This window comes from Maylandia zebra, linkage group LG2 (genome assembly GCF_041146795.1).
Source record: "Maylandia zebra isolate NMK-2024a linkage group LG2, Mzebra_GT3a, whole genome shotgun sequence".
In the NCBI taxonomy this organism is placed as follows: Eukaryota; Metazoa; Chordata; class Actinopteri; order Cichliformes; family Cichlidae; genus Maylandia; species Maylandia zebra.
The window spans coordinates 47,840,882-47,985,060 of record NC_135168.1 but is presented as its reverse complement, the minus strand read 5'-3'; the positions used below and the strand labels follow the sequence as shown (position 1 = coordinate 47,985,060).

Here is a 144,179-nt window from a genome sequence, read left to right as displayed (position 1 = left end):
TTAAGGAAGAGCTTCAGCTACATCAATGGTGGTTGCTTGCTAATCAATCTTTAGAGGCCACTACTAACACCCAGTCAATAAGCCAAGCTAAGGTCACATGAAAATGTAAATACATGCCCCCCCCCCCCATTACTAGAAGAGCATACATTTAATCCTCTTTTGCAGTAGAGGATCAATGCCTGTTCGAGAAAGGGCTTGGTTATTATTTGGATGCGAGAATTTGACCACAAAAACTAAAAATTCACCAAAGGATGAGTCAAAAATACAAAAATGGAGGGTTTTTGAATGGTGTAGTTGGAGCACAGATTTGAATCTCTTAAGCGATAGAGCTGAGGAGTCCCGAGCACTTAATCCTGATCATGTCATTAATCTGTATGGGGGTGGTCACCTTGGAGGACAGAAGACCGATTGTAGTAACGTCACTTTTATATGACTTTGAATGTGGAAAGGTTTTTGGTGGCAGGTGGGTTGGTCTATTTCAGAAAGTGCTGATCTACTGGAATTTGCCCAGACAACCTTCTCTAGGCTTTACAGAGACTGGAAGCAAATGGGCTTCGGCAGCAGAAGACCACACCGGGTACCACTCGGGAAACTAAAGTTACAGTTTGAACAACAGAAGATTAGTCTGAGTCTCGGTTTCTGTTGAGGCATACAGATTGTAGCGTCACAATTTGGTATAAATGACATGAAAGCACGGATGCATCCGTATTACATTTAACAATTTAGGCTGCTGGTGAGGGTGTAATGGTGTTGGTGGTATGTTATGGCATTCCTTGAGCCCCTGAGTGTTGTTGCTGACCATGTCCAACCCCCTGTATGACCACAGTGCACCTTTTTAATCTTTACCACAAAGAGTTCAGGCAGTTTTGAGGCAAAAGGGAGTCTATCCCAGTACTAGCAAGGCGTACCTAATAAAGTGGCAAATGAGCCTGTACAGTACCTGCAACAAGCAAACAGGCAGGCAACGCTTAGACTATATTAAAGTGAACTAAACATAATTTCATGCCGTTCTGCTTTGGGGCTTTTGAAGCGCTACACCTTCACTTTTAATGCTCACTGCTTTCTCAGTATAACCGAGTGCTGGATGCAGATTTATCAGATCTGCTTTTCAGAATGGATGATGATGATGTTCCAGAAATGCTTTATGTCCTTTATTAACTTCAAAACTGGCTCCAGTAAATTTCATTCTCCAGAAAGTCATAACTTTCCTGATTTCTCCAAAGGAAACTTAAACTCATAAATGGGGATTAAAGAGTTCGGTGATGAATTTATCCCCGGAGTCACTGCGAACTTGGTAAAAGCAGTGATTTAAAAACACGAAGCCATAGTGCTTTACTCAGCCCCGCAGATTCAAGAAATTATAAACCATAAACCCAGTTTCCTCATTAGTTTAACATTTCGAATGTTTTTGTTTGGGGTCAATCCCCCGGCCTCTGCTCCCTCTGTAGGTGATGTACTGCAGCAGCGAGTGTCGACAGGCAGCGGCAGATCAGTACCATCAGGCTCTGTGTCTGGGTCCTTCTGAAGAAGATCCTGATCACCCCATCAACAAGCTCAAAGATGCATGGAGGTGAGGAAGCATTTTAAAAACGTTCATCTTCTGGGAGCGCTGACTTTCTAATTCACCCCAATAACCTACTGCTGCTTTCTTTCAGGAGTATGCATTATCCCCCTGAGACCTCCAGCATCATGCTTATGGCCAAAATGGTAGCTATGGTAAAACAGGTGAGACTTTTGATTTACAGCTTTGAAAATATTCAAGTGTTTGTACTTATGCTCAGTATTAGAGATGTAATACAAACGCTTCTCTGTAAAGGAACATGATATGCTGCACCTGATTAGATTTTCCTTTTTTTTAAAAAAACTCTGTGTTGCTAATGTTTCACTTTTAAATGAAACTATATGAAATTATTGCTGGCTTGAAATGAACTTTGCTGCGATTCAGGTGCTGTAAACAAGAAAAGCTACATGTTAACTTTTGAAAGGTCACAGGGTCACTAGACTAATGTTTGCAGACTTTCCTCTTTTCACCAGACTGACAGAAAACAAATCACAGTGTGATGTATGTATTCATTTTAAAAGTCCTGGTTATTAGTTTCTGAAAACTCTAAAAAGTGTTGACTTCTGTTATAGGATGTTAAGATTACTCGTGCAGGTTTGAATGAGTACTATCGTTTAACCCTTTCAAAAAACACCCCCAAAAACAAACCATGCAAAACACAAGTAGGTGTGTGGGAGATATTCAGTAAGTCACAAAACATTATTTATGTTTTCCAGGCCAAAGATAAAGCACACTTGCAGAAGCTGTTTACTCACTTCTGCAGCCGGACAGCCAACGAGGAAGAGGAGATCGCCCATAAGCTCCTAGGAGAACAGTTCAGAGTGAGTTACCTTCTTCTTATTTCTGCCTGACGTGTGAATTCATTGAGGTACAAAAAGTCAAAAGTTCAAATTCAAACACAGTGTCATGCTGTTATGGTGATCTTAGCTCTTCACAGCTCGAGTAAGCAACACACGCCAGGCGTCAAACATACAAGTGATGTGTATTTTCTGTTATGTAAAATATTACATGAAGTTATTTCAACGTCTTTTTGTAGGGGCAGTTGGCCTTGCTGCACAGCCTTTTTACAGAAGCACTTTATGACGACCGTCTCGGCCGGGTAAGTATGTTCTGTGAAGCCACAGCACACGTTGTTTCCTCTTGTTTTCAATCCAGCGTTCATTCATTTTTTTAGAGAATGCTGCCAAAAATATCACAGAAAGCGGTTGTTGCTCGAGACAGCTAATTAAAGCTGCTCACTGGTGGAATTAGAGCTGACAGCTCTGATTTATTTGGCCGCCTTTGCCTCCTTAATATTGTTCGACCTATTAAATCATTTTTACAGGTTATTTATTTAATTATTTTTTTGAACACATGAAAACCTAGTGCCCAGTGACTGTAATCATTATTATCTCACTTGGCAATCACAGGAAAATTGAGAAAAATGCCCTCACATACTCCCAGAGCCCAGTATTGGTCCAGATGATGATGCTGGACAATACTTCAGCTGCTTAAGATATATGGATATTTTATTTAAGCTATAGGACAAGAAAATACTATTTATATCCTTGTAGTCTGATGTGGCACAAACACTTTCACCATAATACGATGCCAGTGTGCAGTACTGCCCGCCTTCATACTTGGCGAGACAATCCCATTCGCTTACAAGTTTTCCTGCAACACTGAGACACAACAGTGGTCCAACATTAAATAATAATAGTACATTAATTTGTGGAAACGACAAAAAGAGAAAGTAATGAACTATAAATACCTGCCTGTGTTTTTGGGTTCAAAATGTCTCAAAAGAACATGACAACAGTTTCAGCATGAAACGGCTCGTTTTCTGTTTAGACTTCATAATGAAATGCATAAAATAGTTTTGATACGTTTCCTCACGATTGACCTTTTTGCAGCTTTCCTTCTTGGCTTTAGCCAGAGCAGATTTGTTCCTTTCAACCAGCTTATTTGTCACAAATCTTCAATGACCATAGCATGGATAATCCTCCTGATGATTTACAGAATAGAATCAACTCTTTTATTGAATATGACCTGAAATGATAAAGCCCAACGTGTTTGCAGAGGTAGAAACAGAATGCTGTTTTTCACTTCTACAGGATCAGAAGTCCTTTTTTTGCAACCACAGCTGTCGCCATCTGTTAGCTTTGAGATAGAATGCAGGTTCAAGGCGCTTCCTGGGTTTGGCTTAACTTTTGCACCTTGAAGCTACCTTCATGTCTTTATACCGTCTTTGTTTGCGGCCTTTGTAAGAACTGTGAAGCTCCATGTTCACTATTGGTCATATGGAGCAAACCCTTCCCTGTACAGGTAAATAATGCCATAGCAACAGAGTTAGGCTGGAAGAAAAGAACGTACTACTTGGTTTAGCAAGTTGATGGTTGAACTTTATCAAAAACAAGTAAATAAAACCATGTCCTTCACCCTACTTGTATGATATGAGTCAGTTTGCTTAGTTTAAAGAAAAAGACTTAAATTATGATTACGTCATAATTTCTGAGTAATCAAAATCTGGTTTATTCCAACGGACGCTCAGACTTTTTCTGGGAATTCTGTTCTTTGATCGCAGCTTGTCAAATGTGAGGGGTTTCTTCTTCTCCTCATTATAATTGTTTGTATTAGTTACCTTGGGCTTGAAGTGAAAATCTGACTGCTCTATTTTCTTACAGTTTCTTTGATTTGTATAATCAAAGAGGAAAAAAATGTATTAATTACCAAAAGAGTTACTAATTTGCCAGCTCCCTGCGTGGATGATTAACGGTGTGACTGTATTGCAGTGGTTTGTCCCTGAGGGTTTCCGTTCTCTGTTTGCTTTGGTGGGGACCAACGGACAAGGCATTGGCACCAGGTAAATATCACTGCAACCTTTAACCAGCTTAACACTGGGGCTCAATATGGTTCTAACACTCCACTGTCTTTATGTTCTGTTATCCAAACGTAGCTCTCTGAGCCAGTGGGTTCATGCCTGCGATGCACTTGAGCTTCCTGCCCAGCAGAGGGAGCATTTGGACTCTTTTATTGACCAGCTGTACAAGGACATTGAAAAAGGTCAGTTTTATCTCAGTATTGCAGTATTTTCTACAATAAATTCTTTTTGTCTCAACTGAGCAGATTTGCGACGGCTGAATTGTCTGAGTTAGTTTGTATATGTGTGTTGACCAATGCTGTGGTTGTTACATAAACCCGTGCGTATCCAAGCAAAGGTCAGAAATATGCATAATTTGTCTGTTCTGTGCAGAAACCGGAGACTTTCTAAACTGCGAGGGGTCTGGACTCTTTCTGCTTCAAAGCTCATGTAAGTGCTGATGATGTCTCTCTTATGAAAACTGTTACTTCAGATTAAAGATGCTGTTGGTCTGGGCTAAAAGGCCATATGATAACCTCCCCTGACACACACACACACAACCATATGCTTCTTTGACCTCTGCAGGTAACCACAGCTGCATACCCAACGCAGAGGTGTCGTTCCCCGACAACAATTTCCTCCTTCACCTCAGTGCCCTCTGTGACATCAACCAGGGAGAGGTGAGCTGACACGTCTGGGTTTTGAGTGATAAATTCTGGCCTGAAATAGACTGCACAGAACACTTGTGTGCCCCCTTGTCAGGGGGCATTAGAAGGCTGAGACTTTAAGGATTGGAGCGGGTTAGTCAAGCTGTCAGAAAGATTGAGAAGCCTTGCATCCGCGCGGCACAGTAATGTCACAGCGGCCGTGCTACTTTCACAGCAAAGATCTCCTTTGAATGCTGGCGAAGACTGAAGCGTTTTGTACCAGGAGAGCGAGAGAGCAGGGCAGAGCGACCTCCTGCATGATGAAGCGACGGCATTTTGGGAAAATGTTTTGTGCAAAATCTGGAAAAATTGCAATACGAGTAGTTTGTAACTGTTATGGTACAGTAATATTATATTGATGTTGGGATTCTTCAGCCAGTTCAGGAGCGTGTATGTGTGTGTGTCTTTTCCATCTTCAGGAGATTTGCATCAGTTATTTGGACTGCTGTCAGCGGGACCGAAGCCGACATAGCAGACATAAGATTCTGAGGTAAACATCTGTAATCCCTGGGATACTTCACTTGAACGGGGTCATACTCTTATGAATTCCATCAGGATCAATAAAAAGCCTTCCAGGCAATAATAGGATGTCTCGAAGCAGATAGGCTAGTGGGTCTGATGGTTACTCCTGTGCTCACTCTGCTCATTGATTAGCATGATGGTGTTAGAGCATCCTGTGTTAATTCTCAGTCTCGAGAAGGTGTCGTTTCATTACAGGATGGTGTTGTGGTCCGGAAGTATTAATTACAGTGTTGAACAGTCGGTTGCTTTTGTGCACAGAAGCCACTTAAAAAGCCAAGATTTTCTTAACAGCAAAGTGCAGAATGGTTCTAATTAAAAAGAGCTGTTATCAGAGGTGCAAACAATGTGACCAGTGGGACACTTTCTTCACAGGGAGAACTACCTGTTTGTCTGCTCGTGTCCAAAGTGCGTTTCCCAGATGGATGAATTGGATGTGACATCCGAGGAGGAAGAGGAAGAAGAAGGTGTGGCAGAAGGTGAAACAGAGGGAGATGAGATGGAAGATGAGATGACAGATGTCTGATGAAAGACTTGACCATATTGTTCTCAGCCGCCTCCCATTCCTGCCACCACGCTCAGCACCCATGAAGCCCGGAAGATTTAACGACCAGTCCAGACTATGATCTGCATTTCACTGGTGTCTCAATGTGTGTCGAAAATGGCCTGTTGGCACACAGCGCTTATTTTAGAGATCAGTCACAGAAATTGTGTGATGTACGCCTGTGTGTGTGTAAGACTGAGGTTTGTTCTTTTTTTCACTTCAGCACACTGGTGGTTTACAGTGGAACAAAGAAAGTGCGTGCCATTCAAACACATGGGGACTTAAAACTGTCAAATTGATGTTTTGGAGCTCCTTTTAAAATTATTTGAACTGCACGGTGATGGCTTTTTATTAAGTGTTGAGTGAATAATGCTTGGCTAATTGTGCAAGCAGCAGTAGTGTAACATGAATATTTCCTGGATTTCTGGTTGTCCACAGGGAGGCAGAGAGAGAAGCCAGCGAGGGAACTCTCTCAAGCTATTTTATATGGACAACTTGTAAAAATACTACTACTCTCCAAGGATAACTATACCCAATCCCAAATATTCGTTCTACTTGAAGAAAAACGAGTAAAGATTGAAACCTTTTAGTTTTCTGGCATCACTCCAAATCAATACAAAGTTTTTCTGGGTGGTCACCTTTGTCCTTGGATTGCAATCCTGAAGTAGGTGATCTATTCCAAGGTGAAAATCTACCATCCTCAGGATGCAAGAGGCACATATTGCTGCCCTCACAATCAGCAGGTCTACACACACACACACACACACACACACACTGGAGAGTTAGAGAGCACTTGTAAAACCATCATCAAAACACCAAATGATGGGATGCCGTTTGGAAGAATGGCTTATTTTCCTCCAGCAGATTTCCAGGAAGCTGGAGAATTGAACTGGAGTTCTGGCAAACATTCATTATCTGTTGTTGTCAGCACCGCTGTCACAATAGAAGTTTCATTCACCACCGATGTATACAGTAAGAGGATAAGAGCAGCTTTAGCACAAGGTCAGGTCTATATCCTATAGTGTAGGTATTTTGTCTGTAATCCGTTGTGTTGGGAGTAAAGAGCCAAAGAAAAACTGTTAAAATTGGCGTTTGCAATGTGTTTGACATGTAAGTTCACTTAATGTAACATTTGTTTCTAAAGACTCTTAAAGAAAACAAAGCAGTTCAGCAAAAGTCAGTTGGTTCATAGGTGCTTCTGTTTTACCTAATATATGTTTCTTACATGACTATGCATACAGTGTTGTTCAGGCTTTTTATTTATAGGCCTAATTACAGCCTTGTCATATGGGAGACATCCAGCCGGTGAATATATAGTTTGGTTTCCACCTCTTGATCTATTGGGTTGAGTTAAACCTTACTTAATGCATTATGGAGACCTTGAGTGGAAAATTGCTTTGTCAGTAACTGTTTGCCCTTTGTTGAGAACTGTATTTCAGACCACGGTTCCATATGAGTGAAATCGCTGCTGCTGCTGTACGTGAATCAATATCACAACAATGACTGTAATCACAAATCGCAGTGTTTTCAGCTGCTCAACAAAGATTGGAAATATTGAACGACAATTTTCTCAGTTAGCAATCAGCGCAGTGGCACAGGAGAACATGGCTTTGTAAGTCGCATGTAAAATTTAAATATAACAGGAGCCTAGCAGTTGTCATTTTTACTGCTCTGGCATAAAGCATTGAAATTGGATGTCTGTTGAGTCATTTATTTGTTTTACACGCCTCCTGTCTTTGCTGCTGAAAATTGTACTTGTAAAATATTTGTTCAGTCCTTTTGCATTAACTTAGTCAAATTGTCTTTCTCAAAGAGGTTAGGTCTTCAGCAGTTGTCTTTTTTTATTTTTAATTTTTATTTTGGGCCCTTTTATCCTCGACAAATTCCATTAAAGGTCCAAAAGCAATGAATTGATCCTTCTGCAAAGTATCTGCTATGTGTCTAACACCACATTTATCTTATTTCACCGTGGTTAGAGCTCTATTCTTGTCTAAAAACTATTGAAAACACATCCGTGAGCCACAGCAGCTCCAAAGACTAATAATGGCAATCGCTGTTACTGCCACTTGGAGATTTTTTTTAAAGGATTTTTTGACAATGAGAGAAATATAGCAAATGTTGTAGCAAATTATGTTCTCAAATTATCCTTCAATTAGTAGTAAAAACAAGCACAAAAACCCCCAGCAGTCAATTATGGTAATCTACTGCTGACTGCCTGTCACTCCATCACTATGAATATGGGCACTAAGAATCTAAGATGCTAAATAACAATGAATTTATTTGAAGTGTGTAGTTCTAAAGTTGACTATATTCTGTTCTTTCCTCTGTTGGTTGTACATGGTTGACATTTCTCCATTAACAGCCTGTGTTTACTCCAGTATCTGCTCTTTGCTGCACTTACATCAAGCGCTTATTCACTACGGATGCATGTAAGAGAAATGGAAAATAATAGAACGCATTATGTCTGTGAAACGATGCACACCTGGGACCTAGCACCGTATGAAGTCGGACCTCTGGTCACATCCTTCAGTTGAAGCTCCCACACCATCAGCTGTCACCCTGTGAAGCGATTCCAGAAACGCTGCAGGAGCTTTGTAGCTGTGAAATGTCGTCTTTGCTGTGGCAGCCCGCTGCAACGGTCAATCCCGCGCAGCCAGGCATGTAGTTGTAGGCCTCCACATCACAGAGCCTGGCTGTTTCAAGTAAAGAAAGCAGAGAGGTCACAGTCTGCTGTGACAGAAGTTGGGCAGATAGAGGCTCATTTCAGGACTGAAGGAGTGGGAAGTGACAAAAGTGTTTGAGGAAAGGAAAAAAGGAAGTGGGAAAAGCTTTATGAAAGGCAATTGTTACTATTCAGAGAATGGGTCTCTTATTCTGACAAGTACAAAAAGCCCCTTCAAACTAAAGACTACAATGATATAAAAGCAGCACATTTCTTTATCCTGCCTTTGCCACATTATGCAGATACAAGAGGGAGAGTACTTGACTTTATTTAAAGAGATAAAAGATGGTACATTTTACTGTTAATGTTATGTGTAGGGAACATTCAGTCTTACTTGAAATGGCTCCACATTTGTACTGCAGAGGTTTCTTTTCTCTCAGCCTGAGAGGCCATGCAGGTTTGTACTGCTGCAGTCTTACACAGAGGTGCATAAATTACAAATCTGGACAAAAGAATACAGAATAACTCAAATGGTTTTGTCAGGTTTTGGTTTTGGAGATAAAGGTATACCCCAATGGCACTTACTGTGATTTAGATGTAACGTGTTGAAATGACTATGACTGAGTTATTTGCTATTCTATTAGCTGCAGTTTTGCCTAATTTCATACAAAGTATCTTAATTCTTATTTGGCTCAGTCTGGGATGTTTCTGTAAAAAAATCTGATTAAGTTTTATAATTTAATTTCTCTGCCTTATTTTGCTACTTGTGTTCCTTAAATCAATATTTTTATATTGATTTATGGAACACAGCTGTCATAATTTTACATTATTTTTCTTAAGTAATGTATTATTCAGCTTTGAAAGTAAAGGGTTAGGTAGTTAAAACCTTAACATTGTGAAATGTTTTGGCTACCTGTCCGTGATTTATACGCTAAGGTTAAAGGTCGACTGTTTTGTTTATGACTGGTAGTGCGAAAGTTGTTTCACATCGCCTGCTTGAAGTGGTCAAACTATGACATGAAGCTGATTTTTAGACCCCGTCAAAGTGACTCTGTTTGAAATGGACCCCATATGGAAACAATCTCCAGCCTACATTAGCACTGTCCAGATTTGTTAACCCAATGGATACCATTGCTGCCTTGGAGGGCTACACCACAACCTAGCTGATGAATGACTGCTCCATGTGAAATCACCCGACCTGAAGTAAGGTTATAGCACTTTAGCTCGCCCTCCATTAAAATAAACACGAGAGAAACACAGTTTAACAACACAAACATCGCTGCTGAGTGAACTGTTGGATTTGATCAGTGTTTGAGATTTATGTGGTTGAGTTCAGCTGAAACCATTTCCTTGGTTAAAGTCAAAATAGTACAAAGTGTCAGCAGTACCTCTGCCATGTAGTCATCTGGGAAACTTTTGAAACATTGTGGGGGAGCCCAGTAACCTCACATTCATCTTCAGGGAGAAACGTTAAAGACCTCCACGGCATCGTATAAATCTTGCTGTGCAGCCTGAGCCTGTGGAATGGAACATGAAGAATTGAGTTATGAATCATCCAAACGGAGGTTTTATGAATCACAAATGTTACAGTACGGCAAGACATACAGTAGAAATAAGACAGTGTTGTGACAGAAGAATGGAGAGCAAAACCACTTTATCAGCAGACTCTCCGGTTCTCTGCTCTCTCCACTGGCTCCCAGTTGCCTTTAGGATTGATTTTAAAATCTTACTGCTGGCTTTTAAGGTTTTAAATGGCACTGCACCTTCTTACCTGTCAGAACTCCTTAGAACTTATCGCCCCAGGAGATCTTTGAGGTCAGCCGACCTGATGCTTTTAGATGTTCCCAGGTATAAATTAAAGACAAAGGGAGAGAGGGCGTTTGCTGTGGCTGCACCCAGACTGTGGAACAGTTTACCTCCTCACGTCAGACTCTCCAAAAGCCTAGAAACTTTTAAAACCGCTCTTAAAACTCACCTCTTTTCATTGGCTTTTAGAAAGGTTTAATTTATTTGTTTTATATATTTTTATTTTATTTTTATCAGCGAGGTGTTATTACGAAATTGTGTTCTATTGTATTTTTATCTGTATTTACTGTACAGCACTTTGGTCAGCCTTGGTTGTTTTTAAATGTGCTCTATAAATAAACTTGACTTGACTTGACTTGACTAAAACTAGCTTTGCTGTGAGGTTAAAGTTCCGGCAGTCGTACGACTGCAGTAACACAAGTGAACCACCAGCCATGGCTAATGTTTCTGAAACTCATTGATTTAAGCGTTCTTTGTGAATACACTTAAAAGATCTGCAGTGGATTCAGCATTATGAGGTCCCATATTGTCTATTTCATCTTTTACTGTTTGAGTGAAAAGGCCAATCGCACTGTTCGGGTTAAAAATTTACTGCATGGTTAAGATCTACAGAAAAACAACCGTAAAAACTGAACAGGGAAAATTCCTTCAATTTAAACACTGCACAGTTTTGTTTTATTAACCTGTCCAGTCCAGCAGGAGCAAGGAGACTTTTGGTCTGAATGCTTTGTTGTGCCAAACATATTTTGCTTTCCCAAGAGGAGCACCGTAGACTATCTGTAGGCTCCTGTTATTGTTTTTGTTTTATTTATTTACTTAATTTTATTATTTAGATTATTGTCCTGTGGATGTTATCCTGATGGAGACAGGGGTTAAAGGTCAGAATGGTGAAAGATAAGAGAAGAAAGCAGGGGAGAAAAAAAAGAGAAAAGAAGGGGGGGCTAAACAGAGGAAGGTACACCAACAAATATACAGTTTTGCTGTGTTTGTTTCTCTCTCTCTCTCTGTGTTAGCGTTTAGCATAGAGTGTACTTGAAAAATGAGGGTGAGAGTTTGCAATAATGCCATCCCCCCCAAGAGCCAGCGGCAGACATCGAAAGACCCAGGAGACCCCGGCCATCCACGGCAGCCGAGAGCTAAAGATCTGAGGCCAAGTATCCCGATGACAACCAAGTGTCCACCCTGGCCGTGAGAAGAGGGAGGCCCCGGACGGAGCTCTAACAGCCAAGGGAAGGGGTGTCAGGAGACCAGAGGCAGCGGGCAGCTGACCCTGCTAGAGGCCAGCCACCCCAGATCTCTGAGAACCGCCCGAAACCCGGCAGAGCCCCCACCACATGATGAAGAAGCCTAAGCCAACCCCAAGAGAGCAGGCCAGAGCACAAACTTAAGCAGACATTTCAAAGAAACTGTAATAAGTCATTTTATTTATTTGTTAATATGGTGTGTGGTAATTTTAGTGCTGTTTACTGTGCCCAAATTTGATGATGTCAAGTACAGACGCTAGCAGTAGTACATGTCTGCCACTGCAGTCTTATAGGGTTGCTGATGTGGTTGTCAGATTTTTGTATTTCTTCCTAACAGAAAACTACAGCACATATTTTGAGGTTGAATGACTGTTTCCTGGAGGTGTTTTATGGACGTCTAGTTGTGGTTGAGAAATAGCTCCAAAAAAAGTTCGTGTTGAGGAATTAGACGTTTATTGATAAGAATCAAATGAAATCAGTAAAAACATCAAAAGACTCTGCGATCAAACCCCAGACCTCCCACTCTGGATCAAAAACTTGTATTATACATGGAAACAATATGCATCCATTTACAGTTCAGTTCCTAACAACAACAACAACAACAACAATCTTTATTTATAGAGCACATTTAAAAGCCTTGGGCATACCAAAGTGCTTTACATAAAACAATAAAAGGTTCAAACATTGATAACGGATAAATAAAAATAACGAGTTATGTTCATAGATAAAAGCTACCAATAAGAATGACTACAGCACATGGGTAATAGCAAGATAAAAGCTGTACCACCATAATAAAAGACACCAATAGAAAGATAGGAGGGAATTAATACAAGAGGTCAATAGGTCACAGCAACCAAACAAACAAACAAACAAACCAGCAATTAAAAGGTGGAGAAGGCAAGTTTAAAAAGATATCATCATACAGAACCACCCAAGAGATAACGTTGCTCTTTCAGCCCTGTTTGCGGGGTCTGCATAAGTTGATGAAGTGGTGCGAAGACTTCATGTAATATTTTGTGTCAGCATTTGTTGTTCTGGACAATTTTCCAAGCACAGCAACCCATTGTTGTTTTGTTCTTTTTACTCTCCGCAGCTCGGGTTTGAGGCTAATAGGATGTGAATTTTATATTTATAGTTCCTGCAAGATTAAGACTTGGACAATTAAAAAAAAGATCATTGTGCTATATGTGAAAGAGGTCAGCTGTGAATGCCTGGATGCATTCTTTCTCTAAGGTCAAGCCAGACATTCCCACTGAGACCAAACATGGTCTGACTCATGTAGTGCAAATGAGGCATTTGAAACACACTGGCTATTCAGCTTTATCTCATCTTATCTTATTTTCATATCTCTTGTAGGACATTCAACACATCGTTGCTGGATGAGGCTAATACTTTCTTTTGGCTGTGGCATTTCAAAGTCTGGGATGCAAAAGCAGCAACAATATTCAATTATGTGCAGCTTATTCTCGCAAGTCAGAACCATAAGCATGGTAGTAAGATGGCTTGTCTAGATAAGACACTTTCCAATATCAAGGGCTTCGCTCACATCCTGTGGGCAGCTGGTTGATGGACTGTTCATCATTAAAAAGGTCACATTTGTGAACCAATTACAATATGAAACTTTCACAGAAAATTGGACGTGAATGAGATCAGACACTTCTGTTATTCAGCCAGTTTCACTTAGTTTTACCAAAGATGATTGAGATAAACAGCAGCATTCACAACAAGCAGATACACGAGAATATCAAATTGTTATATAGCTGCTTTTTTTGGCTGAGATCTGTGTGAAAATCATTGATGTAAATATGTAATGGACACACAGTATACAGTATAGGTGAAATTATCATTTCAAAAAGCCTAAATTTTTTTGACCATCTGTACTTACAGCCTTTATATTATAAGAAGTTTGTCGTTCCATACATCTCAGATGAAAATGTCTGCAGAACCCTGTCACAGTGAGTCTGTTAAGGTGCTTGATCTCCATGTTTCAACTTAAAGAAAATAGTACGTTAGCTATAAATTTAGTGACTCTCTCCCAAACGAAATGGCCTGAAAAAGTGAAAGTGAGCCCACCCATCCTCCCTCCTTCATTACCATTGAGCCCGGGGACATGCTTTGACCAGCATATGGGTCAGGGGTGGGGGTCCTTATTTGAAGTCCTCACAATTTCCATTGATTACACATAAAAAGAGCCCATGAGAGGCTTGGTCTTGTAAAGCCCCGTCATTATGATTTCAGGGTGAAATAATCCAGCAACTATTTTCTTCATACACACGTGTTATATTCACAAATAATTGCATTTGTAATTTTAGAACGTACGGTACACAGACTGCATTTTGTATGCAAAACGACACTTTTGGATTTGTTTTCCAGGTGGATTTGAAATTAAATATTCTAGAATCTTTCAAATTTATTTCACATCATAAGCCTTGTGCAAGACGGGGGAGACTTTTATTGGAGGAGTTATTCTTAGGCATCAATATCACCTCAGGACATAATCTAATTACTAAGCAACGCCACGTCTGGAACAAACAATAAGTATATTATCTAGCAGCAGTTTTCCATTACATCTAATGTTTGTTAATGAAATGAACGGATAAAAAAGAAAAACGACTAAGAGCATGTTCAAAGCTCAAAACATGTGCACCGGTGTCCCCACACAAGTCAGAATTTCCCAGATGACTCAGTGTTCACATCACATTCTTGCACAAACAAGTCAAGCACAGATCAGTTGCTGCATCAGGTGTTTCTGTTTATACTAAGATGCCGTAAATGTCTTATTCTCCAGATGGAAATGCTTCTGAAAGCCTGTGTTTACTGAAAGCAGACTATTCCAAAAAGTTTCATGATTGAGCTTAGGGGTGCAAAATCCACCAGGATGGAAAGTTGGATCCGAGCGCAAGCTGGAAATGTGATTAAGGCCTGAAACTCCGTGGTACGTGATCCACCCAACAAATCCCACACCCTACACTGTAATTCTGCTGTGGTTCCTCAGGAGGCATTTAGCATTTTGTTAACATAAACCTCTTTAGTGTGACATGGAATGAAGGCCCCTGAAGTGACAGATGTTTCTCTTAAATGTGATGGGGAATCAATTTTTAGGGGAGGATGTGGGGGTGGTGCCAGTGGGGCACACTGTGTGGTTGAGTAAGAGAAACTCAGATTGCTTCAGGCTTTCTGAAATCCAGTGTGGATCCACTCTTTCCTTTTTTCTTGGTGAAAGGTCTGCATGTTGACATGGACGTCTAGCTCAGAGCTAATAAAGTGCACCCTTTCTTTTTCTCTCTCCTCTAGTCCACAGGTTACAAAAACGACTTGGTGTTATTTCAGACACTGGGGAGTTAAGGGCCATCGTAGATCCAGCCGAGGTGCTCTCAAACTCAAATTGTTTGACATATTCAGTAAGTTAAAGTAAGGGCTGCTTTCTGTCTTTTGAAAAAGGACACTAATATGCACCCTGAAATTGGTTTTAGGTTCATATAGGCAATTTCTATTGAAACTTTATTGCTTGTGGGATTTGTGAAGACACTTCTTAGCCATTAAAATACCTCGGATGAAAATAGCCCCGCTCCATGTTTCAGATGATGGACCATCTTCATCTTCTAACTGAAGGAATTGTATCACAGGTTTTTCAAACACTGCAGTGTTTGTTCAAATCTAATAGGACGGCTCAAGCATTGTAGAGGAAAAGAACAAAAACAAAGGCCTCTCTCATGAAGCTGGCGCTCTGTTTGTGTGGCTAGTAGAAGAGTCTTGAGACACCAGAGGGAAATCCACCAGACCTTCAAAGAGACAGCGCAGTGGGGAGTGTTGGCAGACTGCTGACTTGGACAGCTTGCACACCATGCAACACAACTTCAGTTAACAGACCAGCTCCCACAAACAAAACATCACCCACTATTGTTGATGAGCAGGGTTAATGCATTTAAACTTCGAAAGTGATTATTGACAACAGGCCATGTTAGCAATCCATCTGCTCTGCAATGATGCACATGATCGCTGCAGAAGAATACACCACTAGTGGTTATTGTTAATACATGGTAAATTCAGTTATATATATATATAAATTTAAATTCTTGTAATTTTCCTATATGTAAGGTTTATTTCATCATCCGCCTGCAAATGTGATGTTACATTCTCTGTGTTTCTTTCATGTCACTTTGAACGTATGTCACCTGCATGTAACTCAACAGATCACATTTGTGTACTCTACAGAAGTCGCCACTAAACACACTGTGAAAAAATTCAAAAGGTATTGCAGGACGAACAAAAACTGCCTCTGGGGCAGCTTTTGGATAGTATCTAATAATAAAATATTTGGTACATGATGGCCGATGTTGACAAAGGTGAAGGTGACAGGGCTGCAGGTAATCTCAGATTTACAGCATCAGAAATGCTGATATATATACTTCTAATTCAGTTAAAGGTGGATACTGTGTCTCTATCTATAGATATATATCAGGCATATGTGAATTACTAAATGTGTTTTCATACAACAGCACTCTCTCTGACATACACAGGAAGCCACTGAATTATAGATGCAGAAACAGGAAATTCCTCCCTTTGCCCTCCGTCACTCAGGCTGCGACCTTGTACTAAATCAATTAGTAGTGCTGCAGGCAATCAGAAGACCTCCCTGGAGACGTTATGAATGTTCCCTTAATTCATGAGGGCCTCTTGGACCTCTCTCCACAGTGACTACCTGATGGGTGGCCACGGCTCCTGTTCATACAAACAGGGCTGTGATTTCACGCTGCGCAAATCAAAGAGCAGCAGGGGTGAGATTGTTTTGTTTCCTCTACAGTGCAGCATCCTGTCTTGTCCATAGAGGGTCCTCTCATGTGTGGTTACTGTTTCCTGGATGACCACTGGATGACCACTGTGAAGGTTCCTCATTTTGTCCACAGCAATTTGCAGTATCTGCCTCCTGGTGGCTTTTGTCCTTTATAGCGATGGCTCAAGGTAAGTGCTGATATAAAAACAATTTATGGTGTGATTATCTTGGCGAAAAATGCCAGGATACATAATGGTGATTACTTTTAGAGCCCAAGTAGAATTAAATATAAGATCTCAATCGTCTTTAGTGCTGAGACAATTAATCAATTAACTGATTGATATCAACAAGCAGTTAATTAATAGTTATTTATTTACACTGAAATTAAATTATGTATAAAATATCAGATTCTAACAGCTAAAATGGATCTACTTGTTTTTGTTCTGTTAAATAATAGTGAGAAATCGAAAAACAAAATGTTACCCAACATTTTTCAAAAAAAGACTTGTTATTATTGCTATTGCACAAAACACTCAGGACACAGGACCACATGGTAAAAAAAGAAAAAATATGTAAAATATTGGCAAATAGCACACATTAGTTCTGCTAATTTGACATGCTCCAGGCTAATCTGCAAATTTTACATTCATAGCTCTGATCTTCCTCCCAGCCTAGCTTGGTGTTTCCGTTTGGGAAACCTGACACTTACTCAAGCTTCCAGCCATTCAGTGTTTTTCAGCAGGATCAATGCTGCATCTGTGTCTTTCTCCCCATGGGACCCTGTGGGATGTAGTCCTTCTCCAGCCCAGTGGATCCTGAATCTTCCCATTCACTCTGGCTCCCCCGAGGACACAAGGGCACATTTCCTATGGACTTGAATAACTCTGCATTTGTGCAGTGTATTGGAGAATGGTTGTATCATAAGAAATGCCTTAACGCATATGGTTTCAATCACTATGTTTTATCATGAACAGGGCATGTATTTCTTTAGATAGTAGGACAGTGGATTACTCAGTGTGTGTGGGGTAACTCATACTCGTATAGCACAGAGTTAGGAAACAGATCCAGACTCAGATCAAACAAAACGCTGGGGTTTTCTGTGATTAACTGGGACTTTGCATTGATTTCCCTTGGTGATATATCTGTAACATCACTATGAATTTAAGATGAGAAACAAAAAAAAAAAAAAAAAAAAAAAAAATTTGAATATTAATTTGAAATTTAATAAAGCAAATGATTCAGATTTAGTTAAGCCTTTTTATTCATCACACAAGCTAATGACTAACACTGTGGAAAAAGGAAGTTATTAATTTTTTCAAGTGGAAAAAAGTGTGGTATGGATTTTTTCCCCTTTCATTTTAAACTTTGCTGGGTTTTATATATAAAAAGTAAATTAGTAGTAATTTCCTCATTTGGTTTGACCCATTGCAGTCACCAGCCTTCTTTCAGTTCTCAACAGCATAATGAGACCAGTTATTACTTCAGCTAATGGTTATTGCATAATTATCTCAATCAGCTTTGATTCTACGGCTACTTTTCAGCACTTGTAACAAGCATCTCTGTGCTTCACTCTGTGAAGGTGAAAAGAAATGAATGAATGAATTTTTACAAGTTCTTAGCTTTTACTTACCGATTTTTCTAAAGTTGCAGATAATCATGGACACAAAGTGTTTTCCCACCTAACTCACTCACCTTGGCTGCTATGTGCGAGTCCTTTAAGTCATACAGCCAGGGTTTAAGACATGCTTTTACCAAGTGTAACCACTGACTCATTAAAAGTTGCACATCTAAAATCTTCATGAAATTTGAAGTGTTTAAAATAAATAAATGCCAGATCATAATTACTATACCTTCATGGGAATCGATTTAAGAGCATGCAAATGGGTGATGGTAAATGGTTAGAACCTGCTTATAGAGTAACAGCTGGAACCTGACTTACTCAAACCTCAGATATTGGTCGGTTGTTTTCTCTGTGGAAGCTTTTGGTGTCATCAGGCCAACACTGAAAGAGCTCTCTAAGACCAGGATCATATTTGGTTGCATACACTATAGATTAGCTGTCGTTCAAGCCCATTCTCACTCCCAGGGCATCCATTAGTGCAGTTCTGTCAAAATAGCTGGCGTCACTCATTTATGCACAAGGTGTCTTTTGGTGTCTGTGTCTTGATGCACTGGTTAATGCACTGATGAGAAGGATCAGGCCCTCTCAGCCCTTCATTTGTCAACATGAGTGTGTTTTAAGTGAAACAACGTTTTGCTGTACCTAATCATTTTTCAGTCCATACCTTACCAAGATGTTTTCAGAGCTTAAACCTAACTATTGAATGAAAGCATGAATAAAAGCATAAAATATAAAAGATTCCCAGAAAAAAATAATCCCCTCCCTGAGCCTGGTTCTGCTGCAAGTTTCTTCCCGTTTAAAGGGAGTTTTTTCTTTCCATCGTCGCCTAAATGCTTGCTCATAGGAGGTCATATGATTGCAGGGGTTTTCTCTGTTTCCTTTATGTTATTGTAGGGTCTTAACCTTAGAATATCAAACACCTTGAGGCAACTGTTGTTTCAATTTGGGGCTATATAAATAATATTGAATTCAATCTGTTTCATTCAGGCTATTTTTTCTTCCATTTGACAGATAAGCAAATATGTGTGAAATGTAAAAAACTTCTGTGACTCTTCTTATTAAAAAAATATAAAAATAAAAATCATACCTGATCTAACTTTAGCCGTTCTTGTACTTCAAGCATAGCTGCTATTTTTAAATGTACCTTTAATTCAATTGAGTTCAGTTCAGTTTAATTCAATTTTATTTATATAATCACAGCTGATGTCCCCATGGACCTCAACCTTACACAACTAGGAAACATGAACTGACCTGTCGAGTGTCTTTACTGTAGTGAGGGATGTTCTGCTCAGAAGAGTCCACGGCGTACTCAAAACAAGTTTCAGCTCAACAAGTATTCTGTATCAGTTAGGCTGTATTAGACTGGAGTTCTCCAAGTAGATGACGAAACCCCACAACACTGCAAACTGTCTGTTGCTTCTTGTACACAAATAAACTTGAAAGCCACCAGAATTTTGCTTTGTTTACACACTGTGCAATTTCTGATGAAAAGGTCAGAAGAGAAGGAAAAAAGAATAGTTTTAGTGAGCCTATATAGCCTAGATAAGGAACTGAAGGTGAGTGAACTTTGTAATACAAAAGTACTCTGAGGTTTGAGCTGTTCATTCATTGGTATGTCTGCCTCGGATGACAAAGGTGACGTCAACAGCGGCAAATGTCAGCTGCAGTTATACAACTTTTTAAACAGGCTTTCTGATAATGAAAGGAGGAACTTGGTCTGAAGCACCAAGTTGGTAAAAAAAAAATCCAAACTATATGAAAAAAGAGTCGGTGAAAACTATCAACTGGTAACAGCTTGCAACTGTTGAAAAGGCATAGTTGGCCTGTTTGAACGGTTACAGATTAACAGCTTTGACGTATGTTTTTGACGAGGCACATCAGTTAATCTTTCTGCTCTTTCAGTAAAGAAACATTCATAACTTTCTGATCTTTGTCTGTATGCATAAATTGCAAAAATGCCCGAATAAGCAGCTGTTTATTCTTTGCAGTATATCATGCTGATGTGATGAACCACCAGAGATAAATGTCTTAAGGGATACTGGAAGACAAAGAAGAGCTCAACAGTTCTTAATTTCTCATCTTTGCAAAAAATGAAACGTGTAAAGCATGTTATATTGCAGTGATTTCCAGTATAACTATGAAGTGCAAGCACTATGAGATCTGGGGACTCATAGTTGCAACAGTTATTTATTAAAGCAGGAGGGGATGACACCTACAGCAGATTGCCTTATTATTTATAATGCTTGCTGCACATTATGTGAGCAGTTTTACAATGACAGCTTATGAGAGCACTGCTGTGAAGAGAGTTAAGCTAAAATCATGACATAACTTCTCTCGTAGCAGTCACTGACAGGTCATTTATTTAAAGTTTCTAAACGATTTATGTAAGTTTTGCTGTGTATGCGGTAAATGTACTGAATTTTACGTTGGAGCTTAATAACGAGCTTCACCACTTATAGCGTCCAGAGAATTTTATAATGAAAACTTACCTTCATAATAAAGATGTATATTAGACCGATATCATTGCTGTGCTGATTGCATCGAAGTACTTCTGAAAACTTCACCACTTATAGTGTCGAGAAAATAATAACCCAAGATAATTGAATTAAGAGTAACTTACTTACTTTTCATAAAAATGCTGCATATTATGGTCATAACTTTGTCTCCACCGTGTTTGAAAGACAATGTGATATGTTTTAGATCACAAGCTGCTTCACTTCTTTTCCGGACTTTTCTCTTCCAATCATTCTGGTAAAAGTCCTTCTTGGTTTCTGGTGCAAAGATTTTTTTCAGAACTGTGAATACTCTTTCGAATGTTTTCCCAACTTTACATCAATAAGATTCCAAATTAAAAAATGATAATAATAATAATGATAAATTTGAGCATGACGTTTAAAGAACCTTTGCCTACCTGATATTGCCTACCAACCAACATAGCCCTACTCTGTCTAAAGAATCCTGAGATAGATTCTTCTTTGCCCATTATTGTAAACAGTATACACTGCATACATAGTGCTAGATTTGAAGGTTGAACAAAAAACAATAAAGATGGAACAAGATTTACTTAAGCAGTAAAAAAGGAGTAAAAAAGTTTAAAAAAAAGAACAACTTAAAAAACCAAACACAATTAAAACGACTCTTTATATATCTTTATATGTTGTTTTTGGCAAATATCTTTGTTTGCCCTAAAATCAGCAATGGAGATCACACTAAATGTGAGGTATCCCTCTTCCATAACCCCTATCTATAATTCATTAAATAATGGGATACACGGCACACAACATGGAATTCACCATAGAGCATAGTACTATGCAATATTCATGTAAACCTCAGGCCAGTATGAGGAATGCAAGGTACTGAAAGTCATACAGAGCTGAATACTGCATGACTTGAAGGATAACATCGAGTTACCTTGGGGCCAAAAGATTGAATCACTACTTGACGTAGGAGCTGTCATACTCCTTACATACACCACAGATGGTGAAAAAAAATAAAAATTATTATCGCATATGTTGCCACAGCTTCCCAACAAATCCTCTCACAAGCAGCTGCTGCATTCCTTGTTAATACAAATCAAGCAGCAGCAGTATAACAACAGCAAAACTCCACAAAAACAGCTTGCAAACTGCTGTCTGGATTTTTAAAGTTGCACCCCCCTCTGCACAGCCAAACAGATCATTTCACGAATAACTACTTGCATAGATGCAGGGCTCATCAAAAATTGTAAATTCATTTTTTTCCTGCTTGAAGACAGATACGTGGCTTCAACCACTCACTCTGCAGCCTGTTAAGTAAAGACACAAGGTAAATTGTTACTTCAGCTTGTTTGAGGGGGAATGAAAGCAGTGAGGACTTCAAAGGGTTTCTGAATACATTATGGAAATTATGTAAAATGTTCTATGAAGACAATTATAAACCGTGAGTTTAAAAGAGAAATTTGGGCACGTGAACATTCTGGTATGTGTTGATGTATGTAGGTGTTTAGCGAGTGACGAATAAACACAAAATAACAACCTATGTTTATATGTGAGGTTACTGTGCGATAACTGCAAAGGTAATTGAGCTGGCTGAGCTGTTTGGCTTAGAACCACTATGGAAAACAGCTTTGGCTCCCATTTTGACCTTTGCCCTCACCAGACGCTGCCTTCTAATTTGGCTAATTGTGTTTTTCCCAGGGGATCCATATACACGGCTGTCAATGAATGGGTGTCAGGTCAGTGTTAAAACATAGGTCACAACACAGACATGTGGAAAAGAGTTCCATCTTTTACTGTCAGAGTAGCATTAAAGTATTAAATCTGCATATTGATTACGATCTCCACTTTATACTGATGTTTTTATGTAATTACTAAAACCCCTAAAAGGATTAGTAACTGTATGCATATCCTGTATGTTTCGATGGCTGTCCCCCACCAAGTACAAAAACCATTTAATTTTAACCAATGAGCTGCCAGCATAAGTCTGCAAGAATTCATTCCAGTTTATTTGTATTCTCACAAACTGAAATCCATCCATCCACACGTTAATCTACTTTACAACTTATTCAATGGGGAATTGAGCATATCCAGCAGAAACCCACGCAAGCACGAGGTGAGCATACAAACGCCAACTGACTTGGTGGTTAAACCGCTCACTATGAGGCCAAAGTGCTAACCGTTACACCACCATGCCACCACAAAGTGAAATGCCCAATGCTTTAATGTAGCATTAGTCATGTACTGTATATGCGACTTATGTGATGCAGTCATTGTAAATAAACAATAATAATAATGATAAGGTCAGTTCCTTACAACCTAGTGAGCTCAAATACTTTTCTGGGCTGGTGTGAGGAGCATACAGTTGTTTCTCAGGTATTCAACGATCAGATGAACACATCCATTGTTAAACTATAGTCTCACTCTTGATTTGTTATGTTCTGGTAGTTGCTAAGGAATCCCTTTTCATCATATTTTAATGAAACCCGTATGTTCTGACACACAGGGATACCATTTCTGTGCAGATTTTGAAACGCGAGGAAGAACAAAAACCCATTAAAGCCCACATTATGAGGTAGGAGGGCTGACAGATGGCACAATGAAACAAGCATTGTGGGGAGTTTTTGTTTTTTCTTTGGCACACTTGTTGTTGTTTTTAACTTTATCTTTTCTGTTAACACTTGGTCAGGTTTAGGCATTAAAAATCGATGTTCGGGTTTAGGCACTAAAAGGTTAAATCTTGCGTGTGTTTACCTGCGTACCCCTGTGTGTTTGCGGGGTGTTGGTGGGGGTTAAATACGCATTCAAAAGCAACTGCTCTATGCAGATGTTCCAAACTAATGATCTGTTTTCAATCTAAACAAATTCCAAGTGTCTACTAACGCACACTCACAAACTCCAACACAAGCTTGATCACTCTCGTCTCAGACTGACATGTAAGTTCCTTCTTTGTTTAAACTAAAGATCTATTGTGTGTAATTGCATTGCATCACATATAATGTTTGGTAGATTTTCTTCTCATTTGTGAAGAACTTTTTCTTCTATTCTGTTCTCAGACTTTTAAAAATAGCATTTAAAGAAGTGCTAACTTGTGATTTGAATGATCAGCAGGAAGATATAGGTGATACTTTAGTTTATAATTTAAGATGCACACATCGTTTAACTGTGATAGGCATTAAGTGCAGGCTGAGCATAGGTATTATAGATATTATCCCACAATAACACCTCTTTTTTGAAGAGTGTCATCATTATATTAACCAACTCCAACAAGGTGGAGATCTAAAAGTTTCTTGTGGGACTATTTCACTGAAATAAAAAAATTTCTGTATGAAAACTTTTGTACCTCATTAACTTATTAACTAAATTTGGGAAACTACTATATACTCTATAGAGAGATTGGGTGGAGCAGTTAACGCTTAACTGCTTACACAGTTACACAAGCTGTTGGTAGTCTAACTTAAACCACCTACCAGACTAAAACACACACACCGGTATACCAAGTTTTCAGGATAGATACAAATACAGACTGGGGTCAATTCAGGGAATTCAGAATGACACACTCAGATTTTGTTGTCCTTGCCTGACTGGATGCTTGGTTTCTGTCGGTCCGCGGGTGTTTATCACAGCATGGGTAGATTATAGTTCAAAATAAATGAACTTTGACCGCAGTGTATGTGCGCTTTGCTCGGTGAAGCGGCAAAGTTTTGTAGTGGAAGCCACTGGAAATAATGGGCTTCATAGTGCAGTAGTACCATTGTTGCATCATGACTGAAAACCCTTTAGCACAGCACAAGCAGCAGCTGAAAAACAGTGGAACAACACGTCATCCAGATGTGGTAGCATAAAGGAAGTCAGTTAAAATAGAGGGTCCATGTACTACTAAACTGTAGCATATCATCCTGGATTAATAATGATATGTCAAATGAATCTGTTGATTCTAAAGCATCACAAATACACAAGTTAGTCAAAATCTTACTGTTATTAGTACACAGTGATTAGCTGTAGAAGACTATAATCACCTGAAACCTACGAAGCTGGAAGGAATGTAGGAAGTATTTTACAATTCAGCATCCCAGCAGTGAAATAAAACATCATGACTAACCTCTTTTTTCAACAGCAGCATCTCTTCCTACAAACATCTCATAGAGATATCTGTGATAAAGACCAAAGAGAGACATCTATATACAAGCAGAAAACTTGGACTGGCCCACTTATTTTGGTGTGAATACTTACACATGAGAGAGGAGTTGTGGAACTTAAAACACAGAGCTGTTGATCCAGGTGCCATCTGATTATTTTTGGCCACCGGGAGTGTCAGGAAATCAGTGATAGATGTTCTCGGATAACCTTATCACCCCTTTAGACCTACCCCACAGATAGATAGCCTGTACTGAGAAAGCAAGAACTCATGAATCTGTCACTGCCAGTGTAACTTGATCTTTTCGCTCTACTAATCTTTGATTACATGAGTGATAATGGCTGAACTCCGAGGTGAAAAAGAGGGTTTAAACTATGAGAAAAGACTCAGTAAGCATGCTGTATATTCTAAATAAAGTTGTTGGGGAAAAATACCTTCAGTCTTCACTGAGGCATTAGAGAACTATTACCTTTGTATCACTTACTGATTAATTAATTCAATAGTGCCCTCTCTCTTCTGTCTCTGTGCAAGTGTGTGTGTTTGTGTCTGCACCTGTGTGGTCCAAATGAAGTTTAAGACACAAGTAGGCATCTAGAGAGGAGTAACCTTCCACACACCATGCACGAGACACACCATCTGTTCTAGTGAGAGGTAACAAAGTCACCGTCTGTGCAAATGTTCGCCATGGAGTCTGGCACCAATTGAGCATCACTCTATTTGGCATGGTATCGGTGACACGCTTGCCAGGTTGTTGTGACTACATACTCCTAAATTTCCTTGCATGTTTAACAGTACAATAAAATTGTATGGTGCAAAGTTTAAGCTTTAAGCTTTAATAAATCACATTACACTTCTTTAACAGAGAAACACAATTCTGTTACTTAAAAGGAGACGGTCTAAGCTGTTTCAAATCTGTCCTTAGTTCATTAAGGTGCAAAAAAAGGGAGAAGAGTGAGAAAGCAAATGTCTCAAGCGTTCACAGAGAACAGCTACTGTTCTGTTTGCAATCAAGTACAGACATGATGTCACTATCCTGGGAGCTGTATGTATGGGATCCTTTTAAGTCAACGCTGTGAATGTTTGAAGGTGCAGAGAGAAGCCACCCCCATTATTGAACACTAAACATGAGCTTTTGCTTCCAGTTCTAACCCACCGTCCACCTTAAAACAAGCGATGTGTTGTTATTTATTGTGTTTGTATGTTGTTGTATGCAGTTTATTTACGCTCGTCATGAACATGAATACCATGCTAACTGTTCTTTTTCCAGGGTGGAATGATTGCACAGTATGCATCTTTAATTAATCCAAGAAGACTTGGGTGCTGAAGTTTGAACTTATGTTTATGTGACAGGTGAGACCTGAGTCTGGGAACCGCCCCTGGTAGGCGGGGCTAGGTTGTTCCCTTTTATAAGCACAGGTGCAGTGTAGTTAGTCCATCTGTTGTGTGAACCTGGAGCTGTGTGAATACCTGGTCTACGCTGTGCTATTTGGCCTTTTTAACTTTTCTATGATAGCTTGGTGTGGATTGCATAGCCTTCTGTTGGAGCAGTAGGTCACAGAAACCATTCTGCTTGAGTTTTGGTAGAGGTTTAAAGTTATTTGCACCCCTGTGGAAACTTGTAGTGGGCTCCCACCTCTTGGATGTTGATTACCGATACTTACTTTAGTTACCTGGACACAGGTAACTGAAAAACGGACAAAGTGGCAGAGATATTCCTTCTGAGGTAAATTCTTCAGTGTAATTGATGTCCTGTTTTCATTTACAGCTTGCCAAGCTGCTGCTTTGCCAGGGTGGATTTCTGGCTGTTGGGCCGAGGTCCTTATACACTGCTGGCTGTTGTAATTTGTTTTAAAACTGGTTTAACTTGACAGCGAATAGCTGATGACAATTTTAATGGGTGTTGCTGTTTATTTGTTTATTGTTATTTCATTGTATCAGCAGGCACCAATTAATGTATTGATTGTGGCTTAATCCTTATCATTGCAGACAGTGAAGGTGCTGCGTGGAAGATGTAAACCTCTGATCACAACTGTAAATAACCCAAATATGTTAGAAATGAGTACGAGAGAAAAGGTAAAGTAATGCGCAAGTTCTTGCTGAGCACATTTTCCTGCTGGGAAAAGTCAGATGATCGGCAGCAGAGGAGAACAAAAATCTTCAACTTGGGCAACAAAGTAACAAAATTAAATTGAAAGCATTGTTTGCTGTGGTGGATCATCCACCCTGGTACAGGTTCAAGTGAGTGTCATTTGTTTACAACAGCAGAGAACAAAATGCAGTTAAAGCTTCTTCTCAAGGACAGAAAGGTCTGATCTCATATTATGGTAATAGGTATACAAGAGAAGTGATTAGTACAACATAACTGAGAACAAACTGGCAGTAATTAATAGCAAAGTCACTATTTAAACATTATTGCATTGTGTATATAATGTTTCAATTCAGTCGTTGTCTTGTGGCTATTCACTTGGCTACTTTATCCTTAGTATGGCCTGGGGGGGGGGGTAAAGGTTGCTGTTGTGGTGACTACTTAGAGCGCACATGTGTGAACTACTGTAAATGGCATGCTAAGCTAATGAAGCCTGTGTGTAAGTTCAAGAAGGTAGCTGTGTGATCACTGATCTGCCTGCTTCCTGTTTGGCTGCTGCTCTTATTGTTTCAAAAAACCCTTTCACATCTTTACTCTATTCCCATCATCTTCGTGTCAGCCTTTTTTCTGGGCCAGTCATCCTCCACGATGCGTGCTCTGTCAGACTCTTGTGTGATGCTATCCACCCCCCAACTCACCCCCTTTACCACATTCATGTCACTCAGATCTCCATCTTCACCTCCACCAGCATCTACACTCTGGTGGGTCCCGTTCTTAATCCAGTCACTGCTGGGATTCTGTTCTGCCATAAGTTGTCACTGGAGTCTAAACACCACAATGATTAATTCTTTATCTCAATAAATCACATTTAAGTCATTTCAAATGCTTTCCTTATTGGAATATAGTGTTTGGGGAACTAACATTAATGAAGGTAACAATCTCCAAGCAGCTGTATATGTTACAGAGACAGAGCACATACCCTCACATGGGCATAATTGTCTGCTTGAAAAACTAATCCATCAATCATCCATCCTAATCCCCGGCAACCTCCTCCAACTCATCCAGGACAGACACCCAGACGTTCACGTGCCTGAAGTGCCCAGGAGACATCCTGATCAGATGCCTGAAGCAGCTTAACTTGCACCCCTAATTCCCCCTGGAATGATCAAGCTCTCCACCCCACTTCAACAGAGAAGTCAGACATCTCCAGAGGAAGTCTACGGCTGCTGGCTGCATCCACAATTCCATCCCTTTAGTGCCTACCCAAAAATCATTATGTCAGGAGTCTTCCTCACCTGTTGTCTGCATCAATATACCACTAGACAAATCCATGCACCAAGCTCTTGCTCTTCTATCCAAATTTTAGTTTTAGGCTACTAGATAGCCCTGCGACAGACTGGTGATCTGTCCAGGATGTACTTCTTGCTCCATTGCACCTGGGATGGGCTCCAGCTGCATCCCATGACCCTGTAATGAATAAGTGGAAGAGAATGGATGAATACGACATCTCTCTGAGCTAAACTAAAGCGTTTTAATGTAGCTCTCTAAATTCTTTGAGTAGTGAAAAAATTCTTTCACACTGTCAAGTCCTCTTTTTGTATCAGCTGTAGGCCTTTCTTTTACTTTTTGAACTCCTGGTTTCGCATTACGATAGATGCTCCTCGGGACAGTATGGTGTATTCTTCCTTTGTTGTACATGCTGCCTCACTGTTGTACTGTCATCAGCAATAAAATTAAACTACAAAGTATGGCACAGAAAAACAATTAACTAAACAAATAAAAGTATCCATCAAATAGGACACTCTAGACTAAAGTAAAAGACAATGAGGATAAAATGCTTTGATTTTTCAAGCAGAAATCAGCCTGCAGTGAATATGGCTGCTAAATGGTTTCAAGAAATATTTACAAAGCTTCTTTTCATCACCCAGTTTGGTGATTTTGACATTAGTGATTATGGGTACAATAACTAATCCCTCATTAATGTTGTCCTCACTGCTCTGTGTCACAAGGATAGGAAATCAATGAACCTTCGCCTGAAGCAAAAACTGAGAGCTGTCCATCTCCCACCTTTAAATGGCACCTCCTCTCCAAACTGAAAGATCGTTATAGAAGTAAGAAATTCTGGATCTACTGGCAGTAACTTAGTCTCTAAAGGGCAACATAATCATGTTTACCAGGCAGGTCCATCTACAAGAGAACTCCTAGCGGAGGGGATTAGGATGACATTTGGCCCTAATTTGAGCATAAAATAGACCTTTCTGAATCCACGATAGACTTGGAAGGAGCCGGAGAATAATGGGTTATGAGAAAACAGACATTTTCTCTCTAATTCTTCCATTTACTTGGCTTTTTCATTCTTCCAAATTTAATGTTAATTTGAATTACAAATGCAGATGCACATTGCAAATATGTATGAAGAAATCCCCATGGCACTGAGCTGCTCTTTAAAGATTCAGAAATTAGTTTCAGAGCCCATCTTCCCATGTTTAAGGACTCCCAATGGAAATGTTAATGTATCGTTCCAGAGATTCTCACTGCAAACTTGTTAGGGAACTAAAATTACAATCGTTGAGCCATAAAGACATTTTACACTTTTTCCAATGTGAGACTTCAGCAAAAAATAATAAGTTGAAACAACTAAGGCTCTGAAAATGTTTAAATGAATGTTGCTGGCTCATGTAAGTCCATTGAAGCACTACAACACAGCAGCCACAGGCAGTAAAGATAATACTAACAGGCGGAAATGGCCCTTCCGAGGTCTTCATTCTGTCTTCCATACACAGCTGGATCATCCTTTTGGACCCTTGGTTGCTTTATAGACACAAACACGTGCACAAGTATACAGTAAAGCATACACACTGAGGCTGATCCAATACTGTGACTCTTTTGTTATCTGCTCCTCACCAGCTTTGTTTGCATGGATCATCTGGAAACTCTATTTGTTGCTGCCGTTTTGGAGATGCACTAAAGTGGTCAGTCAACAAACTCTAAATGCACATCCTGGTCCACTGATGTTCTCTTCCCTTTGAACCATAAAACGAACAGATGGTGCGAAAGTTGAATTCTTAACACTAAAGAATCAATAACTGTCTGTTTCAAAACAGTGAACAGCTCTGAAAATTGAGCATTGTGGGTCAGGCTGTCAGTACTGATCGGGAACTGCATCCACCTCTCTGTAGGGGGCAAGCATTAAAGGTTTTCCGTGAAACAAAAGAGAAAACTTTATAGTTTGATAAGACTGCAGTGTATTAATATTGTTTGAAACATGTGACTTTCACACTGGTATCCAGGTGTTGTCCTGTGATTAGAAAAATGATTTTTCTGTCTTCAGCCATCAGATGGTGTCTCTCGTATTTATCTTATGTGTGTGTCTATATTAGCTATCTCATCAGTATCTTCTAATAATGATGTTAGGTTAGCATATTTCAACTGTTAGAGCTCGTACAAAGACGCCTAATCAAACAGACTTCTGATTGAGAATGCCCCAAATGTGCCTTTTTTGAGAGTCGGTATTGTTATTAACCTTTTGTTCGGCTTCTTTAACTCCTCCCCCCCCAAGAAAATACATGCATTCAACATTTGGGGAGCTCAAACACTTTCTTTATTAACTGGCTGCAAAATCGCATACTTTTTATTATATAAGCAATTTGAATGGCAGGTGTTAGACCTTGAGGTGATGAGACAGGACAGGGAAGTGAACAGTAGGAATTATAAAAAAGGGAGCTCTTTATCTCTTAATGTTTCATGGAATTCAGGTAGCGTTAAAAGTATAGAGTCAACTGCTTGAAATATTCTGCATTTTTTGGGTTAGAAAATCAGAAACTGTAAGGAAAACACGAGATGCTCAATAGCATCACAGAGTAAGTGAAGACACAGTTAACTACTTTCGCCACACCGTAGGTCCTCTGAGTCATAACATTATAGTGTTTCTGTGAATTAACGTCTCATTTTCACCGCTAAGCACTGACCACGTAAGCATGCGGTTTAAAATGGCCCTTCCTACACAAACAGTCCCCCCTCCTCCCCGTCGTTGGCAGTGGTTCTCCCCAGCACTCTGCATCTCTCCAGCAGCGGACTCAAGGACCTGTGTGACCACCTCGACGTGCAACAGAAGGCTCTCTGACAATACCGGACCGTACAACGCACAGGGCAACTTCCCCTCACAATATTACGCATGGCTCTGCCTTTGCGCAAAAGCGCGACTCTAACAGCGACTTGGAAGTAACTGATGGGATTGTAAGACAAAAAAGACAGGGGCAACTAGAAAAAGACGATTTGAGGATTTTTCAAGAGGTTATTCTCTTTGCGCAAATAATGATCTCCAAATGCATAAAGGGGCACTTCATTCTTACCGTGTAATTATCCTGCTGTAGGTGTAGCTCCGACGCATAACCAGAAATTCAAATTTCAAACCGAGATGGATCTGTGGGGAGTTTATCTCTTTCATCTTATAACTTTGGGTGAGTAAAAACTTGTCTTTTCTATTAGAGCACCAATTAACCAATGTCACCTGTCCTCGCCCGGGAAACAAAGTAAAACAATCACGGTTCGGGTTTTGATTGCAAAAAGCTGATGAAATGAAGTTGGAAGGAGTTCATCGGTCGCCCCCTCCTTGAGCCTTTAGCACGGCTGTATGATCACAACTGTATTTCAAATCTTCCCGTAAAATGGCATTTAATTAATCAACAATAACTCAAGAACGAGAATGATAAATTAGCGCTATTCCTCCTCAGTCTGTGTGGTCGGCTATGCAAAACGGATATGCCTACGTGCACGTGCTTATTTGTGAGCGTCCGTGCGTGGATGCTTTTGGTGTAGGTGCATTTTCCCACTACAGGTATCGATGTGTATAGTATCTTTGCCTTAACCTTTGCATTTATACGAAATACACCATGATACATATCCACGTGACATGTGTTCATATACTGAAAAACGTTAAATGGCTCTATCAGTCAAAATATCCTTAAATATACATTTTCAAACTTTAAATAGCAGAATTTCTTCTTTTTCTTTTCAAGTAAAGCCTCTAAAAGTGACCATCAGCAGCAGTACATCAGTCATTGCTGTGAGTGTCACTGAGGTACCTGCTCTCTGTGTAATTGAATGGAGCTGGAATATTGATTTTTTTTTTTTTTGTGGTAACCGTCCACTGTCTTCAAAGAGAAGAGCAGCTTGTTGTTGGGTCTCAGTGTCTCTTTGTCATTATACACAAATGTGTCAATCTCAGTCCTGCTGCCACAGTGTTAACTATTATGATTATACCCACTGATGGCTGCAACACAAGGCAGCATCATGCCCATTTTAATTGGCACCAGGTTTCCTGCTTAACAAAGACAGTAAAAAGCACTGTATCCAACTCCTTTATTCATTATTAATATCCACATTGGAGGTCTTCATTAGAGAAATGAAAGAAGATGCCAGTAAGAAATGCTGAATGGGAAAACAGTTTGCTCAGCTTTTCTCTCCATATTGACCTGTGATGAAAGCACTTTATTTTGGCATGATCTGGCTGGTAATGGATAACTGGAAAAAGACAGATATGACCATATGCCTTGTAGCAACTCCCAATTTATATTTCACTTCACAAACCTGCATATTCATGTTAAGATTTGAATATTTTTCATAAAAAAGCATGTCTTTATTCAAAAGAAAGTCTGTCTAAGTCTGCTTAGCCATCTGCTTAAATTAATCAGCCAAGATCCAACTGTAAAAGGTCAGAAAATACAGCCTGGTTGGATGACTCAACTCATTTAGTCAGCCTTGTGGGCAGAAAAATAAAATCACACATTACCAAGCTCTCCTAACTATTCCAGATACCTGCAAGTCAACACAGAGTGATCTCAAAATGACCACAATTTTGCAAGAAAGTGCTCTTAAACCGAACACCAGGAGACGTAGTTCTCAGCTGGGAATTGGGCCATTAGAGGTTGGCGCTGTCAGATTATTCCTCTGGGTTTGTTGCCTCACTTTCAAATCAAGTTAGAACGGTGAAAGATTTTCGTTCCAGCAAAGAACCACACAGATTTACACCATATTAGGATGTAGTAGGGCACTTTGAGGCATATGTACTGGAGTGCGCCCTGTGTGAGTGTGTGTGTGTGTGTGTGTGTGTGTGTCATTTCACTTTTATTGTTCCCTTGATAAGAACCAGACGTGTTTCCTTAGGGGCTGAACTAATGAGTCAATTAATTGGATAGAGTTAGTTGACAGCTTTAAACTCTTAAGTCTATTTTCCCGGGAACATGCATGCTTTCAGGTTATCACAATCTAAGCGTTTTTCTCCTTTGTTTTTTCCCCCTTTTCCTTTCAGACACTTGGCAAAACAAATCTGACAAGCTGTTTGATTTTTAGTACAAATAAGTGACATATTTTTCAACGATAATAATAATAACAAATTAGTTGCAGCTTTATGCTTGTTGGCTTGGTTAAAAGAGCTCTGGAAATGACTTACAAATGGTTCCATTGGTGCTTTTTCATTAATTAGCTGCACCTGGCGAAATCTGGTTGGTTGGTCTGTGACGAGACACAAACAGTGATGATGTTCGGTCCAGACCTGCAGGTACTGAGGAAGACATTAATCTCGGAGAGGGTCAGTTTATGCATTCGGAGGACTTATGGAGTTCAGAGTGAATCAGTCTTGCCTGCGCTGTTATGGAAAGCTAAAATGAATCTGAGGCTAGTAGTTGACTGTCCGAGCTTTGATTTTATCGTGCGTGATAAATGTGCGCTGGTGTTCACTGACGGGTCCACACCGAAGCTCAAAATTATATAGAATTAAGCACAATTGTGCTGTGCAAGTCTTTTTAAAGGTTAGATAAGCTTTTCTTTTAGTATAAACTTGAAATGGAAAATTGTATGCCACAGTTACATCACAGTGATTTCATATCAAGGTGCAACTCCCAATTGCAGGACAAGGTGATTGCATTTAATATTAGTAGGTCTAACTGAGTGAAAGCATCAGAAGTGATCTCTAGTGGCACTCAGACTAGTAATAGTTGCAGTGAAAACTCAATATCAGGTGACAAGAATGCAAATGTATTTCTCTTCTAACATTTTTCCTGATTAAAGCCTGTTACAGCGTTTTAGTTCATCTTAAGAAGAAAGTGCACAGAATCTATCATTTAAAAGCACCTTCTTCAATCACAGCTGCTTCAGCACCCGGTTTAAGCCTACCATCATGCTATATTCTCTGATTTAATGGTTTTTGACATTGTGGGATATGACCTGTGTCTTTAATGGAGATAGATAAGTACTGCCACGCATGCTATTACCTAGCATACTGGCCGGCCTCTCGTAGGGGGATTTGTCATGAATCTCATTTGAAGCAGGTAGTCCCCATGGCGAAGAGACAGCCCATCACAAGCTTTCTTCTATCCTACGTGATGAAAGCCCATGCTTCTTCTTAATGCCACTTTAACAAAGAAATCCCATGTAGGACACAAGATGCATGTGAACCCTAACATCAATGTCACGTAAGGGCTAAAAACCCTGTCTCCATTCCCATTCTGGCTAAAACACAGATTATATAACACCTTATGCAATTTAAAGGGATGTTGTTTCACTGCAGCTAGAAATTCAACAAATTTTATGTTATGTTTAGCAATTGTTTTATCACTCTATAAAGAATTAGCTCATTAACAGCTTAGCTTCCACAGACATTTATATGGACGTCTTTGATTGAGACAAGAATAGTTTATGTCAGAGAGCCTGAAATTTTCATAGCACTTCTCTTAGTGGCCCCTTGGTATCCAAATAACATCCAAGAGAGGAACATTTTCACTTTCTGTATTTCTTGGAACACAGAGTCTGTTTCACTGTGTAATTTAGTACTGATTGTAGGGAAAATGTAGCCTGGTTCCAGAGCTCATCACCACCCACACCTCTGATTTGTTCAGTGATTCAAATGAAGTGAAATAAAATGGGCAGGCAAGGGAAGATCAACTATTCAGATGGTAGTAAGCTAAACACACACACATTATAAAGCCAAGTATCCATTCCAAACTCTATTTAAAGGGAATCAACAAAAACGAGTATACAGACTTTTCCACATTTCCAGCTCATAACAATAAAAATAAAAATAATAATAATGGATTGGATTTATAAAGCGCTTTTCCTAACATCAATGACACGTAAAAATAGTAGTTAGTTTACATAAAAATAAACTAATATGAAAAAATGACTTGCCAGCATAATGTAATACAGCAACACTGTAAACTGCACTACGAATTTCAAGCTGACCATACATCTATACTGGTTTAGTTTTAGTTGGCGGTATTGTACTTCATGTTATGTTTTGTGTATTGTGTCTATGCCATAAAAATAATATTCAGTTTTTCCCTGTGAGTTTTGATCGTCCATCCATACATATTCTTCCACTTTTCTTTCATGTCAGTGTCACAGTGGGGCTGGATCCCAGCTGTTATAGGGTGAAAGCCAGGTCGCAGGTACCAGTTTGTCACACAAGAGAGCCATTCACACTCAGTCAGTTTACTATTCCCAATTAACCTAGTGTGCATGTCTTTGGGCTATGGGAGGAAGCCAGAGTACCCTGGGAGAACCCACGCAAGCTTCTCCCTCCCAGCTGGCAGATTCAAGTCCAGGACACTCTTGCAGTGAGGCAACAGTGCTGACTGTGCTGCCTGCAGTTTTAAAGACCATTTAGGAAACTTAGTGGCAGCTGTTAGCTTTAAAATTATGTCCTCTTTTATTTCATTTTCTTCACTGCCTGACTGTTTAACCAAAGCCACAAGACAGTTATAATTAGGGGAGGGTTTTTATAATCGATTCATCGATTAAAATTGATTCTGGCTTGGATAACGTAAAATCGATTCATTAAAATCCTGAATCGATTTTTTTAATATAAATTTATTTTGCCCGAAATGCCAGAATCTCTGGTGACATCTCACAAAATTTCAAGAACCACCAAACAGTTAAGACAGTAAATGAGAGCAGGAACACGGATTCTGCACATAGACTTAAACACACAGCGCGACCCGCGGATCAGAATCAGTGAGATGTCGCCTTTCTCACGGTCGGGGCTGAAAGCCGACAGCTCGCTGATTCTGATGTTTCGGCAGGTCGGCGCTTTGTGTTCACGTCCTTTATGAGCCGATTCTAAAGCTGTTAGTTTGATCTCTCTCCAAACAATATTGACCGAACCAGCAGCAGAAGAAGAATTCACTCTGACTTTTGCTGTTTTGCTTCCACTGCCATGCACAGCTCGCTCTCTCTCTCTGTACTTCAAGAACAGTTTCCCTTTCTTCATTATTCGCTTGCTTGTTACACAAGTCTACTGTTGCTTACAGGCTGTCGGCCGCTGTTTTTTTCCCTTTTACATTCTTCCGAAATGAAAACCTCATTTCTGCTGTTCAATACTGAACAAATTTAAACTTTTTAAAATTATTCAAAATGCAAAACGCTGTGTCTCTAATAAAACCGCTGTAACTTCAGAGGTGATGTTCATATGTTGATTAATGGTTTTCTTTCGTTTTTGATGTACTGCAGAATATTTTTATAAAATCCAGGCCAGGAAAATCTCCTTCATGTTTTTCTGTTTTATCCTCAGCTACTTTGACACAAAGGCCTCTGCTGTGATGCTCACACCTGTGATAGAGTCTTGCGAGTGTCAGCTTCCTTTTTATTGATACAAAAATATGTAAATGTACTGATCTGAATTATAATATTTCTGACTGTCAAAATTTCCCAGATTTAAATCGAATCGAATCGAATTAAATCGAATCGTGGATCGAATCGATTCGGGACCTTGTGAATCGGAATTGAATCGATTCTAGAAATCAGTGACGATACCCAGCCCTAGTTATAATTTCACTGTTACCGTTTAATTTTAAATGTTAATATTAAGCACTTACCGAAGCGATAATCATTTGGTTATCCAGTAGAAAAAGGACGTAAAGTACCATTTTGTACACAAAGCACTTTTTAATATAGAACAGCAGGTGAGGACATAAAGGAGAATAAAATTATGGAATTCGGCACAAGTGAAAGTTGCATTAATAACTTAATGCATCTGTCCTAAATACACCTTTGCTGAGCTCTATATTATTAGACATCAAGAGTTAGTGTTGCATCTAGTGAACATCAGTCTACAGAATATAAAATTATAAAAGATGCGAGTTTTCATCTATCAATACAGTACATTTGAGCAGCGGTCACTTGCTGGCAGAGCAGGAAGCTAAACGCTTCAGAGACAGAAAGGCTGTTACAGTTTTCCTGTGGGCTGCTTCTCTTCTCCTGCTATTCTAGGAGCCCTTTAAATGCCTTTGTATTTAATTATTGAGGTTTCAGAATCTGCTGTTAAGCTGGCACATTGCCATTCATCTGATGTCAGTCAGTCTGATGGCTCCGACCTTTAACGGGGACATTATTTAATTTCTCATCATCTTCCTATAATATTTAACTATGATAACTTTAAACAGTACATAAAGTTTGAGAGTAAAAGAGCCACTCACCGTTGGACTGTCTAAAAGTCTGAGACAAGCTGGGGGAGGGTTATTGCGAAAGACATGCCATTGATTAGGAGTGATGTATGTGGGTGAAAAATAAATGAGTCTGAGTTTAAAGCCCTAATCCATTATTATAGTCGGGTGCCCCGAGTTATATCACTGGTACCTCATTACCGAATGTGTTTACACTTTAAGATTTATGTGATTGAAGACATTCTATTAGAGGAAAATGACCAACAACAGGTAATTTGGAGACACAGTATACAATGCCTGTCTAACATTAGCGGTCTCATTTTCCTGTTTTCACAAATCAGTCATGTCTCATTTGGTTATGTTGTTCCCTAGTGTACTGAGATCTTATTAGGTGTTTCAAGCTGCTGCAAGCAGAATTTTTATATTAACACCAGGTCAGAAACAAATCACTTTTGTATATGAAAAGTTTTTCTTACTTTGTTTGTGATGAACACACAGATAACTCAGACAGCTCTACAGACTCTTCCTGCAGTTCTGCAGAGCATTTCAGCAAGGCATCATTAAATAGTCTAACAGTGCATTTAAATTACACATAAACAACACTCTAACCCAGCTTTAACTCTTCATGTGTTATGTAAACTTATAAAAAGCTAAAAATGTAAGAACATGAGATGCCAAATATGCCTGTAGTAGCATCATTTTACACGTAACACAATGATATTGCATTTGGGTTTCCAGCCAGCAACTAAACAACAGACAAACAACATTAAGCTACTTGCATGGTGATCACAAAGGATTGCTAGTATTACATATTTATCCTTTTATGATGCTGGAAACCAGTGCACAGGAGAAAGGAGAACGAGCATTGGAATTAATTATGTTGGGATTTGCAAATACATAAATTAATCTGAATTTTGTAGGTGTAGTAAATTTAGTGAATGAGTAAATATCCTGAAATGTAAAAAGCTTTTAACGATGCTGTAAAAATCTTTAAGAGTTCTCTCCATAATGTGATGAAAGCCTTTTATATACCTCTTGGTAAATTCAGTGGTGCCACGTTCGTTTTTCCGCATTCTATGAAATAAATCTCAGACAAAATGTATTTTTCCAAAAGAGAATAAAAGAATATTCATCCAGGTGAACTGGTTTATAAATTAGCTGTAGAGGTGAATGTGAGCATGAATAACTCTCTCTTGTTTTTGTGAGCCCTGCGACAGACTGACAGCCTGTCATGGTTGTATCCTTCACCTCACCCAGTGCTAGAATCGGCTCAAACCCTGTCCCCACGGCCCTCGGTTCAACAGAGCTATGAAAACAGCCATAATTAAAGCGTACTTGAATACAAGTCAAAGGTAAAAGAAAACTTGTCATTCATGATTTTCCTTCTTTACAGTTGTGATATGAAATGGACTTTTTCTAAATGATAAAACCTGATGAAACAGACCCCACACAGTGGTGGGTTCAGCTGACAAGTGAAAAGTCCAGTGTTCACACAGCCAGTTCTTTGTCACTCTTCTTATGTAAGATTTAACACTTATTGGGAGGCTTTTATTGCACTTACAGTTGATCTAATTCATCTTCACTTTAACTGTCACTTATATGCTCCATTATATGTGTATGAAGAGAGACAACGAGAGAGGGAGAAATACATACAAGTGTGTGTTTTTCTCTTTGTGTTACTTACAAATGAATCCCAATGCTGTAAATTGTAAGTACATATACTAAATGCAGAGTGTCATGTTACCCAGTGAATGGTAAAAGTAAGAATGTAAGGATAAGAATAGAATAATCCTTTAATTGTCCCACAAGGGGAAATTTGGTTGTGACAGCAGCCAAAAAGACACATATACAAACAAACAGTACACAGAGCAGAAACATACACAATTTTTCTTACATATTTACTTTAAGGACAATGGTTACTATATACAGAGAGTACTGTACCGTTATTAAATTAAATAAAAATAACTAATAAGAAGAAGAAATAAGAAGCTTTAGGATTATAATGATATTAAAACTGTAGACATTTGCCCCAAAAGTTGATTTTGTTCATCTGGATGTAAAGTTTTCAGTTCAGTTTGCTTATTAAAAAAATAAGGCAGCATTAGCTTGTTTAGGCGAACTAGCCAGGGAGCTACTAGTCAAAACTAACCAGTGCTCTCTTCATGGCTTTGCTGTCTTACTGACTCAAGTTTAAAAAACAAACCTAAAGTCTAAACGTAAAATAGATGTTAATATTTTTATAGCCTAGCCTATACCCAGTATAGGTAACTAACAATCAAGCGACACAGCACAAATGCTAACTATTTGTTTTTCTTTTTTCTGTCAGCATTGGCACCGCAGCTTTCTGTGATTACAAACTGATTGGTTGAGGTAACTGTTGCCCCTGGGTTTGATGCAAATGTTGATCACATAACAGCATCAAGTTGGGAAAATCAGGATGTGCATCTGCATCAGTATCAGGTCTGAACAGTTAGGATAGATGGATGCCTGGACACTACATATACAGAGTTTATTTTCATTTTTAAACTGTTAATCTACCACCTGAGTCAGTCTGAGCTCTGCGTGGAAACCTCATGGAACAGTTTTCACACACATTACGCAAGACTTACAATTCTTTATATATTTAAAGAAATCTGGTTGCAAAATGTTTTTAAAGTACAAATAAAATGTACAAAAACAGAGAGCTATGCTCCTAGGTGCCAGAATAAGACTGGCTTTCCCTCCATACATAATTACAAACTGAGATGCAGCGGCTGCTTTATAACTGACTTTGTTATATCAGTCCAGGATCATGCAACGGCAGCCACTAACAAAGGTCTGGGCAGGAAAATCACTGCGGTTTAAGTTGGAAGAACATTCTAGCTCATGGATAAATGCTTTTGAAGATCAGTCTTACATTTTGTTTTGTTTTACCGATATGTATTGTTGAGCAAGCAGTTTCTTTTAGTATGAAGTAAATTTGTGAAGAACCGGTGAGGATTTAGTAAAATAACACACTGTTTAAAACAGCTATAGAAGACTATCCATCCATCCACGCATCCATCTTTGGTTGTTTATCCGAGTCTGTGGATAGACCTCGCTCTCTCCAGCTCTGAAACCAGGATTTATGTCGATGGAGGCAATTTGTTCCTGGTAGGATCTCTTAAGAAAAACTGGCGCTGGGTGAAGAACTGACGTGCTTCACAAGAGCTCTGTGGCAAAAAACAACAGGCCATGTTACCTCACTCAGATTGGGATTACTAAACCAATATCCCAGTTGGTTTAGTAACTGGGATATTGGTTTGGTATAGGTGAGCATCTGTGGTCAGATCTTAGCCCACGGGGTGCGGTCGCGCACAGCCCAAATGAGCCACATGAGCCAACACTCCTGCCGAACCAACACCTGCAACGGCTGTAGGGGCCCACTCCAGTGTGGATCAGGTGGCAGCCAAAGGTGGAAGCCTCGGTGGTCTGGTTGCTGTAACCATGTGGAATTATATTTGTGGAAAAACTGGTGTGTGTTAAAACGTAATCACAAGCAAATAATTCCATTTTAGGGGTGTAAGGATTTATTGCCACTTGTTCAGTTAAATTCCTCATGTGTAACTTAAAAAACCCACAAACTCGGAGCCAAGCCCACAAACTAGCCATCATGCATGTAAGAGTATCTGCTTGGCAAGAAAACTCTTGATAGTTTGAAGGGTGGAGCAAAGAAAGAAGGGCTCTAATGTGATTGGTCAGTTTCAAAGAAGTGGCACCACAAACTCTAGGACTGGGAATGATTGACAGTGTGAGTTACGCCGTGGCAGCAGTATAAGTGCTGTTTTACACCATGTTTGTTAACAGTTTGAAAATAAAGTTCGACAAATTAACTATCAAAAGTTAGTTTTTGCTGTGTAAAAGCAGATATACTGTTAACTGTCAATGGATTACGTTATTGCTGAAGAAACTGGAGGGTTATGAAACCGCTGCACTCCTGAGATAAAGACACAATAAATTCAACCGTAGTTTGAAGGCTTTATTTTCTTTACTTTGTTCTCCTTTTAAAGCTTTAATTGCCGACTGTCATATTTAGCAGAATTAAATCAGCTTGTAAATCATGGTATGATTTTGCTTCAGTGAATCAGCAACTACTGAAGGGCAGGATTTAGGATCCTTCTTTCACAACTGTTAAAAGTTGACAATCAGTGGTCACTGGTAAATCAATGAGGTCTGATCCTTAGAGAAGATAAACTCTATTACACCTCTTTTCAAAAGAGAGGCTAAGAAGCACTAAAAACACTCAGGCGAAATATTACTTTTTAAATTGAGTAACAGTGATACAGCTGCAAAATGGATTTCTTCAATCTGCTTAATATGAACGCTGAAAACTGCTGAGGATTACAAAGTTTAGAGGCACAAAGTGAAAACGATACGTAGACCTGATCTGACTAAAAGGTGCATTAGACCCGTTAGCAAATTCAGAAGATGGCTCTGAGGTTATAGACATACAGTGGCCTCTAAGGGCCAAACAGAGGCTCATTAACTCAGAGTCTGTCAGCGGTTATCGAGAGAAAAAGGACTGTTCCAGACAAGTAGGCATGGCCCCATTATGACACAGTTTCAAATGGAGGGCTTAAGCTCCATTTTTTGCTTTCCTCTTGCATTTCTGGGCCACTGCTAGATCTATTTGGGGTGAGTGAAGTTTCACGAAGATATATGGAGGTGAATACTCAGGACAAAGACCCAAGACATACTTTTTGGTCTTCGGTAGTTGTTTTGTTTTATTTAAATGTCTGTAAGCTAGCCTTAAATACCTCTGAGTCATCAAAAATACATTTTTATGAGATTCAGAGTGGTGTAATCCTCTTACAAATTATAAGATTAGCTTATGTGGCTTTCTTAATAACATTGATCTCTCTTATTTTGATTAAATAACCTTGAGTCTGCTTTGGAATTTATTTCTTAATAATAATGTGAGTTTTCTGTTTCTTCTTTGACTTCCTGGCATTAATAACGACAGAGTGTAGGCAGTAGTAATCTATCCAGTGTTTTTCCTCTCAACAGAAATGACAGCTGCTGAAATTCATTCCCTTATCCCCTTTCCAATTTTACTGTGGTAAAAGCTACTCTGTCATACACTGGTCATGTTTTTTGAAAAGACTGTATCCAGCAGTAATAGTAATTACTGCTTAAATACGCATACTATGAAAAGGCCAAGAGAAAGTGTCTTAGGTTTGATATGTATGTTCCCCTTTCTCTAAATTAACTTCTTTTCACAACTGCTGGCCTATTATATTGGCCCAGAAGATTTAAAATATGTGGCAAAAAGTTTAGAAACCAAACTCTAATCCAGAAAAGGAGCTCAGACGACATTGCTTGCACATGATGGATGCAGCTTCCTTGTATCATTGTTGCCTAAAAAACAGGTTTTGTGACAGGCAGGATGAACGAGCTCAGCAACGGGACTATTTGATATCTGTAGCCGCGCATATGTGTTGTAGGCTTATATGACTGCTATTATTCAATTAAAATAAGTGCTGCATCAGACTTTATAGTATTTAATTACCGTTTCATTGTTTGTTTACAGGCGCAGGCAAGTGAATTACACTACAGTTCAGCCAGCAAATGGAATTGTTTCTTATCAGCGTTCCCAGACTAGACCATACAGCAGCCGAGTTACGACACCAAACAGTTTTTCACTGAAATTAATTCAGCATCTTTTATGCCTTAGGAGGATCTCTTCAGTTAATCAAATCAGCAAAATCAGTTTGTGCCCTTATTGTAACCACAATAAAAAGAAATGACTGGAAATTCTCGTTTGCACAGTATGAATTGAATTATTGTCTTGACCGAGAAACATGAAATAGAGAAAATGGCACTAAAGCGATTAAAATCAGAACCTACCAGCAATCTGCGGAGCCGGTCCTGTCCTCAGTCTGATCCATATGACTCAAGTTACAGTTGTAAAAGTACTGATCCTACCTTGGAGCTTTCCAGGAGATGAACATCTATGCAATACTAACAAAGACAATATTAAAGGTCACACAAAAAAAATACTAAATTACCTAGCGATATAAATATGTATATGTGTTAGCTATTAACATTTACCTGAATTTCCAGGAGGAGGTGCACTCATACGATACGGGCAGTAAGTCTTAATTTATTAAAACAGACATGGATCAGTTTTCCAATAATTTTCATATATCTGACAAATAAAGACGTCTGTTCTTGTGTGCATGAAACACCACTGGATGAAAAATACAGTAGTATACATTTACCTTTGACACTTGGTGAGATGCTAAAAACATCTGCATGCAGGAGAAACCCCATCTATCTATTGAGGCTCCCCTGAAAGGTGCTGGTAATGATCGCACATTCATCCTTCAAAAATACACATTCACACTGACATTATAGTTCTCAACACCACCAGCTCAGGAGGACAAATAGTGGACAAAGTGTTTCTTGTTCTCATTTTGGTGTGAGCTTTTTCTATTTCCTTCCACAACCCCAAAACACCCAGGACAAGTGAACTGGAAACTACATTTCCCGTGGCTATAAATGCAAATCTGCAAATGCAAACTTGAGGGGGTAGGGACAAATAAGTAAATACTTCAGCCTACTCCTTTTCAAACAAATAATGGAATGATATTTTGTAATGATTGTGAAGGCACATGTTTGAAATGTTTGAAATAAAAATGAACTGAACTGAACTGAACTGAAATACGCTTGCTCCAGCCCACTGTGACCCAGCACACAAGTAAGTGAACAGATGCTTTGAATGTTCCACCCATAGCGTCACATTTCTAAATAAGATTAGACAAAGACTGACATAAGAGCTAAACATCTTGAAAATATCTCAGATATAGAATCCTTGAAGCTGAAGTTTCAAAAAACATCCAAAATTTGATGCATTTACTTTAAAAGGTTTTTCAGTGTGTGTGTGTGTGTCCTTGTAATACTCAGGTGGCAGAACACAGTTACTATCCTCTGAGAACCCCACTGGATTAACTGGAATTTATCTGACAAAATAGGGACTCTTGAGCAAACTCAATGTATATCTCAGACGCAATGCATTTTATCCCACAGAGCATACTCTTGAGGTGATTAGTCATCTCATGCTTTATTGTACAACCTTATAATAAGTAGATGATAGAGGTTAGATTGAGTGTTGTTCAATTCCTCCAGTGTTCCCGGAAAGGAAACAAACCATTACCAAAGCAGCAGACAGGAACCGGCTGGAGGGCACCTGTCCTCGTGAGCTGCATTGGATTTACAACATCTGCTCCATGCAGCCGAGGATGCCGCCTCCGTTTACCACTACTTGATTAATTATTTCAGGCACTGGGTATGACACAGCCAACAAATTGTAAATTGCATGCATAGAAAATCACCATGTTAGCATAAGCTCAATACTTCTCAGGAAAATAAGTTATTAAATATTCTGTTAGGACTGTTTGGTTTCCTCCACATTAGTTTTAGCACAAACGTCTGATCTGAACATGAAATTATTCTACATTAATAGTGAGACTGGTTTGCTTTTCTACATGTTTATATGTAGACGGCTTCATGTCTCATTAACAGCCACGGTGAGATGGATGGTGGCCTCATTTGAAGGCCTTTGATTCTGTCACCACCCTGTAGATCCAAATCCCTTTCCACTCTATGGCTTATTAGGTCCTAATTAATTGGATCAAGTGAATGCCACTAAGCATTTGACAGCTCTCTGTGAGTGATAACTGTGAAACCAGAGCCACATTCCCACGTGAATGCCCCCGGAGAAGAATCCCTCCACATTAGGTCCACTGACTCTCTGCCACGCTCTTCCTGAGGGATCCAACCCTGCTGCTGTGATGATAACACATAAGAACCACGCTTTGAAAGCTGCAGTGTGTTTTGAAGTTATGTAGTAGTGTCATGATAAATATAGCTTCATAATAGTTGGTGAAGTCGATCAGCTTATAAACAAAAATAGTTTGATCAAACATAATGTTACATAATCATTGATTGATAGACATGTATGAAGTTAATATAAACTTACTTAAACAATCAAATTGTCATTTAAAATTGAGCCATAAATTCCATGTATTCATTATATTTTTATTTAATCAAAAAAAAAAAAATCGAAACGCACTTTGCACTGTCTGTCAATGTGAGCGCTATAAATGAATCATTAATCCTCTTTTTGGCACAGCACAGCACACTGAAAATTCAAATACCAATCTTAGTTCAATTTCCCATACTGGTAGCCTCATTAAAAATACGCCTCTGCCTCAGACACCTTACATAAAATAATAATAAAATAAAAATATATTTTATGTATGTGGATTTTATGCATGCTGCTCGTCTTCCTGGTGTGGTCAGCAGAAGCAGAGTGCTGTGGCATCCTCTCTCCATTAGGTGTTCGTGGTAGCCTTGGGGTGACTTGTTTAAAGCGCTCAGATCTTTAGTCCGATCTTTACCGTTATAATTTTAATCCGAGTGGAAGGTATCCAATCCTCCGGTGCGTGCAGCTCAGTTAGCAAGATGGCAAAGAATTACCAAGGAATTCCTATTATTAAAAAGCCCATGGCTGAAAGGGATAAGCACAACATTACATTAAAATGCAGAATTTTGCAGGTGGAGAGGCCCAGTGAGCAGGAGGTGCTACGGCTTTGAAACACTAACATGTGTTAGTGCCATCCAAAGCTGTCAAAGGGGAAATTAATGTATGTCTTTGCTGTTTACACTGTGAATAAGCAGGAGATGCTACTATCAACTTGATATGTAATGTAATGACGTACAGTGTTCTCACACTATTTTATCTGCACTACAGATAAACCCCAGAAGCTGATTTCATTTGACAGGAGTGATTGCTGTGTGTTGTGGCCCGGGACACTTGAAGAGACGAGGCTAAGCGTCATTCAAGTGGATTCGGGCACAGTAATCATGTTGCATGATCTCCAAGCGTGGAATTCCAGTGTTTCATCAGCTGTTAGGTAATTACCAGATTTAAAAGGCGTGCAAGAGGGGAGGATTTCACTCTTTCCAGAAACTGCCCCAAATAAGTCATGAACCTCATGGTTCTCTCCAAGAGAGCTTCGCAAAAACAAGGAGAAGAGTCGAGATGCTGGAGCAAACTGAAGCATACTTGGGCTCGGATCATTAAGTGCAGTGGGATTGCAGGCCAATTTTGGCGTGAGGAGGGTGGGCAAATGCACACTCTTAGAGTCAGATTGTTCAGAGGCAGATGCACGCTCTCTGGGCAGTGTAAGCTCTGTGCACAAGGAATTGCAACGGAAAAGAAGACATTTTTAATGTTGGTAATATTTTTGATGAGACAGTAAAAAAGTAAGTTACAGGATACATACAGAGTGAGTTACAAAGTGCATACAGGCATCTGTACTGTAATTAATTCAAGGTGTCGACCCCACTCATAGCCACAGCTGTGTATCGTGGTCACGAGTAAAAACCGCTGCTCTGCTGCAGCAGGAGAGCCGTGAGATGTGACACAATCAGTCATCTTTCTTCCTTGTTGTTTTTGTAGTGAGCGGTTGGGCAGGTATTACTGCAGTTATTTAAAGTTACATTTAAGGGTATTTTATAGTAATTTGTGGCTAACTTTGAGAATAGCAATAAGACCATATATTTAAGCCCCTTTACACAGTAACTGACATTTGGAGCATTTTCATTTGCAGGTTTCTTTATAAAGTGCAGCTTTAAATATATCAGCTTTATATTCTTTAACCTCCTAAGACCCAAACTCTTCCATGACATGCATTTTTAATTTATCTTTGCTATTTGGGCTGATTGGGACCTGAAGAATGTAAAAACCGATTTATTTATTTATTTTACCTGATTTTTGTTTCTGAGAAAAATTAGATCCACATATGAGAACATTCGTTTTAAATTTCAATAGAAATTTAAAGTGGGTATATAATGATATATATAATGTCCTCGTAAGTAGATATCAGGTTCTTGTAGAAAAAAAAATGTAGTATTTTGGTCTAGACAAGCGTCTACAGTCTACAGTGCAATGTCACTTCAGCACAATCTCTTCTAACTATTTGGGCTTAAAAACACATAATATAATGTAAAAGGTTATGTTGCTCTCTTAAAATCCTGAAGACACAAAGCTGCCTTGTGAAAAAATAGGTAGTTTCAGGATTAATATCGAATCTAAATATTGTTAAGCCCAAGAATCATAGACACTAAACTTCTTTGACTAATTACAATCATAAGTAAGTACACGTGGAAGTCTCTTGTTAAAACTAATTTGGGCATGTTACTTTATGGCATTTCATATATTGAAATTATAACAGAGCAACCTTTTGGAAAATGACACTAAAGTCAGCTTGACATTTACAAGGAACATTTTGAATAAAGTTAAAAAAGGAAAAGAAAGGGAAAAATAAGTAATTCCAAAACTTATGGCGTGATGCGCTTTATCTCTTCTGTGAATATTTTCAGGTCACGTTGTTTCCATTTTCATTTCAGTCTTTACAAATATTTATCTATCAGTGGGGATATTTTTTTTATTAAGGTGGAAAATCTCTTTAATGTGACTATACATACATTTTTGAACAAATTAACACTAGGAGACCTTGAACAAGCTGCTGGGAAGTGGCACACACTGCATTCACTATGAGCTAGCCTTGACAGTCTTGGTATTCAGGGACAAAGGAAAGGCAGAGAAGCAATCTATGTGATTATCATACAAATGGTAATGGAGCACACACACTATAACTGAACCATATAACCTAATGTTGGTGAATAGTTTTATATTCACAGAGAAGTCTTCATTTCTCTTTGTTCCCAACTGCTAATTCAGTTTCTTTTGTCTTCTCTTCCATCAGTGTTCCACTGAAACTCCTTTCATATTGGAAATGCATGTATGATGTGGGTCCTTTCAACGTGCACTCGACCTATTCAGAAAAGACAGCTGTCATAACTTAATCTCTGGTTGTCACTGTTGGCTGAGACGTCTGTTACATAGTTCCATAGACTTCACGACTAAACTACAAATTAGACTGAAATACGCTGAAACCACAAAGCAGCGTCTCAGTTCTATTTAATCTTGGACAGGTGGGAGGTTGATTCTGGAAAGATTTTTCCCACATTTTCTAATTTTTTTTGTCTTCATAGAAACATGGGAGTCTAATGAATAATGCAACCTTCATGTATGATTACTGCCACCAGCTGATTTAGTGCTTTGATTCAGTTTGGCATAAAAAATAACTCATGAGCTGCGACTGTGATTAAGTGAAAGCAGACTCACATAGAGTCATGTGGTACAGGGCAGATTTTGCAAAAGAAAGTAAAGCAGCTCGATGCTGAATTAATACAATCTGAGAGATTTTATTTATGTTGTCAGTTTTCTAGCAATGAATCCTGCATAAATTTAGAATTCTTTTTTGTTGCCTTTGCAGAAATACAGCAAACACAGTTAATGAAGCCACTTTTTCAATTATACTTCAGCCTCAGTCATGTTTGGCCCTGCAAGCTATAATCCCGACAGTCTGTTTGACTAACTATGAATTTCAGAGCTGAAATTAATTAGGACATTGTTATGGTTTATTGCCACTGGAAGTTAAATTGAAGTGACTGGAAAAGAAAATTGTAATCATCTCATACAAAGTGCTTTTGTTCTATAAACTGTGACAGAAATGCCTAATGGGTTTTTTGTTAGAATAAGAGATAGCTGCTTCAGTCACTCAGTGTTCCTGTTTGCAGGAAAAATACGAGGATAAATCTGTAGAAAAAACACAAAACAGTGTTGAGGATCTGAAGAAAAATTTACTTAAATATAATTTCATATTACACACAGTCAGAGTCGATCAAATCAAAAGCATGAAATGATACTGAAATCCCAAAGCACGCCCAATTAAAATGCACAGTAATGTTTAAATAACTACCTGGTTGATTAGCAGTCAAAGCTTTTAGAACCATGCAAGGCTGCATGGTATGTTATGAATCACTCCTGTGACATGCTAATGAGGAGAGGAAAATGCTGAGGCTTTGCTGTCATCCTATCTTGACTGTACTCCTAGTATTTTGAAAGACTTCAGCATCTGACTGTAAATCACAAGTATCACTAACAGTGTTGTTAAGCATGATTGACAGCTCTGAAGATGACAAATAGCTGCCAGGTTTTAGATACTTGAGGAATGACTTTCACACGTCCTTTACAATTCAACTCTGTCCATAGTCTAGCTGTGTAAACAGCTCTGTTTTAACACATGCGCTAGTTAAAGAAGAAGTTTGTTGTTTAGCAGTGGACATTTCCAGCCTTGTTGCATCTTTATGCTTAAGTCTGTGCTGACTAAAGGCCTTTTGGTTTGTCTGATCCCTTTGTGACCTGTCATTTGAAGCTTTAAACAGTGAATCACAAAGGAACTCAAAAACTCATGTAACTGAGATACTGCAGATGAATGGTTTCCACCTATGGGTCCTGCATGATTGACAGAGTCCTTTGCTCCAGACTCTACTCTAATAGCTTAACATCTGGTCACACTGACCCACATTTCACTTTTTGTCATCATAATGTTGTCTCTAGGTGAATGATAATTTCCCAGTGCAGACTTCTCAAAGAGGTTGGAGCATCTGTGAAGATACCGATTACTCAGTTACTGAGGAGATGCAAATCAAATGGGGATAAAATGGCATTTTGTAACGATACACATTTAAATGATGCACAGCTGAAAGAGACTAGATTATTGTTTTATATCACCAGTAGAGTGTGTCAAGACCCATGTAATTAAAAAGTAGAATAAACCTGCAGGATTTCTATACATCTTGAATCACATCATGCCACTGAAAATGTTCCACCCGTTTATGACAAGGCAGGTGAAGGCGATCGGCTGAACAGCCCTATCTTAAGATTCATGTATGACGTCCTGTCAGTGTGGCTGCTTCTGCTGCACTACACAGTGCCAGACAGGTCTCAAGGACTGGAGGCATGCTGAGAGTCTGAGGAACACAGACGACACAGAGCTATTAAGGAGAGGAACTACCAGACCCCCGTCATCAACGTGTGCCCGGTGGAGAGAGTGGACAGCTTCAAATACCTCGGAGTTCACATCACGCAGGACCTGTCATGGTCCTGTCACATCAACACCGTGGTGAAAAAGGCCCGACAGCGTCTCTACCACCTCAGACGCTTGAGAGACTTCCAACTGCCCTCCAAGGTGCTCAGGAACTTTTACTCGTGCACCATAGAGAGCATCCTGACGGGAAACATCTTAACCTGGTTCGGGAACAGCACCATGCAGGACAGACGAGCTCTACAGAGGGTTGTGCGGTCAGCTGAGCGCACCATCCGCTCCGAGCTCCCTGACCTGCACTCAATCTACAGCAGGCGGTGCTGGACCAAGGCCAGGAAGATGGTGAAGGACCTCAGCCATCCCAACAACAGACTGTTCTCTCTGTTGAGGTCAGGAAAGCGATTCCGCTCCCTGAAGACCAACACAGAGAGACTGAGGAGGAGCTTCTTCCCGCAGGCGATACGGTCTCTCAATCACACCACCACACAGTACTGACCCACACATACAGTTCTTACACACACACTGGACTTTCTGGACTTTGTTTTCACTTCATTACTTAAATCACGCTGCTGTTATTGTGCATATATTTATTTATATTTCTTCATACATTCTTATATAGTTCTATATTGTGTATTTTGTTGTACAGTTATTTTATTTTCAACTTTAATTTATAGATTTTATCTTATTCTCCCAGTTAAATTTACCCTTCATTCTAATTTGTGTTGTACAGTTATTTCATTTTTAACCTTAATTTATATTTTATTCCTTCCTAGTTAAATTTACCCTTTTTAATTTTTCATATTTATTTCCTATCTTATTCATAGCCTTTTCCTTTTTTGTTTTCTTTAGGTCACGAGCAGTTGTCCAAGCATTTCACTACATATCGTACTGTGTATGACTGTGTACGTGACAAATAAAATTTGAATTTGAATTTGAATTTGAGTCTCATCAGTAAAAGTGCCCATCAATCATTGTACTGGAATTCATGGCCCCTCGCATATCCTGTTATGACTCTTGAGTGACAACCACAGCTGCCAGGTGTTATGGTCTTGCCACAACATCAGACCTGACAGTGTTAACACTTAATAACAGCATGAAGTCATCCAGCTAGTATTCTATAAATATTTTCTTATGACTTCCAGAGAAGATGCTCTTACTCGGCCCTGTCCTCTCATTTCAGGATATCGCACAGCCCATTTCTCAAACAGTGGTGGTCCACTCATCAGCAGTAGCTTGGCATTCTGTGATTGCCTTAGGCTTATGTTAGTACTGGTTGTTGGGCCTGCTTTTTTGGGTCCTCCTTTTTAGGTCCTAATAAAGGAAATTACTTCACCTTCCTGGAAGCCTTCAGAAGGCTGTCATTCAGACAACCAACAGATTACATTTGCTTTGGTTGCATTATATTGTAGTTATCTCTAGTATATCCAGATGTAGCTCATAGGTTAGCACCATTTTTTTTTGTTCAGCTTTCTTTGAATTATTGACTTTGTGAAAATTATTACTGTGTGGCTCTAACTTCTTAGTTACATCCTGAATTAGCTAACCATAGGAGGTAAGGGCACCTCCACTGATAAAATCTAGAAAAGCCTTAAACGTTTATACCTGCAAAATAAGGTTTGGGAGACCCAGAGTGAAGATTTTTCTTTCTTTCTTTTTTGGGGGGAGTGAGATGTGTTTGGGTGGTTGTAACTGGGTATCTTTATTTACTTATTGCTGTCTGACTAGAGCATTTTTGTATCCCCCAACAGTTATTTTGTTGTTTTCAGGCCTCTTTGTTATTTTTTGAGTTGTCCATGGGGTTGAAGAATTGGGAGCAGCTTGGAGTATTGGCTGAAACATTCTGTCTTCCCTAATACAGGAAATTTAGACATGCATCAATACCAGCTGCCAGTGTGCACATGACGACAAGGGGGTGCATAAATTGGGGGTTTAAACCAAAACGCTTCAGGTTATGGAGAATAATTGTGTGTTTGGTTCCTCACATTGCCTTGTGTTCTTCTTCTGGATTGATCCTCCTTCATTCTTTCTAGCCACATAGTCTACGGTAACTGCCAAATATGGATACTAACCATAGTAATGCTTTGATCTTTGTGTATCTGAAAAGATTGTCTCTCAAAACGTTGGCTTAGGTTACAAATGCTGGTTTGGTTAATTCAGCAGTAGACTTGAACTGGTTAAAAAACTGAAAAAATTTCCCCAAAAAGGCCGACTTAAGGAGTATTTTTGAGGTGTGTAAGTATCAACATAACTAAACAAAAAGCTAGCAATCCTGGCTCCAGTGACATTGTTTTAAAAATTATTTAATGGGTCTTTGTTATTTGAGAAGGAGAAAGGGAAGGATAAAATAAGAGTTAAGAAGTGTTACAGTTTGAATAAGACCACGAATGGCTGATGGATGAGGCAGCATTGGGAAAGTTGAGTGCAATAGTGGAACAGTTAAAACTGGAATTGAGAAATGAGGGAAAAACAGATGAGCCCCCGACTGTTGGGAGAAGAACACAATCTAGTGGTTTAATGTCAGGGAAGGCTTGAGCCATGAAATTTGATAAAAAAAGACCCACATTCATTTGTCACTCTTTCAGTATGACGCTGGTTTATTCATGAAACCTTGATTTTCCAATGTGTGCAGTTTTCTGGTCCTAGCATTTAGCTCTGTCCTTAGTGTTGATCCAGTTTTTTCTTTTTTGCATGTATGCATCAATTTATACAGTGGTGCACGTCTTCTGAAACAGAAATATGATGGTTTATGTGACCTTACTGCCTTTGAAGAGTTTACTAGCACTCTGCCTTCTCACCTTGCTACTTAGATTAATGAGCAGAAGGTTAAGACGCCTTATTCTTATTAATATCAGTAGCATTATAAGCCTGTTGCTCTTATGGTCGATGAGTATGTTTTGAAAATTCTAGATTTAGGCCAGGTGTGTCTCATGAGGCTTCTCATAGTGCTGTGAGAGATGTTCCAGGTCCAAACAAAGTCTGCTACTCTTGTCAAAACGAGGGACACTAGAAAGAACTGTCCAATAAGCAGGCCTCCCTCCAAATGTACAGACTCCCCCTGTGTGTGGTCAGCTGGGCTTATGCCAACAGTAAAAAGCTGAGACTTATCTGATAAAACTAACCTTCTTTCTTTAAAGAGCACACTATTCAATTCTGTTCATGTAACTCATGCGCTTTTTAGATGGTTTTGTATCTTTAGATGGAAGGGAAAAAGTACCACTTAGTGCTTTATTGTGGAGTGTTTTACCTTTCTCAGCCTGCACTTCAACTTAAATCTTCTGTGCTTGGCATAGGTTTGGTTCCTCTGTGGATGTCCTTTGATACTTTCAATCTCTATTCCAATCTGATTTGAAGAGAGGCGGTACCTGTCCCCAACACCTGTCCTTCTGGGTAATGATTTAGCTTTGGAAGGTTTGGAAAGAGAGTTCATAAATCTTTTATTTTGGTCAACCCTCACAAGAACCTTAGGAATCAAATGAATGTCTTGGCCAGCATCCTCAACCAACTCTTCTGCTATGACACATGCAAAGTGTAGGACTGAGAAATTTCAATCCATCATGCTTTCACTCCATTTGAATGTCTAATCTTGTATTGTGTGGGTCCATTACCAAACATCAATGCTAGGAATTACTATATGATGACTGTAATATGTAAAAGTTCTCATTATTCTGGAGCATTTCACTTGCACTCCTTCATGTCAACTTTTTGTGGTCCAAACTGACCAAGAGGGCAATTTCACAGCTCTCAATTTCACACGAATGATAAAACAGCTTGAGGCTTAAACACCAGGTGTCAAGTAGCCTCAAGGAGCCCTACAACATTTGGACGAGACTTTAAAGTCTATGTTATACTTGCAATGAGGGAACAAGAAAGCACAAACATCAGTGCTAATGAAGCAGTATTTGGGCACACAGTATGGGGATAACTAACTGAGTTAGGTGATGAATTAAAGAATGTTGTGCCATCTTATATTGCCTGTTGCCTGCTCCACTGCTAAGATGCAAACTGTCAGTTTACCAAGAAACACACAGCCTGTTGATAGGAAAGCTGAAGCACACATTTTGAATCAGAAGATCAAGTTTTGTTGCTTTTGACAAACTCACCTTTTCAGACTGGGTTTAGCAGACTTTAAAAGCCGTATCTCATTTGATACTCTAGAAAGGAGGAAGAAAGTTCAGTCGTATGAAGTAAACTATTAAAGTCCTATCATGCTGCCACCTCACTCTGAAGTAAACAGTGATTGGTGGGCTAGGAAACTCCTAAGTTGGAAACTTTAGGAACATTTGTCACAGTGGGAGCTTTGTTTGCTGATTACTTAAAATTTCCATCTGGACCCATTCTAACAGGCAAATTAAAAAAATTCTGAGTATCTAACACATTTAAACAACCAGTTGGGTTTTCTGTCAGATGTTCAGCAGTCAGACCTTGTGAAGCTGTTTCAATAACACTCATCTCTCTTAACACACTACACACACCACACTAATTGAGCATGACATAAATGTGGGGGCTGCTCAAGCCATTAAGCCAGCATTTTTATGGGATGCCTATGGAAAAGTGCAAAGGGATGGGAAAAGAAACTAAATACATTTGGAAAATGGGACAGCTGAACAAGCAAGCTCTATTTGTGCTTCTCCGTGTCTGCTGGCAGATAAGGCTGATGGTTCTGGCAGATTCTGTACTGACTTTAGAAAGGTTAATGCTGTCACTGAACCTGATTGTGCAGTGCTACACATGAAATACTTCATTGATTGGGTTGGAAGTGAAAAATTTGTCATGAGACTAGACCTTTAAAGGGATATTGGCAGATGTCAGTAACGGCCAGGACTGAAGAAATCTCAGCTTTTATTACTGATTTCCTGCAACATTTCAAAGCCTTATGAAGCCTTCGGCTAGTTTGACAGGCTGTGTATCCCATTTAGACGATGCTTTGGTTTATGGTGACATGTGGGAAAATCATACTTAGTGTGAAAATTTAACAAGGAACTGAACAGATGTGAGTTTGTTAAAGCAATAGTGACCTGTCTTGTCAGAGTTATTTAACAGCGTGATGTCACGCTCCAGGATACACTGGAGACTACTTTAAAGATACAGGTTGATGTGCAGGTTGATGTGAGATTGGTGCTAGGCTCGCCCTTTCCAGAAAGGGAGGAGGATTTGAAGTTGTTCATTACATTCTTTTTAAAAACAAAAAAATAAAATAAAATTTGAAAACACAAAAGAGCATGCAAGTTATGTAAGATAAATTAAAAGAAGGGAATTGTTAAGAGGATTATTTTTACTTTTTTCTTAAAACCACTACAAAAAAGACGGCCAAGTTGAAATCACTAATTAATCTAATATTCATATCTTTGGACTCTGGAAACACGACCAGGAGAAAATACACACATGCAACTCCACACAGAAAAACCTCTTATAAAAAAGAAAATGAATGAAATGCGCCGGCTCCAAAGGACAACTTTTTTGCATCGTGTAACTTGCTCAGGCTGCTCTGTATCTTGTTAGGATTGTGAGGCGCTGAGGACGAGGACCAGACTAGAAATCTTGATAGACGAATGGCAACCCATCCAAGAAGTTCTGGTTAGCCTTGTGCAATGTGTAGCTGTTATTTTTCTGTTCAATTGTAGGAGAGAAAACAGTGAAGTGAGCAGTGAAGTTAACGGGGGTTCAGATTCAAAATTCTCCAGCCCTGATCTCATAGTTTCTGATTCTACTGTGTGACAAGGACTCCTTTTAAACCTTCATCAACAGTTACTTTGTGCCTTGTCGATTTGATACCCACCTCTCCATGCTTTTGGTGTCTCACATGTCCTCCTCATAAAAAGAAAGCAATCAGCAAATGCTGATCAAAACTAACCAAACTTCTCATTTGGTTTGATGCCATCAAAATAAAGCTTTAGAACATTTTTATTTGTTTTTACATAATAAAATAATGCAACATGAAACAGGGAGTTAATTGCTGTTTAAAATTTAGAGTGAGTTGTACCGCTCTTTTCTCCACCACATGCATTAAACATATTGTAAATGTTGCTCTATGAACACTTCTAGACCAGGTGTTTAATCTGCAAAAAAATAATCAAGTTGCCCTGACAGTGAGAAGATGATTCATAATGAAGCTTTCAAGGCTGGTGTTTGTTTATATACCATTCCAGACTGATTATGTAACAGAGAAAAAACTGCCAGCCATCTTGTAGTATGCCCTCTGTATTTGAGAAGCCTCATCATTTGTATGCCTTGGTTTCTTCTTCAGTGCTGCAGACAGCCAACACTTTCACACTGGGAGAAAAACCTGATGCGTCACGCTCTCGCCCTCTGCAAGCAAAGGACGATGTTCTGATAAGTTAATTGCAGCCATTACATACCAATAGTCGACACACTCATAATGTCACCATTTCCAAGTGGAGATAAAGCAGTCTTTGTTGTGTGACATTGAGACTGAACCCTGACAAGGCTTCACAGTGACACACAAATTGGCACACACCCACCTTCGCTCCTCAAGTCTTGCCACTAAATAATCGCAGATGAGAGAAAAATAAACTATTATTTTTCTCACATCTGGGAAAATGTATTAAATGTAAATGTTTCCAACTCAGTCTGATGGAAACTGCTCTGCATATCAAAAGAAAGCATTTCATAATTTCCTCTCTCATTAAAAGTAACAAGTTGCATCTCCTCCTTCCATGTAAATGCTCGAAGCTGCCTCTTGGGTTATGACTGGAATATATAGGCTCTGCAGCAAAGGAAGTATGAATAAGTACTCTAAGCATTTATTGTAAAAACCCCAATAATATCTTTCACTATCACACAATTTAAAACAATTCAATATCTGCTTGCATGTTTACTTTTTCTCCAACAAACAGAAAAAATGCTATATTGACAAAGTACACGATGGCTCCTCAGACCATCTCGGCATTAAAGCAGATACAAGGTGTTAATGGATTTCTACTTCGGCCTTCACAAAAACTTTTTCACACACCCAAGTGAAAGTTTTAGAGCAGTTGTGACTTCAGAGAGACTTTTTAAAATCAAATAATCACGTCACATGGTAAAACTATTGTCTCTATTACAGTATGTGTATAACTTTAAAAAACTGAGAACAATGAAAGTAAAGAAGGAGAACATTTGTCTGCATTATTCATTTGTCATGGAGTGACCTCAGTCATCCAGGAGCTGTGTTGTTTCCTTCATTAAGACCTGATCCTTGTTGGGCTCACCAAAATGACTGGCATTATTTCCAGGTAACTTAATTAGGTACCAGGACAACGAGCCAATCCCAGCCAAGTGTTTTGTAGTCCTTCTTATGGTTTAATAAGAACATACCATGCTGTGGATTAGTAGTTGTGGTTGTGTGTATGTTTCAGCAGATGGGAGGTGTTGCACTGGTTTGCATGTTGGCACCTGGCCCAGGGCTTCTAGACCACTTCAGTCTGCTGTTGATACAAGCCTGATGATTCAGATACACTGTAGAAACTAAATGAGGAATAGCAGGTGAGGATTTTTGTGGACTAGGTTCCTTCTGTGTCACTTCAGTAACAATAACAACTGTTTGTATTGTGTGTGGTTTTTTTTTTTTTGTGTGTCCCGTTTGGATCTTTAGTCATCAGAATTGTTGTCTTAAGGCCAAGAAAGATGCCAAGCGGATTTATTTTACCAAGTGGATCATCATGGCCTTGCCATATTGGTCCATTTGATTGACCTTTATTATAATTATGAATTTATTTTATTTTCGGTTGCTACAAACGGGACAGACATGACTGGGGGATAGGACAGGGAGAAAGAATGAAAGAAAGAGAGGGAGAGAAAGAAAACCAGAGGGGAGAAGAGACGGTGAGAAGGGGGGAAGAGAGGAAAAACAAAAAAACAAAAAAAACAAAACACCTGGATCACCTGTATGGAGAAAAAAAACAGAAGAGAAAGCAAACAACAAAGAGCAACATAATAAAAAAAACAGCACCATCACAATAAACTAGCTAGCAGTAGATATCAGTAGATACTAAATAATAAACGATATTGTGCAGCACGCAAGATAGACAGCGCACAATGTGCTTTGAGGCAGCAGCCAAGAAAGCTGTAGTCCGCCTCTGTGAACACCCGTGTGTACACCTGTGTGCATACCTGTGTGGATCAGCATGCTTGCATTCCAAAGGTTTCTCCATGTAACGATCTGCTAGGGAGTGTGGGGGGGGCCACAGCCCCGTCCTCCAGGGTATGAAGCAGGTATGGAGGAGATCCAGGCCCCAGATATCCAGAGGCCTCAGAGTACAAGTACCCGAGGAGGACCACCAAAGGGGGGGGGAACCGTGCCACCCTCCTGGGAAGAGCTGAGTAGAGCCCCAAAGGAGAGGTCACCCCGCAGCTACGGAGCAGAGGCCAGAGGGGGTTGCAGTGGCGTGCCCGCGGGCTCTGCCGGCAGCCAGCTGTGCCAGAGAGGACCGAGCTTCAGGCTCAGAGGCCAGAGGCCTGAGGGCATCCCACCCCCCGGAAGGAGCCCAGCCGGGCCACAGGCTTTTGTTTTTTAAGATCAAATTTGAAGACAACTCTATTTGCTGGAAGACTGGATTTGGCAAAAATCTTTCTTGTGTCAGTAGTAGCCAAGCAGACTGCGTGTATGCTGGTCTCCTCCTGACATCTTTAAACCATTAAATAAGAAGACTGCTAAAGTAGGACTACAGTATCACACTGATGAAATCCTCCATAAAAGACCAGAGCAAACTCTAGATTCTCGATTGTGGCTGTAGAGTTACAGCACCTGTTAACCATCGAGCAGTGATCATCAAGATTTAGAAAGGTAATGATGATGATTCGATGATGATGATCGTGTAGTTTACAACTCTTGTCTCAAAAGAAGGATAGAAAGTACTTCACAGCAAACAAGGGAGGAAAAAAATGGAAGAATATAACCAAGCACAGTTAGAAATCTGCATTCCTGGAGGAACAGCATTTTAAAGATGAGACAATCTAAATGAGTAATGGATTTAGATTCCACCTCTCATTTCATTTTTCACTTCTACTTCTTAGTCATGTGGTATTCACATTTATTCATTACATATAAAATCTGTTTAAATGTATCTACTGGATCTACTAACAGCAATGCTTATTGTTCAGTTGATCAACTACTTTATCAAGTCGCTCTGTTTTTCATGGGGGGACAATAACTGGCCTGTTCATGCAGTCGGTCTCGACAAGGGATAGCCCGTCTTTAACAGTAAAGGTGAAATGTGAACATACAGGCTGGAGAGCAGGAATTGCTTCTCAGCCTCAACACCCCAATGCATCTTTGTCTTTTTTTAAAACCTTTATGTAACTGCAAAGTAAAACTCTTGATATTTAAAATCTTCCTTTATTTGTACTTGGCTGACATAATGACTCTATGAGGTTGACATTTGTAGCTTTTTGCAAAACTTCAAAAACTCGCAAATAATATTTTCATGTGTTTAGTGTTAAATATTCAGTAAATACATTCACAGAATTTTAGCGTGCTGACAGATACATTTAAAATCTCTGATCTTGGTATTTAAGCAACAGACAGTGTGCAATGTGAGCGAGATAACTCTTAGAACTGACTCTTTGGACATAAAATACTTCCAAAATGTCTCCACACTTAGCCTATGGCGATTGGCACACTTTATCCAGACAGCTCTCATGTGACTTGGGCTATATAATTCTTTTAGTGTCATAAGTTACTTAAGGTATCTTTAAACCCCAAACGCCTTAATCTCACATTTCACTTGATAACACATTTTCATCCAAGACCAAAGTTACGGCTTCTCAAAAGGATAGCAGTTCACATTGACACAGAGCTAAACAAACATCAGTGCTAGGATACTTTTGTAGCTGTGCCAGTCATTTTTGTTGCATCTAGCCCTTAGATCAAACTGACACGGATGCTCAACTGAATCAGGAATTCAAGCCATGAATAACAAAAAGCCTCTTTCATGCATTCAAATATAATCTTTTGTTTAGGATTTGTTCCCTTCACACAGCAGCCCTTGCATTATAGGATCAATTTGTTTGTTTGTTTTTTTCTCTAACTGCATAGCAGGGACGAAGAATTCTAAAGTATACAACTGGCAAAATGGAAAAAAAGACTTAAGTACACACAGTTGAAAAGAAAACTTGTCTGGCAAGCATATGAATGCTACTGCTTCCAGTAACAGTAATTTATAATAAGAATATTGAAAATAAGAGCTTTGGCAAAGATGTGAGTACATGCAGCATCACAAAGAAGGATTAGGGTTTATTGATAATTATAGTTGATCCAGAGTAGCAGACACGTGTAATTTTGATATTTTTAAGGATGAGTGTGGTATATTTTTGTTATTCACACAAGTGTTTCAGTGCAGTGTTTTTGTGAATCTTTGGATAAGTGAAAGGAAGAAGAGTCACTCCTTTTGGGCTGAAGCTCCTCTGAGGGAAAGCATTGATTAAAGACGGGGTCGTTCATGTTGCTGGAGGAGAGAGATTGTTATCAGGGAACTAAATGGTTTCTATCCAAGACCTGATGCAATCTCAGGGACCTGAGACGTCATTTAGAGGAATACAGGTTTTTAGTGCTTGCTGTAACAGACTTCTGTCACTCTGTCTCAAATAAGATACTGCAATTGCAGCTGCAATCTGATTTCGCTCTGCACACTGCGTGAAAAGTTTAGCACATGGCCGTGAGGCACACTAAGGAGTTTGTTACCATGGCGAGGATTTGGAAGTGTGCAGTTCAATCACTGCTCCTTCATGTTTCTCTAAAATGATCCATATGGAAAATTTAAAGAGAACAATTTTGTTTGATAATAACACATGGTGGATCTTAATATTCCATTTTCTGTCACTATCAAAATAAGAGCCAACTCAGTCTTCCTGTTGACTGCTTTTAATGTGATGCAGCTGCAGCAGGAAATATTTTGTTAGAATTACTGTTATCTTAGTAGAGCTCTGACACAGCTGGGAAAGTGAACAGTAAACAGTGAGGCTGATAGCCACAAGTTAAATTACAAACTAAAATGCTGATTACATGCATGCGTTGTTTCAAATGAATCCCCTGTGAGTGTGAAGGTGATTTGAACCCAGTGGGGGAATAGCAAGCTATTCTGCTACCAAGGAAAATAAACATACAGAATGTAAATACTTTAAATGGCTGTTACAGAGAAAATCCACCCATCCATTAATTTTCTTAACTGCTTATCCAGTTTAAGGTTGTTGAGGGGTGGGGGCCATTTAAAGCCTATCTATAGCTCATAGGGCTAGAGGCAGGGTGCACCCTGGGCAGGTCATAAGTCTATCACAGAGCTAACCAAGAGAGAAATCGACAGCTATTTAAGTTCACATTCACACCTGTGGCCAGTTTAGAATCACCGGTTCTCATTACTATCTGCAGTCATTTCTATTTGGCAGTACTGGTTTATTCTAGGACCACTGTGGCCTTAAATCAATGGTGTGCGATACTGCATATTTTTGTATTGATCCTATACCAAGTAAATACAGGCCAGTATTGCCTATAACGATATCAATATTTTCAATAAATAAGGTGGATGCGTCATTTAATGACCTTGAGTTTTTTTTTGTTTTTGTGATGTTTCCTTTTTTATTATTAAATAGTTCAAACCCAGGAGATAATTAGGACAAAATTTATAATTAAATCGAAAACGCTTTATTATTGTGGCGGGCCATGGTCTGCGATGCCGTGCAGGTGAGATGGACTCACCTGCACGGCATCTACAATCATGCCTGGCCGGCTTAAAACCTGTGCTCTGCTTGTGCTGTTGTAGTTTTTGGTGGTGATGTGTACAGCTGGCAGTGGGAGAGCTGTAGCTGTTGATGTAGTTTTACAGCAACCGAGTGATTATTGTAAGAGTAAATGATGCTGGGAAGCATGAAAATTATCAAGTGTTTTTTTTGTTTTGTTTTAAAGTGCACGCAAACCAGTAAACAAATTCAAACAAACAGGTACTGTTGAGAAACTATAATACAAAAATTACAATTAAAATTCTCAACAAAAACAACTGGTGAAAATATGATTAATATGTAAACAACTTAACAACCCCCAAAGCGTGTAAGTCACGTGACAGCACAACACCTAAACACAAGGGGGGCAAAATGTGCCTGGTCTTCGCTGACACAGGAGCGGCGAGTCCGGCGACCTGGCTGTTTCGTCTTTGCTGAAAGTACACCATTGCAAACAAGAGCAGAACTTAAAGTAAAGAATCGATCTCACCAGGCTAGTATTGATCAGATACCGATGCCGACTTGGTATCGATACAATCGATATTTGGATCGATCCGCCCACCACTACCTTACATGTACATGCGTGGAAATTTGTAGACAGACCACAAGCAAGATCTCACCACAGACGAGAAGTGGGTTTCAAAGTAGCTTGCAGAAGTGAAGCAACTGGGGACAGTAAAGCAGCTTAAACAAAACATCTGCAACATTTGCTCTGATTCTGTGGTCTGCCTGAACTCCTGCTACACTAAAAAAATCTAATCTCCTAATATTTATATCCTAATAATATAATATAAAAGAATGAGAGTAGGTTATTGGCTGACTGATTTAAACTAGTGAGACAGTCTTTGTATTATAATGAACTCTTTCACTGTAGCCCTTCATGCTACTCCTGCTGTCAGGCATTTATTTCATCTTTCATTGGTTGTCCTTTCATCACTAGAGCGTCCTATAATCCTGGTTCTTAAGGCCCAGTTTTGGTGGTGCTTTTTAACTGTGCTTTAAGTGCTATGAATCTTATGTTTGGGCAAATGAGCTCACCTCAAAAATAGCTCCTTCATGTGTGTGTCTTGGACTTGCTATTGTACCTGTTCCTGGTAATGTGGTCGCATATTTGCACCGAAGCTCTCAGTAAACAATTTATATGATGCTAAACATTTTCCTTAGTAAAAGTGGGAAATATCTCTTGTTGGAATGGGATCAACTGAATGGATAATATTTCTAAACTGAAAAGAAATGTGTGTAGCTCATAACGTGATGTATTCTGCTGAAAGTCAGACTGCTTTCAAAACTTTGAAGCTAAATTACAGGCCTATTTAGGTCTTCATGTGCTATTTGTTTGATGTCTAACATGAAGTATAAGTGCGGCTGACTTTGCTTTATTCTGAATGAAGATGCTATTTTGCGGCTTCATTTTTCCAAATTCAATCTACTCTGCTTTGATGTCTGAAGTTACTAATTTTGTGCTATGAGTGGAAATAATATTGCCTTATGCAGAGCATCAGACGGCAATAAGTTATAATAGAAAGGCACAGGCTACATCTCTGCTAAGAAGATTGATACACTGGAAGAACAATTTACGCTCACTAACAATTCATTTAAATCATAACCTCGTAGATGTCATCACTGAAAAGGCGGCCAAATTTCACAGAACATTAAGACTTAGATCACATTCACAGGAAGTTGAGGTTCACTTTTCTCTCAGAGGTAAAATGCCAAACTTAAGAAGTTCATTGTGACCATTCGTAGATCAAGAAGGAGTAAGAGCAAATTTCATTTGAATGTTATTAAATTATGTCATGTGGAACACTTTATATGTTAAGGACTTCTGATGTGTGAATTAAAGTGTTAAATGCATTTGTAATAGTGTCTTTCTGGTTTCTCTCTGAATTGTCTCAGTGGTTGTCTGTACTCGTCGTCTAGATAAAATGATTGTAGCCCTGGCCCCTGTATTGTTTCCTTCCCCATGTTCTTCTCTGTGTTTTGTTCTTTTATCTCTCCGGTCCCAGTGTCATGTGTCTTAATCAGGGTCTTTTTGTGTGTTGCTTCTTGTTTTTGGTTTTTTTTGGTCTAATGTGCTAGAAGCTACTTTCAGTTCCTTCCTTATTCACACGATGCTATCACAGCAGGAAGCTCCACATCATGTTTGGAGGTGGATTTCTTTTTTTCTTTCTTCTTTTTGTGTTTTTATGCCAGATGGCCTCCTTGATGCAATCCCAGACACTGTTTAACTATTATCAATTACCCAGATGTAGACCTCTGTGTTGAATCTTTGTAGAGTTTACTATGTAACCTACGTAAGTGGCCGATGCCGTTGCCAACATTCGTGCTTGTGTGGTGCATTATATGTTAATTACTTTGCTGTTGGGTTTTATATGTGGTGATAATTGAGATCCTAGGACTTTTTTCCTTTCTGTGCCCCCACTGTTTGCACATTACCTGATACCCATCCCAATAGTTTCACATATTCTCTGATATCTCTGATTTCTTATATTTAGGCCATTAGGTTATTCTTCCTTTTATGGACTTGATGGAACCGAATGATTGAAAAACTTTGGTTAAAAAGTAGCCAGACATGCTTTGGAAGATTTGTCAATACTAAACTGAGCAGTCTCAATAGTTTTGCGCTGTGGCAACATAAAATATATCTATATTACCAGGGAGGCACTAGTGAGGTATGATAAGCTTTAAATTATGTCATAGGTTACTAGGGATGGGAATTGATAAGAATTTAGAGATTCTGGTTCTGTTATCATTGATTCAATTCCTTATCAATTCTCATTCGGTTCTCACTGGCTCTGCTTTGAGAGTCACCACCATCTCTAAGCAACGTATTAAAGACAAAACCTTGAAATATTTCTGCTTTTTGCTATTTAAAAATATCTTGAAATTTTTAGTTAATACTTAAAATTTAATATGTTATAAATACATGATAATCATGTTGACTTTATTTTGACACTATGTGAAAGAGCTTAAAATAGCACTGTCATTGTACACTGTACATATACTTATAAGTACATAAACTACAATACATTATAGATTATCTTATTAATTTATTGTCATTTTTCCTTCCATGGTATTGAAAATGGCAATGGTTATTGGTTTTTTCTTAGTTATCATATCAAGATTAAATTCTAGTATAATTAGAATCTTAATTTATAGGATGGATCATTTTGTGGTGCTACAGGTACACCAGATTATTTATCATTATTTATCTTTAAATCCTGAACAATGGTAACACAGAGCCTTGTGATTCAATGAAATTGCTGCGTTGCCACCCATGTGAATTAGTAGAGCCCCTCTCGCAAATCATATAATCTCTGCTGGTCTGTAATGACTACAGGTGTTTAATTAACTGCATAGACAGACTGCTCACTTATCAAACACAACGTCAGTATTGACATTTCTTTGTAACTGGATCACACTTTAGTGGATTGGATTATAGGCAAGAATCTTCATCAGTTGCAGAAATAAACTGTATTTCAGTGCACACGCCACTCTGCAGTAGATGGAAAAAAAATGGTAAAATAAATTATTAATTACAAATTACAATATTTGCCCGTGTATTGCGGGAGCTCTGCAAGTGCCTTGGCTTAACCACAATTGTTTGGTGGCAGAAAATGACTCAAGAGCTGCATATGAAGAAAAAAAGCCCCACGTGAACCAAACTCCCTTTGTCTCAGTACAGGTTTAGCGCTGCAAAATAGAGCAAAAATAGAGCCACAATTGTGTTAAATGAGCAGTTACACTACAATGGCTTGTATCACGTTGGCTAACACCCTTGGCTAAGCAGTCATATAATCACTTTAATGTGAGGCTGCTAGTTTTAATCCAGCTATCCAAGATAATTTACAAATTCTAAAAGCACTGGAAAAAAGACACTCATTACATGCACCAGTGTGTTGCCATTTTAGCCCACAGCTTCACAGCTTTATAGAGACATAGGAGTGACGGTAACATTCCAGCTGACTTCATTAAGTTTCATCTTCCATTTTATCTCTCTTGAAGTGGACGATTAAGCTGGCGCACGAGGGTAACTGATCAGCTAATCTGCCTGTGATGTATGTGGCAGGGAAACTGAGGACTTAACTGAGCCTTGGAACGCATTGATTACTGACATGGTTAATTGGCTAACCCTACTGGTACATTGAGACAGGCTTATTGGAAATGTCAAATCAAGTGGCTAATTTGCATTCATGATGTATGGTGTCTATTCCAGCTTCTGCCCAGGCAGCACAAACTGACAGACATAGCTGTAAAGAAAGGCTTGGGATAAATTTGCAACTGACCATCTGGCCTTCCAGGACACTGGCATTGGCTGCAACTTTTCCCCAACCCAGCATCCACATGTCTGCGCTTAGCTGGTATGTGATGAATAGAATATGAGCGTATGCATAACTCCTGATGTGAGTGAGACGCAGGACACCTGTGGGGTTTGAGTAAAGCTCCAGCTTTGGAAGGAGATGTAATTGATAGCATAGTGCTGACTGAATGGAAAATTATTTGTTTTTTTAATACATTGTTCCTGAGTATGCATATATGTTTTAGAGATCAAAACGGTAGCTGAGACAATGTTGCCCCAGAAATACCCGCTGTGTAAGCAGATGAAAACAGCATGAAATGGAAAAATGTGGTTTTAGCTGATGGGGTAAAAGATTTCATGTGAAATGAAGGTGGTATGATTTTTCACTGTTTGAATAAAAAGATACAATTGGTTTCCTGCAGGCCATGCTAAGGAATATGTTTACAGAATTTCCCTAAGATACAAATGTACACAAGGAGCATCCTTAGAAATGGCAGCACTTAAAGGGGTTTGTGACTTAAATAGACAAAAACATATTCTGAGAAATCTGACAAAAGTGGACAGAATGTTAACACAAACAACAGAGCCCAGTTGGCTGTAGAAGAAAGAAAAAAGCCTTTTGCTTGGAGGTTATTTCACTTTATTCTAAACCTTAATTAAAAGCCTTTCTTCACCAAAGCAACAGATGAATGTGTGTGTGTTCCTCTTAATCAATAATGTTCTTAACATGTTCTGTAAATGACACTCATTGGAGGTTCAAGAACCTCAGCATATTGAATAGAATGAGCTTGAGTCATGCAGTACAACTGTAGGAGTCCAAGCTACTCGGGACAAGGTCTGGTAATGAATTGTTAAGGACATGAATTAGCATCTGTATAGGTCTGCCATTCAAGAGGTTTCCCACAGTAACTGAATAAAATACATGCACAATATGCAGAGACATTATTTTCATATCTTCATCCTTGAAGCTGTTCTCTTCTCAATAAAGCAGCAAATGCTGTAGCCTGCAGGGCCATTTGCAAGGTACTGAATAGTCCAAATACATGTCATCCAGTTATCCACTGAATTTGAACAAACCTATAAAGTAATAGGTTTGTTTTCAGAGTAGGTGTGCTCAGTTCTTCAGTTCGTACTTTTCTGACGTAAAGAGAAACTCTGTGTGAAAGAAATACTGAACCTCAACAAAAAGATCTGATATACTTTATGCAAAACTCTATTTTCCATTTCTGGACACAAAGACGTATTAATTCATGCTTTTAACTATCAAGACTCCTTTTCTCCTCTTTGATGTGTCGACATATCATGTCCATTTCTAGGTTTATATTAAATTATTATAACTCAAAGCTTAAAGTCTTCATCTGTTATATTTAGTCAGGTCTGAAACATGCTGATTCATTAGGTGATTTTAAGTTCAATATCAACTGACTGCTGTCTGGAAATAATCTCTCATCAAACTTCAGCTGGTTTTTTACTATTGTGTCTTCTCTTTTATCATGTGGCCAACTGCATATTGTCCAAAAATGTTCCGCTGCCCTATTTGGCTCATAGACCCAACCATGAGAAGCAAAGCTCATTTTTCTAGGTTTTGGGGAAGTTTTACAAACAAGAAACCACAATGGAATAAAAATTCATAATGGCAAGAGCAAAGAGTGACCTTGTTTGCAGGTGGGGGTTTTCCATCAACAGTTGCAGGGGATTTGTTCACTGTAATTTTGCAGTGGTCATTTTAGGCATTTCTGTTAAAATATTAATGGAAGCTATGGAAACAAACAGAGTAATAGTTATATTTCACTTGGTTTTAGAATGAAATGGTCAATATGTTACCACACAAGCATGAAATATACAAAAGAGAGTAAACTCGTTCATTGTCCTGCTCACCTCAACCATTACATTGGCAGGATTTCACAATAAAATCTCCGGCTGTTTTAAAATTCTGTACTTTTCAGAACACTTTACAATTTATTCAAAGTGTCAATTCTTTCCTTCCCCTTTCTTCTTATGCACTATTGGTCTGCATTAGCATGGGTCTTTTTTTCATCTCATGATCTTACACATTAACTGCTTTTTCCAATCCCCTCATGTTTCTACATTTCTCTCATTTTTTCCTGAAACAGCTCTGTTAGAGGTTGTACATGCCAGTAGAGACTGCTTGGTGGCCGGAGACTCGTGCTCGAGTGATGAGACTTGTAGTCCACGTCTTCGTACTTTGCGCCAGTGTGTGGCAGGCAATGGCAGCATGAAACTGGGCCCGGGCGCCAGGAGCCAGTGTGCCAGTGCAGTGTCTGCTCTGCTGTCCAGTCCTTTACATGGCTGCCAATGTAAACGAGGAATGAAGAAGGAGAAGAACTGTCTAAGCATCTACTGGAGTCTGCACCAGTCTATCATACATGGTATCTAACACACACACACACACACACACACACACACACACACACACACACACACACACACACACACACAATCTCAATCTATCTGAACCAAAATGTGTTTCTCGTTATATGTATACATTTTACAGCATGTAAACTGGTGGCTTTGCCATTTTGATGGAATAAAATGAAGGTTGGGCGTAACAACCATTTGCCCGTTTGTCAGGTAACATGTTTTTAGCATACATTACCTATGTGGAGCAATGAAATACATTTATGTTTGGAAGCCACCCAGGCTGTGTACATGCCCTTGTTTATAGACCTACGTATGGCCAGAATTTAGTTTCTGTGGCATGAAAGCATATTCTTACCACCTGCAGAAACAATTGGTTCTTGGCTTTTTAAAAACACAACATTATGATGAAGCAAAGAAATAATTAAGAAAATTGTCAAGCATTCAAAGTCATACGTAATTTATAGATAAATTAGCATCCAGACCGGTTAGCTTAGCTTATAGAATATCACTTAAGCACTTCAGCCATTTCTTTTTTTTTTCTATATTTTTTAAATGTTCTTTTTTTGCTGTTGTTTTTTCGGTTGTCTACCATTCTCAGGCAGAGACAGTGTCTCCCAGGAGGTGGTGATCAGAAGTCACGACTAATGATAATAAACACTGTCAGCATTGATGTATATATGTACATGAGAGTCCATTGATAAATACAAAAGAATGATCAGAATAAAAGAACAGGCTTTGAACAGATTATCTTTGGCTAAAATGGATAGCAGGAATGTATATGTGGCCAGTATGGACTATGTCAGATTAGAGCCTGACCAATACTGTTTGTATGGGTGCATATGCAGATCCAGAGCGTTAAAAAAAAAATAAAAAATTAGTAATCATACACCAGCCAATACTCTGCTACCCTCTTGACACCCTATGCCCTCATATGGACCTTACATTTGGTTTTTCTGCACCTTATAATTCATTCTACTCAGTGTTTTATCATTTGTTACATTGTTACTTAAAAAACAACAACAACAATTTACGTTAATGCTTAGTTTCAATACTTAACATATTTGGAATAGCTAGGTGAAATTTAAAATGCGTTGTGAAGCAGAGCTCGGGTCACAGGCTGTTATACCGGATAAACACAGATCATGTTAAAGTTACATTGAAGTAAAGGGAAAATAATGAGATATTTATTAACTTTAAAGCAATGTTTTTGCAACCTAATTGGCAACTTACTACAAAGACACTGCATGACTTTTCACCACCGTCCGCTTTGCTGTGATAGTATCGTATGTGGTGTGGGCAGTGCTGAAAGGTACAGCCAGCAATAAAGTCGAAGGCACTCTGCTGGGTAACCTATGAGAGAGAAATTTTAAATGAAATGCAATTTATCAACATTAGATTCAGTAAAAAGAAAAAACAGACATATTGGATAACATACACACCGATGCTTATTTATCTGTGAAAGGCCAATAGAGGCTCATATATCAGTTGCGCTGTTCATCAAACAACATGGCACAGCAGAAAATCAAAGCAAGAAGCAACAGGCTGAGGAGGATAACAGACAGAGGAGCACTCTCCTACTGAAAGGCTGGTTCCAGTCTTCTCATGGCTCCCCAAGGAATACTTTGTCACTGATAATAGATAGATTCCAGACATTTGTAAATAAAGTGAACTGTTCTCAGTGTCAACCTAAACAATTAATCAAGAATCAGTTATTTTGAGGCACCGTTAAGAATGCAACTAGTGTTCATATTTCATGAAAAGGTCTACAGGAAGTGTGTGGCGGAAAATTAAATTGTGGCCAGAGGCTGTAAGCAAGCCTGTATAAGAGGACTGGATTACTGGGGGATTCCACATGTGGTGTACAATAAAGTATATCATTTGTTATTTATGTTCATAGATGTTATTATACTTACCCCCATTCTATTTTCTGAAAACAAAGAGCACCATGAGTGTTTAAAAATACCGCAATGTCGATATAAATATAGATATGAAACCCTTTTTAGGTTGAGAAATGTTTGGATTATACATGTGGCTACAGAAACGTAAATGCCAGCATTGGCGAGTGGGTTGAAAATAACACAATAACCCTGACAAATGAATAATAAGCTGAGGGAATGTGTGTGTAATTTATGACTGAGTGAACTGGAGTCTCAGTGACTAAATAAAAATGACTACATGCCATTATTTGTGTTTCTTGAGATTTAGATAAACTGTAGTGCCTACTGAAGCCTTTATTCCTAACTGTGTGTTGTTTTTTTCCCCAGGACTCAAGCTGGTGGAGAGTTACCCTTATGAGACAGTGGAGAGGGATTACAACTATGTCCGCTTGGCCTCTATTTCTGCTGGCAAGTTCACCAACCTTCATTAACTTTCACCATATTGTAAACCCCTTTACCCTTTGAAGATGTTTGTGTTCTATTAAGTATACAACATTACGCCAAAGCCTTTTCACTGTAAACATGCCCAATATAAACATTCACATCTCAGACTCAGCTGAAATAACATAATCCATGAACGTCAAAGCATACTAATGGAGGCATTTTTTGATACTACTGTCTTAAAATAAGTGACTATTCCAAATCTGGCCTATGAAAAGAACATACTAGCTTAATATAACACCGAATGACAACAGACTGAACTAAATATCCCTTATCAAATGAGGCAAAGTTTTATTTAAGAACAGCTGAAATCAGGTTTTGATACTGATGTGGTCATTGTTATCAAGAGCCAAAGCCATGTTTTGGCTCTACATTATATGAATCTGCTGGGAATGGGACTGGAACCAACACAACAAAACCAAATTCATAAATAATGAACACAAGTAGCAAATGTTTATGTTAAAAACTGGGACCAAATATTTGGCATTTAGCCCAAAAAAAGAACTAAAAATAAATCAGTTATTAAAATATTGCTGACTTTTCTCCGTTGACATTTCATAAACTGCACCGCTGTCTTCATCTAGTTTGACCAGAGGACCTGCCAGCTTTAAAAAAAATATATGTAAACAAGCTTATCACTCATCTCTGAAGTACACAACTCACAGAGGTCAGCTCACTTCCACATTTCCCAACATAAATCCCAAAGGCTCATTCACAAATTGTCACAAAGTAGCAAAAGCTGCAATCACTGTGCTGCTCATTTCAGTGGCAGATCTACACAGAAATATTTGATATTTGATATATATTTATTAGTTCAGTCGTCATATATTACGAGCAAAAAAAAAATAACACTCTTCAATAATAATAATACTAATAAATCACTGAACAGGCTCAGTAGTCCCTATATTTATGCCCCGCCTATATTCTTATCATTAACAAACATCAACAAACAGAATAATGAATTGCACATTTTTATGCACATATTAACATCATTCCACAATTTAATCCCAACAACAGAAATAAATCTTTGTTGAATCTCTTTCTTTGCTTTATTATAATAAAATAGAAAAAAAATCTCTCAAGTCAAACTTAATCTCCCACACTGAGAAAAACCTTCACACGCAGTTTGAGAGTACCTTAGATTTAGCTTGAACTTAATTAGCATTGTTTAAAAAAAAAAAAACAAACAAAAAAAAACCACACACAACAACAACAACAACAACACATTTCATTTGTTTGCATTTAATTTAAACCAGTTTCATCATATCGAACCTGAGAAACAATGGCTCAGTGTGATCATAATATCCAGACTTGTTAATGACCCCTATTACTCTTTTTTTTGTAACATAACTATTGGATTTATTGTTTTGAGGGTCATGCCCCACAGTTCCACACAGTAAGAAAAAACAGGAAGTATAAGTGAACAGTAACTTATATGCAGGGCATTATAATCCAACACATCCTTAGTTAAAAAAACAAACAAACAAAAAACTCCTAATGATTTTGATATATTTTACCTATAATATAATGAAACATGTTATGTTTCATGTTAATTTATAATTAGTCATGACATCTAAAATTTTACCTCATAGACTCTTAATTTTAGATGTCAAAACCTTTAATTCAATATTACATTAGTATAACAATAGTGTTCTGATGCAAAAGATAACTTGTTACAATAAGTTTGTGTACCTGTGCTATTGGATGTTACATACGACTGAAGATTTACAGTCACCATGAAATAAGAAATGGAAGATGAGATCTTGTAAAGTAAAAGATAAAAAGTAAGTAGTTAAAAGTCTGATAGTGAAGTATTTTAGCTGTTGACAAGCATTTCAGTCTTGTCTAAAGCAAAGGACATGGCAACTCAGAAATCACTTTGCATTTAATTCAGGTTTTTTTTAAGCACCAAATCAGTAAAACAAATACTCCAAGGCGCTTTATGTCGTAAGTTAAGGACTCTATAATAATACATTAAAATTCTTTACTGTTCTCTGGTAATACCTTATTTAACCTACTTTGTGGAGGTGTGGGTAAATACATGTAAACGTTCTGGTGTACATTCTGCAGAAAAGTAACAAGAATTGCACGTCTTACTGGGTTTTGTGAAAGCACAATTTTTCTTTTCTTACTGTCATGTTTAAATTCTGCGACCCTGTGGAATTCAAATTAGAAAAAAAGGAACAATTGAGTGTTCATAATTTTTCTGTTGGGCTGGGGGACGGGGTACAATTTAAAAGGCAAATTAAATTCAAAGATTCACAATATTCAGATTAAAGGAGCGCATCTCAGTTATGATAGGGCCAGAGGCAGGGTAGACCCTGGACAGTTCTCCAGTCTGTCACAGGGCTAACAGAGTGACAGACAACCATTCACACACTCATTCATATCTATGAGCAATTTAGACAGACCAGTTAACCTAACCCTACTAGCTGCATGTCTTTGGACTGCAAAGGGGAGAATCCAGACAAACACAGAGAAACATTCAAACCTCACACAGAAAGGCCCTGGCTCGATTCGCACCTTCAGGACCTTCTGATGTGAGGCAATAGTGCTAACCACTGCGCTCTACCAAATATGAAACACTTAAAAAAAAAAAAAAAAAAATTTCTCCAGTATAAGGTCATAGAGGGGTGTTAAATATAGAGTTGAAATAAAGCAATCAACCAATCATTCAAAATTATGACATTGTGCTATGTTCAAAGCACTGAAGGCCAGACTCTTCGTCTGATGCTCCTTTTGTTTTTCTGATAGTCAAAAACAAGTCCCCCATTTTTTGTTTACACACACACTTCCTCCTTAAACCTGATGTTCAATTCCAAACTCCTTATCTGATGTTTTAACAACAGGAGATTACATCTCATCAGGATGAATTGGTAAACTAGTACATGCTTATGTTCTCATTCACATACACACAAAACCTCTCGATTAGTTTTCTGTTGAAACCTTGTCACTAACCTTACTTCCGTCCACAGACTCTGATGTTGGCATGACAACTGTGAATCGCTGCCTGGATGCAGCCAAGGCTTGCAATGTGGACGACTTGTGCCAGAAGCTCCGCACAGAATATGTCTCGGCTTGTATCAAACCCACTGCCAAGTCAGGCCTGTGCAACCGGCCCAAATGCAATAAGGCCCTGCGCAGGTTCTTTGACCGTGTTCCTGCTGATTATACACATGAGCTGCTCTTCTGCCCATGTACGGACACAGCCTGTGCAGAGCGTCGAAGGCAGACCATTGTGCCCAGCTGCTCGTATGAAACGGTGGATAAACCCAACTGCATTGCACAGATGAGGATCTGCAAAGCTGACTATGTGTGCAGGTAGGAACAGAAGTAAATACGTAATAATAGACTAATAACAGACTCCACTTGGCAAATGTATGCATCAAAACATAAAGGAGGTTTGCTTGCATCCATAAATTATTTATATAATATCAACATGTTATTGGTTTCTCCTTACAAATATAATTTTTCAACAGTTTTTTCAGTTTTTGGGAAATAAATAACCAGCAGATATAGTCAGACACCTCCCCAGTGAGGTCACGGTTGTACTTCTTGTTCTGCTTTGGAGCCAAAACCAGTTTTTCACCTGCTACAGGTTCTGGCTAGAGGGTAATTCAAGCCTGAAGTAAATTTTCCAGGGCAGAACAAGACTAACATCACCAGCTACTGAAGTTAGAGTTTCTCTCTGGAGAAGGTAGCTGGTGAGAAAGCAGGAAACGGAAAGGACTGAACAGCAAAAACGACTCTTTCAAAGTAAGAGCGAGGGTATTACCAACTAGTTAATCAATTGCAGATGGCATTTTCTCCCAGAAGAAGAAAAAAATAAAAGTTTCTAAATGCAGCCTTCTTCAGCAACCTGCATGAGTAAAAGTTTTTTGTTGGAAAGCATTTATCACTATGCATCTTATTTTGATACAGCAACACACGGCACTAAGATAATTGTTTACTCCAGCTTTGATATTGCTAAATACTCTAGTTTCTCTTGTTTTTCTTGGATATAGATTTTACTTGTATTCTCCATACATATTTAGGCCAGTGCTGTTCAATCGTATGGCTCTTTGAAACTAAATAAACAGCCACTCAATCAACAAAATGGCCTGCTGTTTTACCCTAAAGCTTTGTACCACCAGTGGTTAGAACACCCCAGAGAGCCTGTTGGAATAACACATTAAATATTTAGCACAGATAAAGAGCCAGATGGATCAGAGTTATCACTCATTGCTATCTCTGGTCATGGCCATTATTTTTCCACAGCCCCATTAGACTCAGAGGGCTTTACTAATGATCCCAGGTCTGGGGAATGAAATATATTACTCTTTCTATCACTTTCACATTACAGCTCAGTGCTTTCACTCTTCACCTTGGCCTGCAATATTTCTTTAATGTTGGAGCAGCAAACTCTTAATTAAATGACTGAGTTATAACTTAAGTTACTTAGAGTAAGAAATGATATGTAAAAATGAAATCAGCAAACCTTTTAGATAAAAATGTAGAGTTCTGTTGTGTTCTTCCTAACTAGTATGCATTTTGTGTTTTTATAGGTCTCGTCTGGCACAGTTTCAGTATGACTGTGAACCGTCCAAAACATCTGCCAGTGGCTGCAAGCAAGAGAACTATAGAGCCTGCCTCCTTGCCTACACAGGGCTTATAGGTATGTGAACATCTGGAATGTAACACGGAGAGCGAAAACACACAGTCGAAAACATAAAATCACCACCTGTAGGAGGAAAAAGACAGTATGTAAGTGACGCTGTGTGGCATATGTTGGGAGAGAGAAGGAAAGAGAAAACTGTGCAGCCTTAAATGCACCGGAATGAGCAAAAGCTAGCTAGAAGCTAAATTAATAAATACAGAACAGGTTAAGATTGAGTGGGAGAACGAAAAGACAAAGTTCAGCTTGGTATAAGATGGTATAAGTATAAATATCTCTCATTGCAGAAAAAACTGAAGCTCTTTATGCAGAGTGAGGTTTAATCTGTTTTATAACAGGTGGCAAAAGAAAAGGAGCAGGTAGAGCAGACATTTCTTTTCCATGCACTGGAAAGAGGAGCTAACCTAATGCATTTCAAGAATCTCAAATGGTGCCCCTCAGCACAAACACACACTTGGCGTTTTCATTCTTGTCTTGTATTTATTAAAGTACTTGAAATCCCACCAACACTATGTTGGGGGGCGCGGGGGGGAACAGAAAACAATCTCAATGCCAGAGACTTCTGTGACCTAAAAAAGAGAAAATTGGAGCATTTTTCAGCATCACTCTATTATATAATATGACTGCAGCTAATCTAACCTGTGGTGTTATAATATTACCATGCTTTTACATCAGGTCAGTGTATAGGGAATGCAGAGTCCATTAAGGCTTCAGAAAATAATGCATCATGATTACAGTGTAACAACTCAAAAGCAATGCGCATTTAATATTGATTGACGGCTGGCGCTGTCTCTCTGCAGGAAGTACAATAACTCCCAACTATGTTGACAACTCCACGTCCAGCGTAGCCCCATGGTGCTCATGCTCAGCCAGTGGGAGCCAGAGAGAAGAGTGTGAGAATTTCCTGGGATATTTCACAGACAACATCTGTCTCAGTGAGTGCTACCTTTTTACTCTAATGTCAACAAAGTAGTGCACAGACTCAGGTTTTTGTTGTAGGATTGTGTTCATTTAGAGATATTTGGGAATAAATCATTAGACTATGCTGTTGGCAGCCTGTTTAACTGGTGATATGTGGTTCAAAAGAAAGGGTTAATGCGCCTTTTTTGTAAGTTTTGGTTTATAGATTAACCCTTGCCTGTGTAATGTCAATATTTTTGTTACTCTGCCAACATTTATTGTGTTATTAAATCAATACAACCACAACCATCCATCCATTCTCTTCCGCTTATCCATGTCAGGGACTTGCTGGCGCTGAAGCATTTCCCAGCCGCCACGTGGCGAGACGCGGGGTACAACCATAGCAGTTTATGGATGTTTACTTTTTCTCAATGGCAAGCATTGGAGACCACATGTATGGTTAATATTTAGAATTTACCGCTGTTAAAACACACGTATGTACAGAAGTGATACTCGTGACAAAATGTAATGAAAAAAGAAAAATCAATCATAATCAAGATATACTGTAGGCAGAAAGAAATATGTTTATCTTGAACAAATATAAATGAAGGAAGGTTTTCTGGTAACTAACTGTTTACTTCTGTGAAACGGACTAGATTAGTGCCACTCTGGAAAACAAATAGCCCGTGTCTGCTGATCTATATGACACATGAGGGACTATTTTGCTGGGTCTTGCATATGTATTTCCTACACTTGATGAAAGTATACTGTGACTGCCTGCCCATTTTGTTTTGTCACACATTGCAGCTCTTATATATTTGTTGTCACTGGATCTAGAACAGAATTTAGAACAGGGAACATTTCTTGATGAATTTTAGTGGCATCTGGGATGAAAAGTTCTTAATCAGATTTGAGGTCCTGGTCATGGTTGCACCATGCTGGCAGTTCTGCGGGGTCGCTCATTCCTTGGGGAAGAAGGCCAATCAATTTCAACAGTTTTCTCTCCTTGCTGGTGTTGGGCTTGTTCTCGGCATAAATTATGGTCAAGCTCATCCTTGTCATATGCATTGCTATACCTTAAACCAGGGCTGCCCAATCCCGGTCCTCGAGAGCTACCGTCCTGCAGCTTTTAGATGCATCCTTGTTCCCACACACCCGAATCAAATGAATGGCTTGTTATCAGGCCTTTGCCAAACATGATGGCATGCTGGAGAGGTAATCAAACCATTTGATTCAGCTGTGTTGGAGTAGGGATGCATCTAAAAGCTGCAGGATAGTAGCTCTCGAGGACTGGGATTGGGCAGCCCTGCCTTAAACGGTTGAGCACAGGGGTGTAATTTCCAGGGGGGTTAGGGGGGTTATGACCCCTCCAATATAACTCCCTCAATAAAATTACGAATTATTTTGCATAAATAGGCTGTTGATTTTCTTTCCTAATTTCAGGTATTACCAGCAAAATAGTTGCATGTTTAATCATCTGGCAATTTACCCAGATTGTTACACCCCGGCCTAGGCAACCGGCGTGCAACACAGGGAAAATAAAAATAAAGGAAAAAAACAAAACAAAAAAAACTACTACGGGTCTCCACAAAAAAATCCCAAAACGAAAGTATCGACAACTATTTACATCAACGCAAACTAAGACATTTATTTACATCAAAACACCAAACTATTTACAACCAGGGGGGAAGATCACCAACCTGACAAACTGAAACACAGGGCTTAAATACATAGAGGGAGCAATCAGGGAATGGACAACAGGAGGGAAACACAGCTGGGGCAAATCAGAACTGACGAGACAAGGAAGCGTAAACTGAACACACTGAGATAAGACAGACTTTCAGAGTAAAGCAGGAAACACATAACAGTCACGCCTAAAACAAAACACTGACAACACCGAATCGTAACAAGATTTATTTATTTATTTAGACAGAGAGTTTGACTCTGCCCCAGACCATTTCCTATGGGTTACCCCCCACACACATACACTCCTTCCCCACCCTTCTAACTAGAGTTTACACTGTCCTATCCAATAAAAGCAAAAGGCCTTGCATTCATTATCTTCCAAATTCGCCTCTCTTCTACAATTTCTGAGTTCAAAATCTTTTCACTGTCTTGATGGATACACAGTAACACAGGCGAAGTGCTGCGTTCCACCACTGACTTGCAGTCGATTTGAGTAGTTCCCAAAAAAGAGGGTAAAGTGTGCAGGATGTACAGGATGACAGGTGTAAGTGCATGAAATGTAACACTGTTGGGAACTTGTGCAGGAAAATCAGGAGCAAAGATGAAAATGGACATGCATGCAGGTACACATACACAAACAAATACACCCTGCTCCATCCACCCACTCAGTGTTTACAGAATGAAGTTAGGGGTTAAACTTCAGGGAGACTTACTGGGGATATTAACAATTTTGCTCATTTATATTTCATATTATATTCACTATATAGTACATTACTTTATGTGAAATTGAACTGCATCTGGCACAGGTAAAAAGACAGAGCCTGCAACTGTAGAGATGAAACAAATCCTGTTTTCCCAAATTGCTGGCTCGCTCTGATTTCTGTGGTTTCACATCCTTCCACTTAACTCCTGGTTGAGCAGTGTAATTTCATTTGTAAGATAAAACAGAAAAAATGAATTTTGTAATCAGTATAATTTTCACTGATAACCTGTAATACAGGACATTCAAGGGGCTTGATATGAAAACCAAATTAAGCTCCATGGCAGGCATAATGATAGGATGGAGCTGTTGGGATTCAGTGAGAAAAATGTTTTCCAGCATACTTCATCACTGGCACAGAGAGAGATGTGTTTAAATCAAGGGTCTCTTTGTAAAATTCAGAGTGTGCTCTTTCTCACTCCCTCTGGTTCATTCTTTCATTTATGAATGAAACAAAACACTTTTTTAAATGTTGCACGATCATTTGCACTTTATGTGGTTTCTTGGTAATTCCACCTGCTCTTTCAGACAGTCACTTCTAACTGAATTATATGTAAGCAACCCTGTAATTATTAGCCTATTTAAAACGTATCATATCTTATTTAAAGAACTGATGGAAAATAAATGCTGTTGAAGATTTTGGAAATTTTTTAATTCCCCAGGTGTGTTAAAGTGATCAAAAAAGAGATAAATGTGCAAAAGCACTGTCTACTGACCAATCAGTGCTCAGGAAAACAATCACACCATTCTTGGAAGATCCCTCAGACCTTGGTGGGTAGGTAGAAAGACGCTTTTCTTTGCAAGCTCCTTTGACTACAATGACCTGGATGACTGAGAACCTTCACAGACATAAGATATCAAGGTCTAAAGAACAATAACATTACTTTAAAATTTCTAGTAGCCCAAGAGAAACAAACAAACAAACAAAAAAAGGGATAAAAATTGTGTCTAAGAATTTGTTTCTTGCTCACCTCTGAAAGAAAAAAAAGAGTTTAGAAAAGGAGTGGGCAATTAATTTTCTCAAGGGGCCACATGAGAAATTGGGACTGCCCCGTGTGTCTTATGGAAGCTCTGGAAAACTAATAGTCCTTTCCTGCTTTAGATACTTGTAAAAACCTCTTTCTTAAAGAGAATCTTAAAGATTCTTTAAAGATCTGATTGATATCTGATCTTTAAAACAGAGCACCTATTTGTACTATACTATCTATACTATCAAATTAGCAAGTATAGGCTGCATTTGAACTTTGGTTTTATGTTTATTCTTTTAACTTATTCTTCATTGTTAATTTAAAGGTATTTTACACACATCTGTACATGCATTTAATCTGCCAGGTTCTCCTGTTATTTAAGAGGGAAACAATGCTGATACGTTTGTTGACTTACGTAGTGAGCATTTTGTTGTTTACCTTTATAAGATAACATAGGCCAAACTTTATTTTTATAGTGTTGCTAACCAAAGTGCTTGAAACTGTTAAACTAAAGTACACTGACACACTCTTTGATTATCTGTAGCCATGTAACAAGGATGCTACAGCTTTCCTTGCAGAACTTGCTGATATTTGTTGAAATGTCTATATACAGGGAGTGCAGAATTATTAGGCAAATGAGTATTTTGTCCACTTCATCCTCTTCATGCATGTTGTCTTACTCCAAGCTGTATAGGCTGGAAAGCCTACTACCAATTAAGCATATTAGGTGATGTGAATCTCTGTAATGAGAAGGGGTGTGGTCTAATGACATCAACACCCTATATCAGGTGTGCAGAATTATTAGGCAACGTCCTTTCCTTTGGCAAAATGGGTCAAAAGAAGGACTTGACAGGCTCAGAAAAGTCAAAAATAGTGAGATATCTTGCAGAGGGATGCAGCAGTCTCAAAATTGCAAAGCTTCTGAAGCGTGATCATCGAACAATCAAGCGTTTCATTCAAAATACTCAACAGGGTCGCAAGAAGCGTGTGGAAAAACCAAGGCGCAAAATAACTGCCCATGAACTGAGAAAAGTCAAGCGTGCAGCTGCCAAGATGCCACTTGCCACCAGTTTGGCCATATTTCAGAGCTGCAACATCACTGGAGTGCCCAAAAGCACAAGGTGTGCAATACTCAGAGACATGGCCAAGGTAAGAAAGGCTGAAAGACGACCACCACTGAACAAGACACACAAGCTGAAACGTCAAGACTGGGCCAAGAAACAGGAAGAAGTCTGCATCCTTCAAGAAAAACATGATTTTCATGCAGGACAATGCTCCATCACACGCGTCCAAGTACTCCACAGCGTGGCTGCAAGAAAGGGTATAAAAGAAGAAAAACTAATGACATGGCCTCCTTGTTCACCTGATCTGAACCCCATTGAGAACCTGTGGTCCATCATCAAATGTGAGATTTACAAGGAGGGAAAACAGTACACCTCTCTGAACAGTGTCTGGGAGGCTGTGGTTGCTGCTGCACGCAATGTTGATGGTGAACAGATCAAAACACTGACAGAATCCATGGATGGCAGGCTTTTGAGTGTCCTTGCAAAGAAAGGTGGCTATATTGGTCGCTGATTTGTTTTTGTTTTGTTTTTGAATGTCAGAAATGTATATTTCTGACATAGCTAAAACTAAAATAGCTACAACTAAAAACAAACTAAAAACTACTTCCAAAAACATTCAGCTTTGATATTAATGAGTTTTTTGGGTTCATTGAGAACATGGTTGTTGTTCAATAATAAAATTATTCCTCAAAAATACAACTTGCCTAATAATTCTGCACTCCCTGTATATAATGTATATAATGCTTTTTTAAACTGTAACTCTCAGACACTCTCAGCTGACACAACATAAATTAGTCACCATTGCCATACATGTATTTGCATTATGTCTTTCTCTAGTCTCTTTGTTTTCCATGCAAATTTTTAAACTTCCTCTCTTTCCTTCATATTTTTATGACCTCTGCTCTGGAGTGTGAATAATGAATGTCCTTATTACTGACCCTGGCAAGCATATATCTATCACAGAACCTGTACACATTGAGAATATCTTTGGTATGTGTAGCGAGGTGAATCTTTGGCCAGTCTTTCCTCGGGCCCCCTGCCTAGAAAAGATACAGAGACGTCTCACAGTTATTTGGCCAGTGCAAACGGTCTAAGTGTTAATGAGGTCGATGTGGAGAGGCAGGTGCAGTTTGGATGCTTGAAGAGAATACTGAGTATTTTCGCCTTTCTTTTTTCCTTTTCTCCTATGCTGTCCAAATCCAAACTGGCCTTGGCCTAGGAGAACCTCTTATGCAAGATTTACAACGCAGAACAGGAGGCATCTGTCATGACTGAATAAGACATGAATGTAACTCAATGAAAACACCAAGGTGCTGCTGCTGAGGAATAGTAACGTTTTTTACTGCTATATCTAATGTTTCAGGTAATGCGTTCATGATGTTTGGAAGGGAATCAGACCAACAGCCGACTCACAGCCAGTACAGCACAACCAGCCAAGGCAGAAGAGAAAACAGCAGCACCACCTCTCCACCTGGAACCATAGAAACTATGAGGAACATTCTGGATACAATAATACCAACACAGGTGTGCAGTTTTCTCGTCATTCTTTTCTTGCATCTCTACAAAATCCCACGTTTAGAAGTGAACCATTTCTGGCAAAACAACTTTCTCAGATGTGCAACATTGTAGGCTTCTGAAATTATTTTGTACAGGACCGAGACAACGACAGTGAGATTTGTTGCTGTCTGTGTTATTGTTTCAGCTGCTCATTTTCCGTATTCCAAATGGAATTTGTCTGCTGAAAAATGACATAAATCGTGTTAATATGACCATTTTTTTAAGGTATAAACATTTGAATTCACCTCCAAAAGTTGATTCTGTTCATCAGTATTCGTCACTCATCAGTCTGAAGCCGTCACTTGGATGAGTGACGAAACGTTTCTCCCACTGAAAACGCTTCGTCCAGATGAACAGGATCAACTTTTGGAGTTTTACTTACCTGAATGATTGAACATGCATCAAGACATTTGAATTCACCCTTATATAGGACCATCATGGGACACTTTTATAACTAATACTGCTGCTAATACTTGCATTAGGCAACACAATACTAGCCAGATAATACCCTAACCAAGCTGACATGGGGTGCTGATTAGGAAGTCTCGAAATAAGGTTTACCTTTTTGTTAATTCATTTCAGTGCAAATAAATATGTAGTGCATTTTAACTTCTGCATACACATACAGCACAATAGCAAGTTCACTCTCTTTATTCAGAATGAGAAGTATAAAAAATACTGTTTTCATTGCCAAGTGATGATCTGTGGCGCCTAGGTTAAATTTTATTCATAAAAATGTAAGTTGCACACATAAATATTCAATGGACCACTGCAGCTAGTCTTTGGCACATCCATGTGCACCAGGCTATGCATGTTCAAGGTCCAATGTAGCACTGCAGCCAGCCATTTTTCTTGGGGAGGACATTAAGTATAATACATTACAATATAATATATTACATTTTTGACTATGATCACCTAATCTGACACAGAAACCATTTCAAAACGCGATTGTGTGTGAGGGTCTTCTCACTGCATTTCAGCAGTGGAAGCAGCTCTTGCTTCCACTTTAGCTTTACTTCAGTCCTCACGGTCAACCACAAGCAAAGCTAAATTGTCCTTTTTATTACTTTTGTGAATATAGTCACATTACAAATCCCTAAACAGGTACAATAATAGATAGATTCTAGTTATAGAAAGATTTTTGTACTTATGTACCATTAAGCTCTACATTTTTGCTCACTTGTCTTTAGGCTGAATCCTTTTCTCCCTTTCTCTATGTAAAAGCAAAGTTTAAAAGTATCATTAAGTTTGTCCTGTGATTATTGGTAGCAGCAGGAGAGAATGGCCTGGTACTTACAGCGTGTCTGTTTGAGCACTCAGACTGCTTTCTTACTACAAGTCTCATTTAGCCACACAGTTATGCAGCACTTTTATCTACGCCTTACACACACACACACACACACACACACACACACACACACACACACACACACACACACACACACACACACACCACTGTCTGTAGGAGAGTCCCAGCTGATAGGGTTTTTCACGGTGCAGCTTTAAACACATTTTTCACCCAAGTTGCTGCCTGTATTTGCATTGGGAAGTGCAAATTTGGGCTACATTGCTTCACTGCATAGCTTTTGTATACAATGATGATAACTTAAAAACTTTACTTTGAGTGTCTTGTTGTGAAATAAGAAAATAAATATGTAAAAATTCAATGGGAGTGGAACAAGATGGATTTAAGTTAAAGTGGTTACTGAATAGTTTATATTGAGATGTACTTTAGGTAGAGATGTAGTACAGAAGCTGCAGAAGACTGCTGAATAGCAGGTTCCAATACAGACTAGACCAGGAGGTGGGGGGGGGGGAAACAATCAAATGAGCACATCAGGTATGAACCACATTCTTTGAAATGTTTGTGTAGCTCCCACAAAGTCCAAGTATTTTAATTTTACTGAAAATGAAAAGAGAAATTTCAAAGGTGAAAGAGATAAATTTGTATTTGACAAGAGATGACACATATCTGTGTTTGGCACCTAATCACTAATCTGCTTTTATATGAGCAGTAATGACACATGAAACTCAAAGTGTTTACAACAATTAAAGAGATTGGAAGTCATGAAAAGATGAAAAGACTAACTTCCCTGTCTCTTTCCAGGTCTTGGGAAATGAATTACTGGTGGGCCACTCCACCATGTCATCTAACAGTCTCCTAAACGCTGCCTCACCTCACAGTCTAATGCTTCAAGCTGCCTTCAGCCTTCTGTTGCTACTCCTTCAAATCCTTATCAATGAACGCTAAAGAGCACAGGGGGCATGCCAAGGATTCTCCTAGTACCAAGCAAATGGGAGCACCTGTGCAGTTCAGAGGAAGTGGACCGTGTGGCGCTATTCCTCCCTCTAAATTTGTACAGCGATTCTGTTCTTCTATTTTTCTCTCTAAATAGTCCGGTTCCACCTGTCAGAGTTCTCATTCTGAGTGTGGGAGCCTTTGACAGACAGATGCCTGTATGTGCATTTGTATATTATTGTGATCAAGCTGAAATGAAGTCAAGGTGCTGCTTCTGTGGACTAGCTAAGTTTTCAGCTATCTCTGTGTATCTCTATTCAGTTATATTATAACAAATGTGTATGATATTTAGACATGAAGTATGTACTGTGAAGATTTGTATTATAAACAGAGGCTCTTGTTTAAATATGGTTCTGAAAAATGACTGGAGCAAACTTTGTATGTGCTCTGTGGATAAAGTGTTCAGAAAGCTGCTGTCTCTTCAACTGAGTGAAAGAGGACCATTATACCTGACCAATACTGGAACTGTCGAGCGACCAAGAGACAACAGAGCTGCATTTCACTCAGACATCCTGGACTAATGCACTGATTCCAAAAATGTCTAGCACAACTATCAAGAAGAGATGTGGCGAGAACATAAGAAAAACCTTGACATCATCATCATCTTTTCCATTGAAACTGTCCCTTTCTCAAACTCCCCAGCAACATTTCACTTTTTATCGCTAAAACCTCAGAAGCTGTTGATAGAAAATAGAAGTCCTTGGTCTTTATCAGCGAAGGTGACTTCTGGGAATTGAAAGGAAATAACCAGAGAAGCTGAGACTCTTTGCCTGTAGCTGCTGTGCTTTGTGTTTGTGAGTGCAATGGCCCTTTGTTTCTCATTGTGTAAGTGACCATTTCTATACAGCGCTCTGAATTTTTGTGCCGGAGAACAAAGGGAATGGTTTTACTTATTGAGGTGTCACCTACACCAGTAGGGAGCCTGTTAGAGATTTGACAGTAATGAATGATTCAGTATTTCCTGTCTGGGAACATGCCAACCAGAGGAGTAGCAAATAAAAGTTCTCCGATCATTATGAATACATTTTGCTATTATTCAACCTTTTCTAATTAAATTAGCAATGTTTAGTGCTGTTGAAGTTAACACTATTAGGTTACAATTTCACTCCATATTTTTTACACTCACCAGAGTTTGAGAACCACTGACAGCTAAACTAACAGTCATAAAACCTATGAGGTACTATCAAGTGATTATTTGAAGTAAGAATATAACAGGATTTACATAATAATTCAGCCCTTTTGACAAAGTCTGATCTGTCTTAAGCCGATAAATTGCTTCATATTGGAGATGCGCTTATATCTTGCTTCGAATTCCTTAACGGCTATTTGAAACTAATTTTAAAGGCATTCAATATATTAATTATACATACTTAAATAAGTTAATTATTTGAAAACTGTATTGATTTTTGCTGCTCTTACTAGCTATTACCAACAGTAGATACAACTAGTGTTACATGTTACTGCCAAAGACTAAATAAGACAATACAAAATTCACTAATTTACCATACCATCATAGCTGAACATGTTGCAAAACATATTTTTTTTAAAGGAAAGCCCTTATTCATAAGAGGCTCAACAGAGTAAACACACACACACACACACACACACACACACACACACACACACACACACACACACACACACACACACACACACACGAATTGCCGTGAAATGACTATCATGAGTGATCCTTTTTTTTCTGAGAATGCTGTATAGCTTTGAAAACTGGAACTGCTGTAATGCTCAGCAGTAAAAGTAAAATCTGGCTGATTTGCTGATTTCTGCAGATAGTCACTATAAACATTCGTCCTTTACCAGTATTTACATTTTGCATTTGGTTTAAACAGAAAATTATCGGTATTCAATAAGCTGTGACATAAAATGCTGAATTATCTTGTTGTTAGCATTGTAAAAATTGCAAAATGAATTAAATTTGCATACATTTATGGAATATAACAAATGCCAACACGTTTTGGGGTTTTGTTGATTCACTGCATACAGCCGGCTAAATGAATGCCTGTTTGCTCATAATTGTGTGCAAAATGAAACATTTCCAAACACTGCCATGAAAATTCAGTGTGCTTTTTACTAACACTCATGAGTTTAATCTTTGAATGGAAGTAAAGATCATTTACATCTAAATTAGAGACAAACTGATTTTTAAGACAGAAAGCAATGCCAATATTTCATGATGTTCTGATATAAATGAGTCAATTTTTTTCAGACACATATAAATGCTGATAGATATTGGTTAAGCAAATTGCTAATATCACCCAATAAACTGTTGTAGGCCTAATCCAGCTATTTATGTAAAAAAGAAAGAAAGAAAGAAATTAGCAAGATTAGAAATATTCATTGTGCCTGTTGCCAAACCTCTTCAAAAAACAAGACAACTTCAAATATATAAATAGCTATAAATTGAGTTAATTGTAAAGTTGAAATAAAGGTCATTCGACTGAACTTGCTATGGTGTAACTCTGCTTGCAGACAAAAATGGAGCTTGATAATCATTAGCTCAAGCTGATGATTATCAAGCGTCATGCACCATCTAACGAATTCAAAGTGTAGGTGTTGGAAATGCAAATATTATTGTTGCAGTTATATGTGGTAATAAGTCCAAGACAGAATCAAAGTTCATAGTCATCCCCTGACTAGCTACTCATTTTGTTAGCGAGGCTAAAATAGCAATGGACTAAATTACCTTTGCAAACATTGCAATCAAGACTGGGTACACACACACACACACACACACACACACACACACACACACACGTAGGTAGTATGGTAGCTTTTATTAACCTGTATATGCCTCACATATGTCTACTTATTATTTTGAGGATTTGTTACACTATGACTAGGATAGTTCTGCTAATCAGAAGCTTGGTGGTTGGACCTCTGGCTCCCTTAGTCTCGTTGTATCTTTGGGTGAGACAGATGATTGAGGAAAATGATTCAAGTGCTCAAAAGAAGTAGAAAAGTAATAGTTATATATGATATTAAAATTCCAGTCTATTGGCCATTTTGGCTCAAAAATATCCCTTTTTGTCTGATAATTTGAAAACGTCTTAATGGCAACACATATTGTATTAAACAAATCTTTGGGAAAATTGTCAACACACAAAAATGAGACTAACTACTTATTTGACTATTAAACTTTCTTTGTGTTGTTTTGAATAATAAATGATTATTACTCTTAAAATGATACAAAGTTACAAGTTTAGTTATCCCTAATGCGCTACTTTTTTCTAATTAATAACATAAAAATTCCCAAAGATATTAAAGATTAACATTATGGTTTGCAAAACCTATATGTCAATATTGACCCAGAACACCATTTCAACAGAGATTCCTAATCTGAAGAATTTTACTCTCTGATTAAATACAATTTAAAAAAACAGTCACACATAGTAGAACTGCTGTACAATGTCATGTTTGCCTTTTCTCTACAGCACTTTTGTCCTTTTCTATGTCTTCTATGTCCGTGTTATTTTAAATAATTAAAAATAAACATAGCAGTTTTCCCTTAACGCAGAGATAAAAGAACGATAGGCTGGAAAGTTAACAAGGAGAAAAAAATAATCAGGTAAATCCAATTTATACAAGACTCAGAGTTATGACTGCAGATGAAAGTCCCCACTTATGATAAAAAAATGTGGAGCCTACAAAGCTCTTTATCAGAACTAAGTGAAGAATACAACACTTGTTTGCATCATCGTGCAGTTACACCGTAGGAATGTATAATGAAGTCAGTGGAGTGACCTCCAACATAATGCATGGCAGTGAGGAACAATGCTCATTTTAAAATTAATGTGGATGATAAACAGATTGCTGTGATTATATCAGAACTGCTCAGCTGATTTATACCAGACTCATTACCTCATGAGTGATGCATTTTCATTTTCACTGTGCAGCGTCGTGGAAAAAACAAACCCAGTTTAGAATCATCTCTTATCCCTGATGACCCATAATGCAATTTGTCAAACTGGAACTTTACTTCTTGTAATATTGGTCCTTTAATATCTACAAGAAAATTAAAAAAAATCCTAAAGAAAGTTTAATGGAGCTCTGGAAATGTCAAATGCACACCTCCACATGCATAGAGCTTGCATGTTTACTCTTGCTGAGTTTGTCACAGGAAGGTTTTGCTAATAACATTGTTCCATATAGCATAGCTTGTTTTGCAGTCAAAAAGATGGCGGTTTCCATAAATATAAAGCAGTCCTACATTGACTTAAACACAATCTAGGATCCCACCGACAAGACCTTTCTGTGTAGGCAGTGAATAACTGAAAACTTATTATTGGACACTTTTATTTTTTTATTCGTTTATTTTTACATATAAAGATGGATTTTAAAAAAACAACTAATAAAAGATATTCAATGTATTTTGACAAATGCAGCCCACTTTTACTTTACACATAGTGTTTTCTATGTCCATGCAACCAAGGCTTGCTGGAAAGTGGCTGAACGTCAATCCCACAAACACTAGAAGTTGGCTAACTGAAACCAGAACGTTATAGTAGAGTGCTGCAGTGTGCAGTATAATAGAGATTAACTATAATTTAAATCATTTAGCATAAAAGTATAACATTGCTTTGGATGTTTAGCGTTCAAAGCAGTGTTTTATATTAAAGCATTCAAATCTACAAGTGGCCAGCTGTATCCTCGGGTGGGACGCTGGGAACTATGGGAACAATGGCCTGTCTGCAGCTTGTCAATAACAACAAGTGTTTAAGTGTACTTGGCACTAGGAGACCTTAGGTAACAGGCTGATGGCTGTTTGTCTTAATTGTAACATTAGACCTGAATTGGAATCAGATAGCAGAGAAAAAGACAGAGGTCTGCTTGGCAGACTGGGATGTCCTCTCACCTCTGACAGAAGTCGTACGCCATTCCAAGGGAGGCGGGAGACACTGAGTCTGGCTGAGCAAACGGAGGTGGTTTGGGCATCATTCTCGGATGCCTTCCATGTGAGCCATGTCCATGGGATGAGATGCCAGGATACACTGGGTAGATTGTGTCCTTCAACGGGACTCTATTCAGTTACATGAAAACCTATGTCCACCCTTCCTGCTTGCATAGGAATTAAGAGGGTAAACAGCAGACAGGGCTGCTAATAAAATGGATTTGATCAACTGATTAATCAGCAAGTGTGACCATAGTCCTCCCAGGACTGGGCACTCCAGCAAATGCTCAGAGAAACTGCAGATAAAACCCAAGAGCAAAGAGCTACAGCTCAAACTATACAGGCCTGTATAGCATGTTAAATGTTAAAGTTCATGAAAAGCTTAGAAAAAGCAGGTGGCCACATGCCACATGGTCAGAGTGTCAGAGTCCAGCCTGTGACCCTTTGCTGTGTGTCTTTCCCCTCAATAATGTTTTTTTTTTAAAAGATAAAACTAAATATAATATTTCAGCTGTAGAGTGGCACAAGGCAGAGCTTAAAGATCTTTTGCCTACACTTGTCTTCACTGGTATTATCAGTGGACAATCATGACAATGAGATGGATTATCTGATATCTGGACAGACAACTTATTGAAAAACACAATGACTTTATCTTAAATAAACTCCACTCTAGAACCTCTGCAGTTTACTTAAGTACTTAAATTAATGTTCATACTTTTAATTTAGGACCTAAAAGTGATAATGAATTACTTGCAAATTAATTGTTACCTTTTTACACCAAGGAATTCATATCATATTCATTATTACCAATTACAGCAACTTGATACATTTGTAGTATGTGCTAAAATCCATTTGCTGCTCACTTAACACATTTCCAGGACCCCACTTGTGCCATACAGTGCCTATTGGAAACTAACATATCCCTCTCACTCAGTGTTGGGGAGTAACGGAATACATGTACCGCCGTTACGTATTTAAAATACAAAATATGAGTAACTGTATTCCGTTACAGTTACCGTTTAAAAAGGTGGTATTTAGAATACAGTTACTTTGTTGAAATAAATGGATTACACTGCGGTACTTTCCTGTTTCATATTGTGGCGGGTCAGGACTGTTTGGGTTTTGTTTCACAGCTACGCTCTGTTGTTCCAGGCGGCAGTGTTACGGTTGCCATGGTTACAGGGTGACGTGCTCTCCCTGTAACCATGGGAACCGTAAGCATGTAAATATAATAATAACCACTGCAGCCAAGAAGAGAGCCTGACGAGCCCAGTTGTAAGTAAGCTATTAAGACTCGACTGTGTTCGTGTTTTCCTCCGAAACAATAAGTTCCGTTGGAGCAGCCTTTCAACGCCTCTCTCTGTCTCAAAGTTGACCCACACAACAAAGTAAAGCTATTTTTCAGCTACAAGCCGACACGGAACCCGACATATTGGCCAGAAGTCCCTTTACGGTTCGGAGCCGCGGACCTTCAGTAATAGTAATAAATCACAGCAATAGTACATTCATGTAGTTGTAAAAAGCATGATAATATATTAAGTAATCCAAAGTATTCAGAATACATTACTCTCATTGAGTAACTTAACAGAATATGTTACAAAATACATTTTGGGGCATGTAATCTGTAATCTGTAGTGGAATACATTTAAAAAGTAACCTTCCCAACACTGCTTTCACTGCCTGTGAAGACAACATATTTTGTTCACTATGCTGGTTTGAAGATTTTTTTTTCAGATTAAATATAAATTTAGCATTTGGGTCAGTAACCCATTTGTGGTATTCAGGTTAGCTTCGCTAGATCGAAAATCTGCCTTATAAATTGGGCAGGTAAAATGATCCTGAAGCACAAAACAAAAGAAGAATATGATGTTTTTCCCTCTACATCTAACCTCATTCCTTTCTAATATATCTGTATTTTTCTGTAACTTTCATGTGTTTGGGACTATCACTTGGATTCATTCACCTCTTTTGCCCTTCCCCCTCCGTACACTGCAGTTTCCACCCAGTGGTGGCTCTGAATCGAACAGCAATCAATAACAACAATCAAATTCTGCCCTAGGGTGTTAAAACCTCTTGCCATTTACCAGTGGATCATTTTACCTGCATCAAATCAACACAAAGTTTCACTTGTAGTATTTTCAAACTCCATGAGGTTACCATGTTATTTTCTGGTGTGTTTGTCTTCTGTTTCCAAGGTAAAGTGAGATTGCTACCTGCAACTAACTGCTGTAAACACAGAAGAAAAATACGTTAATAGCTCACGACATTATCATGACAATTTTTAGCCTTTCAAGGGTATAATGACTTGTTAGTTTCTGTAATTTTACTTCCACAGATAAATGTAACAAAATCACAACACTGACAAAATATACTCATTGTTCTTTCACAGAAGTATAAATGTAGCTGTGTATCCACACCTACTGCTAATTTCTAACCAACATGCTTGTCTTTCATGCATGTTGGAAGACAACATGCTTAAAAACACCAGACAAAAAAGCCTCAAGCAAGTACAGTCCCAGAATCTCCTGCACCCCCTATGCCCCCTGTACATTGTGTTCAGATTTTTAATGAGTCGGACTCAGTATTACTAATCGGTCTGAAAAGCATCACTGCAAGAGTCACAGCAAGAAAATCTAATGCAGGTTATTATTATACTGGACTGTGACATTTGCCAGCCAGACTGTATGACAATGAACAGACACTTTTATATTTTATTACCATGATATGAAAAATACACAGATTTTCTTCCACCAGTCCAATTCAGGGTTAGGTTTGTGCTGGAGCATCTGCCAGATGTCATTCTATTGATACAGATTTAGTTATTCTGATTGAGATGATTTTTATGAGGGACTGTGTCTTCATAAAAAATAAGTAAAACTTAAAAAGTAAAAAAAAAGAGTTTATCTATTCTTTTTGAGGGTGTTTCTTTTTTAGAAATGTCCTTAGGCTGACTTTGGCAAGTCTGGGCAAAGAGTGCACAGATGAGGAAAAGTAGCTGCAGCATGAACTGCTTTGGCAGCAAGCAAGCATTCACGTTCCAAACCACAATGATAGGTCTTAAATCTCTCCAGACAATGGACACATACAGTGGGGCAAAAAAGTATTTAGTCAGCCACCGATTGTGCAAGTTCCCCCACTTAAAATGATGACAGAGGTCAGTAATTTGCACCAGAGGTACACTTCAACTGTGAGAGACAGAATGTGAAAAAAAAAATCCATGAATCCACATGGTAGGATTTGTAAAGAATTTATTCGTAAATTAGGGTGGAAAATAAGTATTTGGTCACCTCAAACAAGGAAAATCTCTGGCTCTCACAGACCTGTAACGTCTTCTGTAAGACGCTTTTCTGTCCCCCACTCGTTACCTGTATGAATGGCACCTGTTTGAACTCATCATCTGTATAAAAGACACCTGTCCACAGCCTCAAACAGTCAGACTCCAAACTCCGCCATGGCCAAGACCAAAGAGCTTTCGAAGGACACCAGGAAAAGTATTGTAGACCTGCACCAGACTGGGAAGAGTGAATCTACAACAGGCAAGCAGCTTGGTGTGAAAAAATCAACTGTGGGAGCAATCATCAGAAAATGGAAGACATACAAGACCACTGATAATCTCCCTCGATCTGGGGCTCCACGCAAGATCTCATCCCGTGGGGTCAAAATGATCATGAGAACGGTGAGCAAAGATCCCAGAACCACACGGGGGGACCTGGTGAATGACCTGCAGAGAGCTGGGACCAAAGTAACAAAGGTCACCATCAGTAACACACTACAACGGCAGGGAATCAAATCCCGCAGTGCCAGACGTGTTCCGCTGCTGAAGCCAGTGCATGTCCAGGCCCGTCTGAAGTTTGCCAGAGAGCACATGGATGATACAGCAGAGGATTGGGAGAATGTCATGTGGTCAGATGAAACCAAAGTAGAACTTTTTGGTATAAACTCAACTCGTCGTGTTTGGAGGACGAAGAATACTGAGTTGCATCCCAAGAACACCATACCTACTGTGAAGCATGGGGGTGGAAACATCATGCTATGGGGCTGTTTTTCTGCCAAGGGGACAGGACGACTGATCCGTGTTAAGGACAGAATGAATGGGGCCATGTATCGTGAGATTTTGAGCCAAAACCTCCTTCCATCAGTGAGAACCTTGAAGATGAAACGTGGCTGGGTCTTCCAACATGACAATGATCCAAAACACACCGCCCGGGCAACAAAGGAGTGGCTCCGTAAGAAGCATTTGAAAGTCCTGGAGTGGCCTAGCCAGTCTCCAGACCTCAACCCCATAGAAAATCTGTGGCGGGAGTTGAAAGTCCGTGTTGCTCGGCGACAGCCCCAAAACATCACTGCTCTCGAGAAGATCTGCATGGAGGAATGGGCCAAAATACCAGCAACTGTGTGTGCAAACCTGGTAAAGACCTATAGTAAACGTTTGACCTCTGTTATTGCCAACAAAGGTTATGTTACAAAGTATTGAGTTGTATTTTTGTTATTGACCAAATACTTATTTTCCACCCTAATTTACGAATAAATTCTTTACAAATCCTACCATGTGGATTCATGGATTTTTCTTTCACATTCTGTCTCTCACAGTTGAAGTGTACCTCTGGTGCAAATTACTGACCTCTGTCATCATTTTAAGTGGGGGAACTTGCACAATCGGTGGCTGACTAAATACTTTTTTGCCCCACTGTAACTACGGATAAGTTTATTATACTGCATCATACAAACAGTACACAAAGTAGCATGTAGTCAAATGCCAATAGATGACAAGGCGAAGAACAACAAAATGGCAAATTCAGGTTTTGTCTACAGACCAATCAGTATCAAGTAAAAGGAGCCCAGAGCATAATTTGTGATGAGAAGGCGTGGGCAGGGATCTTATATAATTGTGACATGAAACCAAAACTAACTGAATTACATTTATAATGTAAAATGTGAAAAACGTGTCTTCATAGGTTAATAAACAGTGTTGCACAGCTCCTCCAATTCCATGTGTATATTCACTTTCATCCACTGCGCTTCAATACAAGCCTGCTTATTCATGGCTATGTGTGTAAAGCCTGTAGGTGTATGTCTGCAGACATCTGTTTTTTTGTGTAATTAAATGTGTCCATGTGAGAATGCATGGACAACTACAAAGAAGTCTAGTAAATGTAATTTTTGCTTCGATTTCTACCATGTTTTCTGATAGAAGGGAATTCAGTGTACCTTTAGCTGCATATCTTATGGGGTTATAGATGCATGTAAGCGTTTACACTTAAAGGTTCACTATGTTGTAATGTGTTACAGTTGCCAGCAGCTGCACTGTATTAGCTGCATTCAGGTCCTGGAGCAGAACAGCATCAGAGGGAGAGCAGCTGGACAGTAATGACTGCCCACTATTCACCAATCCTTCAATGGCCTTTAATCCTATGGGTCCAACTGAGTTCTCATGGGAGCTCACTAGATTCCTACATACTTAAAATTCTCCCTGTGGAGGCCATTTTCTGAACAAATGCTCCTTCTCCTGAGGCAATTTCACAGTTACTGTCTCAGTATTTCAGGTGAAGCTGGTTACATTTTTCTTAACCTCTTGTTTTTATTAGTGAGTCTCGGCTAAATAACAGAAACAGATCTTTTCATTTACTTCTTTTTACTTCAAAATGATCATAAAATGAAACTAACATATTTACAACACTTTTAAAAAGTGTTTTAGGTCGAATCTTTGTCCAGATGAGCTAAAAATGGAAACGATTGACTTTAACAATGATTACTTTTTTATGAAAAAAAAAAAAAAAAAATCTATGGCCCATGTGATAGGCAAATGTACACGGCTTCATTTGATCTTAGTTTCATCCACCCCCACCTCACCAAAAGTCTCCAACTTTTAGCCTCTTAGTTTTAATCTCTGGGGTCCAGCAACCCTCGAAAATATTTGCTCCTCCCTGTCCTCTCTGTGCTACTGTGGTTTTAGAAATGGTTGAACTAGCAGTGAACCATGCCTTTCCTTTCCTGACTTGCCTCTCATGTGTAGTTGTGATCTTTAGATGGCAGATGTCTAGGGCTTATGGGAAATAATGATTGTTAAAAGCGAACGACTGAATAAAAACATGAGGTTGTTTTTCTTTTGAAAACACAGTCAACACATGTTTGCAAAAGGTTCCCGTTCAGTTCCAGTTTCAGTGCAGCTCTTCATGTAAATGTAATAGGTACATTGAGAAAGGCCCTATAAATAGATAGCCCAAGTCAAGTTGAAGTGCAATAATTAAATGAAACTCTTCACCCATGGTTATTTCTATTCCCATGGGATTTAATTGGAGGAAAGTGTGTTTTCGGTTTGAAAAGAGCAGAAGCAACAGAAGCATAGCCTCCAGTGCAATTAATTGGATGACCCAGTGGTAAAAAAAAAAACCTCACTACATTTTCAACAAATGACTCTTGAATGGCAAAGCAAGAACTTCCAGAAAAAAGGGTTTGAAATTAGATAAATGATCCCAAACATGAGATTTTCCAGAGCAAACATAAAGGTGTCATTACACACGATACTCACAAATGATTATGCATATTATTTGTTAGTAAAAGTTGCAGATAGACACACATTCAAATTAGGCCAAAAAACATATTTTGGCTGATTCAAAATCTTGACGCTGAACCAGCGCACTGACATTAATCTTTCTGAGCATTTCTATCTGTATTTCTGCTCTACTGCTAAATGAGACATTCTGAAGGCAACAGTCTGGTGGGCTGAGTGTATGAGGATGTCAGTTCACATCCACTTCTGATACCAGCCATGCCCTCACTCAGTCACTATCATTGTTGTGAAGCCAGTCAGATTAAACCGAGCAGCTATTTGGCCTGAAGAAAAGTCTCTGCATGGGCAACGATATGGGCTAGAGGCTGGCATGTTGTCTGCCTCTTCTTTTTCTGCAGATTTACACATATTGCTGGGTAACCTTTCAACATCTTTAGCTCCAGATGTAAGCCAAGTCAGCACCTGTCCATTGGTGATCTAGTCAGCCTTTATAAAACCCACGCGTGCATTCTCCATCTTTCCCTTAACAAGGAGTGAATGTTACAACAAGCCTTTTCTACACACAAAATCCAGAAGTTCAATCTCCAAGAGCCTTGTTAATATAAAAAACTGTTATCAGTTATCAAAATAGTATTTTTTATGAATCTACTCGATAGTTGAGCCAGTAATTGTTGCAATCATTCTAATTGTGACCCTTATTTGTCTTTTAAAAACACTCTATAATGAATACTGACCATAGCACAACTACAGTGTAAGTGTGGGTATGTAAAGAATAGAAATCACTAGGAAAGATGCAATTAACAATCAAAACACAAAAGCAATCAGTCCTGGAGCTGACATGATCAACAACACTAAAAAGATTATGCTTTGTAAACCTCACAGGAATATTTAATCTCATCGCTGTTATTTTCTGTATAACATTAATTAATTCCTTATATCAAAACTGAAAAACAAGAAAATATTATCTGTGGTTTTTCATTTTTGAGAGACTCAGCTGGGTTTATACTGCCCTCTAATGGGTTTAAAGAGTAGTACAACTCCCGCTTCTCCAGACTTTGAAACACAAAGACTCCATCACTATTAGTGATAAGAACACAGTCTCATCAGTGCTGGAGTCAATGAAATGAAGCTTGTTGTATATACTATCTAAGAGTGATATTCTCACACTGCTGCCTCTTTGTAGCTCTGATATTTCAGAGCATCTTAAAGCAATCTGCAATAATTAAGGCTCTGCAGTCATGGCAACCCCCAGAGAAACAGCCTGAGAGTCTACACAGGTGCTCAAACATACTTATATAGAAAAGTCAAGTTTCACACAGACCAGCGAGGAATGCCATTTGAAAATGGCAAATGCAAATGCCATTTATTGAGCTTTCCTAACACATAGTTTAACATTTGTCATACTGAAAATAGAAGGAAACAGACACAGTAAAGGATTATGACAAAATATATCAAGTAGAATAACAAAACAAAGTTACTTGATAATGGAAATACTTTTAAGCTGCAGTCTATTTAAATATGTATGCTTTCACACAATTATGCGAGTTGTGCTTTTCCTGACAGAGACTTATTAACCGAGACCTTGATGCAAAGGTGTTATTGAAAAAGCCCTTATGACCAGTCTTCCTTATCACATTTCAGGCATGAACCAAGCAACAATGAAAACAGATTTCGGGCAGCTATGTGAGCTTTCGCTTTGCATTTTAAAGCACTGCTAACTGATGTTCATAGTGCATGCACTCTTTGTGGCCTCCAAAATAACGGACTAATTTATGCTAGATCCAGGTTTTAGCTTTGTCACTGACGTTAATTGATCTGAGAGCCATGAAAGCGTATTGTTTTATCAACCAACCAGCAGGATTATCCACGCAAAATATTCGATCGATCGATCGATCGATCGATCTATCTATCTATCTATCTATCTATCTATCTATCTATCTATCTATCTATCTATCTATCTATCTATCTATCTATCTATCTATCTATCTATCTATCTATCTATCTATCTATCTATCTATCTATCTATCTATCTATCTATCTATCTATCTATCTATCTATCTATCTATCTATCTATCTATCTATCTATCTATCTATCTATCTATCTATCTATCTATCTATCTATCTATCTATCTATCTATCTATCTATCTATCTATCTATCTATCTATCTATCTATCTATCTATCTATCTATCTATCTATCTATCTATCTATCTATCTATCTGATTTGTGGCTACCTTATGTCCCACTTGCACATTGACCTGATCTCTACATGTGCAGTAAGCCAATAAAGACATCCTATGAAAAGAATGTTCGAATGTTTTACATGGTATATACCCATGCTTTATTTTTAGTTGTTTGGTCTGTGATTTTCGTCTGTTGTTAAATGGTTGTTAGGCAACATGATGACACCATAGTATATACAGTTTTTCTCAGTTGCTTTGGTGCATTTCTCACAACAGAATTGATCTCTGCACCACTACTAAGGCTCTTCTCAAAACAATTAGTGCAAACTGCAAAACATGGTGGATAACTTGCAAAAGTGAGTCACTTCATCAAAAAGAAAAGTCAGTTGTTCAAAATAAGTAGTCAATGCTTCAAAAGCAAGTCCCTTAATCAAAACAGATAATACATTCATCAAAAGCAAGTACTTATATCAATCAAAGTGTCAGGGCTGTCACAATTACAAGTCATTACACCAGCACCTTTGGTCACAAAATCAAATGGTTTGAACATGTTCTCATTGTGACGGATTTCTTTGTAGGTGCTTCCCAATGACATGTCAAGTCTGGACAGCATGCATGGCATGTTGAAAACCATAAATTGTAAAGGAAAATCAAGACACTCCATATGCACTCTTGATAATATTTAATTGAAACTGTTCACAGCATTGTGCAAACTGGGGAAATACAGTAAATCAAACATTTTACAGCAAACATAAACTCACTTAGACAGTAAACCTCACTCCAGTGGTTATGAAACAAAAAAACAAAACTGAAAAACAGACACTGCTGCATATCAATCATTGATATCTAGACGCTCCCGTCTGTCTGCCCACATATTTGCATCAACATCACAGCGAATGTCAGCTCTATCGATGCATCGGGGAAAGTATCTTCTGGAGTGTCAACTCCACTCTCTGCAGGACTCTGCTGTGATGTCATCACAAGCTGCATCCATAGCTGCTAGCAGGGTCATTTGGGTATGTGGATGCCTGTCATATACCTTCCACCTCCAGGAAGAGAAAAACTCCTCAATTGGATTTAGGAATGGAGTGTAAGGAGGAAGAAACTCCATAAGTATCCTGTCGTGTGCTGCAAACCACTGCCCGACTACAGCAGAGTGATGGAAGCTAACATTATCCCAAACCACTACATACATTGTCCGATTGTCACCAGGATCATCCCTTTCATTTTGTGGGATTAGGTCCCTATAAAGAGCGTCCAGAAAAGCCAACCGGTGTTGTGTATTGTATGCACCAATACGAGGAATATGGGTGTGAACGCCATTTTCTGAGATTGCTGCACACATTGTAATATTTCCTCCTCGTTGGCCTGGGACATCAATGGTGGCTATTTCTCCAATGTGATTTCGTTCACGCCTTTTGCAAGATTGAATCCCGCTTCGTCAAGATATACAAACGTGTGCAGGGGTTTCATGGAAACTCCTTAAAAATAGGGTTTTCAAAATGGGTGTACAAAGTGTTTGACAAGATGTTCAACAATTTTGAGTGCACTGACACAAGCAATGAAATGAAGACTATTAGTTGTAAGGACAATGACTATTCAGCCGGTACAAGTATAAATAATTGTGACATTCATGATAAAAGAAAGGAGATAGTGATGAATAGCAAGTCAAAAGTGACCATTCTTTAGATATTTGTACTTACTCAACTGCTTCATGTCCAAAGGCATTTGCCTTTGGACGCAATGAACATGAAACCGCCACAAGGTTGTGCCAAAACGACTACATGTTGTGGAGGTTGAACTAACTGTTGTGCAAAGTTTAATTCTGTTGTGAGAAATGCACCAAAGCAACTGAGAAAAACTGTAACTGAAAATTCAAATGTTGTGCTTTTCTTAGGTGTTATACATCGGTGCACATCCATAGGTGTTATATGGACTAAGTGCTCCAAATGGTTAAATTTAGCCTGATAGAAGGTGGGTGCTAGACAACATGAAAATATGTGACCTAGATGAGAACCTTCAGGCGCTTAACATGTATGGGTGTTGCATGTTTGGTTGCTGAATTCCTGATGTGTAGGGGCAGTTCATGTATGCTGGTGATGTATTATATGCACGAGGTTCTGGAAGAGGCAAGTATAACGAGTAGAACGACAGGACTTAGAAGAAAGTATGAATGCCTGGAAAGGCTTCTGTGTTAAAACTGTTATTATAGAATGTTATTATGTGAATGTCCAGGTCACGCAAGGCTGCTTAGTTATAATAAACTTATAATAACAATTGTTTTAGATTGATTAACAGAATTACTCATTGACTTTATTAAAACATAGAATTTATTGCCTTGAATTTTATTTGCAGTTCAAATGCAAAAATTAATAACAAAGAAAGGGATTAAATAAACGTGCCAGAGGCTGGTGGGCTGTTTATTTGGGATTCCAGCAAATGGCAAAGGTAAAGGAAAGTGGAGGGACTGAAAGGCAAAGATGTATTGCAAAATTTGAAGTGATAATTGTGTCTCTGTGATGAAGTTATTTGCATAGCTCTACTGTCATGACATGTCAGCTTATTTGTTATCAGCTGTGAGGCCATATTAAAATGCTCCACATACATTTCTTTTTTGTATTTCATTTCTTTAAAAATGTACATAAGGTGATGGATTGCCCAGATTTTAGACACATATTGTAACATAGTGTAAACGTATAAGCAAAAGTGGCACAGTTCTGTTCTGGGTCATTTTGACCGAGCATTTTTAGTTTCTTGTATTTTGGTATTATTCTGTGATATGATTTATATTCTGATTCTCTAGTTGTGCTGTTTTGATTATTATTATTGTCCTATGTTTCAGTTTAATTCTGGTTAAGAGTTTAGTTTTAGGTTTTGTTCTTGTGCCCTCGTGTTTAGCGTAGGTTTAGTTCGGTGTCAAATCTGTGCCTGTCGTGTTTCCTGTTTTACTTTGAAAGTCCATGTCTCATGTCAGCGTTTCCAGTTTTGCTTCCCTTGTCTTGTTAGGTCTGATTACTCCCAGCTGTGCTCTCTTCCTGTGTCCCATTCCATCCTTATCTCTCAGCGTATTTAAGCCCTGTGTTTTCCTTGCTCTGTGTCGTGTTGTACCTGCTTCGTGCTGTGTTTTTCCTCAGTGTTTCTGATAATGTTCAAGCTCACTGTTTCCTGGTTTTGTTTTCTAGTTTCCCAGTTTTCTAGTTTAAGCTTCATGTTTTGAGTTTCTAGTTTACTTCCCTGTATTTCATGTTAAGGTTTTTCTCCAGCAATAAAGCTGCTGCCTTTAGTTTATCATTCAGTCTCCAAGTCCTGCATGTGGGTCCTACATCCTCCTGCCACACAGCACGTCCTGACAAAAAGTCTTGAGCCACTTCTCATTTCTTAATATTTTGCTTCCAAGGATCCAGACTTTAATTTTTTTAAAGTGCTCTTGAGCAATAGTTTTCCAGTTTGTCTTTGAACATTGAACATGAATTTCTGCCCAGTCCTTTTACTTGATCATTTAAGGAGCTTTTTTTGTTTGTTTGTTGAGTCCTAACTCAAGAAATGAACCAGTTGTGTCTAAATATAACATACAACTCAACATAACACAGTTTTAAGTTGCATCTTAAGGCACTGTCACAAAGCAGAAGTCTTTTTCCCCATTTCTTTAGGCTCAGAAAAATGCCAACGACACCACAGTTCGACCAACATAAAATGCTGTTTTTGCATCAACATAGTGATGCCCAAAGGGAAAAACCTGAAATTTGGCATATGCCACCATGGTGTGCAGTGTGTCCTTAAAAATGGATAAGGGGATGAAAAAAGCTATGAGCTATGAACACACAAAAGTCGTTTTTTTTAATCCACCATACAATACCATCTGGAAGCATCTAATTGGCAACAATTCAACCTTTTCAGCATGAAAATGATCCCAAATATGTTGTCAATGCAGTAAAAGCACATTTGGATAGAAAAACATACAATACAACACTATAAGTCATGGATCGGCCTCCCCACAAGATTACTGAAGCAGTATAGGGTTGTCTTGATAAATGGACTGGTACTTATTTAGCAGCTTTCCACTCTGACTCTTGAACGCACTTTTCACTGCAACCCTCATTTAACAAACCACACATGATCATTCAAGCATGTTTTTTCTATACCTTGTATACCCAACATTCATTGACATGTTCACACTACAATGGAGCAGCGCAGAGTTCAGTATCTTGCCTAAGGATACTTTGACATGAAGCTGGAGAACCAATCCAGTGACCTTCCACTCTTTTGGTCCAAAGAACAAAATGAAAGGCACCCAACATCCAAAGATGAGCTTTGGACTGTCCTTCAAAAAGCTAATTACAAAAGGTGTTGGAAAACTAAGATGATCATACCAATTATAGGCTTTCAGGCTTGTTGGAATAGTAGTCTAAGGAGCTTGGAAAGAAAACGACTGCACTTCTTGGGCTGCTTGGAGAAAATTCTCCTGTGTTTCTTGGATAAACCTGCTACATAAGGGATAAAAATGTTGTTTCGTTTGTCATTCTGTTTCTCCCAAGTTGGTGTCTCACCTTCTTTCCTGTCTAGCTTTGCTGATTCAATGAAGACCCAGTTGGGATAACCACATATTTTAAGAGCTATCTGATGATGTATGTATTCCTTTTCTTTCTCTTCTGGCTTTAGAGGGAACGTTTTCTGTCCGGTGACAGCTGATAATACATAAGATGACATGTCATGACAGTAGAGCTGTGCAAGTAACTTCATAACAGAAACAAATGTATTACTTCATCAAAATATATTTTGAAATACTCTGTCTTTGCCTTTTAGCCCAAGGACAAAACTCCAAAACACAACCTAAACAACATAGTGTATGCTGTGCAGTGAGGATGCTCAGACCTGTACATTGGAGAAACCAAACAGCCACTCCGTAAAGCATGTCACAACATAGCAGAGCCACCTCGGCAGGACAAGACTCAGCTGTACATCTGCATCTAAAGGACAAAGGTCACTCTTTCGAAGATGCCAGTGTTCACATTTTGGACAGAGAAGACAGATGGTTAAAACAATGAGTGAAAGAGGCCATTTATGCCCACCGTGACTGTCTTTGAACAGAGGCCATGGCTTAAGACACCAAATGTCAGCCACGCAGAATGCAGTTTTGAGGCCCCTTCCCAGGTGCTCTTAACCCCTACTCACATCTTGCATCAGGTGACCTCAACAGGTCACATGACAGGTTTAGACAAGGTCTCACAATGGTTCGACTTGAAACCTCAGCTGATAATGACCCCCGCCCTTTTTGGTTCATGTGATGAGGCACATGATCAATGGTTGGTCATTGACCCTCTTAAGGGACAGCTCCCTTTTTTTTTTAACTGAAGAAACTTCTCGAATGAGAGTTAAAACATCTTCAAGAATTTTAAAGAAGTCCAGTCGCTTTCTTTCGAAGCTCCTTAGACTACCATGACCTGGATGATTGAGAACCTACACATACCTGTTGGAATAGTACAGTCTCAGTTTTAGCCCTATACTTATACTTCATTTCTTGTATTTCCATGTATCATTGGACCTATTTCAAATTAATGAGTGATAGCTCAAAACACTCTGCTCTGTTAGTAAAGCAGGTGGATGATTTGAACCCTGGTTCATCCAGCCTACATATCTGAGTGTCCTTGAGCAAGATAGTGATGAATAAAGGATGATGAAGACATTGTGTTTTCCTGACAGTTAGAAAATGCTTAAAAGCATAGAAAATAGTGCTGTATGAATGTGTGTGCTCAGTTAAAGACCAACAGTGCTATAAGTACCAGTCAGACTCAGACTAAGTTGTGACACTGTCACGATCCTGGGTCTTATGACCCAGTGTTTTGAGTTTTAGTTCATTTTGATGTTTTAGCTTATGTAAGCCCTTCAGGTTCCTAAGTTCATTTGTTATCATGCTTAAGTGTTTCTAGTTCTTATTATTTCCCCCTCGTGTTTCCAACTATGGTAAATCTCCCCTGCTTTTCATGTGTTTCATGTCTGTGTCTTACATTGTGAAGTTTGGGTTGTCATGTCTACGTCTCATTATGTTTCCTGTTTTATTGTGAAGAGGTCTGGTGTTTCTGTGTTCATCGTGTTCAGTTTTACTCTTCCCCTGTGGCGTTATGTTCATGTTGATCTACTGTGCCTTTCTGTTCCATGTTTCAGATCCCTATGTTCTGTCTCCCCCAGTCTGTTAAGTCCACATGTCTTGAGTTCCGTCAGTGTGTTTCCTGTTTTACTTTCACAGTCTGTTCTATGTTAATGTTTCTAGTTTTGCTTCCCTTGCCTCGTCCTGCTTAATTACTCTCAGCTGTGCTCTCCTCCTGTGGCTCATTCCCCCTCGTTATCCCTCAGTGTATTTAAGCCCCATGTTTCTCTTTGTCAGTGTTGCGTCCTCCATCATAGCTGTGTGATTTTTCCCTGTGGCTCCTTGTGCTTTAGTTTTTCCCAGTTTAGTTTATTTTGTATTGTTTTTCGTGTCCCACTCCACGCCAGCAATAAAGCTGTGTTTTTTGAGTTTAACTTTTGACTCTGTGAGTTTGCGTTTGGGTCCTTCTCCTGCCTGCCACACAGCCGAACTGTGACAGACACCTGGCTTTATTGCTACTACAATTGTATTTCTAAAATATTTCTACATAAGAAAAGGTCATTTTTTTCATTTTACAGTTTGTACATGTATGTATGCATGTTGGCAGACATGCACTTTAGACTTCCTTGAACTTTTTTGTTGTTTTTTTTTTTATTCAGGCAGTTTTGATGTAAATAGCACTATTCTGCTGCAATCAAATCATTCTGGATAATTTGTAATGTAGACTCAGCCATGAACAGCAGGCAAGTAATTGGATAACTTGCTGTGAAAATGCTTTCCTGAAGCAATTTGAATAGTGTTAGCAAGTTCAAGCAACTTTGGAAGAGATTTTTTTAAGTGTCCTCTTCATTTGCTTAAACGTTTGTCCCCCACACAGAGGAGGTAAGAAAAAGACTTGAAAAATTAAGATAATGTGGAAAAAATGTAGTTAGTACTCTGTTTTATGGATCTGAGGTTTGTTTGAAGAAGCTCACACAATAAGTTACAAATTACACATGACGGTAGATGATTGCACTAAATTTAGCTCCATTGGTTTAGGAGAAGAGCTTGTAAGAGGTGAAGTCAAGGATATTTGCTCATTTGGTCCTTTTGTTTGCAACTTTGGATTATTGTGCCTTGTCCGTCTCCACTGCTTGCTTAAACAGCTCCCAAAGTGTGGCCACGAAGAGCTGCTGAAAACTTGGGCTAGACTAGACATACACTACTCTGAATTTGGATAATATGGGCTACGGAAACTATTTCCCTAGTAACTGCTTTAATTAGTTCACAACAGTGAGTAGCATTTGGCACAAAATAATTTATACGGAATTTATATGTATACTTAACATATGCAATAACTTTTTTCTTGGATTACAAAGATTATGAATATAAAAACATGAACTAACACATGCCAATATCTACAATAATAGCAACCTTTAAATAGTGCTAATGAATGCAGAAGTAGAAATCCTTGGTTTGAATGCCTGTGATGTTGTAGTGAATCATACATATAAACACTTCACTGGGGAAAAAATAGTTTGAAGTCACTGTTTAACAGCAGTAAAACTTTTACAAAGCAGTCATGTTAAGATGGCAAAGAGTCCCAGTTTGCGTTAAAAGTAGTTTCATTAAATATTCCACCTTCCACATGATTTTATGCACTTAGAACCAACTCGTCTCTGATTGGCAGAGAGGGCATTAAGGTGCTATGTGTAGTGACCCAACTCTCTTCTACCTGTGGACCTGCTTGCAAGACCATTCAAGCTGCAGCTCTTAAAAAAACAGCAACATCTTCCAGTTCTCCTTAAGTTTTCTTTGCAATATCATTACCTTTTCCTGCATCACAAGAACTAAATGAAGAGCAAAAAGGAAGAACGGGAGACGTCAGGAGTCATCGTGAATCAGTTTGCAGATGGTAATGATCATCAGACTGTATGTGGATCAGAGTTTTATGTGTGTTTAGTACTACTACTAGTACTCTTTGCTTCTGGAGCACCAGATGATGGGACATACTTGGTAAACTTTTTTATTTTCACGCATAATAATTTAACCTTAGCAGATACTATATTCTGGCTGTCATTATAATTTGATCAGTGAGAAATCTTGAATTTAGCATACCCAACATTTTAAACAGAATCCACTTATTTAGAAATATTATTTCTACCTAACATTTAGCAGAAAATAAAATCAGAGTATGTGATGAAACACCACTTATTCATTTTGCCTGTTTGGAAGGATGACGGTTTTTTGGTTCCAGACTCTCATTATTGTAAATATGTAAATGTTTGTATGACTTTGTTATGTCAATGGTGACAATAAGCATGTGATAATAACACATTTTTATCTTTAAAACCACAAGTATTGATTAAAGGTCAACAGGAACAATACAACAAGAGACTGCAAATAGTACTTCATACGTGTGGTAGGTGTTACAGAATCAGCACGAAGGAAGTTTTCCAACACAGTTTAATATGCATAAACACACTCCACATGTGTGTCCACATGTGAGTCTATATTTAATGTTTGACTATTGCTGCTACTTTCATGCCTTCAGTTATACATTTATAGCTTTAAGTCAGCAAAATATTGTCTCTCATAGGCCATCCAGTACTGAATTATGAACCTGCTGGAACTGCTGTTCACAACAGGCATTTCTGTTCAAAGGTTTATCATGATGAAGCATTGTGCTTATTTCTGTTATAAACACTGTGTTTCTCGTTGAACAATGCTTATGTGTTTGTATTTGTATGTTTCCCCACAGTTATTTCCCTCAGGGTGCTTGTGGGGTTTGATTAATGGTTCACACTAGAGTAAGCCAAGCTCGTTTACTTGCGGTGAACCCCTTGACCACAGAACATTAGTTTATTAATGCAGTATTTCATTGCTTTCCTGGGTGCTGTGTTAGTGACTGTTAATGTGGTGATGAAAGGTCCACTATGCAGATCTTTCTTCCTTGAGCAGAAGTGTAAAGTGTTGAGGATCAGTTATTTAGGTAAGATGCAAAGAGTCTTCTGAGTAGACCTTATGAACTGGAAATAAGGATTTTTTTTCTCTGTGTTCTGATGTGATGCTTATTTGAATTGGTAAAATCTCAATAATATCACTTTATTTTGCAGATTTTATTTTGCAAATATGGCATGCGTGAAAAGTTTATTCAGTGCATAACTGATATAGATAATTGACAACTGATTGTTAAAGGCAAGGCAATTTTATTTAGAACCCTTGTTTAATACTCACACTACAGAGGCAGATTCATGGTGCTGCAAATGAACAACATAGTGCAGCACAGTTCAAAGTTCAACCAGCGCAGAACACAATAAAAGATTAAACATCTACTTATGATCAAGGTTTCAGGCCTTTGAGCTTAATAAAAAAACAACAACAAGCAAACAATAATCATTTATTTCCACATAGAAATTCAAATTAATTAAAGGTAGTTTGTAAGTAGTTGCAAAATAGCTTGTAAAAAGCAACAGTATGACTTTAGTGGTCAGGTTAGACATTAACACTTGAGAATGAATGAGGAGTACCCTCTTTTAGCCACTTCTGAGAGTCTCAGTCCTTTACAACATGCAGAATTCAGTTTGCTATGAAATCCCCTCCCAGCCTTGTTGCTGCCATGCTGCTTTAACACCAGACTCTGCTGCCATCTCAAGGCAAATGAGGGAATCACTTCTTCTTCCTAAACTGAACATTAGTCTGAAGCCAAATTCAACCAAGAACACAACAAACAAGTGATAGATATTAGATATTCTCAGAAAACATCGAATCTTATATACAGCTCATTACAAAATATACATCTCAATATAAACGTTATTTATGATTTTGGAAACGTTCATTGCAAATACATACTATAAGTGCAACTTATAAATATTAACTAAATATTCACTCTTATTATTCCAAATTCTGCATCTGTACAATGTCAGACAAAGGTATTCTATTCTATTTTATATTTTCAAATATTAAGTTAATTACAGAATTATATCTTTTGGTGTCAAGACACTACTTTTGCATCATTCGATTTTATTTCTAAACTGTCATTGAGTATCTTCATTTCATAACCAGCATGCAAGACACGCTTTTAAATAACTGCCACATCTATCTGTGAGAATAAACATCATAAGTTGAGTTATTTTATACTGTAATAATATATAATATACTGTACTGTTATTTTATATCGTAAGTTTATAATATGGTTACTTAAACCTTAAAACGGTTCTTTTTCACAGCTTTTGCCAGGTCTGCTTGTAGCATTTCCCAGCAGTATGTGCATATAGATAATTAAAATAAAGATGTAGATCCAGAATAAAGGGTAAACAAGTAAACTTTCCCCTCAGAATCTACATTAAAATAATGAAAGTGATTCTTATAGTGTAACTAAAGAATCTTGAGCATATTTTTAATGTTATGGATCAATAGTTTTAACACGGGTTATCTTTTTTAGTGTCTTCATGTTCTTGGATGTGCATCAGATTATAAGGAATAATTTGAGCAGGTGTTGTGGAAAGAAATACGGTATGCCAGTGAGGAATAAAACAGTGTCCTGTTGTTAAACAATGGGAATTTGAATTTCTACTGAGTCTATGACGTTCAATAACAGATGTACAGGACATGTATTTCATTACCTCGGCTGCAAATGCGATATTTATATTTTACTGGTCTCTTTAAATGTTTCAGCCTCTTATAACGAACATTTGTTCACTTTTTCCTTGACTGATCTGTCAGAACCGGTTTGTGTACAATCTAAATATTCCCATTGTTTTTTTGTATTTATATGACATTTACAAAAAGAGACATGCTATTTGATGACTTTTGAATTGTTTATTGGTTTGAATGATTTAACCTTTTAAAGCTTACATCACGATGCTGAAAGAGTTACCTATGAAAATAACATACCAAAACCCTAAAATTGCCTTTTTAAAAGTTACTTGGAATATAGTCCATTTCATAGGCACAAGGACCCAGCAGAAACAAGCACCTCTCTCCCCCTCATGCTTTCCCTTTCTGCCCTCTCTCTCCCTCTTCCAAACTCGTGTGCTCCCAGAGGAGGTGCAGGGAGGTAACGTTACATCAGTATGTATGTATGGGCGTGTGTATAAAAGACGTGGAGGATGATTAGTAAATGCTGACGAGCAGAGCAAAGATAAAAGATTATGGGTTGAGCTTTGGAAAACAAATGACCTAAAATTTAAAAAACCCCTGGAGAAACATGGAAGACAAAAAGGTCCTTACTTTTGTGCCCTCTGGTAAGTTTTACAGGAGTGGAGTGAGGTGAGGAAGTGAAATGTGTCAAACATGTGGAGGAAGCCGTTTTAGAGTGTATGTGTGAATGTTTCTTTCCTGATTCTTTTCACTTGTGGTTACATTTTTAATGTCTTCTTGTTGTTAACAGTAAAACTACAGAATAGGAGAAAGATGCTTTCATTGCCCAGAAAGTGAAAAGCAAAGCACATGGGTCAATATTTACAGTATGGCAATAAATGATACACTCATCTGCCATGCAGTGCTTTAATAACAGACCTGCAAAAATATTTCCAGCACCAGTTTTAACTCTGTTGTGGCACCAGGAACAGTTCAAGAAAATTATCCAAGTTCTATATTTTTTCTTAGTGAAATTTGGCTTTTCTTTACAAAATAGTTTTCCTCTCTAATCTTGCAGAGTCTGTACATCATCCAGTGCCCTAAGATGACTATTATTGAAAACGGGTGCTATATAAAACATTTGAAAAGAAATCTACTGAAGTGTATGGGCTCATGTTAATGGTAACACAGTTCCACTGGCTGATCTGATTATTAGTGATTATTATTAATTAGTAAGTGTTTATTACAAGCCAAAATATGTCTAACATTAAAGGTACCAATATCTAAAATGGGACAATTCTCTTTGTGACCTGGAACTTACTTTCATCATTGCCATTAATATGTTAATTCCTGCTTGAATTTTCTCAGGTCAAGGATTAAGAAGATTATCTGGTAGAAAAATGTCTAATGTTCTAATCTGGCAAATCTCAAGGTTTTCCATTCTCAGCTCTTCGTTCTGTGGTTGTCGTTGGTGATAATTTCAATGTCAGAAAATCTACCAACCTCAATAACACCCCTGATGCTCGACTTTAGATTATTACCTAAAGGCTTCCAGGTTTTCTATAATTCAGCAGAACCTTCTTGTAATGAATCAATTTGCTCTTTTAAGATTAGTACCACATGGCAAATAAATTCTTTTGAAGTGAGCAAAACCTCCTTTCAGTCAGATACTCAGGTTGGTATAAATTATGTAACTGTAACTGTACTGTTGGTTTCTAATGTTTGTATATCCAGCACATTCACTGTGCTGGATATACAAACCGATAAAGATAACCTAATATCTTTATCCGTACCCTTTGAGGTGTTGATGTGGAATGAGCGCTAGTTCCTCCTTCCTGTTATTTATATTATAACAAAGCATATGTCTGCATTGTGAACCACAGTGTACACACTGTTCATGGTACAGGAGCGTGCATCCACCATGGTCAAATTAAGTCTCGATAAGATTTTGCTTTAGCAGCAGGTGTAGTAATTCAGTGTATTTTATTGAGTGGTGCATAGGAGGATATCATTAGCTGACCTTCTTATTTGATAGACAAGCTATTATAAGTCCTTACATGTGAACACCATGGTCCTTCTGCTTTCATAGTTTGACCTTGTGCAGTTCAGCACAGAGTTCTCAGATTTGCAGCTCAGCATACTTGTTTCCAGAGACCCAACAAGGATTCTCCTGTTTCCTTTTTCACAAGGACGTAGCCTGCTTGAAGTCTACAGATGGCAGTGTGGCTGTCTGTAAGAATAAATCATATGTTATGCTTTAAGACTTACAGATTTGGTTCATGAGATAGACCAATAACAGATAGCAAACGATGTGCAACAACAGAGGGGTGATTTGGCACGTCAGACTTCAAAAACTGTAAAATACAATTTTAGATTCAAACATAGCGAGAAAAAAATACTGAAAAAATTCAGATAAACCAGCGATTGATACAAGGATACCAAACAAGCTGCATTAGCACTCTTAATTGTACTTAAACACAATTTTATTTTGAGCCAAATGCCAACACCAGCATACTACTATCCTGATGGCAGTGATATCCTGCTTATAAGGCATAATGGTCATTTTTTGTGGGGGCCGCTAGCCATAATAGATGATAAGCAAGAAGCAATAATAGACAAGCATTTCTGTCACTGACAATTCAGCCATTTTTTCCTTAATTTTTTCTTCCCCAAATGTCATTTATGTCCTCACCTCAGCTTTCAGTAGGGACTAATCGGAAAGTGATGCCATTACTCCTTTTGTTCACAATATTGATAAGGAATAGTTGAGCATATTTACAATAAACCTGACATTCATGTTTTCATGAGGCAGTTTCAGAGGTCACATCCACACACTGTCCTGGCACAGACGGCTGTGTAGTCTGTGTGGACTCCTGTGAAGAGGAGGAGGCCTGGGAATGTTCTATCTAATCTGCTTTGAGATATAGCCTTGCTCGCAAGCCCCTAGAGCCAAACAGTGCTTCAGGCAATGAAAACTCATCTGTACAGCTGCAGCCGTGTCTCACAGATACATGACCGCCAATACAAACATCAGACACAGCTGGCACTAGATTTGTTCTGTAACCGAGACTTCACAGGTCTCTTTTAAGATTCCCAGGTTCTTGTCTTTTTTTCCCTCTCTCTCCACAGCATTACCATAACTTGACATAAGCTCCTTAATTTTCATAACAGCATCACATTATTTTGGTAAATCTGGAAGTAATTGTGCTTAGACGTGTGTGCTCGCTTTGTTATAGGAATTTGTAAAATGTGTATACAGAATGCACAAGCATGTGCACAGAAAAGAAAAGATGAAATCTTGAGATGCATCCTGAAATGAAAGTGAAACTGATTGTTGCTCTGGTGAAAAGCCACTGTTTTTGCATGTTTGAGTCCAGTTTCACACAGTTACCATGTTAGCTGTGTCAAACATGTCACTCAAAACAATTATAAAGACTTTCCTTTATTATCATTGAAGATGTTGTGGTTTCAGACATGGTTGTAGTTTTGACTGAAGAAAGTTGATATCCTTAGAGGTTCTATTAACAACAATTTATGTTAGCCAGTAGCAGCTTCTGAAAAATGTGCTTGATGTGTAAAAAAGAAACATATTAACACTAACATGATATATTAACACTGCAGTTATTGTGCACTTACATAAACTTCATTATCTGAAAAAATATTAGTGATTCAAAATAGTTTATTCTGTGCTTATAGCGATGTGATTCTAACTTTTCCATACTGCACCTAAAGAACTGAATGGCAGACAGTACAAACAGTGATGAAAATCTTTAATATAAAAGACTGCGCTTGAAGCTGAGCAGGACATTTTGTAAACATCATATTTGTTCCTTCCATCCACAGCGGCTCCACCCACAGAGAGGCCTAACAATGGCTACTTTTTCCAAGAGATGGGTGCGTATTGCTTTTTACAGCAGACTTTTGCTCTTTTATGAAGTTCAAGTGATCTGCACAGTAACAAAGATGATTTTTCCCTCAGGACGGTGGGGATCGTACGCGTCTAAATTTATTGTATCACTATTATTTATGCAGATGTCTGTTCTTCTCTCTGCTCACTGATGACCCATTTCACATGCTGGTGGGCACAGCCAGTCTGTTCGCTGTGTGTTAATTAATGAATAAAAAACAAGACAGATGATCTCTGAGTCAATGATGGGAAGAGTGAATAATCATAGCTCAAAGCTTTGCCCGTGAAGGGTTAATTGTCTAATTCTGAGGCCATTTTTTCTTCCCCCATAAAACTAGCAACTGAGAAGCCATATTTATCTTCTATACAATGAAGGACTTTACGAGAGGCTGCTGTTGTTATATTGCTGCATGTCTGGTTTAAGGGTTTTTTTTATTATTGGCAGTCTCTCTCTCCCTCTCGTCAACAGATGGTAGACTGGTGGGAGGGCAAGATAAATTCTCCCTTACTGGAGGCATTGTTAATGTGGCTAGCATAGCATCTTAACCTTGATGCAAAGAAGAGGTTTTATCTTAGTGTGATTTATCTTAATAAACACGGTTGTATGATGACCTTTACAAGTCAAACAATTTTACAGTGAAAATTTATTTACTGGATATTATTGGATTATGCTGTTTATGAGATATAACTCCTCAGTTATATGTAATGTATGTACTCTGGGACTTTGTTGCACTCAGAACTGAGGGATGGAGAGGATTCACCTACCACCAACAAGGACCACATTTATGACAATGAGATCCAGATTAGTCCTTCAGGTCTGCCTTTTTGAAATTTGCCTTCATTCTGTTCAATTCGATTTTATTTACATAGCGCCAAATCACAGCACTTTGCATTGTAATGTAAAGATACTACAGTAACACAGCAGATGGAATTATTTAGTCTTGTCTTGTTTACTTGTCTAGGATTTGAAATCACATTTGACTCCAGCCTCTACCATTATCAAATCATGTGTGGCAGCTTTGATTCAAATAAAAAAACATTGTTGAAAAATCCGGAGTGAAGGAAGGAAACCTTTAGAAATATGAAAGAAAAGACTGTATTAGAGCAACAGTTTGGTGATACTAAGACAGTCTTTGCATATAAACGTAATGTTTTGTGTTTCTTTTGCTGAAGATCCTGAAGGACCTGGACTTGGGCTTTTAAACACAACAAGAAAAGTAAGATTTACTTTTTTGTATGAATTTTTTTATACCATTACTTACTTTTTTCTTATCTAAACCACACTGCAGCAGCAAAAGCAAATTAAAATATTTTCTTTAATGTAACTGAGACAGCATCAGCAACTTACAGCAGGCAGAAAACGATACCCTCATTTCATTCATTTGCATCCATGATTTAAATGTTCTTGCTTCCCACCAGTATGTTAAGCCCATGAACTTTGAGGAGGAAGTCCGCGCCCACAGAGACCTGGACGGCTTTCTGGCCCAGGCAAGCATCCTTCTGGATGAAAAAGCTGCCACTCTGGATGAGGTGCTAAGGCGAATGTTAACTCATGTTGTGGTCGAAGGCCGTGAGAGTTGGGATGTGGATGAGATCATGAACTCACTGTTCACAGACGCAGGAAGGAAAGAGATCAATGGTGAACGAGCATGTTACCAAAGAAGTCTAAATCACTTGATTACATTAAAGGCAACTAGAAAATGAGCATTTAGTCTGATTTTGCTGTTTATTGGATTATGCTTCCACAGTTCATCTTCTGTCAGAAACCATTCAGGGTGTGACGGCAACTTCTACTGGCATTCATTACCAGCAGTCCTGGCTTTGTATTCTGTGAGTTCATCTCCTGTTAAAGCTGTCTGAGGTTTAGTTCATGTCTCTTCTTGGTTAACTGATTTCAAATAATAACTTTCTTTGAATTCAGCTCGAATGTGAGGAATCTGCAGAGACGTCATGTCTGCATCACCCGCCTGGAGAGGCCACAAAACTGGGGTGTCAACTGTTGTGAAGCTCGCTACGTCGTCCTTATCCTCGCTCCACCTAGAACAGTAAGGTCAAATTCTCCACTCATCTTCTGAATATCATCTTAATTTTTTCTTAATTTGTCGATAGCTTACTTGTTGCAAGCAATTACTGTTTGCTGATGACTGGCCATAATATTCAGTTGCATAGACTGCATGTAAAAGCCTGATGTAGCCACTGTTACGTCACATATTGGCTTACGGGCTGCTGTTTGGAAGCCTTGAGTTTGTCGTTTTGGCCTCTGTCCATCCTCTTATCTTATCCTATCAGGGTTGCAGTGGAGCTGGAGCCTATCCCAGCTACCATAAGGCGAGAGGCAGGGTACACCCTGGATAGGTTGGCAGTGTGACGCAGGGTTAACACAGAGACAGAGAGACAATATACCATATTTGGATGAGTTATATGTCTCAATTCTAAGATGAAACTGAAAAGAGAATTTGTAACATAGTATAATTTCAGGAGGGATTTTGGTAAATGGTATTTATTAGATTTGACTTGTGATCCTATACATGAAGTTTTTAGGTAATATAGTAGATAATGCTTCAAAATTCAAAAACTTCCTAAACACGTGGCTAGAGATTTTGCCCGGCAAGCTTGATTGCTAAAGTTCATCCATACTTTCACTCCATCAGTGCAGCACACAGACACAGACACGTGCTAGTTATGCCCAATAAACAGCTCAGGAGGCCCAATTTGAGAGGTCCAGTTCATCAACATGAATCAGTTGATGTTATGCCTAGAACATCTGGGAAGTGACAGCTACAGTTGTGGACATTTGCCTGTCACTCAAAGAGGCCACACCCCTAATAAAACAAATATAAAATTTACTCTTGTATCATTTTCATTCTTAACTTAAGAATTAACTTTAATTTTTTTTGCCAACCTCAAAAGGCCATTTGAGGAACTTTGTGTTTGGTATTAACTAAATATTCAGGCTTTGACATAAATCAGCTAAGTCCACATTTATAATAATAATCGATTATTTATTTTGACAGTCTGTTTATTGATTACTTTTTTGGTCAGTATTCACTGGCTTTCCATGACGTTTAACTTAACTCTTCACTTTTCCTGACTTATTACAGACCAAAAAAGAGTCAAGTGAATAAACAACACAATTCAATTCAATTTTAAAGGACTTTTAATGTAAAAATAAAAACGACATGCTTCTAATGGAGAGATGTCAAACTGTGTTTCATTGTTCTTGTAACAGTGACAATAAAAATCTATTTTATTTATATAGCGCCAAATCACAACAATAGTCACCCAAGGTGCTTTATACTATAAGGTAGACCCTACAATAGAGAAAACCCCAACAATCACATGACCCTGTATGAGCAAGCGATTTGGCAACAGTTGGAAGGAAAAGCTCCCTTTTAACACATAGTGGTCACTACAGTGGACAGCCATTCAAAGCATTTGTATTTCTTGTACTTGTGTCAGTGTATATTGGCACTTCATACCAAAGTCATAAGTCAAACTGTATGTTGTCCACCGAAGTGGACATGTAACAAACTGTGTACATGTTTTTAAAAAATGAACTTTTTTCATGCTAAAGATGAATAAAAATCCTGATTGAGGTTGTCATAATTTATCCAAAGAGTTATTAACTGTAAGAAACCTCCAGCAGAACCAAGCTCAGGGAGGGCCCTAATAACCACACTCATTTGTCCCCTAATCCCACTGTTTCTGAAACACTAAACAAAAATGACACTGAATATTTAAAACATGTGTAATACATTATCCTCACAAGTCAAATTTAAAAGAAGCCCTACTAAGTATTTCAGTGTTTTAGCCATATTATTAAATGCAAAAATCACATGTGATAATTAACATAATAACACAACATAATAACATCACCTAAATTATCATTTAAATTGACAGAAACTAACAAAGCCAAACTTTGTTGTTTTTGTTTTGTTTTGTTTTAACATTTATTTATTGGTTTTAACTGGTTTTACATGATACACCGTGGACATAAAAAATAAAAACAAAATAAGTAAATAAAAAAAAAAACCCACAACAACAACAAAAACAACATAGTAATAGAAACAAAAACAAAGCAAACCATAACAGAAGGGAAGAGCAGATATACAAATCAAGTTAGTGCTTCAGGCCGTTAAGTCCACAGTGTGCACGCTGCAGTTCTCCAAAAAAGTTGTAGAATTTAGACCATATCGCCCAAAACCTGTCCAGTTTATTTCTTAATGCATAAGTTATTTTCTCCATAGATAGTATAGATGTCAGTCCATTAAGCCACTGAGATAGTCCACATACTTTTTGATTTTTCCAACACATAGCAACACAGCGCTTGGATTCCAAAAGTCCAGTCGTTAACAGAGCTCTGTTGTTTGGGTATATATTTAAAATACATATTTTAGGATGAAGTGGAATCACGTCACCAGTGATTTGACTCAACAGATTTATTACCTTTTCCCAAAAGATTTTCACATGTGGATGCTCCCATATACAGTGAAATAAAGTGCCTGTCCACTCCACACTTAATACAGGAGTCTGGGATGTTTCAGTTAAAATGATGCATTTTTGACGGAGTAAGATATTGTCTTGTTAACCATTTATATTGAAGTAGTTTAGATTGCACATTAATTGTTTGACTCTGGGCCAAGGAGCATGATTTATACCACTCATCATCAGATATATCCATTTGCCTCTAAAATAGACTGTGTTGATGGAATTTTCCATAAATAATTTGTACAATGCAGAAACTCGGCCTCTCCCATTTAGATGCTTTATAACTGTGCTCTCTAGAGAGGAGGAGGTGGGGATTTCTAAGCTGTTACCTTGTGTGGTTAAGATAAAATTTCTTAATTGAAGAAATGTAAAAAAATGTTTGACAGGAATAGAAAAAGTACTTCTAAGTTGTTCAAAAGACATAAGAGTATTATTCCTAAATATATCAGACACTTTTCTTATACGTTGATCGAACCAAAATTTAAAGCCTGCATCCGCGCTACCAGGAGGAAAGCTGTTATTGTCACGGCTCTGGGTCAGTATTGACCCAGCATTCTGAGTTCTGGTCTATTTTTGAATGAACCTTTTGTTTCTCTTGTGTATTGTTGATGATGATGATGTTTGAGTTCTATGTGTTATATTCGGTAGGCCTGCTTACGAGTCTGCGTCTGTGTCTCTGTCTGTCGTGTGCTTCCTGTTTTATTTTGTAGGTCTGTGCCTTATGTCAGTGCGTTCAGCTTTGTGCTCTCCCTGTCTCGTCAGTGTAATCAGCGTCAGCCGTGTCTCCCAGCTGTTTCCTCTTCGCTCTGTTCACCTCTTGTATTTAGTGTCTGTGTCTTCCCCTACTCGGTGTCGCGTCGTTAACGTCTTCTGCCCTCACTCCCTCTGTGTGTTCTTTTTGCCAGCCTGCCAACCTGTCTAGTTATTCGGTACTCCTAGTTTAGTTAGTGTTTTTCTGTTCTGCTTCATCCCAGCAATAAAGCTGTGTATTTTGAGTTTCTTCTTCCTCCTTGAGTCCTGCATTTTGGGTCCTCTCTTCCTGCCTGCCTACACACAGCCATGATAGTTATTTCCAAATATGGGAGTAAACCTAGACAGTTGTAACATTTCTCCCAAGTAGTTATGTGTTTCAAACCAGATCGTTATAGTGTTTTTTAAAAAGGGGTTCTTAGTTTGCTTATTTAGTGTCTTCCTGTCGGCTGAGTAAAGATATAAGTTCGGGGGACTTTGGATTTCTGTAGACTCCATAGAAACCCACACTGGAATTTGCTCATTAACAAAATAAAACATTGCCGCTCTGATTTGAGCAGAAGTACCACTTTAAATTTGGAAGTTGTAAACCCCTCTTTCATAAGGGAGGTTTAGTAATGAGATTCTGAGTCTTGGTCTTCTGTTGTTCCAAATAAAGTTTCGGAATAGTTTTTGCAAATCTAAAAAGAGTTTGGTGGAGAGAGAGGTACTGATTGAAAAAAGGTAAAGATATTTTGGCAAAATTGACATTTTTAGTATATTAATACGACCAATTAAAGATATAGGTACTTTCATCCATCTATTTAGAAGTGTAGTAACTGACGTTGTTAAGGAATTATAATTGGATACCAGAATATTTTCAATTGAGGGAGTTAATTTCACACACAGATAGTAAACCCATGTTCAGATAGCAGAAAGGGAGTGTTGATTGGAGGATTTTGTCGTTCATTTTAATTCAAAAATAATATTTCGGATTTAGCAAAGTTTATTTTATAACCCGAAAATGTACTAAATGTATTAATGAGACTTAATATGGATGGTATTGATTTGTTTAAATTAGTGCAGAACAGGATCACATCATCTGCATATGGGGCAATACGGTGGTCAGCATTACTTTAATTCCTGATATGTTTTTATGATTCTGAATTGCCATCGCAAGAGGCTCAATTGCCAAGGTGAACAAGAGAGGTGACAAGGGGCACCCCTGTCTAGTTCCACGATATAATCTGAATGGTGCGGATAAAAAGACCATTAGTTAAAATCTCTGCTTGAGGGTTGGAGTATATCAACTGAATCCATTTAAAAAATCTGTTTCCAATGCCAAACCTTTTCAAAACTTCAAATAAGAATGGCCATTGGATCCTGTCGAAGGCTTTTTGCTGTGAATCAGAGAATGCAGAGAATGACATAACATCAACTTTGTTGTTCTGTTTTTTAGAAAAGCACCAAGACAGCCATTGAGGTGGGTAGAACATTTGCAACAATGTTCTCTGGCATTTCCTTCAGACAGAAGCTTCTGGAGACAAAGACCGAAGAGGAGTTCAAACAGGAGCTTGTCAACCACCGACAACAGCTCTCTGTAATCAGTGATAAACCGGTCACAGAGGAAGTGGAGGACTCAGACCCACGCAGGGGCAAACCACTCCAGGTAAAAATAAGTAACCAAGAGAAACATATGTGTAAATCTAGCTAACTAGTCACATAAACAAATTTCTCTACTGAGTGTTAGGTTGTTTTCAGATGTGGAGACCACCCCCGCGTTTCCCTGTTATTCAGGCATATGTGCTGCAGTAATATAAAGTAGTTGAGCCAGAATGCACAATAAAGGCTGAAAAAGCAGCCAAGTCTTTGATGGAAATGTCAGCTGAACGTGTGCACGTCCATGTATGTCATTAAGTCCAGTTTCTAAATTAAGATGAAATGTGTTTGTTCAGCACGAGGTGGGAGAAAGGAAACACCGAAGTACAGTTAAGCGAAAAAACATGTAATAGGTTGTAAAAGACTTAAGTTTACATCAGGTTGTGGTTACACCTGATGTTCTGACTGCTTTCAAAACAGCATTTAAGTATAGGCTTGCTGCTGCCAAGCCTATCCTACAATCCTAGAATAGTAAAATGTGAAAATAAACATTATGGATGCCAGCACCTCAGTTTTATATCGTATATCAGCTAAATTCCTTCTGAAATGTCTCCACTTGGATCATTTTTAAATACAAAAGTCACAAAGATAAATTCAAAGCACAAATGTGAATGTAATTTTTTTTAAATACATTTTTGTGTTCGGTGACAGAAGTTGGTAATGGAAGTCTATGTTTGTGATCGCTTTCACGTCATTGTTTTTTTTAAAGGAGAAAAAGGGTCTTTTCTAAAACACCAAGAATATAAGAAGAGAAGAAATCCAGTTTTACTTCCAAAATGTCTGTGTCTATTTAAGAATCTGGTTTCATGGAAGCAAATGCTATCAACAGCTAGTTTAATACACTTTTTCTCTTGTTGTTGTTTGTTTTTTAAGTGTGTGTTTTGGATTTGAGACACCACACTTGTATCCTCAGATTATTTTTAATAATCCGTGAATGTTGAAACAACTGCACCACACGGTAAAGGATCCAGGGTCATTTTACACGAAGGCCAAACCCTCTTCTAGCCAAATAAACATTTCACACATAAGTGCAAACTCCTGGTAGTTTTTGGTGTATTTATAATATTTATTGTAATGATAAAGTCACATTATTATGTCCACTGGGTAGTTTTTTCCCTTCTAATAAGTCTTCAAACTGACAGATACATTACTCAGAATAGCTTTCCAGTGTTCATCTTCTCACTGATACCTAAAGCAACATGCGTGAACAAAGTCTATGGCATTTATGCTGCCTGTACTTTTAATGATGTATAAATCATGGCCACAGTGTACCAGCATAGTTCAGACTTCTGTACAGTAAATGACTGCATGTTTCTGGTTTAGTTCAAAAGCATATCACATTCACATTTCTGATACATTATGCATTCAGTTGTAATAGCATTATATTATGTCACATTATATTGTCACAGCTTCAGTGGGCCTGACTATGTCCTACCTTCTTCGCAGTGCACAGATTTCTTCAGATTTGGTAAGGGTGTTTATGAGGACTTCCGCCGCAGGCTGCCTTTGTACCCCTCAGACTTCACAGATGGTAATAACAATTTCCTTCACATTTGTTTTGTGGATTTGTTACTGTGTAGCTTTAGTAACATTTTGTATAATTCAAACAGGTATAATTGGAAGTGACCGCTCTCTCTTGAAGTACACCACCACTGCGATTTTCCTCTACATTGCAATTCTACTGCCTGCCATTGCCTTTGGTTCACTGAATGATGAAAGCACAAGAGGAGAAATAGGTATGGGATTTTTCTTTACTCTTAATTTGGCACACAGTATGTTCAACAGCTTTAATGAAAAATACGTATCTGTTTCATTCATTGAAAGATGTTCAGAAGACCATTGTTGGCCAGAGCATTGGAGGAGTGATCTATGCTTTGTTTGCTGGCTCGCCGCTTGTCATTCCGCTGACTACTGCACCACTGGCCATCTTCATAAGCGGTACATTCACATTGCTTGCTACGATTTGGATGTCAGACTATAGAAGTTAGATTTTTGAATAAGTAACACTTATTTAATGACAAATAAGTCATACAATTAGTTTGCTTTGAAGTTTACATGGTGGGATTAGGTGCAGCAAATGAGGTCAGAGTCAAGCCTGATGGCTAACATTAGGCAGCATAAGCAATCAAATGAAGTCATTACTGGGCCACAGCAATAAAGAAATGAATGCAGTCTGAAATGACTCGATGTAACTCATTATCACATCCTTTGGCTTAAATGTTGGTTTGCAAGGATCCACTCAGAGAGACTTATGACTAACCTCTACAGACCTTTGCAATCTCGTTTGACTAAAATTTATTTCAGGATTTGTTTTTTTTAAACACCATCTCCAGTCACCACAGACAGCTGTTGTTATATAAAAAAAGACTCCTGATAATCTACTTCATACAACACCTGCCTTGCATATAATTTATACAAACAGTAGTCAGATCTGAGAATTGACCATTAAAAATGAAGGTATTAATTTCAACAACTCGCTAAGCAATATGTTGTCACTTAAATAGTGGAATGCTCTTGAAATTAATAAGCTTTTATGAGTTTGTGTGTGTTATTGTATAATTTGCAGTCATCAGGGGTATTTGTGATGACTACGACCTCGACTTTGATGCTTTCTACGCCTGCATCGGTTTATGGAACAGCTTGTTCCTCATCCTCGGAGGCTTATTCAATGTCAGCCTGCTGATGAAACTCTTCAAACGGTAAATACACGCTCGCAAACAATATTTGTTACTATTAAATATCACAGACAGAAGGCCACTACTTTTGTCTAAACACTGAAGTGAACTGATAAAGGCTAATCTGTTATTACTTGTTGTTTTCAGCTTTAATCAGTAATTTTCTTTCATTCTCTCATGCCATTGTAGCCATAATTTTCCACTGAAGTTAATGTTTTGTCTGTGCTTTGGAAAAAACCCACACTTTTGATACAACATGAATGATCGCACCATGCTGCTTGCTTCTCTTTTCTTCCAGCTCAACAGAAGAAGTGATTGCATTGTTCATCTCAATTGCATTTGTTGGAGATGCGGTGAAAGGCACAATCAAAAGTGAGTCCAACTAATGTCAGACTGCCACAATAAAATCTTTTTAGGAAAAACAAGCAAATAGTAGAAACAGAGCAGTATTCTATGAGGACATACAGTATATAATATTAAGGAAAACTTTTTTTGTGAACTATTATTTTTGTGTTAAGTTTCTGTAACAAGTCAGGAAAAAATGGCTAAACATATCTAGGATTCTTAAGAATTGTTCTTCTGAGCCTCAGGCTCTTGTAATTTTCTGCCAATCGACTCCAAATTGAGCAATGCTTGAATAACTGTAAATATGTAGAGAATGACTTAAAGGTGATTACGTTAATCATCTGTTACATTTGTTAAATACTAACTGTGTGGATGCTCTATATCAGCGGTCCCCAACCCCCGGGCCTCGGACCGGTCCGTGAGTCGTTTGGTACCGGGCCGCGAGAGTTGAGGCTCAGGTGTGAAATATCTGGTTTTCAGGGTTTTTATCGGTTTCCAGCGTTATTTTGTTATCGTTTTTATCGTTAACTCGGTTTTCCTGGGTCTTTTACATGTGTTACGAATAAATCTTCTTTTTTTCGGTACCGGCACTGGTTTTATTTTGTTGTATTTATCCGCGACACCTTAAAGGCCGGTCCGTGAAAATATTGTCGGGTATAAACCGGTCCGTGGCGCAAAAAAGGTTGGAGACCGCTGGTCTATATTACATTTCCTGCTACAGACTTTAATAAGTTCCTGCAACTGTGGGATGTGTTCCACTAAGATCACATACAGCTATATCTTGTCTTCTAGTTTGTCTTTAGTGACATATCTTTTTTCTTCTTCTTCTTCTTCCATCTTTCTACTCCACTTTCTAGTTTTTCACCATTATTACCACGGGCCCATTCTCACGACCACAAACAAAACACTGGTGCTTCAGCAGATTAATGAGATTCTAGACAGTGCAAAAAACAAGACAGACACCCCACTGGAGCATCAAAATGAGACCAGGGTGATGTCAGGACATGCAGAGTCAATCTTCCTGCCTGAGTCTTTGGTGTTATGCACAAGAGAAAGACCCATCCTCTGTCTCCTGCTCATGCTGGGGACTTTGTGGCTGGGTTATACACTCTACCTCATCAAGAGGAGGTAATGTTTGTTCACTTGTTGTTTCACATTATGGATATCTGAACCATTTTATAGCTTATTTTATCGTATCAAAATATATGTAGTAAGCAGAGGCGCAACTCTAGTTTTTTTTCTCCTGGGAACGCATCTTTATAAAAGAACAATAAAGTGTCACCAGGTGGAAATACCACATTAAAAGTACAAGTTCCACATTGAAATTTGAGCCTATTAAAAGCAAACTGTGCTTCAGTACACTTTCCACGCAAGAGAAAACAATATTTCAAAACATACCAAATACATCAGGGGAAATACTCTGTTTCAAATGCTGCCCAAAGCAGACTCTTTTCCATCTGGAGTAGCGAAGCCATAAAAATGTCATGTCGTGAATATTTTAGTCAGCTGAACTGCAATAATAGAAAGATGGAACAATCAAATGTGAAAGATATATGATGTGATACAACCAGAGACGCTGTATGAGATATAAAATGGACTGCCACATGTTTAACACTTAGTATTTAAAGCAGTAGGATGTACTGCAGTATAACAATGTTACTCTTTAACTAATAACATGAAAGCTGTGTTTTAACTGTCGTCCATTTTATATTCAGAATTTTAAAAGTCTGCAGGACAAATTTAAACTCTGTTGTAAGCAATGACAGAAAATGCATTTACTCATGTGCAGCACTTATGTGTGCAATACTGAGAGGAAATATTAAAGTTATCAGGAGCTTTACTCCACTATGTGTAACTAGACTGTTTGCTGCTTTTACCTAGTAGTGATTTTAAGCCTGGGTTTAAATTAACAAAGGGAACTGCAGTTGTATAATGTAGTAGATACTTAGCTAGTTACCTTTATCCAATTCAAAAGAAGCCATGTAATTTATGAGACATCCAGCCAGGATGTCCCTAGAAGAGCTTGAGGAGGTTGCTGGGGAGTGGTTTGGGCATCTCTGCTTAGACTGCTGCCCCCATGACCTTCACCCAAATAAGCTGAAGCAAATGAGAAGATTTGTGATAGTTACTTCCACTTCCCCTCATGCTTGCTGCAAATAGGTTCACATAACGTACAAAACAAGGACAAAACGTGCATCCCAAGACTGGATTGCAAGGTTACAAATCATGTGCAATGAATTTCACCCTGCAGTAATATTACTGGAATACGTGAGTTAGATATATGTGACTCTGTTATCATGCATTTCTATATCTGACTCCTGGGACTTCATTGTTCTTTTTCCCTCAGTGGCAGCTTTCAGCACTTGACATGAATTATTTCCCAAACACAAAGAGTAACTGCAGTAAATGTGCTATAAAACTACTTGTAGAAGTCGAGTTGCAAAACGCTGAAATATTTCTTGCTATTTTCCCAACAGCCCGTACCTGAATGACAAAATCAGAGAGGTGGTGTCTGACTGTGCTTTGCCTGTGTCTGTGCTGATACTCTCCTTCACTGGCTCCTACCTTTTCATTGACATACAGCGTGAGTATGGATCTTTCAAATGAAAGAAATGATAGAAGAGTACTTCAGGGATAGCTCAGTAGGTAGCGTGGTTGCCCCATGATCGGAAGGTCGGGGGTTCGATTCCCCTTAACAGCTACCCTGAGGTACCCCTGAGCAAGGTACCGTCCCTACACACTGCTCCCCGGGCGCCCAATGGCTGCCCACTGCTTCACTGAGTGAATGGGTTAAATGCAGAGAGCAATTTCCCCACGGGGCTCAATAAAGTACAATAATGTACACTTTCTTCTTCTTCTTGAGGCTTAAAGTCACAACCCTGGCACATAATGTTTTTCACTGTTCATAAATCCTCTGTTGAAAGGGGAAAACATTTGCTTCAAGTGAACTTTAAACCCAGTCTGGGGATTTTGTGTGTGTGAGAGATAGACACAGATTTTAAGCTTTGCTTTTAAAACAGAGGCTACTAGCAGAAAGGTTAGTTCAAGCAATTATTTATTTTTTGTTTTCATTGTATGTTTGTAACAAGCTTTCTGTAAATGTTTTGCTTCTATTAGTTCCCGTGTTCAGTGTACACGATGGTCCGATCTTCAAGTTCCCTCCATTTGAAAAGCTGTCAGGAATGAATGCACTGAGTGCAGTTGGTCTGGGGTTTCTACTTGCTTTGCTCATCTTTATTGACCAGAACATCGTCATTTCACTGACACATGTGCCGGAACACAAGTACGAATCCCACTTTATGTTTGAGTTCTAAGCTATGAGAAGAACGACACACAGCAGAACCTGTGATTTAAATGTTACCTTTACAGTATTTGGTATTGATGCTGTACCTTTACTGACAAACCACTTTAAGCTTACGTGTGTGAACATCTATACCAGGTTGCTAAAAGGCACAGCATTCCACTGGGACTTAATGCTGACAGGCTTCATTAACATCCTCATGTCCTGTCTGGGGTTGCCATGGATGCACGCTGCTTTCCCACATTCCTCTCTGCATGCCCGTCAGCTTGCCAAAGTAGAACAGCAAGTAGAGAACGGACACCTCTACACGACGTGAGTAAAGTTAAAACGAGGTGTGCTCTGACCGCACGGAAAGCACCAGCTTTTATGAATGCTTTTAACACTCAGTTTGAAACCTTTGTGACAGAGTGTCAGTTCAAAACTAAGCAGAATAACAAAATGGTTATGTAGTTTAAAGAAACTCTGGCTTATCTCTGCAGCAGACGTAGTGTGCATAGTTGCCCATAAATTGTTTAATACGTCAGTGATCCATTTAATTTCTATCCTTTCATGTTGGATTCAAAAGCTGATCTTATGCATTAAAAGATATAAAGATTGCTCTGGGTTGCTCAAACAACTCATTCCTCTCTTTTTGTCCTAATAGCATCGTTAGTGTGAAGGAAACACGTCTGACCTCACTGGTGGCCAACATCTTGATCGGCCTGTCCGTGTTCATGCTGCCCATTCCTCTGCAGTGGATTCCCAAGCCTGTGCTCTATGGGCTCTTCCTTTACATCGCAGCCACTTCACTTGACGGAAATCAAATGGTGGACCGCATGACCCTCCTGCTAAAGGAACAGGTGGATATGAAGCAGATAAGAAGAGTGTGGTTTACTGATCCTGTTCCTCATTCTAGTTTATTGTCTCTTTGTTTCCTTCGTATTGATTGAACTTTACAAATGATAACCAGTAGCAGTGTAAAAAACAAAACAAATAACTAACTAACAAATAAAAAGCAGAAGAGTGAAGAAACTAAAATCCAGCAGAAAAAAAAATCACTCTTCTGGGGAAAGAAAAGGAAACAAAGATCTCTTGTTATCACATGACTGGTCCCACTCTTGTTATATCACAGAACTTTCATATGATAAGTTGGTGCACACCATAACAAGAACAACTTGTTTTTAATGGAAAACAAAGTTATTTTTGTCATAAGAGTTTATCATGGTCTGGTTTAAATAGACAAAATATAGTACAATAACATGGCACATTTTTGCATAGCAATGAGTAAAATATAAAGCAACGCACTTCTGAAAAAAATGCAAATGTTGCATTACAATTCCAGAGCTTACAGGAGTATTTAGCATACCTTTTCTTCTCAAATGGTAATTTATACTGCAGCAACAGGTGTGCTGTTATATACAAATCTTGGCTTGAGAGGGGTATTATACACTCAACAAAAATATAAACGCAACACCTTTGTTACTGCTCCCATTCCCCATGGGATGGACGTAGAGACCTAAAATTCATTCCAGATACACAATATAACCATCCCTCCCAAACAGTGGTCACAAATCAGTCCAAATGTGTGGTAGTGGGCACATCTGCTATATTGAGATAATCCATCCCACCTCACAGGTGTGCCACATCAGGATGCTGATCTGACATCATGAGTAGTGCACAGGTGTACCTCAGACTGCCCACAACAAAAGGCCACCCTGGAATGTGCAGTTTTTTGCGCTATTGGGGGTCTGGGGACCCAGAACCGGTCAGTATCTGGTGTGACCACCATTTGCCTCATGCAGTGCAACACATCGTCACATGGAGTCTATCAGATTGTCAATTGTGGCCTGTGGAATGTTGGTCCACTCCACTTCAATGGCTGTGCGAGGTTGTTGGATATTCGTGGGAACTGGTACACGCTGTCGTATACGCCGGTCAAGCACATCCCGAACATGCTCAATGGGTGACATGTCCGGTGAGTATGCTGGCCATGCAAGAACTGGGACATTCTCAGCTGCCATCTGCCCTGAACAATGTGAACCATGATTCATCCGTGAAGCGCACACCTCTCCAACGTGCCAGACGCCATCGAATGTGAGCATTTGCCCACACAAGTCTGTTACGGCGACGAGCTGGAGTCAGGTCAAGACCCCGATGAGGACGACGGGCATGCAGTTGAGCGTCCCTGAGACGGTTTCTGACAGTTTGTGCAGAAATTGTTTGGTTGTGCAAACCAATTGTTCCAGCAGCTGTCTGGGTGGCTGGTCTCAGACGATCTTGGAGGTGAACCTGCTGGATGTGGAGGTCCTGGGCTGGTGTGGTTACACGAGGTCTGCGGTTGTGAGGCCGGTTGGATGTGCTGCCATATTCTCTGAAACGCCTGTGGAGACGGCTTATGGTTGAGAAATGAACATTCAATGCACGGGCGACAGATCTGGTTGACATTCCTGCTGTCAGCATGCCAATTGCACGCTCCCTCATTGCTTGTGGCATCTGTGGCATTTTGCTGTGAGACAAAACTGCACATTCCAGGGTGGCCTTTTGTTGTGGGCAGTCTGAGGTACACCTGTGCACTACTCATGATGTCAGATCAGCATCCTGATGTGGCACACCTGTGAGGTGGGATGGATTATCTCAATATAGCAGATGTGCCCACTACCACACATTTGGACTGATTTGTGACCACTGTTTGGGAGGGATGGTTATATTGTGTATCTGGAATGAATTTTAGGTCTCTACGTCCATCCCATGGGGAATGGGAGCAGTAACAAAGGTGTTGCGTTTATATTTTTGTTGAGTGTAGTTAATCTCACTTAAAACATAGTTAATCATATCTTATTCTGTCTCTGTCTAGACCTCCTATCCTCCCACTCACTACATTCAGCGTGTGCCTCAGAGGAAGGTCCACTACTTCACGGGGCTGCAGATAATCCAGCTGATCATTCTGTGTGCATTCGGGATGTATCCTCTGCCCTACATGAAGATGGTTTTCCCCTTGCTGATGATCCTGCTGGTCCCTGTCAGGTGAGATAACCCAGGCCAACAGGGGGCAGAGTGGGAACATGAAAATCTGCATGCATCCTTATCTGCAGCTCATTGGCACCTCAGGAAACACAATTTTATGGTCCCATTTTTGCAATTAGTACCAGTTTGTGTTAGAACAAATGCAGTACAACACGACCTTCTTAAAAACAAAACAAAACAAAATTAAATGTTTTACATGGAAAAAGTAGCATTAAACCTTTACTTTCTCACATTAAAAAAAAGGAAGAAAAAGGGGACTGCTGCGTCTGCAGTTATTTTTATCATATTCTACGTGTAGAAAGACACTCTTCCCACTGAACCCCCCACCACACACACACACACACACACACAAACAGACACACACACACACACAGACACACACACACACACACACAGACACTGTGAGGTCTTCAGTTCAAAATTTGAATTTCAGTGCTTTTTAATTTCTCTCTCTCTCTCTCTCTCTGTCTGTCTGTCTGTCTGTCACACACACACACACACACACACACACTCACACACACACACACACACACACTCACACACACACACACAGACACTGTGAGGTCTTCAGTTCAAAATTTGAATTTCAGTGCTTTTTAATTTCTCTCTCTCTCTCTCTCTCTCTCTCTCTCTCTCTCTCTGTCTGTCTGTCTGTCACACACACACACACACACACACACACACACACACACACACACACACACACACACACACACACACACCAAAGCACACAGAGAGAAGCAGAGCAGCTGTTGTGCAGCTGGGATTGAACAAGAGGTGCTCCCTCTGCTGGCTCAATGCGGTACAAAGTGTCTGAAGGTGTTATACCGGCGAAAATAACATCTTTCAATTGCATGTTTGGTCCACAGGATGGCGCCTACCTGGCAAGTCCTGTACATTGCATATTAAAAGTTGTTGCAAGTGCACTCACATGTATTTTTTGTGTAAAAGACACACACACACACACACACACACACTGTGAGGTCTTCAGTTCAAAATTTGAATTTCAGTGCTTTTTAATTTCTCTCTCTCTCTCTCTCTGTCTGTCTGTCTGTCTGTCTGTCTGTCTGTCTGTCTGTCTGTCTGTCTGTCACACACACACACACACACACACACACACACACACACACACACACACACACACACACACACACACACACACTCAGACACACACACACACAGAAGCTGTGAGGTCTTCAGTTCAAAATTTGAATTTCAGTGCTTTTTGATTTGTATCTCTCTCTCTCTCTCCCCGTCTGTCTGTCTGTCTGACACACACACACACACACACACAAGAAGTGATGTTCTTACCCTAAGTACTTGAAGATTTGTTGTTTCCTTGTAAATAATACACGCATTTTTAATGTGTTTTTTCTCAGGACGAGCTTGCTTCCAAGAATGATTGAGGCCAAGTATCTGGACATCCTGGATTCACAATACATGTAAAACTTTAAAGCAATTTCATGACAAGATTCAGTTTCTCCAGGAATTAATTATCTGATGAAATAAAATTATTTGGACTGCAAGATTTCGCTATCATTTATAACCATCCTTTTATTTTTTATTGTTCATTGCAAATGTAACTTAAATGTAGCTGACTTTACTATGGAAAATCACTGCATATTTGTTGTATGTAACCCTTTAACTTTAACACGGGTTTTCATGCACAGATACGTGTTTCGAGTAGCCCTTGACAATGAGTGTAATCCCTTTAGAATTAAGTGGAATTTCAATTTTTAGCTTAAATCACAGTGGTATTATAGAATTAAATCATATAGAATAGTTTTAAGGGGGTAATTTTTCACAATTATAGAGACAAGAAGGAATCATTATACAATGAGGACTAGAGAAGCTTCCACCTCCTCCTCAAATGAAAAATCATCAGAAGAAAGTGAAAAAAGAAAAGAAAGAACAAAGAAGAAAAGCCAAAGACAAGAAGAACAAAAAGAAAGCAAAGAACTGAACTACAAATAAAAACATATAAATTAAATTATTCACAGGTAATATGAATAGTTTATTGTTACTTCTGTTGTGTTCAGTTTTGGGTTTGCATATAAATAATAAAAACCACATAATTCTATTGGACTCTGGTCATTCACATTGATCATTTTTTGTACTTTACTTATAGTCCTTTTAAATGTTTGTGTAAGGAAAAAAAAAAGTTTGACTTGGCTCCATGATTGTGGACCTTTGGTGGACCTTTGCCCTGCAGTGTTTGCTGCTGTGTTTTTTCTCTTGTAAGTAGAAAAGAAAGAGTAGTCCTTATCACATTTTTATGCCTAACATAAAAGAACAATTGAAACTTACAACATCTGCGATGCGAACCAGTATAGTGCACAATAAATGTGTAAAAAAACAAGGTTAGCTACATAATGTGGCCCATGCTACTAAGGCTAATGCATATTTACTTTATAAAATGAGGAAATTTTAACTGTTATTTCCACAAAAATACCTGGAAATTGCAGACTAATTCAAATTACATTATAATTCATGCCTCTTTTCTGTAAACTATCTGGCAGTTATGCACTACTTACAATAATTACATACTACTAAAGATTATTTTTGAACTGCTACTACTTAAACACAACTTATAATTATTATTTTCCCCTGTAATATACCTAGTTACACGCTGCTAAAAATGACTTATGCACTACTTAAAATTACTTACACTGCAGATTTTTTCTTCTTTCCAGTAGTTTAGTGTATCACATGTACATGTTTGTTTTATTACATGGTATAACCAGGTAAAATACATGGAAATTCTAGTTAATTCTAGGGAAAATCACTCTTAGTTGCAGGCTGTATCATAAAGTGCTAGGGGAACCTAAAATTGCCATGTCAGAGGCTTTCAGCTCTTGTGCCCACAGACCAAAACAACACTTTATATAGTTACTTGGAGGGAACCAGTATTGCCAAAGAATATTGGCAGGATTTTCTTTGCAGCCAGTGTCTTGAGTTCTCATTTGCAGACATTACAGACACACGTGACACTGCACAGGTTTGGAACACAAACCCCATCAGGTCATTGAAATGTGTTTTTCAAAGCCAGTTGTATATAGACTGTACAATATTCTTATGGATGAGTCCATCAACAGACCAACATATCATATTGTGAACTTTTTTTGTTGTGGACAGCTAGGATATTTTCCCAAATTACAATGGCAGTTTGGGGCTTTTAATTATTTTTTTGAATAGTCCCTTTTCTATACGCCCAATAATATTTGGTTAATGTCCGTAAAAAAGAGGCACTATTTAACCTTGTGTCACGGTCTGGAGGGCAGACCGTGGGGATGTGGGGAAAGGAGGACCCAAAACGCAGACTCTGCGATGCAAACAGTGCTCTTTATTTACAGTGGAAAGCTGTAAACACAATAACTCCCCGTTGCTCCCTCGAACCCCATGTGCGTGCTTCCCTCCGACGTCTGTGCTCGTGCTCCCCGCTGTTGTGTTACTGCACACCCTGTGCGTGCTGCCCTTCTGGTCCCTCGTTTCACCTGCAGGACAATACAGAAGCAGCCGTTAAACACTGAACGCGCGCACGCACGCACGCACGCACGCACGCACACACACACACACACACACACACACACACACACACACACACACACACACACACACGATCCGCACTTCCTAATGCTACACACTGACTTGAAGTCTTAGCTTAATGATCCCGCGCCGGTGGGAGCTCCAACTCTCTCCTAAGTAGCTCCCCCGACGAGCCCTGATCACCAACAGGTGTGGCAGGAACTTCAGGTGTGGCCAGTCCTTCCGCAGGGCCACACCCCTCAGGCCTGCAGGTGGCTGAGCTCCATCCTCCAGCCACACCCGCAGACATACACACCCATACCCTGCCTATACATATGAGTGGGACACAGACTAACACAGCACAGTGCAGAAAAACACACACATCACCAAAATAATAATAACAACAATATCAACGGGAGGTGAGTCAAAACTGCTCACGGACCCCGAGTCCTCCAGAGCTGGGTCCGTGACACCTTGGTTGGTGAATTTACCTGAAACCTTTTTAGCAGTTGAATATTCAGTTTTCTTTGCGCCTACTGAACCGTAGTTTGATTCGAATGTTAGTTTGACAGCACTCACCACTCTTGGAACGACATCACAGTCTACATATTTGAAGCAGAACAAATAAACTATTTGTGTGAAATACAAGCAAACTTTTAGTGCTTCTCGAATGACCATGTATGTACACAAAAATGCAAATGACAGTAACAGTATCAGTACATGGGCTACCTGTGTTCCTAAGCGTGTAAGAGGGGTGTCGCCAGCACAAATAGTAACATATTTTCAACAACTACATATATTTTAAAATCCAGTGTAAAATCCAGTATCTCTCAAAGAGACAAACACACTTTCCTTTCTGACAGTTTTAGCTATAGACATCCCATGGGTATGGGGAGTAATCCACTATATACTTTGGGTCTTGGAGAGCGGCCCTATGAGCTGTTGTTTCAATGGCAGGTAACATGTTACTCTTAGGATGTACAGAGTAGGTCCTTGTAAGAAGGTCAGACAAACTGCTTTTCATTATTTTCATCCATTGTGGTCTTCTCAAGAGCTCATCCCTCAACAGGAAGGAGGTAGTTGAGAAACAATGTCATCAGGATGTTTAGATGCAGTTCAGAATGAAAGCCTTTGATAGTCTCAGACTGGCATCGTGGTCTAGTAATCCTTTCATCCGAATCAGTCCAACTGTTTACCATTAAGCCTCAAAAATCCAGCATCAGTTTTGAAACTTGGGTTCAGAAGGTCAAGTGAACAAGTTAACATAGTCTTTCATTAAAATATTTCATATTTTGTTAATCCTTTCATTTGAATTTTTGCATAGAGTTGTGCAAAAAAGACATGCTTCAGTTTAAAATGTGATGCTGATGCTATGATAAGGGATGTGATAACTTCTGTGTAAGCTGAAAAAGCCTGTGTGAAAAAGAAATTCTAACTGTGAAGGTGTGAGTTCACACTGGTGAGTTTCTGTTCAAAAACACTGAAGCCAGATTTCACAAGAACCACTCCAGCGTTTATGTGAAAAAGAGCTTTTTATTAAATTCCATAAAGATCTGTAATATGTATTGCATGATATTTTACAGGCATTCGGTGTTTAGTGTTGGTGTTAACATTTTTATTATATCACACATGTTTAATACTCCTAAAGCAAAACTAGGCGTGCAAGAACAGCCATAGCAAAACGGCCAAAGTCTCAAATGCTATTTCACATAGTGCAGTGCCTTCCTTCAGGGAGATGAGAACTGACAGTTATAAAGCTAAGAATAATAAATTTCCCCAACAGATGGCGGTAGAGGTTTGCCTTTTGGGAAGGTTTAAGCTCAGGTCTTGTAGATAGTAGATGTATACTCATCTGTATGTTACAGAAAATAAATTTATCAACCAGTAAAATAAATGTGGATGGTAAACTTAAGAATGGGCAGATATAAAGAATAAGCAGAAGAATCACCACCTTTAGATGTTTTGTCAGGTTTTAGCTACATTTGCTTCCCATGAAGCCACCTTTGGCTGCAAACAGACTATTTTACTAATTCTAGACCCATTTTGCAGCTTATGCTGTTTATTGCACCGTTAAGACATTGACTGCTTAATCATGCCTGTTTTCTGTATTAGCCCTGTGTACTGAATGGTATGAATGGACATGTGCTTGCAGGGAAAAAGCAAAATAAACCAAAAGGCTCTTTTAAAATGGTGCAGCAAACAGCAAGCAAACAGCAAGCTATGGAAACAGTTATTGAATTTGGGCTGAGAATATGAATATGGATGCAACAGAAAAGATAAGGGTTGTAGTTATGTTCTAAGTTATCTTCCATCCATCCATTCTCTTCGGTTTACCCTTATCAGAGTTGCAGGGGGCTGGAGCCTATCTCAGCTAGGGCGAGAGGTAGGGTACAACCTGGACAGGTCGCCAGTCTGTTGCGGGGCTAAAACATAGAGACAGGCAACCATTTGCACTCACTTGTTTCCACAGCAAAATATGAAGGATTTGACAATGTGTGAATTTTCAAATAATAAGTATTCCTTGTTTCAACAATAAGAAAATTCATAGTTTGATCCTATTCAAACTGACAGTTGACTCTTCAATATGATTCTTCTTTGCAATTTGTCCATTTGGGAAGTGACACTGCAGGAAAGAAATTCAAGAGAGTCAAAAATAACACAAATTGGCATTCATCTTATGTTCCCTTTTAAAAGCTCACAAAAACTAGAAGGAAATGTTAGAATTTTATTTTTATGAATGTACAAAATGAAGACAATGGAAACCAGAGAATACAGAGGTTGAAAGGGGAACCTGACCTTCTTGTATAGTCCTTCAGTCCAGGTCGATCAATACAGTAAGCAAAAAAAGTAAAGTAAGTAAAAAAAAAATCCAATTATGCTGCTCGACTAAGATTGGCTCTTTGAAGACATTTGATTCTCATGAGTAAATAAAAGGGACAATAAAAGGGAGGGAAATGTCCACCGCTTGGTCGTCATAAAGAAGCTGCCAGTAACTTTCCCCATTACAGAAACCTGTAGATTTGTCAGTGTGCCACTGGCAGGACAGATCTCCCTTATTTGAGAGATGTACTAAATAATTTGGTGCCCTTGTCGAGGGTAAGTCTGACTTTCCTTCATATTTCAAGTATTCTCCAAGTGTCTGTGCTGCATTGCCTCCCTGTTGTCTCCTGTTCTTGATGCGGCAAAACCTTCAGAAATTCCAGTGTTTCACCAGACTGACTCAGACACCAAACAGCTTCTCGCTGAAAGGGCGAGAAAGAAGAGCCTCTTCCTCCCTGGGGTTAATCTGTACACACATGCACACAACCAGTGTCATCTTGCTATTAATTACCGAGACGCAGGGTGTCTTTGAAACATCGAAATGCTGCTATAGGCACAAAAAGGGTGCTAGTAACACAATGATCATTATTCTTATGAAGCTTACCCACAGATTGAGAAAATCACACTGGAAACATTATAAGAGAGAGACAAGAGTGAAAGAAGTAGACGCAACTTCCAGACTTGCTTCTTTCAAAACAGATGCCATAAAACGTAATAATATTATCTTAATCTGATTGTCAAGTAACACTTATCTGCTTCAGAGTTAAAACCAAAGTTGGGGCAAAATGTAAAGTAAAAGAAGTCTGTGCATCTGTTTGTCAGTTAGTTATGAAGCCATCTGTTACTATTCATATCTGCACAATTCTTCAATCCTATCTGCAAGAAGAAGGGTTTTTACAAAAAAAAGACAAAAGAAGAACATATTAACTTTGCATTGGTGGTGATGTAAATCAAATTTCAAGCTCCGTCTATAATGTTAAATATAATGGTTATAGACGCCAAGCGACTTCCAGCACCTTTGAGCAGACTCCAAGCAGACTAGAGATGTGCATAATAGGATCCTAATAGGATTTTCTGTTGAACTTAGATAAAGGTAGTGGCTAATATTGTTTTAATGGATAGGTGTGTCCTAAGAGTCTGTCGAGAAAAAAAAAGCAGACAGAAGGAAGGTGAATAAACTGCAAACTCAAAGTAGTGCAATATATTCCAGTGATACTTCTAGTTTAATCCTTTCACACTTGTCTAAAACAAAATGTTTGAAATGTTTGTTCCTCTAAGAATAGACAGGCTTCCTTCTGTTAGGTCTACTTCTAAACAATCATTCACTCAACTCATTAGATGGAAACTGGATCAAGAGGAAGCTAGGGCATCCCAGTTTATGTGAGACTGTAAAACTTTGTTATGCATCGTCTCTGAGTTGAATATTGAGACAATGGCACATTTGGTTGGCTCGAACATAAACATATCACACGTAAAATATGCGTCTCCATTAGAGATGTTCAAAATTGATGATTACAGGGCAGGAAAGTAGCTGAAATAACCGTGATCGTGACATGAAAGGTTACTCCACAAGCATCCAAAGATTATTCTTGTCCCATATGATCACCCTGAAGAAATGCTTCTCAAACTGTAAGGCGAGCTCCAGTGTTGGAGATCCTCTACAGGTGGGGTGTGGATTATCCCAGCGAAAATAGAGGATGAAAATAGGTTTTAATAATTTATTTAGCCTGTTGACTCTGAGTTAAGCTTTGAGGGTGGGTGCGCGCCATATTTGTGCACCTTATTGATTGGCTGCTACTGAAAAATAAAACCAATAGTAAGATGCCACAAAAACTACTTTCACACACAAATTAGCAGCGACATTCTAACACATACTCACACCTCCATTTTTCACACGTCTGCTGTTCATTTTCATTACGCTCACACTCGTTTCTCACACCTTCACTTAAATGTTGTGAACACAGCAAGCATCAAGACAACATGAGCTGCATGACAGGATTTACACTCTGTAGGTCAGGGAGGATCAGAGCAGAGGAGGTGACAGAAGACACAGAAATCCACTGCATGGACTGCTGTAGACAACCTTATAGTGTCTTGCATTAATAACTAGGTTGTTCAAGCCTGGTGCAGATGTCAGGATGCTTTAAGGTCCATCATGGAGTTAGAGCTGGAGTATCTTTACAGGCAGGAGAACTCTGTGTGTGGAGCTAGTAGATTGGTAGAGCGCACTGGACGTGTTGTTAAGGAGTCCAGGCAGTCGGCAGCTTGATGCACTGAGTCATCGCTGTAGCAACATATACATGGGCAAACAGTCATCAGCAAACACAAACAAAACCCACATGTCACTCATAATTAAAACAATACTTTACTACTTTAAAACAACACATTAGAGAGGTGACAAAAATCAATATCACTCTCTTGTCTGAATTTAAAATATGAAGCTTGAGAGCTAGACTTTCATCTTTCCTGGAAGGACGATTATATAAAAAAAAAAACAACCTGTCATTTTGGTTATAAACCAGAAATCAACTCAAACATGTCACACTATTCAGAGAAATCAGGCTGACTAACAGCTTTAACTGGAAGCAGCAGGCAGCAGCAGACAGACGCTGAGCATGAATATATTTATCAATAAACTGTGCGAGAGTTGGATATGTGATAAAATCAGAAGGTGGTAACTGAAAACGACACAGAGAGGCAATACTGAAGGAAAGAAATATATAAATTAATACATTTGGAGTCATACTTGATGCAAAAAAACCCTAGAAAGTTGAGAAGCAGGATGCTGACCGTTGCTTTAGGTTGCATCAGCATTAAAAAAAAAGTAGATAAATAAAAAACATGTATGAAGCTTGTGGATTAACTTAACTAAACATAGTAAAGTAGTTTATTTCCCCAAATATCTTTTTTTAAGTGCAGAAAAAGAGGAAATAGTTTAAATGCCATTTAAACTATTTGACTTTGTTACTTTGCTAGCTGTTCCATGCAGAACATTATCCAGTGATTGAAATAACAGTTCATATTCTACGCCAAGCCTAAAAACTGGCTTATGAGGAACTGACAAAAACGCCAGTTTTCTCAGATAAATGAAGGCTGTAAAAATCTTAGAGTAAATGATGGCTTTTATCAGTGCTGGAGGCTTGTTTGTGTGCCAGGAGTCTAAAATGGCACAGCAGGACCCTGGCATGCAGCAAGCCCATATGTCAGCCCTGCAGGGAAATTTAATCTATGTCACTATGTCTAGGACATGTGCCTGTGTTACCTTGGTGTCCAAACATCGCAGGTAGGAACAGATGTATTCTATGCTGGACCCAAAATAGGTGGAGGTGCATGAAGGTTGAAATGATCCCTAAAGATAAACAAATTAGTCATGCAAACATGTTAATTAAACTGTCAAATGCAAAAGCATACCTAGTGGAAAACCGGTAGTCTTATGATTTCCATCAAACACGTGTTGAGACGATTTGGAAATATTCAGGAAATCCGTTTGCATTATTCTTCCTCCTCTTCTCTGAGTGAAAAACATGCAAAGATGCATCAAGTGGCTTTTTCTCTGACTCCCGGCACTGTTAAGAGCCTCTTGTGTATTGAGACTCCAGATTAGAGGCGGTTTTCAATGACGGCATTGATGCTGTTGTCACTCATCAAAGCTATGTGCAACAGAAACTCTCCAAAAGCTCAACCAAACCATCTGTTCTTGGCAGTCTGATGGGACCTGGAGAGAGATAATCCTCCACCACTGCTAGAAGTTAAAGCCCCGAAAATGCCGACTGAAGAAACACGAAACTCACGAACACCCAGCTGAGATATTGATGTTAACGCTTATGATGATCTGACCTCAATGTGTTCACTAACTTGTACTCCTGAAACAAAACAGCTGAGAAGCTAAAGGTTATGTAAGAGAAACTCTTTTAATTCAAGTAACTCTTTTTGCATAACACAGCAGGGGCTGACCCTGTGCAGTCAATGTAGTTAAAGTGGAAAAGAAGAATACATTTAAGGAATAGATGCATTAATAGGGTAATATAGCCAAAAGTACACGTCAAGGAAAACAGCATCAAAGTCCATTTTAAATGAGCTCTGGCCATAGAAGATGGCTGGATGCTGTTCACATATGGCCTGTTCTCAAGGCTTTAACCTGCATTTGTGAACTGTGTTCACAGGCAGTGACTTCTGGAGGTGTTTCTGGGTCCATGGTGTGATTTCACTCCCAGAACCATACCAGAGGGCCCCTACAATCATGGGCATCCAATATTTGTTTTTAGCCTTGTCCTTTGGGCGCAGAGATGAAAAATCATAGCGATGATAAAACATTATAAAAAACAACATACACGCACATTGAAGTCTAGGCACAGGGAAATTATTAAAAGTGGACCAATACCAGTCACTCACCAGTCCTCAGCTGAGATTGTGGGATGACCAAAAAACCCTTGGCTGAGGACCTCATGTTACAACCGGTGTCAGAGGATCTGAGATATATTTTGATCTAAACCCAGAACGGGCTTTAAAAGTCCTCAGAAAAATCTAAATGAATTCTGAAATTAATGGCTGGCAAATGAGAAGAAGCTACAAGACGAAAAGTGTTGCATAATCAGCACAGTAGTAATATTACATGTTACTGTATATTTCTCAAAAACTAAGTTGGGGGAAGCATGTATAATGAAAACAGAAGACGTCCTGAAGTGGAGCCTCAGAGGATGCCACATTTAATGGGAACTGGGGGAAAATGAGCAATTTCATACTTTGAGCGAAAAGCTTCTTTCTCTTAAATAAGAGTTAAAGCGCTTCATCGCTGGGCTCTTAAGATCAGTTTCATCCACTTGGTTTCTTATGAGCGTGTCATATTCAGTTGTGTTGAAAATCACACTGAGTTCTAGTAGGACTAAACTGCATATGAACTGAGTTGAGAAGGATATCATTACACACCCTTACAAGAGCCGATTCTGTGCTCTCTGTAAAGGCATTCAAGAGTAGAGCAGAAAAAGCTTCCTTCAAACATTGCACTGGAAAGATGTCAATAAGAAGAGTTCATTAGTGAGATCACCTCTGATAGTTGTGAGGATGTTATAGGCTGGAACTGCTTATGGTAATGTTGAAGGATGAAGCTCTACAAACCCAGAACCAGGGAGAGAGATGCTAGCTCTTATATTTTCTATTTTGTCGGTGAAGAAGCTCAGGAAATGCTCTCATGATTCAGTAGAGATGTACAGAGCAGGACCACCACTGAATAAATCCACTTCAAGCAGATTTATAGCAAAGAAAACTATTTTAGGTCTGTTGGCATCCACATTAATTAATTATTTCATTATTCAATAATCTTCCTTGGCTTTCGTCACACCTCTTCACAGTCACCTCTCTTGACACCTGGACTTTGTCTTACTTCCATTTCCACTTAGCCCGTCTGTATGCTTGTCTTAGGGAGCAGGTGGAGTCATTTAACCAGGTGCTTTTCTTAAGTCTTTTTAATTTTAAGGGGGCGACATAGTCCCCAGTGCCATAGTAAGAGGCATTAAAGAGTGTCAGTACAGGAAGACAGCGCAGCTGAGGTGTGAGTGAGTGTGAATGTGTTTGAGAAAAGTCTTCCTGGGTTTATGCACTGAGCTAAGGAGTGAGGCTGGGATGGGGAGGAAGCAGGGCAGGGCAACAAGGATTTAAACATAATCATGAGATGATCGGAGACACGAGATAAACCAAGGTCTAGTTTTGCATTTGAATTTATAAGTATCTTTTGCCACAGAGAGTACCTTACATTATTTTGTGAATTGTGGTTGCTTTTGTGCCAACAAGGTTATTGGTGGTCTGGTCTGCAGGGCATTGCATTGTTGGGGGTTCGGATAGAGACTGTTGAGAAAAAAAACAACTTAAGAATGCAGCAAGTTCATTATAAGATGGATTATAAGATATTATCTGCCATAAGTCTTATTTAGTCTTTTATACAGGGTCACTCTGGTTCTAGTATCCATGTTTGAAACACATGAACTTGAAGTAAAAACCACTCCTGAGCACAATCAAAGCATTATATCTAGCAACCTTCCAGTTTGTTTAATCACTACATGTATCTCAACAATCATATCTGCAGACATGTTAAGCTTCTTTTCAGTAATAATCTTATTCCTGAAAATGTGTGGGATTTGATGACACGATGAAGCATTAACATCACACAGTTACACATCTGCTCAACACTTCGCCGCTCTTAAAAGCTGATTTTAATTTAGCTCAGTTTTGCCCTGAAAAGGCCTTTGCAGCTCAACAACTCAAACAAAGCCCTTTCATCTTGTATATTGTTGCTTCTCATTTCCTTGAAGGCATCAGTTCAAAGATTATGAAACTGTGTTCATCTACAGTCACTGCGTGAAGGGTGTGAAAAGGCAAAGAGATTCAACCCTTTGTTTTCTGATGAAACATTTTCCCTCAGAGCTGAGCATCCTGTTTTCCTCCAGTGTTCACTTTACCAAACAAGACGTAAAGAAGAGTGAATCTGACATAGAAAAGTGCCAGGATCTTTAACTGTGGCTCATCTGTGCCTCAGCAAACAGCCAGAGTGGGCTTGAACAGAGGACAAGCACCATTGGCTACCTAACTACCTGTAAGCCAATCACACAGTCACTTTACTATGACACAGTGGATGCACATAAGAGCAGGAAATCTGGCTCCAAATAGATAGATACGACACTCAGTGAAATCCAGCATAATTTGCATTTCCTTTTTCTTCCCCAACAAGACACAGCAAGCTTTATGTTTCATGCTCTGGGCCAGCGGATGTACTTGACAATTAACATGTGAAAAAGGCTTTGTTTACTTCTATAAATAATTTGGTTTATTATTCACTCGGGAGACAAATGGGCATATTCCCCATTATCATAAAGTCACATTGTGCTATGTAATCTAATGAGTAAATGGTCCTCTTTCTCTCTTCATATCTTTCTCCTATATTGGTGTAATACTGTTGTAATTATGCATAGCCATTAGCTCAAAGTGACCTAAGCAAATCTGGAAAATCCATCCATGTTAGACGAAGTATTGTTAGTGCATGAAATTGTTATGCGATGACTGGACAAAGGGAGCACGATGTAATGCCAAAAAAGTAAAAATGGTTGAATCTAAACCATAAATTATAACCATAATGTTTGAGGCTGTTTCCTCCTCTTGGCCCCACTTGTCAGTGATTTTTTCTTATTATGATCATCTCAGGCATAGAGCAAGATTTAATCTTCTGTTTTTGCTGGTTGCTGGGTTCAGAAGACAGTTGTCTCAAAGGAAAGTGGCCTTTAAAGACTGAAAGATGTCATTTCAGACAATGAACTACAGGGTTGCACAATCACTTAATATAAGAGAAATGTAGATTATGATTTTAGTGTCCCCAAACAGCTTCAGGTTCAAAACCCTAAGTTCATAAGTAAAGAACACATTTAGACATTCACGTGTATAAACTGTAGAAAATATATGGAGTAAACCGTAAAAAATGAGCCCCTTAACTCCAACTTTAGTCTTATGCACAAAATGAAACTGAAAACAGAAACAGCTCGTTTTGGACCAGTAATACATTTAAACAGAAATTAGGATTAAACAAGTAAAGCACAGGACCTACATTTGATTCAAATCTGTCTATACTATGTAATAGGGAATCGTAATTATAAGATCTTTGAGGTCCTGCTACCGTCTAATTTGTCTGTAATTAATGAACCAACAGATAAAGAGGTTTGTAGAATTTGGTTTCAGTTGTGTGAGATGTAAACATTGTATGAATATCGGTAGGAAAACAATTAATTTAAATATAAATCATCAGTGTTTTAAAAGGTAAAAAATCAACTTGCATTGTTGTCAAAGATATGGAGGTATAAAAATAGTTGATCACAAATTCAGAGCAATAAAGAACAGATCAAAATATAATTTACTGAATAAAATGGTGAAGATGGTTATAGAAACTAAGGTGGTGGAAATGAACAGCAGTCTTAAGCTAGTAGGTGGATTGTGAAGATCTTTAGATGCTTTCTTTTCTCGGTGGCAGGCAGCAAAAACATGGATGTTGCAGGGGAGATGGAGAACAAGTCAAGTAGTAGATTTATTCATAAGCTGAACAACAAGACAACAAAAAGTTGTTCAAGGAGCAGTTTTAAAAAATGATGTTAATGTATAAAGAGCTGTAGTCCTAAAAGTGATTCACAAGGAGTTTCCATCTCTGAGATTTTATATTTTCTGCCTTTGAAAGTTTACTTACTGTGCCCAGGTCGAAAGGAGTTAAATGGTGCTGATCCATTGGTTTTAGTGAACATATTCCACGTACTACTGTTAATTCTTGCAGCCATATCCTACTAAGGACTAAATGCAACATTCAGAGAAATACCTCCTTGAGTTTCTTTCATTATTCCATGTTTTTTTCCAAATATTCATTACCATGTAGACTATGGACACTGTGAGAACTGGAAAAAGTGGTG

At 38.7% G+C, this 144,179-nt stretch overlaps 3 protein-coding genes across 6 annotated transcripts in view; all 3 read left to right on the top strand.

The window, feature by feature from the left end:
- smyd5 (SMYD family member 5) overlaps positions 1–7,865 on the top strand; it is a 9,935-nt gene extending 2,070 nt beyond the window's left edge. The window contains exons 4-13 of the mRNA XM_004545807.5: positions 1,449–1,570; positions 1,656–1,725; positions 2,278–2,382; positions 2,598–2,660; positions 4,333–4,403; positions 4,497–4,603; positions 4,794–4,850; positions 4,986–5,080; positions 5,527–5,597; positions 6,002–7,865. Coding sequence (XP_004545864.1) covers positions 1,449–1,570; positions 1,656–1,725; positions 2,278–2,382; positions 2,598–2,660; positions 4,333–4,403; positions 4,497–4,603; positions 4,794–4,850; positions 4,986–5,080; positions 5,527–5,597; positions 6,002–6,152 — 912 coding nt within the window. The 3' untranslated portion in view covers positions 6,153–7,865. The remainder of the gene's footprint in view (positions 1–1,448; positions 1,571–1,655; positions 1,726–2,277; positions 2,383–2,597; positions 2,661–4,332; positions 4,404–4,496; positions 4,604–4,793; positions 4,851–4,985; positions 5,081–5,526; positions 5,598–6,001) is intronic.
- Positions 7,866–26,343: 18,478 nt separating this feature from the next.
- Positions 26,344–87,308, top strand: gfra4b (GDNF family receptor alpha 4b). 3 transcript variants are annotated; one of them, XM_076875791.1, is made up of 9 exons: positions 26,344–26,612; positions 26,876–26,962; positions 68,515–68,790; positions 71,047–71,127; positions 74,136–74,481; positions 75,705–75,814; positions 76,615–76,749; positions 82,556–82,716; positions 84,857–87,308. In XM_076875791.1, exons 3-9 carry the CDS (start codon positions 68,637–68,639, stop codon positions 84,998–85,000), a joined length of 1,131 nt encoding a protein of 376 aa, XP_076731906.1. In that variant the 5' UTR covers positions 26,344–26,612; positions 26,876–26,962; positions 68,515–68,636; the 3' UTR covers positions 85,001–87,308. The 3 variants fall into 3 exon arrangements, with proteins under 3 accessions (XP_076731906.1, XP_004545863.1, XP_004545862.1); XM_004545806.4 differs by lacking the exons at positions 26,344–26,612; positions 26,876–26,962 and adding exons at positions 31,014–31,268; positions 31,349–31,435; XM_004545805.4 differs by lacking the exons at positions 26,344–26,612; positions 26,876–26,962 and adding an exon at positions 31,014–31,435.
- An 18,528-nt stretch (positions 87,309–105,836) lies between these two features.
- On the top strand, positions 105,837–131,479 carry LOC101473973 (solute carrier family 4 member 11). 2 transcript variants are annotated; one of them, XM_024805584.2, is made up of 20 exons: positions 105,837–106,626; positions 113,136–113,186; positions 113,937–114,014; positions 114,373–114,416; positions 114,619–114,838; positions 114,948–115,029; positions 115,121–115,244; positions 119,876–120,085; positions 121,522–121,606; positions 121,686–121,811; positions 121,900–122,013; positions 122,642–122,774; positions 123,049–123,122; positions 123,953–124,223; positions 125,573–125,679; positions 126,213–126,378; positions 126,535–126,708; positions 127,040–127,235; positions 129,230–129,399; positions 130,779–131,479. In XM_024805584.2, the coding sequence occupies exons 1-20, from the start codon at positions 106,566–106,568 to the stop codon at positions 130,843–130,845; spliced, it is 2,553 nt and encodes an 850-aa protein (XP_024661352.2). In that variant the 5' UTR covers positions 105,837–106,565; the 3' UTR covers positions 130,846–131,479. The 2 variants fall into 2 exon arrangements, with proteins under 2 accessions (XP_024661352.2, XP_024661355.2); XM_024805587.2 differs by lacking the exon at positions 105,837–106,626 and adding an exon at positions 109,758–109,957.
- The last annotated feature ends 12,700 nt before the right edge of the window (positions 131,480–144,179 follow it).

Coding starts and splice junctions, on each gene's coding strand:
- LOC101473973 (XM_024805584.2), top strand. CDS start 106,566: ATGAAGAGCAAAAAGGAAGAACGGGAGACGTCAGGAGTCATCGTGAAT. Junction 122,014..122,641: donor ACTGGCCATCTTCATAAGCG/GTACATTCACAT, acceptor TATAATTTGCAG/TCATCAGGGGTATTTGTGAT. Junction 122,775..123,048: donor CTGATGAAACTCTTCAAACG/GTAAATACACGC, acceptor CTTTTCTTCCAG/CTCAACAGAAGAAGTGATTG.
- gfra4b (XM_004545806.4), top strand. CDS start 31,393: ATGGATCTGTGGGGAGTTTATCTCTTTCATCTTATAACTTTGG. Junction 75,815..76,614: donor TGCCTACACAGGGCTTATAG/GTATGTGAACAT, acceptor GTCTCTCTGCAG/GAAGTACAATAACTCCCAAC. Junction 76,750..82,555: donor CACAGACAACATCTGTCTCA/GTGAGTGCTACC, acceptor CTAATGTTTCAG/GTAATGCGTTCATGATGTTT.